The 105,677-nt window shown below is 31.7% G+C and overlaps 2 protein-coding genes across 2 annotated transcripts; one reads left to right on the top strand and one right to left on the bottom strand.

Moving 5' to 3' along the window:
- The first annotated feature begins 20,230 nt into the window (after positions 1-20,230).
- LOC145328042 (uncharacterized) lies at positions 20,231-103,538 on the top strand. Its single transcript, XM_080171592.1, has 18 exons — positions 20,231-20,348; positions 22,989-23,103; positions 63,012-63,084; positions 65,800-65,878; positions 69,981-70,039; positions 85,270-85,310; positions 86,067-86,113; positions 89,162-89,207; positions 89,397-89,467; positions 89,995-90,113; positions 96,835-96,887; positions 97,319-97,420; positions 98,916-98,992; positions 99,392-99,444; positions 100,582-100,640; positions 100,990-101,068; positions 101,951-102,192; positions 102,404-103,538. Exons 1-18 carry the CDS (start codon positions 20,263-20,265, stop codon positions 102,479-102,481), a joined length of 1,479 nt encoding a protein of 492 aa, XP_080027718.1. The 5' UTR covers positions 20,231-20,262; the 3' UTR covers positions 102,482-103,538.
- Positions 27,405-55,358, bottom strand: LOC145327692 (uncharacterized). The gene is made up of 4 exons (XM_080171247.1): positions 55,243-55,358; positions 51,176-51,212; positions 28,145-28,208; positions 27,405-27,789 (listed from the first exon to the last, which is right to left on the bottom strand). The coding sequence occupies exons 1-4, from the start codon at positions 55,316-55,318 to the stop codon at positions 27,532-27,534; spliced, it is 435 nt and encodes a 144-aa protein (XP_080027373.1). The 5' UTR covers positions 55,319-55,358; the 3' UTR covers positions 27,405-27,531.
- Positions 103,539-105,677: the final 2,139 nt, after the last annotated feature.

Below are 105,677 nucleotides of genomic sequence, written 5' to 3'. Positions count from 1 at the left end.
ATCCATTGTTGTGTATTAACCGTGTGAGAAATAAAAGAGCTTCTGTACATAGAGGCATACTTATTGTTTTTCAACCAACTGTTAAAGGGACTCTTTTTCCTTAAGAAAAATGACATTTTGAGAAAAACTGCATATTTCTGAAAGTTTTTTCAACATAAAAGTAAGAAAAAATTAAAAATTTCCTTCAAAAATGTTTTTTTTTCATTGAAAACTTTGGTTTTTGATCAAATTGTCTTTAGATTCTTTTTAATTTCAATTTTGTTGCAATGCATGTGGGATTTTCTTTTAAGATATGTGAAATTTTCTTAAAATTTTGAAATTCAATGAAATGTATGAATCCACTTTATGTATGAACTGGTTGACTAGTTTATCTTATTATCAGTTTGGCATGTGAATTAAATATTGACACTTACATTGATATAGATTTGATCAACTTGATCAACACTTATATATCAATTTGCAAGTTAAATAGACAAATAAGCTGATAACAGCTCTATAACTTCTGTCCTTATAGCTTTTCATGGTTTTATATGACCAGGCTATCCTTGCATAAAAGTAATAGGATGTCTATTGTCTAAAATATCTGGCTAACTGCCTAAATAATATAATTCTCTTTTACACTGTTTTTTTCTATTTATATTTTTTCAGGAAAAGGGTGCCACAACACACCCAAAAGAAAGTGCCACTAAAAAATTTCCTCCCACTAATTTTTCTTTACATTTTTTTAACTAAAATATAAATGTAGGAAATATTTAAGCACCTATACTTTCATTATTTGTGACAAGTTTAATACAGCAACGCCATTCAAGCTTTGTAGGTACTTTGAATTACTTCTTACTATTTCTCAGTAGATGTTAACGACAACCACCTATGTTTATTTAGTTGATTCCTTCAATTAACATTTATTTCAACAAATGATTTATGCTGGATGTAATATCAACACTCCCTGCTTTTTTAGCTGCTTTTATTGCTTTATTTTACTAAAAACTAATGATATATACATTTTTTCTACATTTATATTTTATAACACCTTTTCACATCTATTTATCAAATGTGATTTAGTTTGAGTATGTGAGTAACTATGCTGCACTTACTATGGACGTTCTTGTTTATTAATCATTATTAATTTGACTTGATAAGATATATTGAAATTTGCACATTAAGCTTGAAAATATTTTATTTTACAGCAATTATTAATGCCATATTTTTATTTTTATTTGAATATTCTCAGAAATTTTTCATTAGTGTTTAATCATAGAAGATTAAAGTTTTTCTCGGAAATTTTGCATCCCATCAAATATTATTTTTTTAAATTAAAAGTTATAATGTTTAAAATAATTGGTTTTCCTTTTCAACTTTATATTGCGTTGAAAGAAAACAAATGGAAAGTAATTTGACTTAACCTTTTTCAAATTAAATTATCCGTAATTTTCTTCATTTAGACCCTGATTAAGAATTATACAATTTTGAAAGTTTCAAGACTTTTCAAGGATAGATACACATTTTGGCTTAATTCAAAGTGTATTTGTTTACTTTAAATATTACTAGTTGCTTTACCACTAGCCTATAGGAGAAGACCAATATAAACCTACCCGAAAAAGAATTACCCATTTGGACCAGCCATTTCTGAGATCCTAAGTGACAAAAAAACTTAATACTTTATATAATAAGATATTATACTCTTAAAGGTTTTTAGTTTATCCAACCTATCTTTTGGTGGTCTTCTTGAAACTTTTAAATTAAAAGTTATACTTTAGGAGTAAATGTACGGGTTTAAGAAAATAATAATCAATTTTTCAACATACTTCTATTTTGTTAGCTCAATTGCTAGACAATCTTACCATTATTTTACTAAGACTGGGAATCTTTGATTTATCATGATTTATAAGATATGTTAGTTGTAAGTGCAGCTAACAGTTTTAATGTACCTTCACTAAATCTGATCATAATATTGTCTGAGAATTTTTATATTCTTGATATTTAATATCCATGTAATTTACAAGAATAAATATCTAGACTAGGTAATTGTTTATAGAATTATAACTTTAGCAGTTTCAAAATCATCTATTTAATAGGTTCATTATTAAATGGTCTGCCAAAATTAAATCAAATAAAATCGGTGCAAAAATGCTATAATTCTGATCTGACCCCTGATATATTTTATTGATTATTTATCTATCCAACTTTCTGTAATAAAAATATAAACATGACAAATGTAATAAGTGCAAAGAACCGTAATTGATAGAATATAGTTACAGCTATGTTGCGTCAAAATAGAAATTTTTAAAAATTTTAACTAATTTTTTAGACTTATTGAGTGAAAACTTTTATTGCTTACATAAAAAAAAATAATTCAATTTACATTTAACTCCCAATGGTTGTTATACAAAAATTTAAAAACTTAATATTTTCAACTAATTCATTAATTTGCTGATCTTTTTTGGATTTCTTTTGTTCTTGTTCATTATTATGAAACTTTTTATCCTTCGCCTCTCTTTTAAGTTTGTTTTAGCATGGTAAATCACTGATTTAAACATTCGGCTACCCCCCCCAACCCAAAAAGTCCTAGACGTCCATACAATATTGCTTAAATGGATTTAGTATACGTGGATATATTGACAAGGGAAAATTTATCGTCAATTTAGCTTGCTAGTATACACCTCACTTATTGGTCAGTTCCTTCATCCAGTAGAAGGGGAAGGAGTGGTAGGGGGGAGTATCGTTATTTTAGCCAGCTGTGAGTATCACTTTATTAGAGCACTTGAAAATCTGGGGTAACATCCAAGTATTTATAAATCGATTTTGCGAATTTTTAAAAATATAGAATAATATCACATTTAGTTTCTTCAAGAACTGCCTTATCGCCATAGGTATCACCATTCGATCGACGTCAATGTGAAGATTATTATAATGTTATTTTATCATATTTTGACTAATATTTGATTTTTTTCTGTTTTGTATAACCATATAAATATACTCATATGTTAAACCACAAAGAGGGAGAATAAATAATATAAAACTATGTATACGACTCAATTTAGATAAACAAATTACCCATTAAGTAAATTAGAACTATTGGTACACCAGTTTGAATACTGCTAATGTATACCACCAAATCATGATATAATAAAAGTCCTTAAAGGTTTTAGGCCAACAAATGATATTTTCAGACTATTATCGCTTTCCAAAGTGCAAATTCTCATCCTTTTTATAATACTAGTGGATTTGCCCCCAGCCTCTAGGGGCTTTGCCCCAAGAAATAAATAAAAAAAAAATAAATAAGTAATTCTGTGCTGCCATTTATTTTGAAGTAACTGCCCGAAAAAAAAATTTTAGGGGGAGAGGAAAATTTAAATTTTTTGGGGGTTGGGGGTGTCGCCCTCCAAGAAAATAGCTTAAAACCAACACAGGACCAATAGGTATATTCCCTGAAGAGTAGATTCCAAACGGTTTAGTGGTTACCGTGATCTTATGGGACGGACAGATAGACGGACAGACATCATTCTGATTTGAATTATAGATTTGTTTGTCTTATTTTTAAAGAACATTTATCTCTATTCCGTAACTATATGTTAAACAATAAATAGGTTAAATTGCCGGATACACACATCTATAATTTTCATCCTGTAGTTCTTGGCGAGATCTTTAAAAATAGATATTTCGAAATTCATATTAAAGTAAAAGAATAGAGGTGGCGTGGGGTTAAATAACTGTAGGTACATAGGTTGGGGACTCTGAGCCGATTTTTAATTGGGTTTTTTAATATTAGCCAATTAAGTCGGAAATATTAACACAGCCATGTCGCTATAAAAGAAAAGAAAGCAACTTGGTAGCAGACGAAAAAGGTCTTTACCACTTATACCAGAAAGTTTTCTGAATTATACATTTAAACGTATACATTAATTATTGATTCATATGAAGCAATTTTAAATTTTATTTTAAATTTAAACACCCTATGGTTTAATTATCTCTAATGATTACATTCAAAATATATGAATAAAATTTTCATTGTAACTTGGATTAACAAGATTTATTTCCTTGATTTGAACTGTGTCTTTACAATGGTTTATTTTATAATGGCGGCTGAGCTCCTAGCATCTAGGGGTTTATTGCTAAATGGGGAAACAAATAGCTAAAAACCACCCCATGCTTACATCTAAAAATAAATAACCTTTATATAATAGGATATTAATCCTAATGAATGCCCTATAAAGCAATTTGGGTCATGTGAAGGAAACAAAGTTGCGGGTTTCGTCATATTTTTACAGTAGCTTTACTTTTATCTCTAGCCTCTGCGGGGCCAATTGCCTAACAATGTGTTGCAATCACCCAATCTAACCTAACCTAACCTAAAATAACCTAAAGCTACTGTGAAAATACGACGAAACCCGCAACTTCGTTTTCTTCACAAGACCCAGCAATTTTGATAGTGAAAGTTTGTGGATTTTAACAAAAGTTTCATAAAGAATCATAGCACACCTGACAAAAGAGCAGTTTATATAGTATAAATATTGGAATTGAATATAACCAATATAGATATGACCTTGACACCTAATCTGATCTAATATCATGAAAGAAATCCATCAAATAATTTCATATAATCATCTATCTTTTCTATAGTAGGTGTAGATTTCACAATAGATATGTTTTATATAAATATTAGTGCTCTTATTGCATTAATTTAAGACTCCATTCATCACTTATAAGAATAGCGTTTCTTGTAGAATTTCTTGAAGTTTAACATTAGTTGATGTATTAATTATTACTCTCTACGCCTCTAGAGCACATTTGGGGCCCTTGAATGAGGGGGAGTGTGGCGTACCTTTACTTTTCATTTTAGTTTTAAAAAGAAGAATTTTAAACATTTTATAGAGAGGGTGTTTTCAAGGTTCGATTTACCTTTTACCCTGAATTTTAGAGATAGATTTGGCTCTGTATCTAATACCCTCTCTCTCACCCTCTGTATAAAGAGGTCTTATAGTGCTAGGGGCGCAGCAGCAGGTAACACACATGTAATCAGGGAGGGTGGGGCAACATTGGGCAGGTTGGTACACTAGTCCCTAATTTTCCTAATAATAACGTATCCTTATTTGTTGGTGACTTTTGGGAATTTTATTCAATTTGATTAGTTTTTTTTTTAAATTGAGTGTCAAAGCATTTCAACCACAAATTTTAATCTACATACGGGGTATTTTGTGTATCATAATTGGGGACGTACATAAATTTATCGGCCATTGTCTTATCCCTTTAGATACCTGTAAAATTACACAGTAGCTGCGCTACTTAAAATGTATATTTACTATATAACCACCTTCGCTTGTCGCAATATCCTGTGTTTAGATGTTTATACAAAATATACCATATTATATATTAGTAAAAAGCTTACACTTAGCTTAATTAAAACATGTAGTATAGTGGATAATTGTATCTGATTATATATAAAAAAAAATTTTGCCTCACAAAAAAATTCTAAAATCTTTTATTTTATGAATCTCGCTGTTGATAAACTAATTAAGAATAGGCATTACATGTTATGCCTATAAAGCCAATATTTTTTATTTACTTATATCATACGTAACATTTACAGTTTTTTGACAGTATACACACAAGGAATATTTTTAAAGAAATTATTTTTTTTACTTGTTGCTACTTTATATGAGCGCTATCCTGTAAAAAAAAGTATCAAAGTCATTTTTTCTCTTCTGCTAATAATAAAAAAGTATTGTTTTCTAATTTAACGTTAATTTTAAGAAAATTATGTTTCATAAATTGTAAATTTCAGACCCTTATTTCCTCTTGCTTCAGAAATGTATCTTTAAAAATGCCCTTTTTTGATTAGAATCAATATTAATAAAATAATAAATTTAATAATAATTATTAATCACATCAACTTTCCGCGGATATTATCATTCAATAAACAATTTTAAGATTAAAACCTATTTGATGGGTATTGTTTTTATGATTTTTATTTTTATTTTCTTGAAAATTATCTATTTTTCAGTATGGCTAAGATCCGGTTCTGTTCCATCGGATATTAGTCAGTTTCTAAGCCATGACGTTGAACTGATATAGTTCTATTTTACAGTGAAGCTTCTCAGAGGTCCAGGGAAGGTTTTTAAACTATTTTGAAAGAGGGTATCTCCACCCTCTTAATAAAAATGGCACACATCCCCCCGCCCCAAAAAAAAAGTATTTTTTACTTTTTCTTTTTAAAAGTCAAATTGAAAATGGGGGGGTCGCCTTTTCCCCTCACACCTTAAGTGCCCCAGGAGGCTTCTAAGGGTGTAGCCGCTAGTATCATAGATAGACTTTGCTTTAAATTTAAAACTCACTTTGCTTTTGAGAATTATTCTTGTAACCTCCATTGCCGTAAGAACGAAGATGATACACTGTAATTGACCAATAGTAAATTTTATGCTGGCTTCTCATTGACGACAGGGTTAAATAACTGTATCTCCCCATCGCAACCGCCTTGTGCAACTGTTCTAAATCAACCAATGGTGTCGCTTATAATAACACAGCCAAGTAGTAGAAAATAATTTAGAAGCAGAAGAAAGAGATCTTTGAAAAAGGAAGGGAGGTAGTTGTTTGTATATACATCTAGACTATAGATCTGTTGTAAGAACAGTCGGACACACAGGTTGTTATCACTAATGTGAAAGGTACTGTAATTTTATGTATCGTTTTTTTCTAAATTTCTCCTAGCCTTCTTTAATGCAACTATCAAATGAATGAAAAAGCCCCTTTGGTCAGGCAAGAAAGCATTTTACAAAAACAGCAGGGAGGAAATTTTAAGAAATAGTAAAATGAACAGTAAGTTATGATGCAGAAGAAAAGAAATTAAAATGTATTTAAAACTTTATCAAACTATATGTGTCCCAACTTTTCAACCAATAATTTAGAACTACAGAAGGGGTAATTTTGTTTATCATCATTGGGGATGTACCTAAATTTATCGCCCGTTGTGTTTACTTTTCAGATCACGGGTTTGAAACCAATGTATATCATATTTTCATATTTAAAATTCCATAACTTTTTGTGAAAAAAAACGTGTTTGTATACAAGCACAGTAATAACATAATTAGTTTGAGAAAAAACACTTGAAAATGAAAGTTGCTGCCAGAGGGCAATCAAACGAGACGATGCGCGCTAAACAACGTAACAAACCGACCGACAGAACTTTTTCTGCGATTTGTACACACCTTAAAATGTCTTGAAAAGAAAAATCATGTACATTAATGCATCCCTGAAAGTGACGCCCCCTCCCTCATAACTTAAATCAGCCCTTTTATAGAAAAAAATATATTGGATTGGGATAGGTTAGGCTTGGTTTATTATATTTTTTAAACATTTACCAGTAAATTAATTCTTATTGGTATATCAGCTATGCATGTTTTGGAAATAAAGTCTAGTGCTTAACTAGCAGGTGCTGGAAATGCGCTTTTTGCGATTTGATTTTCATAATAACATATTATGTAAAATGGATAGAATTTTTATGTGTAAGTTTATTTTCTTCTTAAATATTGAAAGTAGAGTTATTTTTTGTGAAACTTCGCAAAACAATTAACATTGGCCATCTTTACCTTTTTTCATGCTTTTATAGATTTCAATTTAAAAAAAGAAAAAGTGTTTTCTCACATGGTATTAAAGATAGACAGCTGGATTTTGAAGATCACAAATGATCTTGTCTGGGCCTTTCATAATATCCACGTATCTATATACAGTATACGTTACGAAAAATGACCGGTTTTTAAAATGGTCTAGCCCCCCCCCCTGTAATGAAGTTGTAACCCTATTTTTTGTTTGTGTGATCTTTATATACATGTATAATGGTGTTTGTTGCGGTAAATTAGATCAAGGAACATTTTCCGACATTCAGCAGGCTATGAAAGAAAATATTCAAAATGAAAAAATTCCGACCCCAATGTATTTTAATTGAATTTTGGTTAAGCCGAAAAATCATAGATTTTAAGGTCTTGATACATACTTTTTGGGCTCAAATGACTTGTATGAGAGCTAGGAAGTCGGGTAAGGTGTCTATGGAAGCAGAATTTTATGCTGAAGATAAAACTCGACACAACCCCTATGCTTATTTCAATTTTACTATGTGATTTTTCGGCTTAAGTAAAATTTACTTTAAGAAATAAGGGTATGATTTTTTTCATTTTGAATTTTTTCTTTTATAGCCTGCTGAATGACGGAAAATGTTCTTTGATCTAATTTACCGCAACAAACACCATTATACATGTATATAAAGATCACACATACAAAATATAGGGTTACAACTTCATTACAGGGGGGGCTAGATCATTTTAAAGACCGGTCATTTTTCGTAACGTATACTGTATAATAATATAACTTATTATGATCATGCATTAATTTACTACTATCATATGATATATTTTTTATTCAAATTATGTTTTTGATAATATATAGTTTTTATAAATATAAATTAAATGCAATCTAAAATCTCACCAATTACTTTATTAGGGGAGGGGATGAGTTAAAGGGGGTATCGTTAGTTTAGCCAGCTGCGATTGTCACTTTATTACAGTACATGAAAATCTGATGTAACATCCAAGTAATAATATATCGATTTATCTTCGATTTTATCTTCGATTCAGAACTTCATTTTTTGTTCAATTAACCTATAAATGAAAAGAGAAAATTTTATATACATTCTTTAAAAAAAATATTATAACCTGCCAGTTTGGTTTTTAGCAGTAGTTGTATAAAACTAACTTTTTTTGCCATTGTCCAGTCCCTCAAAATTCTTGAAAATATTGTATAAGCTTAGTTAGCTTTTATTATGGTCATCCTTGTTATGCATTTACAACATCAATACATAATTATGTTAAGTAGTCTTTTGTTTCTTTCATAATAAGGATAAAGTGATATGTAAAATTAACTAATTTCCGCTGGATTAGAACCAGTTCTCAGGCATACTGAAAAATCATAAATAGCATAGTATTACAAACAATTTTCCATGAATATTAAAATAAAAATCATAAAATTAAAACTGGGCCAAAAAAAACTATGTCTAATCTTTTATTATTTTATTTTAATAGTCGCGGTAAGCTGTCTATAATACGAGGCGATTAATAAGTATTATTGTGTTTTGTTTAGAATGATAATTTATTGTATATATATTGTGTCCTCAATCCATTTTGGTAAATAAGACATGAAATATTTAGGCAATTTACTTCACCCTTACTGTCTGAAATGTCTGAAAGCCTATATCACGAATTTCTTTACATAGAATCTAGACATTATATTAACAGTGCACTCTGAGACTTTGATTTATATTGCTACAGTTTACAATTAAAGCAATCGTATTATAGACAGCTTTCCTCGAATATTAAAATGAAAAATTGTAAGATTAAGACTGGTTTTAATTTTAATATTTGTGGGAACTTTCCTGTAATTCAATGCTATACATGATTTTTCATTATGGCTGAGAATTGGTTGTAATCCAGCGGATATTAATCAGATTTAAAAACATATTGGAAAAAAAGTTCTACTAATCGAAAATGTAGAAATTTTTAAATCTCAATCTAAAAATGATTAATTTAAAGCTAAAAAGGAGAGTGTTTTTAGGGCGTTTATTGTGAGAGATAGATAGAAATATAATGATTTTTAGCCCTATATTATAACTATGCTTAACAGTATATTTTCTATTAAATAAAGCTTATATGTGTACTGTTATTCTACAATAATGATATATTTTTTGAAACCACCTGTTACCGTTACTTTGTTTCTCCAATTTTCTTTATTGTTGCCCCTTGTTGTTAGTCTTCATTGAAATAAAAATTTAAATAAGTATCCTTTTTAGTTCAGTTTGACCCTTTTTAATCCCACTAAAAGACATGTATAGCATACATATGTATATTAATGTTAGAACAAGGATGACAACATCCATAAAAGTGAGGCTCTGAAACGGTATGATAGACGAACATTTGCTCTCAGAACTGAATATACAAAATTTGAATATATAAATTTTGACAAAATTATACGTAAATTTGTTACAAAACTTCTTAAATACAGAATTCTTTTTAAGGACATACTGACATTTTTAGGACTTGCTTATAGAGATGCTTCGCTCAAAATATTGTACCTTATTGTAATAGGAATCAGTAATCCAAAAATCAGATCAATCGGATGACTTTATCACATAAAAAATTGTTGTTAAAAAAGTAAAAAAAATCAACATGTTTAAAATGGACGTACGAACATTCTGGTAACGATTATAGAGTTGCTACGCTTTCTAAATCGTACCTTACTACTACAGGAATCATCATGCAAAATTTGAAATCGATAGCATGCCTAAATTAACGAAAAAAGCTATCAGTAACGGACTGACCGACCCTATTTATAGAAAAGCTTCGCTTTTAAAAATAATATATTGAAACTTACCCATCTCTATATTAAGATTATTGGTGGAAAAGTTTGGACACTGTTTGTTTGTACCAACCCATCAGGATTGAATAAAAGTCCCCAAAGTATTTAAGCCAGCGAATAAGATAACTTTTACATAAACTTTTGGGGACTTGTGTAATAAACAGCCCAATGTCCCCTCCCCCCCCGTCTTTTTGCGGCTTCAAGTAAAAAAAAAGGTTGTTTTTTTTTCTTTTTTTTTTTTTTTTGGGGGGGGGGCGATAATTTAGGTCATTGAGATATTTTGTTAATTTTAGACTGGGTTTTTATTCAGTTTTGAATTATTATGAAAGGTTTATTAGCTGTTGTTCTTGTATTGCATAATTTTAAAAAGCGAAACTTTTCTATAATAAGGGTCGGTCCGACCGTACGTTCGTCGCGGTCAGTTAGCTCTTTTTCGATAAAATTAACAGGATAGAACTGTACTATCGTTTTCAAACGTTGCATAATAACAATAGGTACGATTTAATCGTTGTCAGAAAGTCCGTACGCCTATTCAAAACATACTAATTTTTTTACTTTTTTGACAACAAACTTTTGTATGTTACAATTATCCTATTAATCTTATTTTTAGAATACTAATTCCAATTGCAAAAAGGTACAATGTAATAAACGAAGCATCTCTATAGTTACATTCTTACTTTGTAAGTATGTCCTTAAACAGTATCCTTCAGTGAAGAAGTTATGCAATAAATTTACCTAGAAATAAGTTTATACTTATGGATCTTGTCATTCTCGTTTAAGCAGACTGTGGTTTTGTTGCCTGGGTAGGAGGGGACATTGCACATTGGGGCAAATCAAGCAAAAAGGGGATTTAATTATTTAGTACCCTTAAAATTCATCCCACAAAAATTTCATTTTATACTTTTTGTAGGCAACTTAACAACGAACAAATTTGCTTTTATGTTTTTTTCTGTCATTTGAAAGGAACATGGAGATAAAGGTCATTTAATGAAGGTAGATAGAAAATTACCGGAATAACACCCCACGAAAATAGCCCCCCTTTACCCTATCCATCTATCTATTAATCTCTCTATCCATCTGTCTATCTATTCATCTATCTATCCATCTATCTATCCATCTATATATCTATCTATCTATCCATCTGTCTATCCATCTATCTATCCATCTATCTATCCATCTATCTATCCATCTATCTATCCATCTATCTATCCTTCTATCTATCCATCTTTCTATCAATCTGTCTATCTATCTATCTATCCATCTATCAATCCATCTATCTATCCATCAACTATTTATCTATCTATCCATCAACTATCCATCTATCCATCCATCTATCTATCCATCTATCTATCCATCTATCTATCCATCTATCTATCCATCTGTCTATCCATCTATCTATCCATCTGTCTATCCATTTACTCATCATCTATCTATCCATCTATCTATCCATCTATCTATCCATCTGTCTATCCATCTATCTATCCATCTGTCTATCCATCTATCTATCCATCTATCTATCCATCTATCTATCCATCTATCTATCCATCTATCTATCTATCCATCTTTCTATCCATCTGTCTATCTATCTATCTATCCATCTATCGATCCATCTATCTATCCATCAACTATTTATCTATCTATCCATCAACTATCCATCTATCCATCCATCTATCTATCCATCTATCTATCCATCTATATATCCATCTGTCTATCTATCTATCTATCCATCTGTCTATCCATTTACTCATCCATCTATCTATCCATCTATCTATCCATCTATCTATCCATCTGTCTATCCATCTATCTATCCATCTATCTATCCATCTATCTATCCATTTATCTATCCATCTATCTATCCATCTATCTATCCATCTATCTATCTATCCATCTTTCTATCCATCTGTCTATCTATCTATCTATTCATCTATCGATCCATCTATCTATCCATCAACTATTTATCTATCTATCCATCAACTATCCATCTATCCATCCATCTATCTATCCATCTATCTATCCATCTATCTATCCATCTGTCTATCCATCTATCTATCCATCTGTCTATCCATTTACTCATCCATCTATCTATCGATATATCTATTCATCTACCTATCCATCTAACTATCCATCAAAGTGTTCAAAGTGTCAAATTTGGGGTCATAGAATTCATTTCAGTAGAAGGGGAGAGGATGGTGTAAAGGGGGTGGATGGGGATTCTTATTTTAACAAGCTACAAGTTTCACTTAATAATAAATCCATTATAAATGTGGGCATTATTGATATAGATTTTTATTAGCTAATATCTATATTTATAATGATATTATGATTCTTGTTTACTGTTTATATGTATACTAGCGGCTTCGCCCCTAGCCTCTATGGGCTTTGCTCCAAGAGGTAATTAAACAAGGATGACAACATCCATAGAAGCGAATCTCTGAAATGGAAGGACAAACGAACATTAACACATGTGAAGTGTAAGAACTGAATATTAATGCATGTCTATAAAAGATTGTAATTAAAACTGATTAAATACATGTTACTGTTTAAGGACATACTGATGTTTTTAGGGCTTGATTATAGAGATGCTTCGCTTATAACACTATACCTTAATGTACTAAGAATAAGTACTGAGTATTCAGTAAATCACATGAATAGGATATTTTTAACATTCAAAACTATTATTTGTTGTCATAAAAGTAAAAAATCAGCTTGTTATAAAGGACCAGTAGATATATTCCCTGAAGAGTATAATCTAATCGGTTTTGTGGTTACCGAGATCTATTGGTACGGACGGACAGACAAACACACATCAAGCTACTTTGTATTATAGATTAACATCCAGGGATCTAAGGAACAAAACAATAACCGATTAATGTATGTACATCCCCAATATAGATACATTAAATAATAAATTATTTTACAAAATTGATTGTCTGTAGATGACAATTAGTGGTTGAAAAGTTTTGATACTCATCTTAATGAACCAACCAATAAAAAATCAATCAAATTTCCTAAAGTTGTTATGCCAACGAATACAAAAACGTTATTATAAAACTTTGAAGTTTGGGGACTAGTGTAATGTCCCCTCCCTTTCTAAATAAAACTGAAGACGCTAAACATGAAGACCATGTAACTACAAAACTTAAAAACAAAGCATTACCAATAGACAGACAGATAGACTACTTGCTAATTCATATTTAAAATGATTATAGGAACACTACGTTATTTGAATGTTAGCTTTACCTTTCCGCAGTGAGGGAGGGGACATTGGGCTGTTTATAACACTAGTCCCCAAAGTTTTACAGTTGTGTTGTCTTTAAACATTTTAACTACTAACTTTGATCTACACAAGGGGTAATTTTGTGTATTATCATTGGGGATGTACATCAATTTATTGACCTTTGTCTTCTCCCTTTAGATCCCTGATATTTGTAATAATCCATAGAAACACTTATTTAGTTACATTAAAACATCAAACATAAAGAGGTTTAGATTTAGGTTTAGCACCCCCCCTTCCCTCCCCTCCCCATCATTTAGTCAATAGAACTTGAAAATATTCATTATCAACTTATATTCAAAGTCTGATCAAATAAATATTTCTCATAACTATGTTTTTGCGTCTTTTATTTATATGTATTACATCTTACATTTGACTTTAAAAGCGCATTTAAAAGCTTTTTCTTACAATCTTTTCTTGCACCCACCTTTAGAAAACGGGCTAAAAACCCCTACGGGGGCGCGGGGGGGTAAATGAAACCAGTACAGGCGATTATAATATGTCTTTGGGCAATCAAATATCGTTTTTTTAGTCGGTGACAACCAGTGAAAACATGTTTCCTGATACTGTCTACTTAAATGTTGATTTTAAAACAAACAAAAATAAACTAAAATCTTGACTTCAACTAGAATTATTTAGGACTAATTTCTTCAATTTGTGTTTTTTTCTTTTATACTGTCAAAATATATGTAATGCATGACTCATCAAAAGTTATTTTGTCTAATTACGTTAATTCTAAGAGATTTTATAATACTTTTAAAATTGTTGGTGAAACACAAAAAGTATGCCTTTTTCTGTAAGAAAATTTTTGCATTTCTTGACTTCCATGCATTAGAATGCTTACTTGAAAAGCGTATTTTTACGATTCCTTTGAAATCTGATGTACATTGGGTATGATAATACTCATAGAATGTTTAAAACTTGATTTGGGGGTGGTGAATTGATGCCCCTTGTTGCCCCTATGTGCATTGTATTAAATTTATATTGGTACCCAAAGGTTAATAAATAAGTTCTTTAATTCATTGGTCAAAAAACTGTGAGCAGAGCACTAATATCAAATATTGATTTGTTGGTGGTAATGTTTGACCTGTCCATAAATAGTTTTAACCTTAAGAAAGGGTTATTTTGTTAACTACAGCATGACCCTCGAAAAAGTATTTTTAAGCATCTGCAGCCCTTATTTCTCAATGAATTATTAAAAAATGCATATGTCCTTGTTCTCCATAGTATTCCACGTAAGTAGATATAAAAATTTTTTTTTACCTCCATTAACACCGGAGATTTTTAGAGCTAAAGTTTTGAAAAAGTGACTGAGAAAAAGAATTTTTTTTGTTTCTCTTATTTTTTGGATGGTTATATTATGTTTTTCTGGCAATTGAATAATGAGACACAAAGAAAAACAAGTTAACTAAATATTTCTTTTTTATTCCACCAAAAATATAAATTTTTAATGGCAAAAAATACTACTGAATGAATTGATTATTTGCAAATTTTAGGTTATTTATTAACCCTTATTTATAGAAAAGGATTAATTATGACAGTTGCTCCGCCTACTTTTCTGACATCTCAATTATTTAATAAGGGGTAAATTAAGCTTTTTAGACTAAAAAATTATTATGTTTTATTTTTATTTTCTTTATAACTTGTTTGTTATTAAAGTTAGGATTGTGAAACAAAAACAATTTTCCTGCTATATTCATAGAGATTTATTTGGTTTTTTGATCTTAAACAATTTTGCCTAATAAGTAAGTTTTTCAAAATATCATTAAACTAAAAAGACTCAAAAAATATGTGTAAAAAAATGCTTTTTACTCAAAAACTAAATTTTTTATTTCATTTTTGTATAAAGTTTCTGCTAGTAACAAAAATAAAAGGATTTCTAGCTTAATTTTGCTAAAAAAGTCGTATCATGTTAAAAGTTACTTTTTCCTCAGTCACTTTTTCAAAACTTTAGCACTAAAAATCTACGGTGTTAATGGAGGTAAAAAAAAATATTTTTATATCTACTTACGTGGAATACTATAGAGAACAAGGACATATGCATTTTTTAATAATTCATTGAGAAATAAGGACTGCAGATGCTTAAAAATACTTTTTCGAGGGTCATGCTGTATAATTAGAGTGCATTTTGAATTTACCGTCAATTATCTTGTCCCCTTAGATCCTTTATGTTTACCCTAGAACTAACATTAACACTCACAGACAATCAACCTTTTATTTTACACCTGTTCTAGGACATACAGATTTTTTATGTCCACATTTTTATTTATTGATGGGGTGTTTACAACCACCCTCGTAAATAGCAAAACCAACAAAGCGAACACCAAACTTTTGCATAAAAACAATGACAAAATGCATGTGTGTGTGTGTGTGTGTGTGTGTGTTTATAATGGATGTAGAACATACGTGGATAGATATTGACATAGGAAAATTCGTCGTTAATTTAGGTTACTAACATCGACCTCATTTATTGGTCAGTTCTTTCATCCAGTAGGAGGGATGTGGATGAGGTAACAGGGGTGGATGGGGGGTATCGATATTTCTGCCAGCTGCATTAGAGTAAATGAAAATCTAGTGCAAAATCCAAGTAGTAAAATATCCATTGTTTTTATACGCTGATTTTTGTTTAATTAATCCACACATTGACATTGAAACAAATGACAGGGATATGGCACCGAGAGAAAAATATGTCATTCTCCAAAATTTGCATGTGGTCCTAAAAAATTGTTCCCATTTTACACTTGATTGTTTATAAGTACAGAATCCTTAACAATCCTTTTTTACATATCCCATATTTAATTATATTTTAAGGGAGATTTGAATGGAAAAATACTACTTTTTAAAAAGATATGAATTATGAGGTAAAAAATCAATAATTTCATAAAAATAAAAAAAAATTTTGTTTGTTATTCCTTCCTTTTGAATCCTATCCAAAAATTTGAAATTGATCGGCTTTGTAAAAGTTACATGTAGCGGCGGCGTATAGCAAAGCGTATAGAGGTCAAAAAGTGAAATCTTACGTTTCAGCGGTTAGGATTTGGAAAGATTTAAAGTAATTTTATCAAGTAATTTTAGGCTTTTGTTTTAACGCACTTAGAATTAGTGGGGAGGGGGGGGGGGGTATTGTAGTTGAAGAGGAAAAGGTTTGGAAACTGCTAGTTTATACAGCTCAATCAGTATTAAATGAAAGTACCCAAAGTTTTTAAGCCAATGATTTAGACCAGTATAAATTACAGTCCAATGTCCCCACCCTTCCTTACCCTCTGATTTTTACAAAAGTTTGGCCGAAACTCAAAACAATAACCTATCAATTATTGAATCATTTAATGTTTGAACAATAACGAATTAGTCTTTGAAAGTCCTAACTGTGCAAATCTAATTAGTGCCTAGTCACAAACAAACACTGAAATTTGGCTAATTATTTTTATTAAATAGAATTGCATAATATTACACACCGCAAACATACATTCGCGCATTTCATACACCCTGAGCTATGTGATAGCAGGCATATTAAGGCATAAGACAATTAATTATTGTACCTTCGCATTATGTTATACAAAATTACCCCTTATATACAGAGAATAAGATTACCCCTGGAAAAATATAGATACGCTGTTAATTTATACAGAATAATCTTAAAAACCTAGAAGTTTTAGGTGTGAAATCCAACAAATGATGGAACGTTGGGTAAGTGAAACTTGATGTTAGGGGTTTCATCACAATCATCTGGAAACAATAAAAACATGACATGTTGATTGTTGATAATATGTCAATCATATATTTGTTGTTTTAATTTTCTTACACTTTCCTCTTTTCGGTTTTCTTGTGCATCTTTGATTGGTTTTCGTACTTAACTAATCCATCTAACTAAAAAACTTGAACATAATTTTCCTTGCTTTAATAGAGAGAGATATATTGAGTACATCAAGTTTCTTTTGTTAAACAGTCAGACTGTTGCTAACTAAAAGAATGTTTTATATGTACATGGAAAAACAAGGATGACAATCCATAAATAAGAAGCGGAGAAATACAAATATCAAAAGAGGTTAAGAAACGGACGAAAATAATTAGTTATAGGGAATATGCCCATTGGTAAAAGGATCAAATCTAAACATGCATGGATTTTCTTAATTTTCACAAAAGGAATCTTAGGGATCTTAAGGGATAAGACAATGGACGATAAATTTGTATACAATTACATACATTCCTAATGATAAAAATTACCCCTTCTGTAGATTATAATTATTAATTCGAACTCTGCAAGTTTTAACCTAACAATCAAAAATATAAATAGCCAAGATTTTACGGATAAGAGAACGTTGAATTAAAATCTGGATAACAGTTTATTTTCCCGTCCATTGGCCCTTCCATCCCTAGGGAATCCCCTCTGAAACTGCTACTACATCGTTTAAATATATTTTTAGAATACATGACCCTATCTTTATTTGTTAGTATAGATAACAACCTCAGATCATATTTATAAAATACAAACCTCAGCAAAAGAACTTTAAATTAAATATTGTAGGTGATTTTTTTTTCTAAAAGTGTAACTAAACTAGAATTTAAAAATATAGCAATAGCTGTAGCTTTTTCCCCTGAGGTTGAATAAAGAATAAAGCATACAAGCTTGGTATGACCAAAAGGAATATTCCCTGAAAAGTAAAACCAAATTGGTCCAGCGGTTATTAAAGTATTCAGACGGACATAGATCGCTCTAGTTTGTAATATAGATATCTTGTGTTTTAAACTAAACTAGCGGCTGCTTCCCTAGAATCTAGGAGGCACTGTAATCAGAGGGATAATTATCGGGCAACAAAATAGTATGAATTCATCCTAGCACCTATTAAAGAGAACTTAATTAGTAATTATTGAAATTTAAAGTTTCAGACAAAAAAAACTTGGTACTTTATATAATAGGATAAGGAAAACTGATCCGAAATAATTTTAAACACAACAGTCCTTTAAGGCTTTGATGATAAAAATGTTGTCCCGACAACATTTTTATAATGTTACACAATCTGAATAAGATCTCTTAAAATATTTTTGTGAATTGTAGTGGTTTTAGGATAAGCCCCCCCCCCCCCCAATTTAAAATATTTTTGTTTCTTTCAAAGTCTTTTTTTTTTTTTGGGGGGGGGGGAGATTAGAATGTAAATTATTCAGTTACCAAAAGTTTTTATTAATATGTTCTCCCATTTGTTAGATCTATCATTGAGTTCTATATAATATCTTGATTGATTGGTTTAAACTGCCTGTGTCTAATCTTTTTAATCAATGATTTTAATCTACAGTTGTTTATCATGATTGGGGATGAACATATCATTTCATCGTCTATTGTCTTCTCCATTAAGATCCATGAAGAATCTCCACTGTTCTGTTATTTTAATATTGTTTGTTGTTTTTATATAAAATTGTAAAATTATATGATCACTAACAAGCATTTATGTAAAGCATAATATTACTAAATGTTAAGCTGGATGTAAAACCTGATTTCTCATTAAGAAGAATCGATATATCAGTACTTGGATGTTGCGCCAGCTTTTCATGTACTCTGATAAAGTGATACTTGCAGCTGGCTAAAGTAACAATACCCCCCCCCACCAACCAATTCATCACCTCTCCTCTTAATAGATGAAAGAACTGACCAATAAATTAGGTCCAAGCTGAATTGACTACAATGTATCCACATATTCTTTATCCATTTTAAGAAGAAATTTTCTAACTACGCATATATTTTTAGTAGTCATACTACACTACAATCACTTTTGTCTGTCTGTATGTCTGTTAGTCTGTATTAAACCGTTTGTGACCTTTATTATACCCCATGATAAAAAATCTGGTCTCTCTTTTTTCCTGTTTCAATATTTTTAGTAGTGAAGCTTATATATAATTAATTTTGTCGGTCTGTATGTCTGTCAGTATGTTTGTATCATAACAAATTGTGACCTTCATAATATCCCTCAATTTTTGTCTTGATCTTTTTTTTACCTGTTTTAATATTTTTAGTAGTGAAGCTTACATATAATTCACTTTGTTTGACTGTCCATCCGTCAGTTCATCCATATGTAATCAGTATGTAACGCTGTGGGTGAAACTTAATGTTTTCGGAAGATTTTTTCTGAATTCACCCTTTATAAAAAGAGCATTCTGTAGGTATACAACTTACTTTTTCCGTCGGTCTGTCGGTTATTGTACTTCTTTAGCTCTTTTTATGACTATTGATCGTCTTTTCTATAACTTACTTTGCCAGTGTGTTCATCAATGATCTTTGATGTGATTCCTCTTTTTATGGATGATGTCATGTTATATTTGGGTTAATAGTTATCTATCGCATATTATTATAGACAGTTTTCCGCGGATATTAAAATGAACAATTAAAAGATTAACACCAGGTTTGTTAGGCCCAAGAAGCCGAAGGCAAAAAAACTATCTTAGTTTTATTATTCGTGGAAAATTGTTTGTAATACGATGCAATACATGAGAACTAGTTTTAATCCAACGGAAATTAATCGGTTTCGAAGCCATACTGAACGAATTATTATAATTGAACATATTTTTCATCGTAAATTTTTATTTTCAGATTAATAAAAATGGAGTTGTTGGAAACTAAAATATTATCCATGGTGCTACTTGGAGGAATATCTCTTATGATTGGCGGTGCAACTTGGGGACTAAGGTAAATATACAGAAGAGAAGATCACTGGCTTATAGAGTAGCTTCACTCTTTAAAACTAAGATTTCTTTATTAAGGGGGAAAAAGAGAGAGAGAGAGAGAGAGAGAGAGAGAGCGAGAGAGAGAGAGAGAGAGAGAGCGAGAGAGAGAGAGAGAGAGAGAGAGAGAGAGAGCGAGAGAGAGAGAGATAAAGAGATAATTAGCAATAAAGAGATAGTCCAAGAAAGAGAAAAAAAGAGAGAATGAGACAAAGAAAGAGAGAGAGCGACAAAAATTGGGGTTGACAAAAAGACACTGTCACTTATATATTAAATTTGATACTTAAATAATAATAAACTATGTATTATTATCAAGATTATAATAATATTCTTCGAAAAAGTGTATGTTATTAAAAAATGTAAAAGTCACATATCCTTTTGAAAATAAATTGGAAAGAAAATTTATTATAACAAGGATGACAACATCCATAAAAGCGAAGCACTGAAACGGTAAGACAAACGGACACTAACACTTGTATAGTGTCAGAACTGAATAATCAGAATATATATGTAAATGTCGAAGCAAAATTGTAAGTAAAATTGTTGAAAAACTGCTTGATACAGAATAATGTTTATGGACATACTTACATTTTTAGGACTTGATCATAGAGTTGCTTCGCTTATAATACTGTACTTGGTTGTTCCAGAAATCAATATACCAAAAATCAGATCAAACGGATAATTAGATCACATAAAAATTTGTTGTTAAAAAAGTAGAAAAATCATCATGTTTAAAATGGACGTACGGACATTCTGGTAATGATTATAGAGTTGCTACGCTTTCTAAATCGTACCTAACTACTACAGGAATCATCATGCAAAGTTTGAAATCAATATGACAATTCTAACAAGCCTAAAATAGCGAAAAAAGCTATCAGTTACGGACGGACGGACCGACCCTAATTATAGAAAAGCTTCGCTTTTAGAAATATCGCCATGTCATTTCTTTGGAAATTTCTATTGAAACTAATCTGCACTGGGTAATTATGGCCCAACCCTAAATTTATTTTAACTCTATCACTTTATTATTGAACTAGCGGCTACGCCCCTAGATGCCTCTAGGGACACGTAAAATTGTTTCTTTTTAATTGTCGATTTCACTGGGGTGGGTGGTGATACCCTCCCTCAAAAAAGTTTTAAACCTTCTCGGTATGTTTGAGAAGCTACCCTGGTAAGAAGAACCCAATCGGTTCAGTGATTAGTGAGATCCCTCGGTACAAACATACAAACAAGTATAGTGTTTAGTGACATATAAAGTTTTGATAGACGGACAAACAGCATTCTACTTGGTATAAAAGATGAAAAAATAACAAATCTATTAAGGAGTTTGAATAAAAAATGTAAAATAAATTAAATAGAAACTACAATTAAAATAATGTTATTCAGAGAGGGAGGAAAGTTTATTATACTAGTCCCCAAAGTTTTATAATAAGGTTATCTTATTTGAAGGCTTAACAACATTTAGGGCCTTTATTGGTTTGTTGAGTTGAGTGTCTAAATGTTTCATTCACTAATTGTAATCTACAGAATGGGGTAATTTTCTGTATCATCGTTGGAGATGTACAACAGTTTTCGACCATAGTCTTATCCCTTTAGATCCCTGAAAATAATTACTGTGGCAAAGATGTATAATTTTTACAGCAATTATGCTATTGAGTTGTCAAGACTTTTCAAATTTCAATATGTTAGCAAATCATTATTTTCTATTGTACACTGTAATTTTAATGTTTTCTATTACTATTGAATTATCCGATAAACGAAATCTTCTTATTTTATATTATTACTAGACGTTTCGTCCTAGCCTCTGTTGGAGGGCGGGGGAGAGCAGAACCCCCCCCCCCCCCCCCAAGACATTGATGAAGCTTCCCTTAAATGTAAAACCAATTCAGACCGGTATTTTTCGAGATCTTTTGCTTGTAACAAAAAAGCATAGGATAAGTTTCTTAAGATCTTGGTAACCACTGAACCGATATAATTCTCTATTTCAGGGAAGCTTAACATGTTCTTAAAATGTATGTTTTGGATTTATTTGGCTCCTTCCCTCCCTCTTCGTAGCTTTTGAATGCTCGTGGCGCAGCCACTAGAATAGTATAAAATAGTAAACAATTTTCAGAAAAGCTTAAGTTATTATTCGCCTTTGTCTTTTGTTGTTGGGTTGATTAGAAATATGGGTCCCAAGAACATACAAAAATATCAAATTTAAAATCTAATCAAAGAATCTATTGTGTGAATTTGAAAACTTGTTCATTTTAGTAGCAAAGCTACTCTATAATTCACTATAAATTTTTTTAGCTTTTATTTAAATATCAGATCTATAGTTTTAGATGTATTTACAGACAACTACCTCCCTTCATTTTTCAAAGACCTCTTTTGTCTGCTAAATTGTTTTCTGCTACTTGGCTGTGTTAATATAAGCGAAACCATATTGGTTGATTTTCAATGACCCAATAGAAAGGTTGCGCAAGGTGGTTGCTATGTGAAGATACAGTTAACCTTTTCTCCCTCTAGTGTTTTACTCTAATATTTAAATGCTCTTTAATATCCTTGTCCTGCTTCCTATATATGAGTTTTTTGCTTCACTGTTAATTTGTCATCCTTGTTTCAGTAATTACTTGGAAGTAAAGAAGCAGGGTAAGAAAAGAACCGTATTCACCTCCCTGCTATTATGTTTTGGAGCTGGGGTCCTGTTGGCGACTGGTCTACTACATATTTTACCTGAGGTAATTATCTATCTATCCATTTATTTATCTATATATCTATCCATCTGTTTTGGAGCTGGAATCCTGCTGGCTACTGGCCTACTACATATTTTACCTGAGGTAATTATCTATCTATCCATCTATATACCTGTACATCTGTTTTGGAGCTGGGGTTCTGCTGGCAACTGGCCTACTAAATATTTTACCCGAGGTAATTATCTATCTATCCATCTATTTATCTATATATCTGACCATCTGTTTTGGAGCTGGTGACCTGCTGGCGACTGGTCTACTACACATTTTACCTGAGGTAATTAAATATCTATCCATCTATTTATCTATTTATCTGTCCTCTGTTTTGGAGCTGGCGTCCTGCTGGCGACTGGTCTACTTCATGTTTTACCTGAGGTATTTATCAATCTATCAATATAGGTGTTTCGTTAGCTACCTCCATAATTAATTATCTTTTCATCTAACTATCTATATACAGCAGGGATCGGAAGCCGCGCGTAAGCCGCGTGTAAGCCTCAGTGAAATCGTCATTTTATCACTATAAAATTTAGCTGGATGTATAAAACTGTCTCTTTAGTAGACAATCCTTCTTTCAAAAATTTCTTTTTCTGCTCACAAGCAGGTTTAAAACTGAGGCTTATGCGCGGCTGAGGCGCGGCTTCCGAACCCTGAATTATACAGAGATAGAGAGGGCTGTTTATTACACTAGTCCCTAAAGATTAACGTTTTTCCTATTCATTAGCTTAACATATGTGGGGACAACAGTGAATTTTGAGTTGGCCGTCAGGCACTTCAACCACTAATTTTAATCAACTTAAGGGGTAATTTTGTGCATCATCATTGGGGATGTATATCAATTTATCGGCCATTGTCTTATCCCTTTAGATCCCTGAATTACTACCCATTTTGTCACTACTATGTATGCACTGCTTGCAATGTGCAAGTGAGTATAATGCAAAGTGAAACTTCAATGTACAAGGTCATTCTTGGCAAGGTTAATACTTTATGGGGTGCCTTCAGTTCCACATATACACAACTTTAGTTAAATTTGCAAAACCTCAAAGTCTTATGATAACGTTTTCTTATTCGTTGGCTTTACAATCTTGGAAACTTTCATTGAATTTTGATTGTTTGGTTCATTTAGTTGAGCGTCCAAAAGTTTGCAACCATTAATTGTAATGTATATAAGGGGTAATTTTGTGAGTCATCATTGGGAATGTACATCAACGTGTTTTGCCCAAAGCGCTTTTAATAATAATTCTTTAATAACAAAACCATCCTGATATGTTTTTTTTAGTAGAAATGTAAAATAAAATGAGATTAAGAAAATATGGGGAAGCAAATGCACACCTAAATTTATACAATTAACAACAACTATTTAACGTTTCTTTAAAACAAAAGATAATAAGTGGAATGGAACAAAGACAAATTTGTTCGTAAGTAGCGCAACTATTAGATTACTAGCATTACTGAAGGATAAATGGTAGGACATTCACGTTTAAAGTTGCTACGCTGCTAAATTGAACTGTATACAGCAATATAAATGGCATTAATAATGCATGACCCTTATATTTCTTATATTAAAACATTTTCTTTTTGCTAAAGTGTAAAATTGTATGTGTTGTATGATAAATCTAAGCAACACTATCAAATTCCAAAATCTATTTACACCCCTTCAACCCCCCCCCCCCACCCCTCCAGGCTCTATGATTTCTTATTATTAACAACCCTTTCCCTAATTTTCTATATGTATGTAAGGGTTAACAATTGAAGTAGTATTCAAGTTAGAGAAACACTAAAATTATTACATTAAGTGAATATTTCTTATATCTATTAACTACTTAACATCCAACACTATGTCCAAAAGTTTCGATACAAAATTGACTTAATGACTTAGCTACTTTTTTAAGATTAAATTATCTATAACGTTTTACTACATCAATTATAAACCACTAAAATTAAGATTTACTATTAAGGCCTACTTCTTAATTATAATTTTTCCTACCGACATAATTTAACCCTACCACACCAATATGTGTGTATGTGTGTGTGTGTGTATGTGTGTTTGTGTGTGTGTGATTGTGTGTGTAAGTGATAGGATGAGTGTCTGTTTGAGTGTATTTCTCTCTATATCTATATATATCCAGTATAAAATATTAGGTTTTTGTATGAAGCTAAAGATCCCAAATAATAATTTGTTAATTTGTTGTAATATTAATTTTTATCAATATCTTGGCGTGGTTTTATGCTACTTTTGACTTAACCCTCTTCCCACCCCTTATGGTTCTTCCAAGATTCAATACCACATGCTTATATAGGCAGACATCCTATTTCTGTTGAATAACGATAAACATATATCTATACAAATTAGCATACTAGATACTTCGTGGTAAAATGAGAAAGTAAGATTTGAAATTTGATTAAATCTTGATTATCGCAGATTATTTCCATGACCCCATAACTATAAATATTATAGTTTTTTTGTAATGGATAGATTTAAACATTTTAATCATCCTATTGATTTTTAACTTGAAAAAACTTAACAAAAAAAAATCTTTTTGTGAAGCTTTGCAATAATAAATCTTTATTGTTCTAGTCAATATTCTTTCAGAATTTTTAAAAAGAAAAGAAACACAATATATAATCTTAATAAAGCTTTAAGAACGAAATTAATTCGGAAAAAATCATAAAACCTATATGTATTTTCAGCTGTCGTTGGGGGGCAACAAATAGTAAAATTGACGACCTTTCAATCTGCCTCCCAAATATTATTATCTTGTTGGTTATCCCTTGTTCCTGGTTTGAATTAACTGGTAATAGACAACAATGTATAAACACTATTTTGATTTTATCCCTTGTATACGTTATAATGTTTTAATAATTCAACTATAAAACACGGATGATAACATCCATTAGTAACGAAGCTCAAATATTCTGAATGGATATTGTGAAAAATTTACTATAGAGCAGGGTCATACAATAAACATTAAACTTGAGAAAATAGGGAAATCTCGAAACCTTTAAAATCACAAAAATTAAAAATCTAGGAATCGATATAGCACCCCAAATAACAGACAGATGTAGAAAACAATGTATAGATTAGATGAACATATATTATATGAATCTTCACTAAAGATTTCAGCTGTCTATCTTGAATATGAGCCGATAAAATCACGTTTTCCCCTTTTCGTGTCTGACGGACAGACAGACAGACGGACAAAAGGACGGACGGACATCTGGAGTTATAGAGGAGCTTCGCTACTAAAAAGAATAATGTTAAATATTTCCACATATTATTTTAATTCTTTTTAATTAAAAGTAACATTGTCATAACCATTCTTGTTATTAGAGTATCCAATATTATAAGTAGCGAAGCTACTCTATAATTCACTTTGTCCGTCCGTCAGTCAGTCCGTCAGTCAGTCCGTAACGCTATGGGGGAAATGGGATTTACTCAGCTCCTATAAAAGATAGAATGCTGAAATTTTTTGACAACATTCCCATCATTAAGGAGCACAATTGACTATAAAACATCATTGGCGTTCGGACCGATTTTTAGCAGGTTTTAGGCTATTTTTATATTTTTCACATTTTTCTCCATATCTTCAGTGTTTATGGTCCGATTTTCAAAATTTTTTCAGTTACAGATATCAAAATTAAATTTCCCGTCGTTTAAAGGAACAACCATGAAGGCCAGACTGCCTTTTCAGCAGGTTTTAGGCTATTTTTATATTTTTCACATTTTTCTCCATATCTTCAGTGTTTATGGTCCGATTTTCAAAATTTTTTCAGTTATAGATATCAAAATTAAATTTCCCGTCTTTTAAAGAAAACAACCATGACGGCCAGACTGCCTTTTTAGCAGGTTTTAGGCTGTTTTTTTTATATATTTAACATTGTTCTCCATATCTTCAGTGTTTATAGTCCGATTTTCAAAATTTTTCAGTTATAGATATCAAAATTAAATTTCCCGTCTTTTAAACAAAATAACCATGACGGCCAGACTGCCTTTTTAGCAGGTTTTAGGCTATTTTTATATATTTAACACTTTTTTCCATATCTTCAGTGTATATGGTCCGATTTTCCAATTTTTTTAAGTTAAGGATTTAAAAATTAAATTTTTAGTCGTTTTAATAAAACAACCATGACGGCCAGACTGCCTTTTATCAGGTTTTTGGCTATTTTTTTTATGTTTTACATATTTCCAAATATCTTTGTTTATTTTGATGCAATTTTCAAACTTTTATGGGATATCTGTATCAAAATAATTTTTCCCATTGTTATGAGCATCTTTAATTAATTTACTTTGACCATCGTTTTCATGCAAAATAAAACAAGGTTTCATGTTTATTTTATCCAATAAATATATTCTTGAATTTAGTAAAAACCTTTTAAATCTACCTGTACGTATTCCCATCGACGATTTTTTGTGCTTCGCTACTTATGGATGTTGTCATCCTTGTTATATTGTTGTTTGGGATAAGCCCCGCCTCCATGAATATTATCCATGGGAGGGTATTGCTCTTGTGGATATTGTTGGTGGGGATACTGCTGAGGTGGAGGGTATTGTGATTTGTTATACTGCTCCAGGTGAGGTTGTGGAGGGGCTGGAGCTAGCTGCTGTTCATTTTCTTGTTGCTGCTGTTCTTGTTGCAGCTGTTCCTCCTTGCATTTTTTACATTTTCTCCAAACAACCTTAACATAATAAGTAGATAAGTACAACAAGGATGACAACATCCATAAGTAACGAAGCAGAGAGCACAAAAAATCATTGATGAAGCCAATTTTGATTCCTGTGACGTCATACAAATGAGGGAGATGAGAGGAGAAGTGAGAAAGAAAACCCCAAAAAAAGATATGGGGAATTGTAATTTTTTTAAAAAGTAGCTTAAAACCTGCCCAAAAGCAGTCCGGCCAAAATGAATATTTTATACTTAATTATGCTTCATATTGATAGGAATGTTGACAAGAAGGTTCAGCCTTCTATCTTTTACAGGAGCAGAGAAAATCACATATTCCTCAAAACGTTTCAGACTAAAAAGAAACTTACAAAAGATAATACACAAGTGAATATAATTCCACCAATCCACAACAACCATTCATACCATTCTAATCTATAAACAAAATTTGATCAACTGCAGTTCACGACGAAGACCAAACTGCATTACTTTTGCACCACTTTTGACGTCATATTCTCCATCTTTTTTTAGGGGTTTTCTTTCCCACGTCACCGGAATCAAGGTGATACAAAAGTAATGCGGTTTAATAATGCAGTAAGATATTCCTGGTAACGAATATTTCCTAAAATCTATGAATTTTAATGGTTGCTAGCTGCCAAACGGCTGAACACATAGATCATACCTGCACACCATTTTAAGCAACATAAGAAGGCCTATAAATAATCTGAAATAGCCAAAATCTAATGATGCACAGGGAAAGCTTCACTGAAGAAAAAACGCCTGAAATAGGTCTTTTTCGAGCATTTCTCTGCACTGCGAGATAATTATGCATTATTGATTAATGGCTATTCCAGATTATTTGTAGGCCTTCTTTTGCCGATAAAACAGTGTGCGGGCATGATCTGTACGTTCAGCCGTTTGGCAGCTAGCAGCCATTAAAATTCATAGATTTTAGGAAATATTCGTCACCAGGAATATTTTACTGTGAACTGCAGTTGATCCCAAAATGTTTATTTTAATAGGACAATTCTTTATATTATAGGCACATAGGAATAACTTCCCTAGTAATCTCAAAACGAGTAAGTAAGCAATTAACATTTTTTTTGGCTTACTTAAATGTGCCATTGTGCCATTTTTGTGGTAAATTACTGATAAGCCATAAAAATACTAATTGCTAACTTATATCAGCATTCAACAACAATTTGGTCTTACTTGTGAGTTAAACGAGGGTGGAGTAAATAAATACTCAGTCATTTACAGTAAAAGTGGCTTATATAAGTTGAACTGAAGAAAAAGAAGGAGGAGTAATAATTAATCCCTTCCTTCATGTAAGCAGTTTATGAAAAAAAGAGAAGATTTGGCTGATGTAAGCCAAATGAGCAACAAATGTGATTGATTGCTTGTAAGTAATTTATCAAAAAATTGCTTGATTTGGTATATAAGCCAAATAAGCATTTATTGTGATTGATTGCTTGTAAGTAATTTATAAAAAAATTGGATGATTTAGTATATAAGCCAAATAAGCAATAAATGTGATTGATTGCTTATAATTAATCTATCAAAAAATTGCATGATTTGGTATATAAGCCAAATAAGCATTTATTGTGATTGATTGCTTATAAGTAATCTGTCAAAAAATTGCATGATTTGGTATATAAGCCAAATAAGCACTTATTGTGATTGATTGCTTGTAAGTAATTTATCAAAAAATTGCATGATTTGGTATATAAGCCAAATAAGCATTTATTGTGATTGATTGCTTATAAGTAATTTATCAAAAAATTGCATGATTTGGTATATAAGCCAAATAACCATTTACTGTGATTGATTGCTTATAAGTAATTTATCAAAAAATTGCATGATTTGGTATATAAGCCAAATAACCATTTATTGTTATTGATTGCTTATAAGTAATATGTGTTATGGAGTAATTTTCATCAAAAAAATCTTATGGTGTTTGTATTACAGGGTCATTCAAGAGAAATAATTTTTAAAAAAACTTTTGTATTACAGGGTCATTCAAGAGAAAAAAAAAAACTTAATTATGCATAGAAAATAAAATTATTATGGAAAACCATTGAGACATTTACATTTCAAATATCTAAACAGGATTATTTCATCAAATTATGCGCTAAAAACCATTTTTTCCAAAGGCCTTATTTTTGAGGATTTATTGATTTAAAGGTTGTTAAAAAAATAAGCAAAATTTTAAAATTCAAATTATGCGGCTTGTTTTAATAGTAGAAAAATGTTATGCATATTGTTAGAATTGTCATAAGCTCTAGTTTTTTAATATATAAAAACCATTTCTGTGCTACGTATAGTATAGGAGCTACGTGGTTAAATGTTCCAATTACTGAAAACTTCAACCTTTTTCTCACATTTTTCAACTTAGCTCATAAACTACAAATAGCACAAAAACGGTCCTTATATTTTCAAAAACTAGAGCTTATGAAGATTCTAATGGTATGAGTAATATTTTTCTACTATTAATACAAGTAGTACAATTTGAATTTAAAAATGTGAATATTTTGGCACAACCTTGAAATCCACAAATCTTTGAAAAAAAGGTCTTTGGAATAATTGGACTTTTCTATGCATAATTAAGTTTTTTTTAAATCATTTCTCTTGAATGACGTTGTATATGCATTCAGCAGATAAATTCTATTGCAGTATTAATTGAGTTTTCCATTTTGGAGATGTTTCCCTTAGGCTACTGCAATTGCAAATTTACCTCTAGGTATAGTTTTAGGCTGTTTTTTTTCTGGCAAATGCCCTTTTCCCCACCCCCTTTAAAAAAATCTGAGCATAAGCTTGTATTCAATCAGTCAATAGTTAAATAGAAATTGTAGAAGAAAATTCACTTTTGTGGCAACCTCTTATGGGGCATTTTGTTGTATTTTCACAGTAACTTTTCCTCTATTTCTGTCCCTTGTGGGGCCAATTGCTTAACCCTGTAGGGCAATAACCTAACATAACCTATAAAATATACTGTGAAAATATGATGAAACACCGTTTAGGAGGCTTGCCATGAAAGGGACCCAAAAATTCTTCTATGCTGGATGTTTCAGACATTAATGTAATTAACTAATTTACAATTGAATAGTCATTGGTATGACAGCAATTGGATCTTGGATAAAGTAGCCTCAGATAAAGTAGCCTCCGGACAAAGTAGCCTCGGACAAAGCAGCCTCGGACAAAGTAGCATCCTAAGGAAAGTAAGAGTTAAAACTGTAGGTGGCTAGGTGTTGCTTTGGGTTCTAGACCTCTCCAAACACCTTAAAACATACTCTGCTTATGTGTTTGGTGTAAAGCATCCATTCACCAATCAGTCAACCAAACCAACCCTTTGATTGCACAACCTTTGTAATAAGTTGCCCCTGTTTTGGACCCAGGCATTCCCCCTACTCTAACTATTATTGTTGCGCACCTTACTTAGTAGCAGTAGGAACCATTATAATGTCTTTAGTTATGACACGGGGCTTAGGCAGAGATATAATATAGCTTTCACCTCCCTGACGGCAAGCAAGTGCACTACATGTACCCAAAGTTTTTAAGCTAACCATTGAGCGAGGATGGTAATGAAACTTTGGGTACCTGTGTAAATACAGTCAAATGTACACTCCCACCTTGGATATAAATGTAATTTACAGATCAATGTTCCATGGGCATGGTTGGTCTACAAATTGGAAATAGAATGTTAAGGTTTTTATTTAATCTAAATTTTTGCATATTTTAATATACCAAATAATGTTATTTTTTGATAAATTACTTATAAGCAACCAATGAAAATATTTGCTTATTTGGCCTATATACCAAATCATGCAATTTTTTGATCAATTGCTTATAAGCAATCAATCACAACATTTGCTTATTTGGCTTATATACCAAATCATGCTATTTTTTTTATAAATTACTTATAAGCAATCAATGAAAATTTTTGCTTATTTGGCTTATATACCAAATCATGCTATTTTTTGATAAATTACTTATAAGTAATCAATGAAAATTATTGCTTATTTGGCTTATATTCCAAATCATGCTATTTTTTTATAAATAACTTATAAGTAATCAATCACAATTATTGCTTATTTGGCTTATATACCAAATCATGCAATTTTTTGATAGATTACTTATAAGCAATCAATCACAATAAATGCTTATTTGGCTTATATACCAAATCATGCAATTTTTTGATAAATTACTTATAAGCAATCAATGAAAATTTTTGATTATTTGGCTTATATACAAAATCATGCTATTTTTTGATCAATTACTTATAAGCAATCAATCACAATATTTGCTTATTTGGCTTATATACCAAATCAAGCTATTTTTTTATAAATTACTTATAAGCAATCAATGAAAATTTTTGCTTATTTGGCTTATATACCAAATCATGCTATTTTTTGATCAATTACTTATAAGCAATCAATCACAATATTTGCTTATTTGGCTTATAAACCAAATCATGCAATTTTTTTTTTAAATTACTTATAAGTAATCAATGAAAATCATTGCTTATTTGGCTTATATACCAGATCATGCAATTTTTTGATAGATTACTTACAATCAATCAATCACATTTATTGCTTATTTGGCTTACCCTAGAGGCCACTAGATAAATTTGAAGTCGGAAAAAAGGGTAAATTGACCTTCCCCTAATTAGTTTTAAGAGAAAATAGTAAGAAAAATTAGGGAGGGGGAATATGATTTTTCTAGGAACTATTTATATTTTGAGGAGTGTGGTACCCTTATAAAATAGTAATAAACCTACCTAGGACCAATGAGAATATACAGTTAAAGATTCATACAGGAAAACAATATTTGTTCAGCTTTTGGCAAAGTTTTTCACTGCAGACAGACATAGATACATACAGGGACACAGGCAGACATCCTGTTACTTTTATATAAGGATTGAGAAAAACATTAAAAATTAATTGTTTTCATTTAAATTAGAGAAATTATCTTATTATTCTTTAAAACAGAAAAAAATAGATTTCAACTTTAAACTGTTTTTAACCTATTTTTTTATCATATATCAAAAATATACTATGACACTAGTAGAATCAGACTGCAGAGCCCAAATTTGAATTAAGTCCCCAATAAACTTTTTTTGGGGGATTTAAAAATCAATTTTATATGTTGCTGTGATCATTTTGACGGAAGCAAAAGCATTTTTTAGTTTGGGGTTAAATTGTTTCTTACAGAACAATTTGATGTGATTCAGATTATATCAATACAATAATAAAAACTCTACTCTGTTCGATGCAAATAATTTTTTTCTAAAACAATAATTTAGATAGAAGAAATTTAACATTAAAATAAAACATATTATTCTGAAGTCTGAACCAATTAGAAGCCTTGTTTCATTTTAGTTTTTTACAAAAAAGAGTGTTTTCACAAAGTGACTTATTTACAATGTAGTTAAATAATTTTTATTTAATTAAAACGAAAATAATGAAAACTATACACGTAAAAGATACATAATTTTTAAAAATATTTAAAAAAAATAAGTTTGAATAATCTTATTTTATATCATATTTGTATATGTGTCAAAAATAATTTTGTTGTATTGCATAAACATTTGTTGACATCTTGTCATGTTGACATCAAATTTAACCCTTTACAGCCAATTTTTATGTGTTTAAAATAGGTGAACGAACACAACCATGTTAATGTTAATTCATTGGTATATTGTAAAGATTTAACTTTTTAGTGAATTTTTATAGTGAAATCATAAGGCCTAATTTTACTCTATACCAGAATACAATATTTATGAAGCAAAACACTCTAAAAGCTACGAATTTTACCCAAATAAAAAAATGACCTTTTGCTTTGATCAAAATGACTACGGCAACAGTAAAAATTAATATTTAAATCCCCCCAAAAAAGTTTATTGGGGACTTAATTCAAATTTAGGCTCTGCAGTCTGATTTTACTGGTGTCATAGTATATTTTTGATGTATGTTTTAAAAATAGGTTAAAAACAGTTTAAATTTCATATACCTAGCTTAATTAATTAGATTCAAAGGTCTGTAGATTTAATTAACATTGGGATATTGGAGAAGGACGATGGAATATTAATTATCCTTGCCAAACCATTTCATTTTTATGTAAAAATGTATAATAATCAATCAGCCTTTGTCCTATCCCTACAAGAATAAGCTTAACGTTAGCCTATATTATATGTTACTAATATAATATAATAATATAATAATATATCATAAACAAATATTTAATGGTTGAAAAGTTAAAACCGGGTAATAAAACCAAAACCGAGCAGGGTTTTAAAACTGTCGGGTATTTATGGCCATGCTGAACTGGGTCATAATAGGGTGTAAAAAAACGATAAAAAAATCATATAAAAAATAATAATTTGAAAAAAACGAATTCACAAATAGATGTACTTGTCAATAAACTTTAGATTTCACGAAAAAAATCAGCAACTTTACTATAAAAACAAAAAAGTTAGGAGGGGTATTTTGAATTCACCTAAATTTTCATGATTGTTGAACTATACCGGCGATGCTGTGAGTATTAATTATTATTAACAAAAAAAATTAGCCAATGAGAGGCCGTTATTGACCAATGGTAAAATTTATAGTGGCCTCTCATTGGCTAATTCTTTTTGTTACGTCATATTTTTTGCACCAATACTCACAGCATCTATACCGGCAAACGGAAGTAAGCAAAACTGCCTGCTCCAGGGGGAAATGAAAGCCAGGGCAGTAGAGGGGGGATTCATACTGAGAATGATGCAATTATGAAGCTGGAAACCGTTTTTTTACATTTTCTGGAACCAGGTTTTAATACCCGGTTCGTCACTAATGGGTTAAGCAAGGATAACAAATAAAATTATGAAATAAATCAGGGATCTAAAGAGATAAGACAATAGTCGAAAAATTGATGCACATCCCTAAATATGACACGCGAAATTACCCCTTCTGTAGATTAAAATTAAGGTTTGAAACGTTTATAAACTCAACTTAATAAACCAATCAAAATACAGTAAAACTCCCCAAAGCCAACGAATAAGAAAACGTTATTGTAAAACTTTGGGGACTATTGAAATAAACAGCCAATTGTCTCCGCTCTCCCTCTGGAAAAAAAATACTAACCAAGAAAGTATAAAAAGCAAAGCTACTCTATGATTCACTTTTCTGCCTCTCATCATTCAGTCTGTAATTTATTTGATTTTCCAGTATGGCTTCAAAATCAATTAATATCTGCCGGATTAGAACTGTTTCCCAACCATACTGCAAAATCATGTATCGTATCAAAATATAGACATTTTCTATGAAGAGTAAAATTAAAATCCTAATATTCATACCAGTTTTCATTGGACCAAGCCTTCGGCCCTTCAGGACTAACAAAACCGGAACTAATCTTATAATTTATTGTTTGACTATCCGCAAAAAGCTAATTATAGAATGCTGCAATAATAACTAATCTTGGCTGCTAGGGTGTGAAATAAAATATTTTTCAATAATTGGTCCTAAAAATGATTTTTTAATTTGCTCAGGGATAAGATAGTGTACAATATTAAATAAGTAAAAAAAAAAAATTATATTCTTCATTGCAAAAATTTTTAAAATCAGACCATAAACACCAAAGATATTAGGAACTATATAAAAAATAGAAATAGCCAAAAACCTGCAAAAAGGCAGTCTGATCACCAGGGATATTTCTTTTAAACAACTGGAAATCTTATTTTGATATTCTTAACTACAAAAATTTTGAAAATCGGACCATAAACCCCAAAGATATGGAGAAATATGTAAAAATAGAGAATATCCAAAAACCTGCTAAAAGGCAGTCCAACCCCCAAAGATATTTCATTAAACAACAGGAAATTTAATTTAGATATCCATATATAAAAAAATGTAAAAAATACAAAAATAGCCTAAAACCTGCTAAAAAGCAGTCCGGCCGCCATGGTTGTGTTAAAGTTAATTATGCTCCTTAACCCTTACAGCTCGGGCCCCAATTCCCACCTTAATAGATCGGGGGGGGGGCTCAAAGAGCCCCCCCCTCTATCTCGGCTCCTGTTACAGATAAAGACGTAAAATTTTTTTCTGGTGGTTCATGTGTATTTTTAGAGAAAATTACTTTTTCTAGTCAGAGCGGCCAGGCCGCTCCTTAGCCGCTTTTTAGCGGCCAGCCGCTAAATTTTAAAACAGCTGTAGAGCGGCCAATTTTGCAGCTAGGATGACCAAATTTTAGGACGAACTTTTATTTTTCATAACAAAAAAAATACTTTTTCTGATCATCGCCAAAAAACGGCAAATAACGGAAACCGCCTTTTTCGGCGGTTACGGCGGTAAAACGGCGGTTGGCGGCGCCAATTAATATTTTTATCTGTTTGATGTTGCTCAAGGATTTACCAAAAAAATTTATAGGACTCTAGCTGTAATAGAAGCCACGATATTCATGATATATGTTTGTAGTAAAAGCCGGACAAAAATCGGTCATAAAGTCGGTCAGGGAGCGGTCAAACGGTCATAACACAACTTTTCTCAGAAGGTCATTGATATCTAAGTATTCACCAAAAAAAGTTTAGGTTTCTCCTTATACACAAAAGTCATAATGTAGAAATTAAGATTTATTTAGAATTTTTTTCTAATTTTTGTGCTACCCAACCGACTTTGACCGGACACCACGACCGACACAGACCAGATATCCTAATAAAATCAACTCTTGTCGACGTATAATTACTAAACTTAAAAAGTCATGAAGTCACAGCACTCCATCTTACCTACAAAAAAAATGAGATTGAAAAAACTAGAGGGGGGGGCTCTTTGAGCCCCCCCCCCGATCTGTAAGGGTTAATGATGGGAATGTTATCAAAAAGTTTTAGCCTTCTATCAGTCATAGGAGTTGAGAAAATCACGTTACCCCCCCTTTGTCTCTAACAGACGGACGGACATTACGAATTATAGAGTTGCTTTGCTACTAAGAAAATCATGTTTCCCCCACTTTGTCTCTAACAGACGGACGGATGGACGGACGGACAGACAGACGGACGGACTGACGGACATTACGAATTATAGAGTAGCTTTGCTACTAAGAATTCACGTTTCACCCACTTTTTCTCTAACAGACGGACGGACTGACGAACATTACGAATTATAGAGTAGCTTTGCTACTAAGAAAATCATGTTTCCCCCACTTTGTCTCTAACAGACGGACGGACGGACAGACGGACGGACTGGCGGACATTACGAATTATAGAGTAGCTTTGCTACTAAGAAATCACGTTTCCCCCACTTTTTCTCCAACAGACGGACGGACAGACGGACTGACGGACATTACGAATTATAGAGTAGCTTTGCTACTAAGAAAATAAAGTTTTCCCCCACTTTGTCTCTAACAGACGGACGGACTGGCAGCCAATACGAATTATAGAGTAGCTTTGCTACTAAGAAAATCACGTTTCCCCCACTTTGTCTCTAACAGACGGACGGACGGACAGACGGAAGGACTGGCGGACATTACTAATTATAGAGTAGCTTTGCTACTAAGAAAATCATGTTTCCCCCACTCTGTCTCTAACAGACGGACGGATGGAAGGACAGGCAGATGGACGGACAGGCAGACAGACGGACTGACGGACATTACAAATTATAGAGTAGCTTTGGTACTAAAAACTGTTACTTTTGATTATATTAATTGGTTGAAAAGTTTGGACACCCAATCCAGATATGCGGACCCACGTTTATACTAATTTTTAATGTAAAGAGTTTTGCCATATGTTTTAAATGGATATAAAGACTTTCTGATAACAATAATATAAATGCTTTGCTTCCCAAGGCTTATTTATGTTAAAGGAATCTTTACCCAAATTTGAAATCTATAACATGATAACATTTATAAATTAACAGAAGTTATAGAGAAACTATGCAAGGGATTGGACCATGGAAAATTTATTTTGGGTATAGTCCCTTTCATGACAACGCCTTTTAAGGGGCGATTCCTCATATTTTCACAGTAGCTTTTGAGAGGTTAAGTAAGATTAGGTGATTGCCCCGCCGGGTTAGGTAATTGGCCCCGCAGGGTTAGAGCCCCCGCAGGGTCTAGAAATAGGAGAAAAGCTACTGTTAAAATACGACGAAACGCCCCTTAAGAGGCGTTGCTACAAATGAGACTATACCCAAAAATTTTCTCTGATATTATACTGTCTTTTTCTTGTCTGTCTCATTTTTCTATGAGAGAAAATCACGTTTCCCCCCATAGCGTTACGGACGGACTGGTGGACAGACAAAGTGAATTCTAGAGTAGCTTCACTACTAAAAAGTCATTATGTGCTGTAAAAATAATTAGGTTTTGATTTGAAAATGTTATACATTTGGGTGGGAAAATGAAAAACTATTAACTATCTTTTTATTCTTATACAAAAGTAACAGAATGTCTGTATGTAAAAAAACAATCTTGCAGGTGAACTGAAGTTTGCTTTACAGGCAAGCTTTTTTATTGCAAATGTTTTTATCTGTTTTGCAAAAGGTTAACTCCACTCTCCAAAGTAAAGTAACATTAGAATGCGGGAATAAGTGTTTAATTGTGAGTGTGTGCGTGCTTGTGTGTGTGTGTGTATGTGGTGTAAGCGCGAGGGTCAGCACTAGGCTGACCCGAAGACGAGTCAGTACATTCATGGTAAGCGAGAGAGAAACATGTTATTGTTATGTATATGTGATTGTGCAATGTACTTTTTATTTATAGTAAAAGTGTTTTGATAAATCAAGAAACATGTTCAAGTGAATTCTATTTCCTTTTAACTATACATTATCAACAATTTCAACTATTCAATAATACTTTAAAGAATATTTGAATTGTAGAAAATCGTAAAGTTAAATTAAAACTACGCATCAAATTAAACCAAATCAAGCTATCTTGAAAGGAAACTATGCATGGATAATGGGAGTTCTATTAATTGAAAGGTTAGACTCTGTTTTATTAAGTATCAATGATCATATATTACTGAAATAAAGTAAATGTTTTAAATCCGGCAAAATACCCAAATTTAGTTTTAATCTGGCCATTACAACATAACATTATTTGCTTTAAACTTGCCGCCGAAAACGGGGTAACCTTTTCGACCCCTTAAAGTGGTCCTGGGAGTCATTCTACGGACTTGACCAAGAAATACTTTTTTCTAGAACTCCTCAAGCCCAACAAAAGTGGTTATCATTAGCAACCACATAGGACGCACCATTACTTCGGTAGCGGCAAATACATATAAGGATTGATTTTTAGTTTTCAGCAAAGGACAAGATGTTGTATGAAAATCAAAAGATTAATATATGTATTTTTGGACCTTATTTGTGCATTACTTTATTTTAGTAATATATGATATACAGTACATATAGTCCATCAGTGCGTCTGTTATATATGGGTTTTTAAAAACTATTTTGACACAAACCTTTTTACATTTTTATTAGCTAAGCATTTTGTTATTTACATTTACTATATATAAGAAACAAATTTAAGAAATGTTTGGATAACGAACTTGCATAATACTATAAATAGGTTAATGTTTGGTACTTAAAACGTTTGATGTACATGTACGAGCAAAAAAAGAAGGAAGGTGTCATTGGACTATAAATTACACTGGTACCCAAAGTTTTATGTTGGTTATTTCTCGCACCGTATTATAAACGGCTTTCCACAGATATAGAATGTACAATTATAAGATTTAAACTATTTTTTTTAGCCCCGAGCCGGCTAAAAAACTGGTTTTAATCTTATGATTGTACATTCTATATCCGTAGAAAGCTGGATATAATTCAGTGCTAGACATAGTTTTTTCATATGGATGAGTATATGTGGTGGTACTTTCCCCAAAAATAGTTATTAACCTTCCCAGGACCTATGAGAAGCTACCCTGTAAAAAAGAACCCAATCGGTTCAGTGGTTAGCGAGATCCTTCATTACAAATAGACAGACAGGCAGACATTGTTCTACTTTGTATTATATATTTTTAGCGGCTCTGCCCCTAGAGGCCTCTAGGGGCATTTGAGGAGGGGGGAGTTGAATCTCAAAACATATTTTTTAATTTAGATTCTTTTTAAAAGTAAAAAAAAAATTATTAGAGTGGGGGGGGGGGTCCCGCCACCCGACCCCATTTTTTAATTTAGTTTTTTTTAAAAATAATTTTCTTTTTTTTAGGGCGGGTAACTTTTTCCTAGGGGCGATTTATTTTAGGAGGGTTGTGTTATAAACTTTCCCGAGACCTATGAGAAGCTACCCTGTAAAGGAGAACCCGATCGGTTCAGCGGTTAGTGAGATCCTTCGGTACAGACACACAGACAAACACACATCCTGTTACTTTATTGTAAGGATATGATTATATAAAAAAATAATTATTTATCGCATCATAATATTCAGCTTTCTACAGATATTAAATCTAAAAAAATTTAAGATTAAAACCAGTTTTGTAAGCTCTGATTGGTCGTAGGCCCTGGCTAACAAAACTTATTTTAATTTTAGGATGATTTTATTTTATTACTCGTGGAGAACAGTTTGTAATACTTTGCTATACATTATTTTTCAGTATGGATTAGAACCGGTTCTAATCCAGGGGATTATAATCGAAACGCGGGAATAACAATTTTATAATTGTACATTTTTATATCCGCAGAAAACTGTTTATAATACGATGCGATAAATAACTGTTCCATTAAGTAGGGATCTAAAGGGATAAGACAATGGCCAATGAATTAATAGACATTCCCAATTTTCATACACAAAAATACCCCTTCTATAGAATACGATCAGTGGGTGAAACGTTTGGACACTCAACTTAATTAACCAACCAATAAAAATACCCCTGTCTTTTACCATTAGTGGTTGTAACGTTTGGACACTATACTAATAAATTTATTAATCAAAATTTAAAATCAAGTTGTTGAGCCAACGAATAAGAAAACGTTATTATAAAACCTTGGGGACTAGTGTAATTTAATTAATTTCCGCGATATAAAAAATAAAAACCATTTCTGAGAAACTCTTAAAATTATGTATAATGTCGTTTTATAGATAACTTTCCACCAATAATAAATTTTTTTTACCAGAACCAACAATTCTTGAATTAATCTTTTATTTTTTATCCCTGGAAAGTGCCTTTAAAACGATGTGATAGATAATACTTCACCAGGGAGGTAGGGGTCATTGGGCTGTTAATTACACAGATAACCAAAGTTTTATAACCACATTACCTTATTTGTTGCTTAGAAACAATAACGTTGTGTATGTATCTTATTAATGTATATTGTCTTAATGTAAAAAGCCTCGCCAAATTAACGTTCAGACTTTCTGATAACGATTACAGGGCGCTACTGTCCTTCTCATGTTATTATAGACATAATTTATTTAATTTTTCGTCCATTGTTCCCTCCCTGTAGACAACTTTTAACTCTACCCAGGGAGGTAGGGAACACTGAACTGCAAATTACCTTCTTAGCTGGCCAAAAACCTCTAGGTACTTTAATTTAAGTTTATCGCCACCAGGAATCTAAAGGGATAAGACAATAGCCGATAGATTCATTTACATTCCTCAAAATACCCCATCTGTAAGTCCCCAAAGTTGTTAAGCAATCAAAAATTAAAACGTTATTATAAAACTTCGGGAATTAGAGAATGAGGGGACTGTTTATTACACTAGTCCCCAAACTTTTACTATAACGTTTTCTTATTCACTGGCTTAATAACTTTGGGGACTTTTATTGAATCTTAAATGGTTAGGTTATTAAGTGTAGTAGTGGTTAAACCAAAAAATCAAAATTCAGTAAAAGTCCCCAAAGTTGTTAAACCAACAAATAAGTAAAAGTTATTATAAAACTTTGGGAACTAGCAAAGAGAGAGGTACAATGTTTATTACACTAGTCTCCAATGAATAAAAAAATGTTATTATAAGACTTCGGAAATAAGGGTGGACAATGGGCTGTTTATTACACTAGTCCCCAAAGTTTTACATTTTCTTATTGTTAGCTTAAAAATTTGGGAACTTTTATTGGATTTTTAATTGTTAGGTTATTACATATAGTAGTGGTTAAACCAACCAATCAAAATTCAGCCAACAAATAAGAAAACGTTATTATAAGACTTTGGGAACTAGCAAAGAGAGAGGAACAATGGGCTGTTTATTACACTAGTCCCCAAAGTTTTACTATAACGTTTTCTTATTCGCTGGCTTAACAACTTTGGGGACTTTTATTAAATTTTGAATGGTTAGGTTATTAAGTATAGAAGTGTTTAAACCAACCAATCAAAATTCAGTAAAAGTCCCCAAAGTTGTTAAACCAACAAATAAGTAAACGTTATTATAAAACTTTGGGAACTAGCAAAGAGAGAGGTACAATGTTTATTACACTAGTCCTTGAAAGTTTTACGATAACGTTTTCTTATTCGCTGGCTTAACAACTTTGGGGACTTTTATTAGATTTTAAAAGTCCCCAAAGTTGTTAAGTTAACGAATAAGAAAACAATATTTTAAGACTTTGGTAATGTAGAATCCATGAAAGCAATGCTAAAAAAATACTGGTGTTTTTCTCAGAGTATATTGTTGATCTCTGAAACAATAATTTATTTAATAGTTATTTATCAAAACATATTAATTTTCAGATTTCCGCGTATAGAGAAATGTTATTGGAACTAAATATATAACATTAAATAATCGGTTTTTTTCTCGTGGTCAACTGTTTATGAATTCAGGGATCTAAAGGGATAAGACAATGAATGATAAATTAATATATATCTTCAAGGATGTTAAACTACCCCTCAGAAATTGTAATTTTATTGAATGAAACGTTTGCACATTGCAAGTAAATTAATTAACCAATCCAAATTTAATAAAATTATAAATTTTAACACTATCCAATCACGATCATAAGAGAACAGGCGATGGATAATAATATTTTTTTTATACATCCAAAAACAATTATTAAAATTATTGGTTCAAATTACCCAAAGTTTTTGAGCCATCAAACACAACATTGTGGAGCAGTGTAATTTACAGCCAAAGGTCCCCTCCCCTGATAATTTCTTTCTGTGTTACAATTTAGGAGGGAAGGCACATTGGACTGGAAATTATACTTGTCCCAAAAACTAATCTGTTGTTTGTTGACTTGTATGGTTTTTTGGGGTTGGAAAACTAATTAGTTTGATGGTAAACATAATTACCCTTTCTGTAGATTACAATTAGGGTTGGAAACGTTTGAACACTAAAGATAATAATGATAGATTATTGAATTTTGATTAGTTAAGTTTTCAAACTTGTTTGTAAAAAGGGAATTTTCATCAAAATATCGTCCATTGTCTTAGTCTTTAAGATTCCTAGTTAAAACGAAAATTTAGTTTAAAGTAAAAACAAGAAATATAAATCCATATAACTGCAATGCTCTAAAACAAAATATTGGCGCTTTCTCTCGAAGTACCTTGATGAGCACTGAAACCTTCAATTTTGGGTCAGGTTAGGATAGGTTGTATAAGGAGAAGGGGGGTGGCATTTTTCTTTAAACGTTTTTAATTTGAGGCACATCTTTGAGCAAATAAAATGAAGTTTTCAACGCATTATTCTAAAATTATTTTTACTCTTACAATTATACATTTTAAAATCCACGGAAAGCTGTTTAGTGTATATAATATGATGCTATAAATAACTATTTTAGTGTGGCTACGAATCTAAGTTTTCCCTCTTGATTTGATAGGTTTTGAGTCAAAATGAAAAAAATATTATATTGTAGAAAAACAGAAATTTACTTACGCGATAACTGTTTACAATATGCACAATTACAATTGTAAAATGGGATCACTTTTGTAGATTAAAATAATTGATGTAAAAGTTTGAACACTGCCTTTTTGTAGACACACCATACCCAGGGATATAGGGATCATTGAGCAGTAAATTACATTTTTACCCAAGGAGGGAGGGTACATTGGACTATTTTTTCAAAGGTACCCAAAGTTTTATTACCATCCTCGCCTATATTTAGCATAAAAACTTTGGGTACTTTTATTTAATTTTGATTGGTTGGTTCCAGACAAGTATTGCCCAATCAATGATTTTAATCTACAATAGGGGTTATTTTATTTTCAGTATGGCTTTGAAACCTATTTATATCCGCAGGATTAGAACCGGTTCAAAGCCATACTGGACAATTTTATATGAATATTAAAATGAAAAAAACATAACATCAATACCAGATTTGTAAGCCCAGGACTTCGGCCCCTCAGGGTTAACAAAACCGTAATTAATCTTTTAAATTTACTATCCGCGGAATGCTGTCTATGATACGATGCAATAAATAACTATTATCATCATTGGGGATGTATTTCAATTAAACATTCATTGTCTTATCCCAATTAAAATTGTAACTTTCACTCAGGATACCTTGTTGAGCACTAAATCCTAAAACCTTTGAAATTTAAAGGATAACTGTAACATGCCTAAATTAACGAAAAGGTATTGACAGACATACAGACGTAAACAAATGGACAGACAGACAAACTGACGGACAGACAGACGGACATATACTTTTAAGAATATTTTGAGTGTTAATTAAAATTATGCATTAAATTAAATTAAAATAGGCACGTCAGAATTTTTCTATCAATTTCAAAATTTGTATGGTGATTCTTTTGGTAGATAGGTAGACTTCAGAAATCGTAGGAACTCTATAATTGTTACCTGAATGTCCGTACGTCCATTCTAAACAGCTAATTTTTGTGTTATATAATTTTTTGATTGATCTGATTTTTGAAATACTGATTCCTAGGACAACAAAGTATAATTTTGTAAGCGTAGCATCTATAAAAATGAAAGTATGTCCTTATACATTATTCTGCATCTAAGCAGTTTTTCAACAAATTTACTCAAAATTTTGTTTCATCTTTTAAACATTTATATTCTGATTATTTAGTTATGACACTCTAAAAGTGTTAATGTTCATTTATCACACCTTTTCAGAGCTTCGCTTTTATGGATGTTGTCATCCTTGTTTACCTATTTTGACCCCACCCTTTTAAATTTTTTTATGAGCAAATCATTTTGTTATTTAAATTTCCTTGTTTTAAATTAGTAAATGGGTTAATGTTTGGCTTTATTTCCTAAAACGTTTTTAACCCTTAACAGTCGGGCCCCTTGCCGCACCTTAATCAGTCGGGGGGGGGGGGGCGTTCAACGCCCCCCCATATTATCTCAGTTCCTATTAGAGCTAAAGGGCTAATTTTTTTTGTACAAGTCCCCTGTGTTATGATGAATTTCCGACCTTAAGTAAGTCAAAGTCAATTTTCGCTTCTTTCACCCTTTTATTTAACAACCTTTGTTTTTAGGTCCTTTTTTACTTAAAAATTTCAAACGGCTGTAATTTTCTTATTTTTGAAGCTAGAAGAACAATTTATTTGCAGAAAATGTTTATCTTTATGTAAATTTTATATTTGTAATGTCAAAATATAAATTTCAGCGGCCGCAGTTGTACTTGGCAGCTGCCAGCCGCCGCAGTCGGCGGTCGGCGGGAAAACGGCGGTGGATCCTTATGAAATTTTAATACGTTATTTAGACATGTAAGAAAAGCTTAAGTTTAAAATTTGAAGTCTCTAAGTCAAAAATTGAGGCCACAGGAGCCTTTTAAAGATTTCTGGAGACCTTGAGGATCAGGACCTGCAGGGTCATACCTGGAACCTGAAATTGACTTGAACACCTGTATTTCATATAAGGATGTACTACTAGAGGATATTTTAGTATTTTGGCAAGATAAAATACTTTGTTTAAGTCAAAAAAATATTTTTGCTCTTTACCTGGATGACCCTGCCAGGTTTGCTGGCATCCTGTGCCCGCCAGGATGGAGATATTCAAAAAATTCCAACTCTCAGTTATGTGTCATACCCAAACTTAAAAAGTCACGCAGTTTAGGCTCTTTATCTTTCACACACAGAAAATGAGATAGAAAAAACCGGATGGGGGGGCGTTCAACGCCCCCCCCCCCGACCGTTAAGGGTTAAGATGCATTTGTTTGAGCAAACAAGGAGGGAGGTTTGTGACATTAATAGTTTGAGTATGAGGAATGTCTTGGTTTAAAACAGGTGCAACTCATTACCATGCCTCTAGGACCTCTAGACAAAATTCGTGCAATTAAAGATTTGGCTATCTATTTGGTGTTACCTTACTTAATACCCTTGGGCGATTGAGCGCGTTACATTGCAATTTAGACACAGAGTAGGTTCAAGGTGGGGTGGAGAGGACTTTTACCCAAAGCGTCACCGAGCCCCTAGAGGTAATACTGGTATAAGGACAAGTATGTTCATAAGAAGAACAGCATTATTTTACTATACTGAATTTAACATGGACAAGTATAAATATAAGTAGAGCAGCAATATTATACAGTAGTGATGTTTAAGTAATGTTGAAGTATATTCATAAATAGCGCGGCAAAATTATATTGTGCTGTCCCTAGTAATCTCTCCTCGTGGAGTAAGCATGAAAAAAAGTAAATTGCTTACTTAATTGTGCCATTTTTGTGGTAAATTACTGATTTTAACAAGTGCATTTATATCCACAAGTTTGTCAGCAACATTATGATAATCTAAATTTAACCCTTACAGATCGGGCCCCAATTCCCACCTTAATAGATTGGGGGGGGGGGTTCATATTGACCCTCCCCCTCTATCTCGGCACCTGTTACAGTTAGAGACATAAAAATTTTTTCTGGTGGTTCATGTGTATGTTTAGAGAAAATTACTTTTTCTAGTCATAGCGGTCAGACCGCTCCTTAGCCGCTTTTTAGCGGCCAGCCGCTAAATATTAAAACAGCTGTAGGGCGGCCAATTTTGCAGCTAGGATGACCAAATTTTAGGACGAACTTTTAATTTTTTGATAACAAAAAAAAACTTTTTCTGATCATCGCCAAAAAACGGCAAATAAAGGAAACCGCCATTTTCGACTGTAAAACGGTGGTTGGCGACATCAATTAATAGTTTTATCTGTTTATTTTTGCTCAAGATTTTACCAAAAAAATTTATAGGTCTCTAGCTGTAATATAAGCCACGATATTCATTATATATGTCTGTAGTAAAAGCCGGACAAAAAATGGTCATAAAGTCGGTCAGGGAGCGGTCATAACACCTTTTTTCTCAGAAGGTCATTGATATCTAAGTATTCACCAAAAAAATTTTAGGTTTTCCTTATACACAAAAGTCATAATGTAGAAATTAAGATTTATTTAAAATTTTTTCTAAATTTGGTGCCACCTAACCGACTTTGACCGGACGCCACGACCGACACAGACCAGATATTCTTATTTGATCAACTCTTGCCGACGTATAATTACAAAACTTAAATAGTCATGAAGTCAAAACTCTCTATCTTTCCTAAAAAAAAAATGACATTGAAATAACTAGATGGGGGGGGGGGGTCAATATGAGTAAGTAATGCAACATTATTCCTTCTAATGTTAACAAGGACAGTTATATACATATGTAAAACAACAACATTATACTATACTAATTTACCTAGGATAAGTATATCCATAAGTAAGGCAGCAACATTAAACTATTTAACAAAGTATCCTCATTCCTCTACCCCTCTGTTTTTTAAAAACTTTCTGAATATAATTGGTTCTTACACAAATAATTTTTTTTATTACTCCCTTATCATTTCTTAGCATTGGGGTACCCAAAAATATAGGTACCCTAAAGTTTTTCTGTGTGTGTGTTTTTGTTATGCAGCAAATGCTACAATAATATTTATAATTCAGTACCAAATTTTGCCCTGGATTGTTGGGCTTGTTTTAATAGCTTGTAAGCTCATTTATTTGATTGGATCCACCTGTAAAACTGTAAAAATTGAATTTTGGGACTTTTCTTCTAGGGGCAAGTGGAACAAAAGATCCCCGAAAACACTAAAAATGTAAGTTCTGAGCTTATTTTTAAAGATATCAATTTGATTTTTAAAGAAAACTTTTTTAACATAACTTAACTAATTAACCATTACAGATTTTATTTCGGGACTTCCTTTCTAGAGGCTAGTGGAGCAAAAGACCCCCTCTAAAACTATAAATATGAGTTTTGAGCTTATTTTTAGTAGCAAAGCTATTCTATAATTAGTAGTGAAGCTACTCTATTATATGAAATGTCTATCTGTCTGTCCGTCCATCTGTCAGAGACAGAAAGGGTGAAACATGATTTTTTCAACTATAAAAGATACAGAGCTGAAATTTTTAGGAATAATTATGGTAATAATCTTCATATTTTCACCAAGTATCATTAAGTTTTGCCAATTGTTTGGGGTGCTAGATTGATTCTTACATTTTTAAGTTGTAAATCTGTTTTATTCTTAAAACTTATATCCTTGGAACTAAAATTTGTGGGTATAAATAATCCCAATAATAGAAAAATGCTTTTAACTTTAAAAACTAAATTTTTTCATCACAATGTGTATAATAAAGGATGAATTCCGACATTTATTTGGCCCCCTTTTCGACATATCTCTTTAGATCTCTGGTAAATTATGCTTTTGAAAATCAAAACTCATTTTGATGAAATTTTATTTTGTTGATATCTTTTTTGTTATTTGTTAATAAAGTTAGGATCATGAAAATATCATTAACCTTACAAGACTCAAAAAATGCTTTCAACTTAAAACTTATTTTAACTTTTTACTTAAAACTTATGTAAGTTACTTTTTCTTAAGTTACTTTTTCAAAATTTAGGCTCTTTCTAAAAATTTTTCTTGTGTGGAAATATTAAGAGATCAACAACATATGCTACTTATTTTGATACACTAAGTAATATGGTCTGTAAACCCTAAAAAATACTTTTTGTGTGTCATGCTGTATTACATAGAAGCTCCACAATGATGTCTTAGTTCCTAAATGCCAAATTTCATAGGGGGTGGGGGTTATCATACCTGTACATCCCTCCCTCCTTAGACATCAGTGCACTTCATTGCTTGTTTTTATATATAATAACTTTAAATTTTTTTTTGAATTTAAGTCTAATCCCAAATGACAAATACTATATTAGATATTTTACTATTATTTATTTATTCTAAATGTTAATAATAATTCATGAATATTTATTGTAAATATTAAAGAAACATATGTTAGAAAGAGTAGTTTTGTGTATTTCATATCAATATTAAATATATCTTATTTTTAGTAATTTTTTCTCAGGAGTTACCTTCATTGGAGAACAGAGTTGATAAATCAATCAAAATATCATTAGAGTACATTAGAATCACTTCAAAGACAGATTGTCTCAGTCTGTGGTTAGAGTGGTTTTGCTGGAACTTTATAACACAACTTTAAATCAGAAACAGAAGATTGATTTATGCAGAAAACTAGTGAATTTGATTTAAACATCTAATTTGTATAAATTTAAAACAAACTTTCATCAGTCATTTTTTAAACATGAAAAGAATATAAAATTTTTGAATGTATTGTAATACTGTATAATATCATGTAGTTTAATATAATTTGACTTATAAAGTTTTTTTTTATATTAATTATAGGTTCAATTTTGCCAATTTTCATCATGAAAATAGGAAATAAATCACAAAAAATGGCTTGTTTAAGTTAGGATTTTGTAGCAAAAATGGAAGATTTAAGTAAGAAATTAATCTCAAAAATGGCTTGTTTAAGTAAGAATTTTGTAACAAAAATGGAATATATAAGTGGGAGATTAATCACAAAAATGGCTTGTTTGAGTAAGAATTTTGGAGCCAAAATGGAAGATATAAGTAGGAATTTAATCACAAAAATGGCTTGTTCAAGTAAGGATTTTGTAACAAAAATGGAAGATATAAGTAGGAAGTTAATCACAAAAATGGCTTATTTAAGTAAGGATTTTGCAACAAAAATGGATGATTTAACTAAGTAATCAACCCCAAAAATAGCTTAATTGAGTAAGGATTTTGCAACAAAAATAGATGATTTAAGTAAGCAATCAACCCCAAAAATGGCTTAATTAAGTAAGGATTTTGCAACAAAAATGGATGATTTAAGTAAGTACTCAACCCCAAAAATGGCTTATTTAAGTAAGGATTTTGTAGCAAAAATGGATGATTTAAGTAAGCAATCAACCCCAAAAATGGCTTATTTAAGTAAGGATTTTGCAACAAAAATGGATGATTTAAGTAAGTAATCAACCCCAAAAATGGCTTATTTAAGTAAGGGTTTTGCAACAAAAATGGATGATTTAAGTAAGTACTCAACCCCAAAAATGGCTTAATTAAGTAAGGATTTTGCAACAAAAATGGATGATTTAAGTAAGCAATCAACCCCAAAAATGGCTTATTTAAGTAAGGATTTTGTAGCAAAAATGGATGATTTAAGTAAGCAATCAACCCCAAAAATGGCTTATTTAAGTAAGGATTTTGCAACAAAAATGGATGATTTAAGTAAGTAATCAACCCCAAAAATGGCTTATTTAAGTAAGGGTTTTGTAACAAAAATGGATGATTTAAGTAAGTAATCAACCCAAAAAATGGCTTATTTAAGTAAGGATTTTGGAGCAAAAATGGATAATTTAAGTAAGCAATCAACCCCAAAAATGGCTTGTTTAAGTAAGAATTTTGTAGCAAAAATGGAAGATATAAGTAGGACATTAATCACAAAAATGGCTTGTTTAAGTAAGGATATTGTAGCAAAAATGGAAGATATAAGTAGGACATAAATAACAAAAATGGCTTGTTTAAGTAAGGATTTTGTAGCAAAAATGGAAGATATAAGTAAGCAATCAACTACAAATATAGCCTAAATGGCTGAGAAGGGATTAAATTTTGAGGAAAAATAATTCGGATTAAAATTTTAATCTGCAAGACATTTACGTCAAAAGCGTCCGATTTGGCTGATTCTTATCAGCCACCCTTATTTTTGGGGATTTTTAGGGGTTTATAGGGCAATAATAGTTCTTCAAGTAAGCAATTAACCTACGAAAATGGCTCGTTAGTCCGACATGTCCGATTTATGTAAGCCACTTTTGTTGTAAAGTGCTGACTTTCCCGATGTGAGCACGTCCTACTTAAATCTGACAAAAATGCTTATATAAGCACAAAAAAAGGTAAATTGCTGAGACAGAGATTACTAGGGCTTAGTTTTTAATCGCTGGAATTGTCATTTGGACGTCATAAAAATATGTCTAAAGAAGTGGAAAAGGAAACCCCTAAAAAGTGACGTCAAACATGACACTTTCCAACGCATCTTTAGTTTTCAGAAGACTTACTGTTCTAATGGCATTATTTTCTTTGCCTAACTAATAATGTAACACTTCTAACATTGCATTGTAGCAAATGATAAAATTTTTAACAATTTATAATTTGTAACGCCATTAATCCAAGATTCGAACTTATTACCTAGCCCAAGTCAATGCAATGCGCCAATTTTTAAGGTTCAGTCACAAATTATACTTACTCTTCAAAATTTAACCCACCACCGTTTCCTCCTGGCCCTAAAATAATTGAACAGATGGTTTCATGAAAAGTATTTAACAGGGAAAGGTTATTGGACGATAAAATAAACTTTTAAAAATATGATAAACATACAAATTGTAAAGGGTGTATAAAAAATGTCAAGGGTGGTAAAATACCGCGCAAATCATTAGAATTGCTCTAAGCTCTAGTTTATGGAAATATTAATACCATCTTTGTGCTGTTTGTACTTTATTGTCTACAGTGTAAAATGCGAGGATGGGTGAAAAACGCAACTTGCAGCAACAGTTTGCTGCTCCATTTGTTTTCTATAGCAATGGACAACTCCAACAAAATTTATAATAATTAATATAAAAATTTAGGAAAAGATAAATATTTTCTGTACAAAAATTAAACTTGTAGCTACAAAATTTAGAAAATTACAGCCATTTAATTGAAAAAGGACTTAAAAACAAAGGTTGTGAAAAAAAGGAATAAAGTTATTAAACAGGGTAGCTGAAGAAGCTTCTTCTTTCTTATCCGCGTCTTGCTGTTTCAGCAAATTCGGCCACTACATGTCTCCAGGTGTTACGGTCTTTAGCTTGCTTTTCTGCTTCTCCCCATGTCATCTCCATCTTTTCCAGCTCATCTTCTACACTCTTTCTCCAAGTTGTCCTGGGTTTACCCCTGCTGCGCTTACCAGGAGGTTTCCATCTCAAGCATTTCTTGGGGTTTCTTGACATGTTCATTCTAAGAACATGTCCTAGCCACCTAAGTCTTTTAATCCTTATCTGTGTCTCTAAGTCCTTCTCATTTGTCTTAAAATGCAGGTCTGTGTTGGAGATTTTGTTTGGCCAAATATATATACATATACATATATATACATATTTCCCTCAGGCAGTTGTTGTGGAAGGAGTTGAGCTTGTTCATTTCTTTCTTAATCACTCTCCAACACTCAGAGCCATAAAGAAGTACAGTTTTTACATTACTACTGTAGACCTTCAACTTTGTTTTTAAACTGTATTTTCTTGACCTCCAGATAATTTTTAGGCTTTTGAATGCAATCCTTGCTTTGTTTAATCTTGTTTCAATGTCAGCCTTAGCTCCATTCTCACTGCTTATTACACTGCCAAGATAGGTGAACTTGTTGACTTGCTTTACTTCATTCCCCTCAATCTTGATAGGTTGGGCAGGAGCCTTGCTAATGTTCATAACTTCAGTCTTTTTAACATTTATGAAAAGACCAACTTGTTTAGCAAACATAACAAGTCTATCGGTTTTTGTCTGTAGATGTTCAGTAGAGGAAGATAGCATAGCAAGGTCATCTGCAAAGTCAAGATCTTCTAACACTCCTGAGACACCAAAATTAAGACCTCTTGGTCTATCATTCGTTTTTCTCATAACCCAATCAATTACAAGTAAAAACAAAATGGGTGACAAAATGCATCCTTGTCTGACACCTGTGCCTATTTTGAAGAATTCTGTTGTTTTATTGTCGACAGCGACACAAGCTTCAAAGTTTTCATAGAACTTGCTGATGATGGTAACAAGTTTAGGAGGAATACCATAGCTTCTTAAAATTTTCCATAGTGTTGATCTGTGAATTGAATCAAATGCTTTCTGGAAATCTATGAAGTTAATGTGAATTGGTGTATTCCATTCAGCACAAGTCTCTATTATATTTCTCAAAGTAAAAATCTGGTCAATACAACCTCTTCCCTTTCTGAATCCAGCTTGTTCTTCTCTGAATTTTAAATCAAGTTTCTCGTCAATTCTGGACAAAAGTACTTTACTCAAAACTTTACTAGGAATAGACAACAGCATTATTCCTCTCCAGTTGTCACATATGGATAAGTCTCCCTTTTTTGGAAGTTTAATAATAATGCCCTTAGTCCAATCTTCTGGTAATTTTTCTTTCCTCCATATTTTATTTAGTAGATCAGTCAGCACTTCAACAGCAGTGTCAAGATCAGCCAGTAGCATCTCTGCTGTTATCTGATCGCCACCAGGTGATTTATTCAGTTTAAGATTCTGAATGGCATTTCTGACTTCTCTCTCAGTTGGAGGATCTGAATTTATATCAAGGTCGTTACCTGGCTCTGGATTGGCTGCCAGCTCCGGCTCTGGCCTGTTCAGAACCTCTTCAAAATGTCTTCTCCATCTGTCAATAACATCTCTCTCAGCAGTTAGGATTAGGCCATTTTTATCCTTAACAGCTGCACTTTGAGGTTGACTCTTGCCACTTAATTGTTTGGTGATTTTGTACATTTTTCTTAAATCACCTCTTTCAGAAGCTTCCTGAGCCTTTTCTGCAAGATCTTCAACATATTTCTTTTTGTCTTCCTTAGCGCTCTTCTTAATCTCTTTGTCTTTTGAAGTATAATCTGCTTTAAGCTTGTCTTTCAACCTGTCTGATTTTGCTGCATTTAATTTACTTTTGATTTTCTTTCGTTCTTCAATTTTCTGCCAAGTTTGGTCAGAAATCCAGTCCTTCCTATCTCTCTTCTTACAACCAAGTACATCTTCAGCAGTCTTGATGTAGTTATCTTTAATTCTGTGCCAGGTTTTCTCCACAACTAGCTCATCATCCGTCTCTATATATTGTAATATTCTGAATCGGTTTTTGAGCTTGATAGAGAATTCATGTCTGGTTAGTTGATCTTTAAGTTTGTCAGTATTATAAACCTTCCTTAGCAATTTACCTTGCTTTTTAACTGCTTTAAGACTGAGTTTGACATTGCAGATAACTAGGTTGTGGTCACTGCCAACATCTGCTCCTCTGAATGATCTTGTATCTCTTACTGATTTTATCCATTTTCTGTTGACTAAAATATGATCAATCAAATTTTTAGTCTTGCCATCTGGTGAATTCCAGGTGTGTTTGTGTATGTTTTTGTGCTGAAATATGGTTCCTGTGACAACTAGTTCATTGTCGACACAACATTCAAGTAGCCTGGAACCATTTTCATTTCTGTCACCTATGCCTTCATGTCCCATGGCAACTTCATAACCATGTCTATCTTGGCCAACTTTAGCATTAAAGTCTCCAATAACAAGCAGCATATCATGTCTAGGAGTTTTCTTGATTTCTCTGTTGAGAAGGTTGTAGAATTCTTCCTTAATATCATCTTCCTTGTCATTGGTAGGTGCATAAACTTGTATTATTGTGGTCTTGCAATATTTTGAATCAAACCTTGCTCTGATGATTCGTTCAGAGATTGGTGTCCATTCAATCAAAGCTTTAGAAGCTTTGCGGTTCATTACCATTGCAACACCATGGATGTGATGGTCTTTACATCCTGAGAAGATAATTGTATGTCCAGATTCTGTATTCTTAAGTCCTTGTCCGGTCCATCGTGCTTCTGCTACTCCAAGAATAGATATATTATATCTATCCATTTCCCTAATAATCTGAGCCTGCTTTGATGCTTCAAACATAGTTCGAACATTCCAGCATGCAAATCTGATGTTAAGCTTTGGATTAAGCACTCCCTCCCTCGACATGATGGATTCCTCACGGCTTTGTCCACCAGGTGTCATGTTGCCAGGTATAACCTGACCTTGAGTTGTGCTTTCTCCTGGTATAAGTTTGTTTGTGGATAATGTAGTGGTTTCTTTAACAATTTATGTTTTATGGAGTTGACTAGTTAGGCCCACGTCCAACCCCCAACCTGGAGGACCAGAGACAACTTTCAGTCTGACACCTATCTGTTGACCACCCCAGCTCGGTAGAACCCTCCTGGTACAGCTCAGCAGGTCCTTGATGCACTGTGCAGGATGAACCATCTGGCAGGTTGTTGTCCATCTCACCCCACCTCACTGAAGAAGCTTATAGTCCCTATAAAAAAATGACGTCATACAATACAAATGGCCAATGATGTGCCAGTATACATTTTATTTAACTAATAGTAAAATGTAAACGGGCCTATCATTGGTCATTTGTTTTGTATGAAGTCATTTTGTATATGTACTATAGGCTGCTTTAGGGTAGCTACAAACTTTTAGTAGCCTTCTAGCTAGCCATCTAGTAGGGTAATACATAATCTATTTAAATATTATATCTTTACTTACTTGGTCTATAAGCCTCACACAAAAAGCATGATTCCAAAATCAACAAAATTTCGACAAAAACATTTTTGTAAAACATTACAAAATCTTGTAAAATTTAAAAATTTAAATAAGTTAGGTAATACTTGTATGTCTTTTTCTCAAAAAGTAATTATTTCGTTGTTATTTTTTATACCTATTCAAGATTTGGGCGTTATCCTCTTAAAAATATTTTTTTCAATTTTTAAAATAAATTTTCAACATAAAAAATTTCAAAATTGAAAAAAATGTTTCTAAGAGGATAGTACTAAAATTTTTTTAATTCTTTCTGGTCTTTGTATGGTCATACAAACTTATAAACACTTATACATGTAGTATTTGTTTGTTAAAGGGATCAAAATATAAACTTTAGAGAGAAGTATCCCTATTGACGACATATTTCCTTCTAATATGACGTCAATCAAATTAGTTTTTTCCAAACGTTGTAAAATTAGACCCCATTATTAGGAGACAATTTTAAAATGAGTTATGGATTATATGCTAAATAGCTAAAGAAAAAGCACAGGTTCGCCTATCTAATAGCAGCCAAGTAAATAAATTTAATAAAAATACGTTAGTTAAGTCTTAACAAACAAACAAAATTAGCCATCTGTCTTTTAGAGTAGCCAAGTAATTTTCGTTTTCCCCCCAAAAAAATTCAGACATACGGACAGACGGTCATTTTGAAAAAAATAATAATAACGAAGTAGAATAATACGATAATAAACATAGAACATAGAAGAATAACTTATCAACTGCTGTAAATTTTTGGTAAGAATATATTATATATTAATCTTATCTTTTTGTATGAGGTATAATGACAACGTCTGTAATACGTCTTTTTTATGTAGTACGTAAACATTTTTAAAAGCGAAGCTTTTCTATAATTAGGGTCGGTCCGTCCGTACGTCCGTCCGTCCGTACGTCCGTAACGTATAGCTTTTTTCGTTAATTTAGGCATGTTAGAATTGTCCTATCGATTTCAAACTTTGCCTGGTGATTCCTGTAGTAGTTAGGTACGATTTAGAAAGCGTAGCAACTCTATAATCATTACCAGAATGTCCGTACGTCCATTTTAAACATGTTGATTTTTTTTTACTTTTTTAACAACAAATTTTTGTATGATCTAATTATCCGATCGATCTGATTTTTTGTATACTGATTCCTGGGACATCAAAGTACAATATTATTAGCGAAGCAACTCTATAATTAAGTCCTAGAAATGTAAGTATGTCCATAAACATTATTCTGTATCAAGCAGTTTTTCAACAAATTTACTTAAAATTTTGCATCGACTCTTATACATTTATATTCTGATTATTTAACTCTGACATTATACAAGTGTTAATGTCCGTTTGTCCTACCGTTTCAGTGCTTCGCTTTTATGGATGTTGTCATCCTTGTTATAATTCAATTTTATTTATCTTTAACTTAAAGTTTTATGCATTCGCAATCTTCAGGAAGATACGTCTTAATATAAATGTAACAAGGTGTTTGTCTGTCTGTCTACGGATTTTGTCAAATTGCTGCACCAATATGTTTACAGTGGAGCTTCTTATAGGTTCAAGGAAGGTTTACAACTATTTTTGGGGAGGGTACCTCCACCCTCCCAGAAATTGCTCCTAGAAATGAGTACCCCTTATCTCTAAAAGAAATACGATTTCTTATTAAGTGCTCTGCACACCTATGTATTTGGTAATACAATCCATGCAATGGGTAAAATTGATTATGACAATTTTTTAGATCTATATTATCACAAAATACTAGGGCGCAGCCATTATTTTCAAATACAAAGGATTTTTACCAGGACTTTTGTGTTTTTGGGTTGTACCCATTTAAACTAAAGTAACAGGATGTCTGTTTGTCTGTGTGTTTGTACCGAAGGATCTCACTAACCGCTGAATCGATCGGGTTCTCCTTAACAGGGTAGCTTCTCATAGGTCCCGGGAAGGTTTATAACTATTTTTGGGAGGGTACCACCACTCTCCCAAGAGAAATCGCCCCTAGAAAAAAATACCCCTCCCATAAAAGAGGCTTGAACGAAACATAAACCAATTATTTCTCTTATTAGATATTTTAAATAAAAAAAACATTCAACGTGCCACTAGAGGCCTCTAGGGGCGTAGCCGCTAGTAAATAGATATAGACAGATACATAAAGTTGGATAGAAAAATAGATAGATAGATATTGTTGACATTAATGGTCATGAGCTGTGAGACATTGAACTTTGAACGGATTAAAATAAGGTGCAATGTTGAAGTCGCGCGCAAACTTACTCTAAAAATATATATTTCTAGCGTTAAGTGTAACGCGTTTTCGAGTACATTGTCTAGGGACAACTTCTCAATGTCTTGACAACAATAGATATTATTGGATAATACAATGAACGATAAACTTCAAATTTATTAATAAATTTATTGGTAGAAAAGTTTTGACACTGATGATTTGTACAACCCAATCAAAATTTAATTAATCTCAATATTGAATAAAGTTATATTTTTTTATCGCATCGTATAATAGACAGCTTTCCGCGGATATTAAGACGAATCATTAGATTAAAACCAGTTTTGTTATCCCCGAGGGGCCGAAGGTCCTGGTTATCAAAATTGCTTTTAATTTCATTATTTAAATTTTATATTTGTTGCCCGTAATACAATGCTCTACAGGATTTTTCAGTATGGCTGAGAACCGGTTCTAATCTAGCGGATATAAATCGGTTCTAAGTCATACTGGTAATTTTTTATAGTGTAATGGAAAGGTGTGAAAATAAAACTTGGTGTAATCACGACCTATTGGTAAAATGTCATTTTCTGCTTCGTGAGATATCCTGTCATTATTAAACAAGGAAGTGATATTAGTTAAAAGGGATAATTATGTCCAAATGCAACGAAGTTTTTTTCAACTTGGAAATATACAATTTTTAACTTTGTTGGCGTAAAAAATTGGGACTTTTATTAAATCGTAGTTAGTTGGTAAAAACTAGCAATTTAATCTACAAATTGGGTTATTTTGTCTATCATAAGTGATACGTCCATAAGTTCATCATCCATTGTTTTAAAACAAATTAAGACAAATTTAGGGCAAACTTAGGACTTTCCTTGAATTACAGCCTATTGAGAACAGATGTACTTACGGAATTAAGTCTGGGCATACGGGTATACCATACTCTAATTAAAGGTACTTTTTATAAAATTCTGGCTGAATAAAAGTCAATTAAATTTAAATTTAGCTAAAGGTTTATTTATTTAACTAAAGAAATTATGCACTTAAAGTTTTTTAACCAAAACTCAAAAATTGCTAATGAAATTATATGGCATCTTAGATTTATTTGCATCCAGGGCAGTTTAACTTACAACAAATCTTTCATTTGATTTTGTCCTCTCATGTTGTTTCTTTTTCCTTGAAAATAGCTTAAACCCTGACTATTGAGTTTAGCCTTTATAAACTTTCAAGATAGTTTACTAAAATACACATTTACATCTAGCTGTTGTTTTCACAGAAAGTTTCGGTTGATCACTGATGCCCTCCCTCCCTATTTTTAAAATTTGTTTTTTTCCTATTTTCTGTCTAACCCCTGTGTTTGGCCCAAACCATGTGAGTCATAGATAAGTGATGCCCTAACCCTACTGTTCTACCTATTACCCATTATGACCTAACCTAACCTGACATAAAGTAATAAACATACAATTGAAAAAACTAACACAAGCCCCCCCCCCCCCCCTAATTTTCATGTTCTAAGAGTGAAGAGGGGGTTAACCAGGGTACTTTATCTTATATTTTCTTATAGAGCACTTTCTAAGTCTCGCCCATTACCTCTGCCCTTTGTAATTTAAGTTGCCATTTGTTGATTTTTTCCCAAGGACTTAATTTAAACTTAAATAGCAAGGACTGGAAATTTCCTTTTATTGACCTTGGACAAATTAAGACACCCTCAAGAAGTAAATATACTCTGAAAATCATGCATCAACCTTTTTTGTAGCACTAAAAATAGTATGTTAGACAGTAAATTCTAATAATTTCCAAATTTTACAAACACCTTCACACATTTGTAGGCCTAGTAACTTTGTGGTCATTAATTTAGCATCCTAATTTTTCCACCATTACATTTGTTCATTAAATTATTCCTCAAGAAATCTTATTACATATTCGAACTTAACTTACGATTATTTAAATCAAAAAAGGGTGGAATGTTAGAGAAGGTACAATCCTTATACTTAAGTAACAGGATGTTTGTCTGTGTGTCTGTACCGAAGGATTTCACCAACCACTGAACCGATCGGGTTCTCCTTAACAGGGTAGCTTCTCATATGTCCCTAGAAGGTTTATAACTATTTTTTTTTTTTGGGGGGGGGGGGTGGGACACCCCATCTCCCTAAAAATGAAAAATAACCCCCCCCAAAAAAAAAATTAAAATTAAAAATAATGGGTGGAGACCCCCTTCCTTCCCAAAAATAAAAAAATAATTTCCACCCCCCAAAATATTTTTTTTTAAATTTTTCTTTTAAAATATATAATAAGAAATTGGGTTATCAAATTCGACTCCCCCTCCTCAAGTTTCTCTAGAGCCCTCTAGGGGCGTAGCCGCTAGTGAATTAATAAAGAATTTGTCCAAAAACTTGCATTGCACGTTGACGTGATAAAGCGTAGATGGCCATTTATTGCACATAATTAATTTCAAATAGTATATTAGTTCAGTTAAAAAAATAACTGTTAGTTTGTAAAATTAACATTTTAGTAGATAAGCAAATTCATGGTTGCAATCCTCCTTAAGTCTGAGTCAATTTAAAACCAACACATATTATCATAACAGTTTGTTAGATACACTTTTCCAAAAAGGATCTATTCAAAATAAAATCTATTGATTTGATTTATCTCTGTTTTTAAAACCATTTGTTTAAATTTTACTGAGTTCAAAAGTATTTTTATAGGCCTTGTTTAACAATGCTAACTTAATCTTTTTTGTATTTTTCTCCCACGAATATCACAAAGCAAATAGAAAAACACTGAAATTGCATTATCTAATTGATATTAAAACAAGGATGACAACATCCATAAAAGCGAAGCTCTAAAACGGTAGGACACACGAGCATTAACACTTGTAGAGTGTCAGAACTGAATAATCAGAATAAAATCTGTAAAAGTCGAACAAAATTTTAAGTAAATTTGTTGAAAAACTGCTTAAATACAGGATAATGTTTAAGGACATACTTACATTTTTATGAGATGCTTCGCTTAAAAAATTGTACTTTGTTGTCCTAGGAATCAACATTTAAATTTAATGTTTGAAAAGTTAAAAATCAACATGTTTAAAATGGACATACGGACTTTTGGTAACAATTTTAGAGTTACTACGCGTTCTAACATTGTTACAGGAAGCATCCTGCAAAGTTTGAAATTAATAGGACAATTCTAACAAAGGGACAGATCGACTCTAATTATAGAAAAGCTTTGCTTTTAAAAAGAAATGACTCAGTCGTTATCAGAATCTTAATCAAAACTTTCTAAATTTCGTTGTTTTAAAAATTCGGTGAATAACCAAAGAGTTTTTTTGTTGTCCGTAAGATTGACAATAAAATATAGCTATGTCCTACAAACGGTCATTGCTGGAATTTTATCAACAGATTTCTCTTCAATAAAGAATGGCCCAGAAACAAAATTAGTTAGATTAGATTTCTTTAAAAAATCCTTATAATAAAGTAACAGTGTGCTTTTTGTTTGCGTGTCTGTTTGAACCAAATGATCTCGCTAACCGCTGAACCGATAAGGTTCTCATTTAAAGGGTAGTTTCGCATAGGTCCTGATGAGGTTTATAACTATTTTATGGAAGGGTTTCACCACCCTCCCCAGAGAAATCGACAAAAATAAAATAAAAACGTTGCCCTGCGGACATTTTTGCAATTAGCTATCATATAGCGGGGAAAAATGTTTAGATAAATCGCTGATTTTAAAATAGATTAAAAAAAAACAATTTTACGTGTCCCTAGAGGCCTTTAGAGGCGTAGCCGCTAGTTAAGTGTATTTCAGAAATACAAGACCGAAAACGGCCATAACATGCAAAGACGCAATAAAAAGAAAAAAAATACAGATATAAATAAATATTATATGTTTTATGACGTAATTGGACAGTTAGGAATAAATAATGTTGATTTTTAGCATATGCATTTATATACTTTAATAATTTTGATTCTAAAAGCATCCGTAGAAATTAAAAATGTTTCCTACTGCTGCTATGTCAGGTGCGGCAAAAATAGTACGGGGAATGTAAAGAAACAAGCGCAATTTATTACTTTGCACAGTTAGGACTTCTAAACAAAGGACGTGCAATCAAAGGGTAATAGGCGATATAAACAAGTAAGATAAATTAATAAACTAAAAAACAAAAAACTTCACCAACCCATATTTAAAAACTATTTCAAAAAGAAGAGGGTGGGGGGGGGGGAGCTGAAGTGTATACTTCAAAGAAATAAATATGTCTAGATAAACTGTCCTCATTTATCTATGTAGGAATTAAAATAGACAAAAAAAAACGTAAAAAATATTTTTAGCATAGTATTTTAATAGTTTTTATAGGAAAGTAAAATCATTTCAGTTGTGTTACCTCAAGGGCCAATGCAAACAAAACTAGAATTTATGATTTTTATTTTATTATTTATGGAAAATTATTTATAATTATATACGATCCAATAAATGAAGCATTTTCGAAGCCATGCTAAAAAAATCTATCTCATTATTGCTTGAAAATCATATGCTTATTTTGACTAATACGTTTTTAGACTTGATTATAGAGATATTTTGCTAATAACATAATAAATAGTAATCCTTATATAAAAGAATCTTTTTGTCGTTCTGTCTGTCGTACTGAAGAGTCTCGGTAAACAATGAACTGATATGGTTCTCCTTTACAGGGTAGCTTTTATTATGTCCTAGGAAAGTTTATAACTATTTTGGGGAATGGTTCAACCACCCTCCCACAAAAATTTCTTTAAAAAACAAAAATTGAAAAATGTTTTTACTTTTTCTTTTTAAATCTAAAATAAAAATTAGGTTGAAAATTTAACTCCCCCCCCCTCTCCAGTGCCCCTAGAGGCGAAGCCACTAGTCGTAGCAATATAAAGGGAACAGAATGACATTTCTCCTTATCTAAGTCGTTTGGATTTTCTGATAATATCTTTCTAAATTTTACTGTTAAAAAGTTATATTATGCTGAATAATTCTTCTATTAAAGTAACAGGATGTCTGTTTGTCTGTGTGATTGTACCGAAGAATCTCGCTAACCGGTGAACCGATCGGGTTCTCCTTGACAGGGTTGCTTCTCATATGTCCCGGGAAGGTTTATAACTATTTTGGGGGAGGGTACCACCACCCTCCCAAGAGAAATCACAAAAATCGAAATTTTTAAAAGATATTCTCGCTTTTACTTAGAGACTTGAATGCAACATAGACAAATTATTTTTCAAATTACTTATTTTCACCAAAATGTTGTTATTGTATGGCAAGTGTTCTACTTTTTTCAACCGGGAAATTTTAAAGGAATTCATCATAGTGTTTTTTAGAGAGTTGAATTTCAGTTTAAAATTGAATTTTTTAACCATTTAATTTATTGAATTTAAATTACAATAATATCATGCAGGTTGAGCATGATATTTTAAACAATAGGTTAACTTTTTAACAAACAGTATTAAATGTATAAATTGTATTTTCTAATAAAAAAGTGTTGTATTTCCTATTAAAATTCATTTTCTATTTCAATTTAGGCTAGAGAAGGATTGAAAAAAAGAGGGCAAGAATTGGAAATAAGATGGCTAGCAGAGCTCTGCCTTTTTCTAGGTAAGGATTATTCATAAAATCATAAAAATAGGTTTTCCAAGTCCTAGAATACATTTCTTCATTTAGAAACTTTTAACATGTCTGGACAAAGAGACAAACAATGACTATAGCTAAGGCTCACTGAACAATCATTGACTGCTGGAGGTCAGCTTGGACTACAAGTGTTCAGCTTGCTAGATAAAAGGGCTCGCCAAGAAATGTAGGTCAACCAGATATCAGGCAGGTGACCTACCAAAAAAAAGGTCTATTGGCAGACTTTCTATAATAGGTTCTTTACATTCTACTGTCAGCCTTAAATTAATCTAATTTGTGAGTTTCTAAAATTGGATATCAGAGTTTATTGTAGAATGTTTGGAAAGTAATTGTGTCCTATTCAAAAGAAATCTGATATTTAATTCAGCATAAAATTGGTTGGAAATTTTACAAATGACTAATCAATTTCAATACATAAAATTTTACAAGGACAACTTTGTCAACAAGTTGAGCAAGAACAAAAAACAAATAGAGTAGTTATATATCTTTCAGAACAAACAATTTTAAGTGAAAGACCATTAATAGTAATTTCTCACTTCATATTATAAACAGCTTTCCGCGGATATGAAATGTACAATTATAAAATAAAAGGGCACATGCAAAAGAAACTGGTTTTAATCTTATGATTGTACATTTTCATATTCGTAGAATACTGGATATAAAAAGAATAAGATGCTAGATATAATTTTTTTGTATGAATGAGAACTGGTTCTAATTATAATCGGTTTTGAATGAATACAAGAAAATAAAATTAGAATTAAAGACACAAATATGTTTTTGAAGGCTCTTCGTCTTTTAGTAATTCTAAAACATAGATTTTTAGTAATGCCAAAAAATACAGAAGAGAAGTAGAGAAAAAGAGAAAATAATGTCTGTCTGCGATTTATCTCTTTGTATAATCAAAATCAATTATTTATCATTACTTCAAAAATGAAAATTACTTGGAATTGTAAAAAGACTAATTTCAGAATAATCTGATAGAGACAAGGATGCAGGGACATTGGACTGTAAATTATGCTGGTACCCAAAGTTTTGTGAACAAGATCTTTTATTTGTTGGCTTAAAAACTTGGGTATTTTAATTCTATATTGATTGGTTTGAGAGTCTGAAAATAAAACATTTATTTAAAAAAAACTCCCATTATACAAAAAGAGCATAAAATGATATAGAAAGTTAAACTGACACTAACAGCATACAGAAAATAGGTTGATTTATAACCTAAATGAATAGCTATGCATTTTTTTGGGACAAAAAGCATGAAATTATTTTGATATCACACAAACATAAAGTTCAACTACCTTCCTGTTTGTGTAACACTTTCAATATAGCTCCTCTTTGAGCTTCTATCTGTATTATTAAATTTCAAGGATTATTTTGCTTTTACTAATAAATTTAAATCCACTTCTGAAAAGTTTGAGTGATCAAAAAAGTAGTTGTCCTATTGGTGTAGCCTAAAATAAAACCTTAAGTATTTAGAATTTAGATAGTAAACTGAATAAGAATTTTTATTGATAAATGTGATAGAATTACATTAAAAAAAATTCAGGCATTAATCAACTAGGCTAACCACCTAACTTTGGAAATTATTTACATTGTTTTACCCAGATTTTGCAAAAAAAATTCCATACATTTCATTTATTCCACTTTCACACAAATATAGAACCTACTATGTTTTTTAGATTGCTGCAGAATTGTCTGATTTTTTCATAGACAGTTTATAATTTAGATTTTATTTTACAAAAATAAACATGATAGTACAATAGTTTTATGCCTCTTTTTTGGTCTTTAATGCTGTTTAGTCTTGCTAAAAAAGCTAATAAATAAAATTTTTTTTTAATTATTAAAAATTATGATACAACCATATTATGCATTAAAAAATGTATTTACTTTTTCAATTGTCTAATTTTCTATAGTTGTGTCTCTAGGAAAGTTTGCAAATGGCAAAATTGTTGATGCATTTCATATTTTAGCCAACAAATATACAGCATATAAAATAATTAGGCTAGAATGAATATAATTGCAGGCAATAATAATAATAATTAATAGGGAAATTTTTTAATGCATTGTTTATTTGCTTGTATGTTTTTCCACCCAAAATGCATTTGTTAAAATATCTGTATATATGATTCATATTTGTTTGTCTGTCAACCTTTTTGGGTGTCTCTTTTTTGTCAGTATGTCTAAATTTCAATGTCTGTCTGTCTTTGAATTCATGATTTTGTCTGTCTATATGACAAGTGGTCTAAATTTTGTCTAGCAATCTGTCTGTTAGTCAATGTGTTAATACTGTTGAACCTAATTGCTAACCTGTAGTATTAGCATAATTACTAATGTTTTGACTTGCTGTCAGGTTCTTGTCTCGACCACACTGTGTCATTCTAAAGACATTAAAAATTGTACATTTTGCTGCTATGTCAGGCATGTGTCATCAATAGTAAGAGTAAAGGGGAATGTCATTAACACATATATATATAGGACGTCCTGACAAAGGTCGTGAAATCAAAGGGTTGGTTACGTGAATGGATGATTTACAATACAATTATAAGATGCAGAGTTTGTTTCAAGGTGCGTGGACAGGTCATAGTGCCATACTAATAGTTAACTATAAGGGTTGTCAGTTTTAAAAGCTGCTAATTTTGATATTAACCTATCCCTAAAAAATTTTTAATAATTTTTTTTCAGGATTTTTTCTGGTGTACTTTGTGGAAGAAATGGTGCATGTAGTTTTACATTTTACAAAACACAAAGAAACAGTGCATAGGTAACTTTTTTGCCCAGCTCTTAAAAAAACTGTTAGAGGTCGACTGATTTATTCTGTAGGTCAACCTAAACAAGTACAACTAACAAATGGCTTTGTAGAATCGGTCAACCTAAAGCTTCTTTAGGTCGACCTGTAATTTCAAGAGGTTGACCCATGTCTTTTGTGCACTAGGCTTTTGTTATAATATCAGAATCGCAGCTACCTTTATAATGATACAATGTATGTATGTTCAATGTTCATATTAAAGTAAATGATGAAGGGGGCACGAGATATTTGTAACTCTACCCACGTGGTGGAGACTCTGTGTTGACTCTGTATTGGTTCTTTGACATCAGCTAATAGCGTCGGAGATATAAACACAGCCAAGTCCCTATTAAAGAACAGAAAGCAATTTGCTATCAGACGAAAGGTGTCTCTACCACTTGGGCCAAGTAGTTGCCTGTTTTGTACATCTAGACTTATAATTTATAATACAAAAAAGAATGATGTCTGTCTGTCTGTCTATCCGTCTGTCTGTCTGTATGTCCGTCTGTCTGTCTGTCTGAAGCTTAAGATCTCAGTAACCACTGAACTGATTGGGCTCTTCTTTTCAAGAAATATATCTACTCATCCCCCCCCCCCCCTCCCTCCAATAAAAGATATATCTTTAAATTAGAATTTAAAAAAGGGGGTGATCGACTACCCCCCTCTAAATTTTTTTTTTACCTTTTTAAAAATCTAAAATTATGCCAAAAAGTAATTTTGAAGAGGGAGGAGGAATTCCCAATACATTTTGGGGCGGAGACCCTAGAGGCTAGGAGCGAATCCGCTAGTTACATTTACATATAGATTATAGAATTATACAAACATTGGGTAAGATTTTGTACAACTATAATTTGTGGATAACAAATATTTAGATTCATTATTTTTGCAAAAGAAATATTACTATTTTGAATTAAAACTAGTAGTAACTAAATTTTACATATAAAAACTAATTTTCTGCTACTTGGTTACAAATAAGATTTAAGTCTATTCATAAAATAATATCATCAAAAGAAAAGCATTTACATTCATATTTTATTTTTTTTTTTATTTTAAATCAAGATCGGATTAAACGCTTCAGGGTATATACCTATTGGTCCTGTGGTGGTTTTAAGCTATTTTCTTGGGGGGTGGGACACAACCAACTCCCTTAAAAATGAAAATTCTCCCCCCCCCCAAAAAAAAAAAAAATTATGCAGTTACTTTACTATAAATGGCAGCACCAGAAATACTTAATTTTTTTTATTTCTTTTTTAACTCAACTCTTGGGGCAAAGTCTCTAGAGGCTAGGGGCGAAGCCGCTAGTATAAAAATAAAGTGTCATTTTATTCACATTCAAAATGATTATGATATAAGCCAATTGAATATTAAAATGCTTTGGGCAATGAAATAGATTTAAAATAACAGTTTTAATAAACTTAGAGTAACTTAAAGACCATGGTCTTTGTATCCACTACCTTTTATCCTTATAATAAAGTAACAGGATGTGTGTATGTCTGTCTGTTTGTCTGTCTGTACCGAAGGATCTCGCTAACAGCTGAACCGATTGGGTTCTCTTTGACAGGATATCTTCTCATAGGGCCCGGGAAGGTTTATAACTATTTTTGGGGAGGGTAACACCACCCTCCCAAGAGAAATAAAAAAATCGAAAAAATTAATTATTTGAGATATCGTAGAATTTGAAAGCAATAAATAGGTATCGTAGAGACTTGAACAAAAAAAACATTTAAAGGGCCACTAGAGGCCTCTAGGGGCGTAGCTGCTAGTCGTATATATAAAAGCAGTGCTCCTCTATGGCCTAGGTATGTTTGTACGTCCAAATATAAAATGCGGGTGAAGAGGATGTTGTGGATACGCCTACTTTTCAGAATTTTTTAAAAATTACAAGTAATAAAAAAGAGAGTGGGATGTAATTCGGTTTAGGGGTGATTTTTTGAAATAATCTACCAAAGTTCATGAATTAATCAAATCATTATTTATTGTCAAAATCAACTCAGTCGTTAAATTTGTAATGAACTCTATTTGTATGAAAGCTGTACTTACTTAAAAATGCCTAACAGCTATTTTTGCTGACATAAATACATTCAATATTCACACGTTTAATTCAATTGTTTCTTTTTCAAACACATCTTTATATTTAGTTATTTTGAAATCCGTTCTAAATAGCAATGCTTCTAAATATTTATAAATATTTTGTTCTGTCTGGCTGTCCATTCGTAACTCCAAAGAGGAAATGTAAATTAGGTTATCATCTTATAAGTCAACTTAATGACCTTTTTGCCAAAGTATTAACAACATTCGAAAGAAATGTTAATTTGATAAATAAACATTTTATATTTCAACAGATTTTAAAATGATAAAATAAGTTTAATTTCTATTATTAGATCTTTTAAACATTCCAATTAATGCATTAATTTAGTGGACCTAATAATTCCACTATGGCAAATTTTGTGCGAATTTATATTTTTTTAAAAGAATTATTATAGACAAAAAATATCAACAATGAGGGACAATGACCGATAAATTGATGTACATCCCCAATAATAATACACAGAATTATCCCCTCTGTAGATTACAATTAGTCGTTAAAACGTCGCTCAACTTATTGAACCAATCAATCAAAATTGAATAAAAGTCCCCGAAGTTATTAAGCCAACAAATAAGAAAACTTTATTATACAACTTTAGGGACTAGTGTAATAAAAATCCCAATGTCCCATACCTCCCTATTTAACAATAATATTTGTCTTTTCTTTGCTTTCACTTTACACCTTGAACCTAATTATTATTGGTCTAAAATGTATTGTTCTAATGTTAATACAAAGAAACTGTTTTTATTATTACTGCTTTGTTTGGGTGCAAGCTCTAACAGGGACAAGTGTTCAGCAGTTTTATTCATGTTGTTGTTTTAGCATTGAAATTAAAATTATGTAAATATTTCGAGCCAAAATAGCTAATTGAACTTATTTTTAAAAAAAGAAACACTAATATATTTTTTGCAAAATTTTTGGATACAGTTTTTAAAAAATTAATTTGATTCTTAAATATCCTAGCAAACCCAATTTTTTCTTGACAACTATATATGTCAAAAAGCATTCCATATGCACAGACCGGTGACCATATCCTAGTTACAGAGTAACTATACAACTAAATTGAAAAAAAAGAAATTAGTTTCTATTTATATTTTCAAACATAAATATTGTTTCTATGTCTCTAAGCCCTTAGTGCATCAAGGTGTTCAAATGCACAATAAAAGTTGTACAATAATGGATATATAATATACGTGGATATTATGCTATGGAAAATTTTCGTCAATTAGGTTGCTAAGATGGAACTCATTTATTGGTCTGTTCCCTAATCCAGTAGGAGGGGATGGGGTGGAGTAAAGGGAGTGGATAGGGGGTAGCGTTATTTTAGCCCTCTGGGAGTTTCACTTTATTGGAGAACATGAACATCTGGTGTAACATCCATGTAATAATATTTCCATTTGTGCAACAATTATAGAACATAAAATCTTCGGGGGCGATCAACCAAAGATTAAGTTGTGGAGGGAGCTAGTAATATTAAAAGCGAAGCTTTTCTATAATACTATAATCGATTCCAAACTTTGCATGATGATTCCTGTAGAAGTTGGGTACAATTAAGAAAGCGTAGCAACTCTATAATCAATAAAGGAATGTCCGTATGTCCATTTTAAACATGTCGATTTTTAAATTTTTTGACAACAAATTTTTTATGTTAAAATTATCCGATTCTTCTGTTTTTTTTAAACTGATTCCTATTACAACAAGGTACAATGTTATAAGCGAAGAATCTCTATAAACAAGTCCCAAAAATGTAAGTATGTCCTTAATCTACAATCTACAAATGGTAATGTTCGTTTGTCCTTTCATTTCAGATCTTCGCTTTTATGAATGTTGTCATCCTTGTTTTTTTTGTGGGTTGGGGGTTATTTTTTCTCGGCGATATATCTATAAGAGAAGAAATTAGGCAGATCAATGCTAAACAGCCTAAAACTTTACTATACTAATGCTAAACCTGAAAATTGTAGAATTTAATTTTATACTCCTACTCCATTTTAGGACGTTTTCAATGAGAAAATCCGCAACTGAACACGAACATGATCACGAAAATGCTAATGGTGAGTGACATTTTTTAAAAAGAAAATATCTGTTTAGCTTATGATATTACGAAATAACCCTTTTGCTTGTTTTCGAAGGATTTTTTTCTAGGGTTTGATGTATCATCAGCATAATAGCATAAAAATGCTAAGGACCAAACAAAGCTTTACAATACATTCAACACTGGCCTTATTAACCTTTGAAATTTTTAGAGAGAGAGTGAACATTGTGCTGTTTATTACACTAGTCCTTAAAGTTTTATATTTGCGCTTTCTTATTCGTTAACAACTTTAGGAACTTTTATTGAATTTTGATTGATTGATGCATTAAGGTTAGTATTCAAACGTTTCAACCACTAATTGTAATCATCAAAGGGGAAAATGTGTGTATCATCATTGGGAATTTATAGGTCATTGTCTTATCCCTTTAGATCCCTAAAGATTTATTAATATGTCATATGTACTATGTATACTTGTATATTAGCAATGACCTTGTGACAGGGATCGAGAGGGATAAGGTAACTGTAAAAAAATAAGCCTGTTTGGCGCACAAAACTATGAATTCGGGTATTTTTTTGTAGGCAAGATAAAATATTTTTTTTTAATTTTCCAAATCCCTCACAATTTAATGCTCTGTAATGTAGGTATGTACAAATTTTGGGGGCAAGGCAGGCTTGCTTGGAAAAACCCGGCGTTTTATAACCGGCTTAACTTTTACATAAAGACGAATTAAGGAGTAAAGATTTAAAGTAGTCAAATAATAGGGGTACAGTTAAATTTTTCAACTTTTTTAGTCTACATAAGTTTAAATATTTTAACCATTAGCAGGATTGAATCATATAAAATTATGTAGGTATGTCACATAGTTAAAGCTTGCCTTTAACACAGGTATACCTAAAAGATTGTAATTTTTTTGTTTTGTTTTTTATGAATTTTATGGTAAAACTGTATCAAAAAGAGTCAATTTGTTGACAAAACTTTTTTTCTTGCCATTTTTAGCTTTTTAAATGTTTTTTTTACCTTTCTCTTTATCTTTTAGTAAAAAGTCCAGTTATACATTTTTTGCGGGTGGGTGTTTTGTTGTTGAAAATAGACGGGGAGATGCGTCAGATATGACTATAAAGATGCGTAAAATTGCGTCACACTTGCGTATTTATTGTTGTATACTGAACTATTCCAGTATGGCCTCCAAACCGAATATCATCCGATGGATTAGAATTGTTTCTGATCCATATTGATAAATCATGTATTACATCGTAATATAGACATTTTTCCACGAATAACAAAATAAAAATTTTAAAATTAATACCAGTTTTGTTTTCCTATTTTGGCAAACAAAACTATAAGCGGAAATATGTCTATAATACGATTCTATTGCTAATTATCAATGAATCAATCACTATATGTGACCTTTTTGGAAGGCAGATCATTTTAAAAAATTTAATTATGAAAATATTTCGTTTAGCGTAACATTTAACCGTTCTTATGGACTAAAAAATTATGTAAGATTTGACATTTAATCCAATAGTGTGTTATGTATACATCTAAATCATTGTTGTTGGATGGGGGGGTAGGGGGTATAGAGGGGTGGTAACACTCCCCTACATTTGAAAGGTCTGTCTTACCCTTTCTTTACCCCCCCCCCTGGTGAATCAATGTGCACGCCACTGAAATAAATCTTAACTACACCATTTCATAGATTTTAGTAGCACAGCTGCTATTTTATTGATCAGTATGTCAATTTCTAGATTTTAAAAGAATGATTTCTTATTATTTTTTTCATCTTATAATTGTAAGTGTCATAAAATTTCTGAGATTATAAATTTTTATGGTGTTTTTATGATGAAATGTGAAGAAAAAAGGCGTGCACTTCATTTAATTTTAAATTAACGCTTAGTGGTACTACAGAAGTATTGCTTAACAAGGATAGCAACATAAATAAAAGCGAAGCTAAACTAATCATTTAGACAAAACTAATAAGCAATCATAAACGAATTTTACCTACTTAATTCAATATCTAACGTTATTTGAAAGTTTGAAATCAATAGGACTATTACAACAAGCCTAAATTAACAATAAGTCCTATATTTTTAGAAAGAGCGGACGGACCTGTCCTTATTATAAAAAATCTTTGCTTTTAGTATAAAGAAGACATTTATATATTAAAAAATCTACGACAAGGAATCAGTATTATGACAAAAAAATCAATCCAGCCCATTTTCTCTATCTTCTACAAGATAGAAATAACCAAAAAATAAAAAACAAGTAGTCAGGCAGAAGGTCAGAAAAAAGACAAACACAGAATTAAACAGAGACAGAGAAGGTTAACAGAAAAACTTTCATAATTTGTAGAACCTCAACTCTTTTAAACATCAATGTATGACGCTCAAAACGATCAACCTTGAGTTTTAAATTGGTCGGTTCTAACATATTTTAAACATCTCAGTAACGCCAGATATTTGGCTAAGGCAAGCTTGGTTTTTGTCTGTTATATTTAAGTTTAAAAGTCACTTCAAAAATGTCTTAATAAATAAAAAAAATCTCTAGATGGTTTTTATATCAATTCCGTGGAATTATTTTAAAACAAATGGATAAGTAAGTAAGAAGTAAGATCATATTTTGATGGGGGAGTAATAGTTATCTTCAATTACATTTCCATGTTTCCAAACAATCCAAAAAGTTATTTATCGCATCGTATTGTAGACAGTTTTTCATGTATATTGAGAAAAAAAATTAAGATTAATACCAGTTTTGTTAGACCGGGACTTCGACAACTCGGTATTAACTTTTTTAAAATATTTGTGGAAAAGTGTCTGTAAGTCGATGCTTTTTTAGTATGGTTGAGAACCGGTTCTAATCCAGCGGATATTATGAGGTTTCGAAGCCATATTGGAAAATCTTTCCGATTGTTTGTTTGTGTTTTTATTAGATTTCCTATTTTTTTCTGATAGATATGAATGTACTAAATATTTTTGAAAATGTTAATAAAAAACTGGATTATTGAAAATAATAACATTTTTCTTATAATGAAAAGAGACAGAGTTAAAAGAACTAGTGGTAATACAAAGAGGTAGATATTAAACAAAATTTCTACTGTTTAGCAACATACGAGATTTCTTTTTTGACAAGTTATGCTGCCACTATGATTTATTGGTTATTTATATAATATGGCACACAAATTAGAATTTTTATTATATTTTAATTCTTATTTTTCAAATTTCTTTGTACTAAAACTTCAAAAAAAAATTTTTTTTTATGAATGGTTTTGATGATTAAAACAAAACAAATTCAAAAACATTTTGACCACTTCATTAGAATTGATTTAACCAAAATATGGTGAGGAATTTGTATGCACTTTTGTTTAGTTAAGCACAAAATCTACTTCTTTTTAGTTATGCAGCTTTTTTATGTACAAGGTAGTTATATCCCCTGCAGGGTCTATGCATAAAAAAAAACACTTCCTTCTTATTTGGGTTGGGGTTTTTCTGCTTCCTACATACTTTAAGGAAAAGCCCCATTGCTTCTGAAATGAATAGTATTTCTTATTTTTTTGTGGAGGGGAGAGAAGGGGTTGATATTTTAAAAGTTATTTAAAGGACGCCTGCAAGAAATACCACGCTTAAACTGCTGAAAGACTGCCACAAGTAGACCCAATACCCAAAATTTAAAGCCTTCAGCTTTAATAACAAAAAAGTTCTAGGCATTTCAAAAAAGCATTTTATATACAATGGAAATTTTGAAAGATTTCCGATGCTCATAAAAGAAAAAACAATATTAAATTACGTCGCCTAGGCACAAAATTATAACCTTATCTTTGTCAGAAATTTAGATTGCCTGTAACTGATTACATTTTTACAATAAAAACACCACATTTTATAGTCAAAATCTATGAAAAAAATTCAATTTAAATTGCATTTTAAACAAAAATCATAGCGGAAACAAAGGGGGAAACTTCTGCAAGCTCAGCTGTGATTGGTTGCTAAGCTGATTCAGCCTTCTGATTGGTTACAGTACACTCGTTATAATGCAAGTTAAACTTAATTTTTTTTCATGATTTTGACTATAAAAATGGGTATTTTATTGTAAATATATAATTAGTTACTGGCAATCTAAATTTATGACAAAAATAAGCTTATAATTTTGTTTCTAGCCCACGTAGTTTAATTTCAAAATTTCTAACATTAGCATTCAAATTCTTTCAAAATTTTCATTGTACATAAAATGTCAGTTTAGAATGTCTAGAACTTTTTTGTTATAGAAGCTGAAGGCTTCAAATTTTAGGTATTGGGTCTACTTGTGGCAGTCTTTCAGCAGTTAAAGCGTGGTATTCCTTGCAGGCTTCCTTTAAGTAGTTGGCCAATCTCCTTTTCTTGTAAAATAGTCTTAAATCTGACTGGGCAAAAAAATCGCTTATTACCAATCTCCAAAGATGATTAAAGGCCTTCCACAGATTATGACGTCAAACAATATAATAGCCAATGAGAGGCAAGTGTATACTGTAATTGACCAGTGGTAAAATTTATGCTGGTCTCTCATTGTTTATTTTATCGTATGACGTCATAATCTGTGGAGGGACTTTAATCATCTTCCCTATCTCCACTAAGATAAAACGCTATATTAGCCGAACAAATTGACTGTAGTGTTTTCAAATGCCACACAGCAACAAACAAAACGGGTCGTGTAAAAGTTTTTTATGTCCCCTCCCAAAAGTTATTTAAAAATCAGTTATATTAGTTCATCAATAGACACGCCAAAAAAACAAGGAAAATTTTCAAAGTAACAAAATATCCCATATGCTAAAGTAAAAGTATGTGTGTATGACCAATAAGATCTAGTAAACGGCTGGACCGATCATTGAACAATTTGCAGGGAAGTTTTATATTAGGCCAGGAAAGGTTTTAGTTTAAGTTTTAGATGTTATGTAGGGCCCAAAAAAAAAAAAATTCTTTACAACCAAAAATTAAAGGGGAAAGAGAAAAGTGATAAAAATATTTTTTAAAGTTTTTCTCGTATTCATTCGAGTCCGGTGGATAGGAACCGGTTCTCATCCATACGAAAAAACTATGTCTAGCATCGTATTATATCCAGCTTTCTACGAATATAGAAATGTACAATTATAAAATTAAACCAGTTTTCTAGCCCGTGCCTTCGGCACCTCGGGGCTAAAAAAACTAGTTTTAATCTTATAATTGTACATTCTATATCCGCGGAAAGCGGTTTATAATACGACGAAAGAAATAACTATTATTTACTTAAGATCTTTGAAGCAGAATGTCATTTAGTAGTTTGACTTTTTAGATTTTATGCTCTGACTTAAGTAGGAGCTCCACTCTGTTTAAAGAATATTTGGCATTATTGAATATCTTTCATGTTTAATTCATTTTAGATGAATATTTTTTTCATAGTAAAATTACTGGGTCAGAAAAAAAATATATTCATTTACAAAATTGAACCAAAAATTGATTATTAGAAAAATGTTTGTTTTTCGCTAATTTTGTAGTTTTTATGTAAATTTAGATGACACTTAAAATTTCTAAAACATTAAGCATATATTTCACTTTTTTTAAGCAGGCATAATTTACATTATATAAATGGTTTATAATTTTATAATTTTGTAAAGTAAAAATCAATGATACATCGTCATTTTTCTTCTAAAGAATGATGACTCTTTTTTAACGCAAATGAACAGGATTAATGGATTTTTTTTTCTTAGTTCCTAAATCTTCTTCTTACACTAATATTTTTACAATTTTAATCGAATTGCTAGCCGAAAACACACTATCTTAATTAGACCTACCTACTTTATTTGTTTTTAACCTCATTTTTTTTGTAAACTACAAATGATTAAAAACGCTCTAATAGATTTTCCTGCATAGACGTTCTAGGTATGGGTAAAGGGATGATTACCACCCTCAAACTTTGAAATCAGTTATCCCCCCCTCCATCAAACCTTTGAAGTTCCTCATTTTACCCCACTCAAAGAAGATGATTAAATTCCCTCTACAGATTTTGGCGTCATTCGATAGAATAGCCAATGAGAGGCCAGTATACACTGTAATTGACCAATTGTAAATTTTGTGCTGGCCTCTCATTGGTTATTTCATCGTATGACATCATAATCTGTGGAGGGACTTTAATCATCTTCCCCCTCAAAATATAATGCTTTGCCATCCCTGCTTCCCTGTAAGGGAACAAATTTTAAAGTACTTCATATCCATCTATCAATCTAAGTAACAAGGACAATAATGCACCATAAGCAAATTTGGAAATGGCGTAATAAAGAGGTCATGAAGCTTAGTGCAATAAATGTGCGCACACACAAACATTTTGATATTAAAAGCCATGTAGGATTGTAATTAGGTCAGAGTCTGCCCCATCCCCCTTCATGTTAACACATCCTGCTAAAACCCTGTGCACACCACTGTATGCCTCTACATAACATAACCTTATTTATGATTATTTAATGCGCTAAATGTAGTTTATATGTGATTGGATCCATGCATGTTCTAGATAAATTATTTTTCCTTGCCCTATCCCTGAATCTCAGTATATACCCTTTTTGTTCTTGATTATTTGTAAGACGTAAAAATGGTTACAAAACCTAATTACTACACACACTTCGCCCACCCACAAAAACAAATATGCACACCACGCTAATCAGTTTGAATTGGTTAAAATTTTATTTTAACTGGTTAGGATTAAGAATTATATGTTTGGATTAATAGTGTAAAATAGGCATTTTTCTATTACTTTAATTTACAGTTGCGCCTCTAGTATCCAGGGGATTTGAATTGGAAGTGGTTAGAGTAGAAAATAGAATATAGCTTTAAACCATACCAAGTCTTTTATAAAATTAGAAATAAAAGAGCCAACAACAATCCAATAAAAATGCGGCATACAAAAATAACCGTACATATAATATCCTTATTAGCCCATGGTTTTAAGAAATAGCACGAAAAAAGAATTCTTAAATGATACATAATATAGGAGTGGGTTTGAAGTTATGAGTGTTTCCAAAACATGAAGATTATTGTTATTTAGCGATTTTAGTTGGCAAAACACTTCCTTTTTGAATAAAAATCCATGCAAAAACCTTTAAACCTATTGGAAATTACAGTTTTGCAAGGGTTTGCTGAACTTCATCTAACCTAACCAAAAGGTAATAAGACATAATTTTTTTTTTATATACATAGTTCTTCATTAATTCAAGTTTATAGTAGTAAGTTTTTTTTTCTGTCTGTAGCAAAGGATCTCGCTAACCAGCGAACAAAATGTTATGGGAAAGGGTACCATTATCATCACAAGAGAAATCGCCCCTAGAAAAAATGGCCTCTCCCCCAAAAAAATTGAAAACTTTTTCTTCATAAAACTACAAATGAAAAAATGACCTCTCCCCCAAAAAATTTTAAAATTTTTTTCGACTTCCCCCAAGCCTCAAGTTTATAAATAAACAAGTTATTTTTGGGATTTTAATGGCCATTATAACAGTAATTCAAATTGTACAATTAAGATAAAATCAAGATATTTGTGTTACATTGAATAAAGTCCAAGGAATGGGTTATTGCATTCTTATGAATGCTATTTTACCCTTGAAGGGTGAACTTACAAACATACCAAAAATATTTTAAACAAGAGCATTACATTATAAATATCATAATTGGAAACGATGATAGTTTTAAATGTTTAGTAACCTTTAGAGAATTATTATTTTCATATAATTTTAAAAAGTCAATACTTTTTTCAAAAAGCTGCTTCACCCCTAGCCTCTAGGGGAGTACGGAAGAATGTAAATCTTCCCCTAAGACAATTATTGGGCCCTCCTGAAAAGTATTTTCCAAAATCCATAGCTTTCAATACAAAATTCCTTCTTCTTTATATTATAGGATAAGCCTTTTCCTTAAAAACCTTCAAGAAGAAGTATTAGAAATATGAACAAAAATAAAAAAAAACTTCAAAATAAATCAGACTTAATTATCCTAATGCCACATACCTATATTGATTGACAAACAGATGACACACGTTATTCTCAACGGAAGGACAAATAGACAGAAAAAACTGACAGGCAGACACTCAGACAGACAGCCAACTGCAGGTGTATAGCTGTATGTATTAAATGAACACCTATGTGGGGTATTTTACATAAGCGGAAGCCGGTGTTGCCTTAAAGGGACAATATGTAAGGAAATTCCAACCATTGTTTGCAAGGAAAGTAAGTTTATGGAATGACACAAAATCAACCAATCAAGCCGTAAAATTATTGTTTTTCAAAGAACCTATCCAGAGGTCGAAATACTATAACGATTTACAAACCTTTTCCCCCACATAAATCTTTACAAGTTTCTTAAGTCATTTTTTTGACACTCTCACATCCTCCCCAAGAATTTGTTAAACAACCGCAGGACTAGTAAGTATATACCCTAAGAAGTACAACATTGTTGGTCCAGTGGTTAACGATATCTTAAGATCAGACAGACATCATTCTACTTTTTTATCATATAGAAATTATTTATTTGTAGATGTACAGTTAAACTCAAACTATGCCCATTTATAATTAGGCTTATCTTAAAATCTGTCACACATAGTTTTGGCATATTAGTGTCATGTCAAGATTTCGATTGGAAGAAAAATGTGATTTTTGGACATTTAACTTGAATTATGTATTTTACATATATAGTGCAACAAGTAGGATGTTTGTGCATGTCTATGAGTTAATAAAATATCTTAAATCATAGAATCAATCTGTAGGTGTACAATTTGATGTTTTGCAGGTTGGGTGGAGTAGTGGGGGAATAACTTGAATCCCCCCCAAGAAAATCATCTTTAGAATAATATATACCCAAAAGCAACCCAATGAAATAAGTTTCAACAAAGAATAACTAATTTATACTGGCGAGCAATAGCAAGTGCTTGTAAGTAAACCTTTAAATTTGAAAGAACATACTGTTACTTGTTGTAAAGGTTAAAAGGTTGAACACCTACAATTCACAGTTGGACGTCTTTAACAGCATTCATCAGTGTTTATGCAAAATGGATAATTTTATTTATAAAAAAAAATCTGGCAGTTACAACAGAAGTTATGATCACTAACATATTAAATCAATAGAAAAAGAAAGCAAGTATTTTCAATCACTTTACAATTAAGGCAAGTTTTAGGCTATTTTCCATAATGTTCCAATCACTTTTTCACTATACTGGAAGTCCTGGGCAAAGAACTCTTTTTAGAAAAGGAAAAGTTTCATGAAAGGCAACAAGAAAAACAATTTTACGAAATTTTTATTTCATTTCACTGTTTTGTATGAAAGCTCTCAACTTTATGTGTTATACAAAAATGAATCTTCCTGTTTGTTTACAGCCAAAAAATCTTAATGCTTTTAGTGTTTTGATATCTAATTTAGTTTGGTTTTCAATCATGTTTTTTTTAAATCTAAACCAAATGTAAATAATTTTTAAAACTTTTATAAAACCTGTGTATTTAGACCCTACAGTATTACTACCATTAATATTGTGGCTGAAATGTTTGGGGAAAAAAAAGATTGCTTTATTCACCATTAAAGGCATCACATGCAAAAAAATTTCTTGAATGACTTAACACAAATAGCTTAGAAGTTGATAATTTATTTTGTTTTACTAATAATGTTTTAATTATACCTTTCGTGTCATAAGAGAATAATTCATCTCTTTCTCCTTATCTTATAAATATACTTTGTTGTAATTTCTTTGAGCACAACACATGAAATAAACTCTTGTAATATGCATGTTTTGGTTTAACTACAAAAATGTGGAGTTTGGAATTGAGAAAAAAAATCTGAAATATCCATCTTTTAATTATAGTTTTATTAGATGTGTTGTTAAATGATTGCAGTATAATATAACAAAATATAAAATTTATCCAGCTTTTTAAAGTACACACGACCTTCCCTGAAGGCTCCATCCCCCCAGGTAGACCGATTGTCAGTGGGAGAGGTTCCATCACAGAAAACATCTCCAGATTTGTTGATCATCATACAAGATCTATGGTCAAAACTCTCCCATCTTACCTAGAGGACACCAGAGACTTCCTCAACATGTGTGAAGAAATAAATTTAGAGGGAGGAATACCTGATGATGCTATTATTGTAACTGTTGATGTCACTGCCCTGTATACAAACATCTGCAAGGAGGATGCCACCAGAGCTATGGCCGAAGCTCTTGCTAAAAGCAAAGATTTAGCTGTCCCTGCAACTCTAATACTTCAACTTCTAAACCTAGTATTCAGCTGCAATTTCTTTCAATTTGGTAAAGATTTATATCGTCAAACAATTGGTACAGCAATGGGCTCTCCCTCAGCTGTAAATTCTTCTACATTAACCATGGGAATGTTAATTGATCCTGTTATGAGACACATGGCAACACAGATTGAACCAGACACAGATCTTATCAGAAAATTTGCAAGATTCTTAGATGACATTATTTTCATATGGCTAGGAAGTGTGGACAACCTTGAAACTTACCTGACAAACATCAACAAAATTCATCCAACAATTAAATTCACCCACAGCTACACCTGCCCTTTTCCATGCAATATTACCGAACAACATGACTGCTTTTGCTATTCTTCACGTAGCATACCCTTCTTGGACACTCTGGTAACCATAAAAAACGAAAAAATCATTACAGACCTGTATAGAAAACCAACAGACAGAATGCAATATCTTCTTCCTTCATCCTGCCATCCACCACATACAATAAATAATATCCCATATTCGTTGTGCCACAGACTAGTGAGAATATGCTCAGAAGAAGACACTTTGATGAAAAGACTAGATGAACTCAAACTATTTTTACTGATGAGAAATTATGACGAGAAACTGATCAACACAAGCATACAAAAAGCCTTAAATCTAAAAAGGAGTGAAGCCCTTCAGAAAGTGACAAGAGAGAAGAAAAACAGAATACCCTTTGTTGTATCCTACCATCCATCATTGCCCCCACTGTCAAAAATACTTAAGGATGCATGGAAATTTATGACATTGAATGACCAACGCCTACAAGAAATTTTTCCCCACCCTCCCATGGTTGCTTACAGACAGCCAAGATCTGCTAGCTTAAGAGCACGCCTTGTAAAGACAAAATTACCATCAAGAAAACAGCGAACTTTACCTGGCCTCAAAAAATGCCAACAACCAAGATGTAATACCTGTAGCTATATTCAAGAAGGTAAAAAAGTTGTTAGCTCAAATAACAAGAAAATTTACATCAACCTACAAGAGAGTGTTACCTGTGAAAGTAAAAATGTGGTTTACTGCATTTCCTGTGACAAAGCTGCATGTAATTTTGTTCAATACATCGGTGAAACACAAGCTAAACTAAAAGTTAGGTTTGGCCAACACCTTGGTTATGTTAGAAGCACAGATCATGACAAATACCCAACAGGAAAACATTTTAATCTACCTGGACACAGCATGACCAACATGAAGCTTTCAGTCTTAGAAAAATGCAAACTGGACTCATCAAACTACAGAAAAATTCGGGAAGCTGAATACATCAATAAATTTGACACACTAAGAAATGGATTAAATAAAAAATTGTAATTTTACTTGTTATTTTATCTAAATATAAATTTACATTTGTTGCTTTGTTGTTAATCATTACTAAACTAATTTTTAATACTTTATTGTTTAATTTATGACAATTTTTCATACACTTTCATATAAAATTAAAATCTTTTCAACACATTCACGTATTTCTGTTTTGCTAATTGCAATATTTTTTTTAAAAAATACAAAAGTTATACAGTACAAAACTTTCATTCTTTTGAACTTTGATTCTTTTAAACCCCCATCCCTTCTACCCCTTCCCTTTACACCAAAACCAGCGGTTAAATTACTCAGTTTCAAACAAACCTTTGTACAGTAAAGAATAATAGAAGGGATAACCATATTCATTATAATACATTTAACTTTTTCTTTGTATTTTCGAGCACTTTTTCATTATTTTGTTGTTTCTTTACTTTAAAATAACCTAATTTTTTTCAAAATATATATCTGATTTTACTATAAATATATGAAATATGGTTAATTTTGTGCAGGTTGACAAGGATTAGATGTGATTTAATCGAAATATATTCCTACAAATTGAGCTGTGTGTTTTTCCTTGGATAGTCTCTTTTCAACATTGCTGCCGTGTATTATTCCATAAAATTTATAAAAGCAATTAAGTTTTTCATGGTGTTGATTAATATTTGAAAAATTCTTAATTCTTCACTTTATAAGCTCTGAAAGGGTAAAAACACTCTCAAAGATAGCACAATGACAAATTTACTAAAGATATCTACTAAAACATAATCTAGAACCTTTATACTGATTTTTCACGATGCCTTTTTTGAGATGCTTTGTCCTAAACGTGCAATTTTTGAGTTGCACTTATATTTTGAAGGAAATCGTGTAACGCATGGTGGCATTAGTACACGCAAAAATTAGCAACAACCATTCTACTACAAACTATTTCTGCAATCCTGTGCAAATATTTGTAGCCCCTGTTAAACGTGGAAATATTTATTTAACATAAAAGTTACATAATTTATGTCGGTGTAATTAAATGTAAACTTATGTGACATGTGTTTATTATCCCTTAACGGTCGGGGGAGGGTTGAATGCCCCCCCCCCCCCCTCCAGTTTTTTCTCATTTTCTGTGTGTGAAAGATAGAGAGCCAAAACTGCGTGACTTTTTGAGCATGGGTATGACACATAACTGAGAATTAGAGTTTTTTAGAATCTCCATCCTGGCGCGCGCAGGATGCCAGCGAACCTGGCAGGGTCATCCAGGTAAAGAGCAAAAATATGTTTTTTACTTAAACAAAGCATTTTATCTTACCAAAAAACTAAAATATCCACTAGTAGTACATCCTCATATGGATTACAGGTGTTCAAGTCAATTTCAGGTTCCAGGTCTGATCTGGCAGGTCTCCAGAAATCTTTAAAACGCTCCTGTGGCCGCAATTTTTGACTCAGAGACTTCAAATTTTAAACTTTAGCTTTTCTTACATGTCTACATGACGTATTAAAATTTTATAAAAAGATCCGCCGCCGTTTTCCTGCCGATCGCCAACTGCAGCGACCGATTAAGGTGTGGCAAGGGGCCCAACTGTTAAGGGTTAATAAGCTAATTTTTTTTTTGTCTACATTTGTTGATTATTACATTATGTCGATATAATGACAACGACAAATATTAGCAGGGTATAGCAGATATTTATCTTCCTCGTTAATAAAGTCTAATTAGGATACATTACGTGATATGACATTTTTAACATTGTATTACATCCAAGCGATTTTAACGGCAAAGATTTTTAGTTTTAAAATATACCGTCCGTCTGTTGTAAACACTATCTGTGCTTTCGCTCAATCCTATAAGTGGACCACTAAACATCCCCTCCTACTTATTTATAAAAATTTTAAAAAAATTATGTTCATAATATAACCTCTGTAATGTCGTACTGAATTGAAACTTTAAATTGTAATTAATAATTATATTTTGAGGGTTTTTTTTGTGTTGTGCTAATTATGAACTTATGTATGTTTTTTATTGCTTTTATTTCTTTTAAATTTAAATCTAGAAAATTGGAGGGGGGGGGGGGGAGTTACAGTATACCTAGCTCCCAAATAGATACCAAAGAAAATAATTTTGTTCACAGCTTAAACATTTATTTTAAAACCATTTAGGCCATTTATTCGTGGAAATATATTTTAATAAATTGATGTATAAGAATATACGTGAATACTATGACAGGGGAAAAAGTGTTGCAAATTAAGCTTGCTAAAACGGAACTCATTTATTTGTCAGTTCCTCCATTCAGTAGGAGTGGAGGGGGTAATGGAGTGAAGAGGAGAATCGTTATTTTAGCCCTCTGCAAGTTTCACTTTATTAGAGAACATGAAAATCTGGTTTAAGATCCACGTAATATATATTATAGCTATATCATTTTAATTTATGGCAATTATATTAATAATTTCTTATTTCCTTATAATAAGAAAAATTTTATAAATTTTCTTAAAAATCATAGTAGGAGCCGGGGGGAATTGCAGAAATAGAAGATGCTGCGCTACTTAGTAACAAAGTTACTTCAAAAAAGGTATTAAGCCCCTGAAGGGGCCGAAAAAATCTTTTCTTTTTCTGTTTTCGCGCCTAGTCATACTGCGCTTTAGGTGTATAGTACGTACGATCATAATGATTAATGTATTAATGTAAGCAGGGGCCCCAATCTTTCTAGTGTCAGTGTGCACTTTGTACATAAAATAGACATAATATATCTAGATGGGCCATCTAACCCCAAACTTACAAAAGAAAACCTATCAGACAAGTACATGTTTTTTGCAACGTACGGCCCATTGAAGTTTTACAAGCGTCGAAATTTTTCTCAAATATGATTTCCAGAAAGCTAACTTTATAGTAAGAAATTCTACTATTCACTTTACTTATTATGAAAAAAGCTTCACACTATACTAGAAAGAATTTTTACACGATATAATTTACCCAGGAAAAGCTTTATCTTAAGAAATACGACTATTAATAGCAGACTTATTATTCTAACTATTTTTTTTCTTAAACCAAGCACTTTCTTACCCAAATCTGTACACAATTTCAACCAATTCCACGGCACGGTTGTTCTTCCATTGTTATCCTTTTGGCTGATTTAGAGATTGTGTCTCTAGATTATCTCTATTGTACATATTGTAGAAAACAACTTGTACATTGTATACTGATTTCAAACAAGGATAGCAAAATTCTTAATGTTTATAATAATTCATCTATCATCCAGAGGTGGCCTCGCTGGGTTATGGCCCCATTCAGGGGTTGCGCACAGGGAAATACCCTCTCATGTACAAAGATTAAGACGTGTGTTTTTAGTGCTTTTTATGCTTTTTGTGGGAAGCTTTTTCTGTCCATCTATTTGGCTGTACATTTTTTTTTTATAAAATAAAAAACTAATAATAAGCTGAAACCAGTAAAGGAAGCCTGCAAGAAATACCACACTTTAACTGCTGAAAGACTGCCACAAGTAGACCCAATACCCCAAATTTGAAGCCTTAAGCTTCTGTAACAAAAAAGTTCTTTCAGCAGTTAAAGCGTGGTATTTCTTGCAGGCGTCCTTTAATAAGTAATATTTACAAATGTTTTGTACTGGTCCTTAGTTGATTTCATTCATTAAAATCGGTTGGTTGTAGCCAATAACATCTCCATTGATTGTTTTTGTAATATTATTCTTTTTATTTCAGGTGATGTGGTAGATAGTAGTGACAATATGAATTCAGAAGAGGAAAAAATACAATCTTTTCATTACAACTATGACTTCGCACAGAGCCTCTAGGTTCAATCCCCTTCCTCCAATTTGTTTGAAAGCGAAGCTTTTCTATAATTATGGCCGGTCCGTCCATACGTACGTCCGTCACAGACAGTTAGCTCTTTTCGATAATTTAAACAGGCTTATCGATTCCAAACTTTGCATGGTGATTTCTGTTGTAGCTAAGTAAGATTTAAAAAGCGTAGCAACTCTAAAATGTCCGTACGTCCATTTTAAACATGTTGAATTTTCACTTTTTAAGAACAATTTTTTATATGATAAAATTATCCGATTGATCTGATTTTTGTAATATTAATTCCTAGGACAACAAAGTACAATGTTATAAGCAAAGCATCTCTATAATCAAGTCCTAAAAATGTAAGTATGTCCTTAAACAATATCCTGTATTAAAGCAGTTTTTCAACAGATTTACTTACAATTTGTTTCGATTTTAAAACATTTATATTCTGATTATTCAGTTGTTATTCTCTACAAGTGTTAATGTTCGTTTGTCTTACCGTTTCAGAGCTTCACTTTTATGGATGTTGTCATCCTTGTTTTGTTTTAGATATTTCACTCTTAAGCATTAATGTAAAGGGATTAAAACTACATGATGTATTTTAAAAGAGCTTTTTATAACTATTTCATAATTTTGATAAAGTTTCATATTAAGATAAAAAAGTTTAAAATTAGCAAATCATTTGAAAGAAATAGATGGTATTTTGAAATTAGAATTGTTGTCAAAATAACATGAGCTGTCATAATGATATGGAATTAAGGTTGGTGTAAATAGATAGGTAGATAGTTAGATAGATATATAGATAGATAGATAGATAGATAGATAGATAGATAGATAGATAGATAGATAGATAGATAGATAGATAGATAGATAGATAGATAGATAGATAGATAGATAGATAGATAGATAGATAGATAGATAGATAGATAGATAGATAGATAGATAGATAGATAGATAGATAGATAGATAGATAGATAGATAGATAGATAGATAGATAGATAGATAGATAGATAGATAGATAGATAGATAGATAGATAGATAGATAGATAGATAGATAGATAGATAGATAGATAGATAGATAGATAGATAGATAGATAGATAGATAGATAGATAGATAGATAGATAGATAGATAGATAGATAGATAGATAGATAGATAGATAGATAGATAGATAGATAGATAGATAGATAGATAGATAGATAGATAGATAGATAGATAGATAGATAGATAGATAGATAGATAGATAGATAGATAGATAGATAGATAGATAGATAGATAGATAGATAGATAGATAGATAGATAGATAGATAGATAGATAGATAGATAGATAGATAGATAGATAGATAGATAGATAGATAGATAGATAGATAGATAGATAGATAGATAGATAGATAGATAGATAGATAGATAGATAGATAGATAGATAGATAGATAGATAGATAGATAGATAGATAGATAGATAGATAGATAGATAGATAGATAGATAGATATTCATAAATCCCTGAAACATACCCATCTGCAAAGGATTTAGAATGTTTCCAAGTTGACATGTTATGTTATATACATTTTCCAACATTATCCTTTTTGTTGACAATATTTCTCAGGTTGATGCATTCATTTTCTTCATGCGTTGATTCTCTACAAAATTGTCTCTTCCAAAAATCAATAAATTTTTTTTCCGGTATCGCTGCAAAAACCGAAAAATTATGTATAGCAGAAAGCTGTTTATAACTGTTTAGTTGGTTGGATGATTGTAAAAGCTTTTAAACCAATAATGAATGGGTAATTTTGTTTATAATCATTTGGAATGTATATACACTTTTCATTCTTAATTTGGTGAATCTTTTTTCCAGAATGGGTATAGACCCCTCAGAAATTTATTATAAGGTCGCTGTCTAGTTTGAGGGGGGAGGGGTGGTGTGGTTCCCAAATGCACGCCTTCACATCAAAATATTCATTCTTTTTTTCTCTAACAGAATGTAATATCTATATCAGGAATATAGGTATAGAGATGGGATAAAGGGTGAAAAACTTACATTTCTTCGAGTATATTTTTATAAATCCTATTTAAAGTAGGTTTTTTTGTCTGAAGCAAAGGATATCGTTAACCGCTGAACCGATATGGTTTCTTTTTTACAGTGTATCTTCTTATAGGTCCACAGAAGGTTTTTAACTATCTTTGGGGGAGGGTATCTCCACCCACCCAATTAATAATGTCCCAACAAAAAAAAATATTATCGTTTTCTTTTAAAACTTAAAATGAAAAGGGAGAATTGACTTCCACCTCCCCCACCCACCTTGAGTGCCCCTGCAGTCTTCAAGTTAATTATAAAGTACTGGTATAAGCTCAATATTTAAGAAAAAAGAAAGAGTTGAATGCCAATGACTTTTCCCTCCCTACCTCTCTGAATATCTATCCAATTTTACACTTCTTCCATTTGACATTTCTCTTATTTGCCTTGTAATATTACTTTCTAGGATTAGGAAATATTTTCTTTAAAAATTTATGTTGAATCGGGATTTGGCATGAACAGTGAATTTGACAGCTTCTTAACATTTTTACAATGATCTTGAAACCAAAATCGAGCGAGTTGTAGACTGTATAAAAGTTGTAATACATATACCAATTTTAAAATTTAAGTATTAGGGGGTGCATATAAGCTATTTACCTCCCCCAAAAAATCTAAAGGCTCAAAAGTCAACCAGACGTCCACTGATTGGTAAACAGACGTTCATAATTTTCACACACACCTAAAACTATGGGGTGCTGTAACTTTTACATCCCTCTTGGCTGTATACAATACATCCCCGTTTTTTTCTACCAGAGGGGTTGATATATCCCCCTTTTGTGCGTCTTTCTTAAAATTACAAATTGAATGTTAGGACGTTTTATCTTTAAATATCACAAAATTTTAAAAAAAATAGCTTTAAGTGTAAGTGGTTTAAAAATTACTAGCGGCTACGCCCCTAGAGGCCTCTAATAAATAATACGATACCTATCTATGTTGCTTTCAAGTCTCTAATATACCTTGCTATGTTGAGTTCGAGTCTTTATAGGTAAAAAAAATTAGATTTTTTTCTATTTCTCTTGGGAGGGTGGTGGTACCCTCCCCCAAAACGCTTATAAACCTTCCCGGGACCTATTAGAAGCTACCCTGTTAAGGAGAGCCCGATCGGTTCAGCGGTTAGCGAGATCATACGGTAAAAACAAATAGACAGACAAACATCCTGTTACTTTATTATAAGGATACCTGTCCTTGCATTTAATTTTTCTATATGTCAAAATATCTTTTTAAAAACTATTTAAAGAGTTTTTAGGGCTAGGTCCCGGATTCTAAAAGTTTATTCAAAACAAGTAGGACAATCCCCCAATAGCTATGCTCAACAGACTGTCAGTCAAACAAACTTTGACAACCTCATTCAACATCATTTAGAAATTCAAACGAAAATTTCAAAGTTGTCTAGTTCGTTATATATTTTTAGATCAATTTGAAATGTAAATAAATAAACGATAAAAGGTATATGTTACGGATTTATGGAAGAACGGACTGGCCTTAAATGAAGAAAAGCTTCGCGTTTAATAAAAACACAGAATAATAATTAAATTCTGACAAAAATGTAACTCTTCTTAGCTTATATTCCTTCTTTTAGTTTTTCAAGTTTAAAATAACAAAATTTCTTTTTCTTTAAATCCGCTTAAATCCAATTAGAAAACATTTTTAAGTTATTCGCAATTTTTTTCTGGACTTGTGCTTTTTATTGTGCTAAATTTAAATATGATTTATCTTTTTATAATATTTATTTTTCAGGGCTAAAGACGAGGCTAACAATACCAGCTACAACCCCAAGTATCAGGTGAAAAAAATTAGTATGTTATATCTTTATAGCGGCTGCGTCCTAGCATATAGGAGCTTTGCAAGTGTAATGAAAGCAGAAATAATAAAAAACATCTCAAAACTTTACTCAGCCATTTGTTTTGCTTTGTCTTCATTATTTATTCTTTTATTCGCTAACAATCTATGTTTTCATCCTTGTTTGGTTTAGGTCCGTTTGAGTATGACAACAAACACAATGTTTCCAAACTACCATGCTCCGGAAACTGTTGTAGACGCCAAGTAAGTTTCAAATAATCTTCCATTGTCTGTTTGTCTGTCTACTTGTCTGTCTACTTGTCTGTCTACTTGTCTGTCTACTTGTCTGTCTACTTGTCTGTCTACTTGTCTGTCTACTTGTCTGTATAATTGTTTGTCTACATGTCTGTCTACTTGTCTGTCTTCTTGCCTGTCTACTTGTCTGAATACTTGTCTGCCTACTTGTCTGTCTACTTGTCTGTCTACTTGTCTGTCTACTTGTATGTCTACTTGTCTGTCTGCTTGTCTGTCTACTTGACTGTCTACTTGTTTGTCTACTTGTCTTTCTACTTGTCTGTCTACTTGTCTGTCTACTTGTCTGTCTGCATGTCTGTCTAATTGTCTGTATACTTGTCTGTATACTTGTCTGTATACTTGTCTGTATACTTGACTGTCTACTTGTCTGTCTACTTGTCTGTCTACTTGTCTGTTTACTTGTCTGTCTTTTTGTCTGTCTGCATGTCTACTTGTCTGTGAAGAATGTTTATCTAATTGTTGAATATGTATTTTAGATCATTGGAAAGTAAAATCAAGACTCCTAAAAGAAACTCTACAGTGAGCAAGGCATCCAAAGAACCTCACATGCATGTTGTTCAGGAGAGCAATAGCGTTATTAAGGATATTATTACAGGTAGTTTTTAAAAGCAAAGCATTTCTATAAGTAGGGTTGGTCCGTCCGTCCATTCGGGAGGTTACCTCTTTTCATTAACTTTATCATTTTAGAATTGTCCTATCGATTTCAAACTGTACATGAGAACCCGGTATTAGTGTCTTAGAAATTATCTTAGTGACGTAAAAAAAATAGGATGTGTCGATACTACTAGAATTTTTAAGAATTGTTAATATAGGCCTGAAATCAAGATTTTTTGTGCTTTTAAAAAATATTAAAAATATTTCTATAAATTCTACATTATTTTTGCTCACTTTTAAAAAACAAAATCAACTTTTTTTTATTTTTTTTTATAAAATTATCTTTCAAAATTGAAATAAGATCTATCAGCTGATATTGTACTTCTTACATAACTCAAGAGTTGACTTACAATGTGTAAATATTTTATAGATTATTTAGCAAAATAATAAAAAACCTATATGTAATTTCGTGATTAATAATTGGCTTAATCTTACATTAAACATTGAATGATTTTAAATAATTTTCAAATATTTGCTTTTATCATCATCATCATCATTGCCTTTTAGTTCTCGGCAGAACGTAGGCCATGCACAATGGTTCTCTTATCTTCCTTTTTTTGGGCACGTTTTGAGGCATTGCTGAAAGATGGAATTTTCTTTTCTTTCAGTTCACTTAAGAGTTCCCTCCTCCAGGTTGTTTTTGGTCTACCTGGTTTCCTCTTTCCTACGTGGGGGTTCCAAGTCAAGGCTTGATTGGTTATATCATCATGCCCTTTCCTTAGAGTGTGCCCCAGCCATCTCCATTTTCTCTGTTTTATTGTCAGTTTAATGTCTGACATATCACTGCGCTCTAGAAGCTCAGCATTTGTGATCTTATTAGGCCAAAAGATCTTGTGGATTCTCCTTAAACATTTATTGACATATGTCTGTAGCTTGGAGACCACTGCTGTGTTTAGGAACCAAGTTTCAGCCCCATACAGCAAAACAGAGAGAACATTTGACTTGAACAGTCTTAACTTGGTCTTTATGGAGATGTTGTTGGAATTCCAAATTTTGTTCAGGCTGGCAAAGGCTGTCCTAGATTTGTTAATTCTAGCTTTAACATCTGTTAAAGTGCCTCCAGCTTCATCAATTTTACTTCCAAGATACTCAAAACAATCTACATCCTCAAGAATTTGGTCTCCAATAGTAATTGGTTCTTGGGAATTTGCATTTAATCTGAGTATTTTAGTTTTAGGAACATTTATTTCTAGTCCAATTTTCTTGGAGGTTTCAGCTATCCTGTTAGTCCTTCTTTGCATTTGACTTCTATTGCTTGTTAACAAAGCGATATCATCAGCAAAGTCCAGATCTCCTAAATATTTGGGATTGCCAAATAGCTCCCAGCGAATGCCATCATTACTTTCACAGTTCTTCATGATCCAGTCAATGGCAAGGAGGAAAAGGAAGGGAGAAAGAAGGCATCCTTGTCTGACGCCTGTTACAATCTCAAAAAAGGTTGATAGTTTACCTTTATACATTACATTTCCACCTCCTTTGTGATAGATAGCTTTAATGATATTGATTATATTTTCTGGAATGCCATAGTGTCGGCAGATTTTCCAGAGAGATCTTCTGTCTAAAGAATCAAATGCTTTTTTGTAGTCAATGAAGTTTACAAAAAGCTCAGAGTTCCATTCCTTGGATTGCTCTATGATGATTCTTAGAGAGGTTATCTGATCAATAGTGGAACGGTTTGGTCTAAATCCAGCCTGATTAGGTCTTAGCTTTTCATTAACCTTCTTCTTTATTCTATTAAGAAGAATCTTACTAAGGATACGGCCAGGTACTGAAAGGAGCATTATCCCTCTGTAGTTTCCACATTGGGTCAAGTCTCCTTTTTTGGCTAGTATTGAGATATGTCCATTCTTCCAGTCCTCTGGGCATAACTCATCATTCCATATCTTTGTGATCAGAGGTAGGAATGCCTCAGCAGATGTATCTAGGTCTGCTTTTATGACCTCAGCTGGTATGTTATCAGGTCCAGTGGCCTTGTTATTTTTCAAACTTTTAATGGCCTCCTTGATTTCCAATAGATTTGGCGCTCGACAGTCAATGTCAAGTGCATCTGAGGGTGGAATCTCAGTTTCTTCCTCTGGAACTGGAAGATTCAGCAGTTCAGTGAAGTGCTCTGCCCATCTATTTAGAATATCTTCATCAGTTTTAAGGAGTGAACCATCCTTGTCCCTGATGTGTGATCCTGATTTGTGTACTTTACCTGCAATGCTCTTAGTAATCTCATAGACATCTTTCATTCTATTTTGATTAGCAGCATTTTCTGCTTGCATAGCAAGGTTTTCCAAGTGTTCTTTTTTGTCAATTCTGACACTTCTTTGGATTTCCCTGCTGAGCATCTTATACAGGTCTTTATCTTCTGGAGAGTTTCTGGAGAGTGTCTTTTGTCTTACCTCTCTTCTTTGATCCATGAGATCAATGGATCTTTGAGTGATCCACGGCTTTTGGTTAGCCTTTTTGAAACCTAATTTTTCTTGGCTAGTATCATTATAAACTTTTTTGATACCTTGCCAAATATCTTCAACTCCATCATCCTCTTGAAGAGTCAACAACTCAAATCTGTTCTTTAGAGTGAGCTTAAACTCTTGTAGCTTTTCAGAGTTTTGAAGGGTTGTTAAGTTATACTTTTTCCTGGGGTTAGGCTTTGTGTCCTGCTTTTTAAATCTAAGCCGAACTTTAGAAGATAGAAGATAATGGTCTGAATTAACATCAGGTCCTCTTTCAACCCTGACATCAAGGAGAGAACCTTTAAAACGTCTAGATATACAGATGTGATCTATCTGATTAAAGGTTCTTTGATCTGGTGATCTCCAGGTGGCAGTATGAATCTTCTTGTGTTTAAAGATGGTTCCACCAATGACAAGTTTGTTTTCAGTACAAAAACTTACAAGTCTATCACCATTGTCATTATCCTTGCCATTACTTAAGCCTAGGCCATATCTGCCCATAACTTCTTCTAAATTCTCATTATTACTCCCCACTTGAGCATTGAAATCTCCTAGGAGCATGGTCAGGTCCTTTTCTTTATGACAATTCTTAAATACAGAGTCAAGCTGGTCATAAAATTCGTTTTTGACCTCTGTATCTGCTTGTTCTGTAGGAGCATATGCTACTATTATTCTCAGATTGATGTTTTTATCTGAGGATTTGAAGTAAGCCTCCATGATTCTTGGACCATGGGGTTGCCAACTGATCATGGCCTGCTCTGCTTGCTTGGTCATCATAAGAGCCACCCCTTGGTTATGTCCTAGATCCTCATTCATATGGCCTGAGTAAAGTATTTTCAAGCCAGAATGATGTTTAAACTCTCCATTATTTGTCCACCTTGATTCGGTGATAGCCAGGATATCAACCTTGGCTTTAAGCATTTCTCGGCAAATGTTTTCTGTCTGGCCTGACTGAAACATTGTCCGAACATTCCAGGTGCAAATTTTTGCTGGTCTGCGGGAATTCAGAATCATCCGCCTGACTGGTCCTTTAGCGGTTTCCCAGCCAAACATCATATTGTTGTTTCCAACCTCTACTTCGTTCCCGAGCCCAAAGTTAAATTGGTCTTTACTTTGTGTAGATTGAACGTGAGCAGGTTTTTTCTAGGGAAGGATTGTTAGCCCCACCATTTGCTTTTATAATTATACTTATTGTATAAACCCTTCATAAGTTAGCGCAAAATGCTATATATTTTATTACATATGAGCTATTTTTTAAGCCAGCTTTTTAGTCAAAATTTCAAACCAATAACAATTAAATCAAAAGATATTAGGTTAAAACTATATATAAACGAGAGTAAAGAAATAAGATATTGCTATCAACAACAACAAAAAAGGGTTTTGTCTAGTTTTTGGTAAAAATAACGCATATTTATCATTTTAAATTAAAGCTATCTTTTCAAGATTACATCTATAAATTCGTCTGTATTTTATAACTTATACCTGTTACCATGAAAAATCAATTGATTTTCCATAATAATTTTATTTCTATATTAAATTTAGAGACAGCAAATTTTTCTTTAAATATAATGAGATGTTTATCAGAAATTTTTAATTAAGCATAATAATGTATATATAAAAAAGACAATTACGAATAAAAACAAAACAATCAATTATTAGATTATTTATATCAATAAATTTAACGGAATTTGAACGTAATTGTTAAAAAAGCTAGCTTAAACAGTTTTGCCATTAAAAAATAACCTTCTTTATGAATGGTACATTCTAACAAGGGTAATGATATCCAGTAGAGCAACATATTTAACAAATATGTCTTTAAATAATCAGTCTATTTAACAAATATCTTTTTAAAATGCATAAGTTATATTACCTCTCACAAGATTGTTTAGTCCTTTGACACTGTACATAATTATTATTTGATTGATCTATCCTTAATTTTTATTCATATTCAATTTTATTAAAATTTAATACCTGTATTATAATACGGTTATTATTTTTTTTGGCTATGTTTTTATAAAATAAATATCTAAGCAAATGTTACCAATTCTTATAATTATCTGGAATTGAAAAGAATTACTTTCATTCGGTTGCTAAAAAGAGGAGAAAAAGAAATGTATTGAGTCAGATAGTAGCCTTAACCTGTACAGCTTTACATTTATTTCATAGATAAATTGAAATTGAAATTAGATAAAATTATTAATTGATTTAAGATTATTAAACAAGACATGTTAAAATTATCCTATCAATTTCAAACTCTTCATGATGATTCCTATGACAGTTAGGTATAATTTAGAAAGTAACTCTATCATTGTTAACAGAAAGTCAGTACGTTCATTTAAAACATGCTTTGTGTGTTTTTTGGCTGCTATTGAAGAAAGACAACTGAAATTTTAAGTGAAAAGGTCTTTTAAGAGGTGTTTTAATGTATTTTTTTTTACAGTAGCTTTTGATGGATTATTTTAGGTTAGGTTAGGTGATTGCCCTGCAGGGTTAGGAAAATGGCCCCGCATGGATAGAGCCCCCCCCCCCCCCCCCCCGCAGTGGCTAGAAATAGGATAAAATCTACTGTGAAAATACCAAGAAACGTCCCTTAAGAGGCATTGTCATGAAAGGGACTATACCCAAGATATATGTGCATCTACTTAACGACTTCCAAAATTTGAGGGTGCCCTCAAGTAATCACCCCTTCCCCCCCCCTGCATCTACTCTATACATTATTTTGTCTGTCTGACTGTCGGTCATGCTTAAAAAACCTTATTGTTGGAGAAATGTTATTTTCACGACTGCTTTTTTAGATAGCCAGCTGTAAGTTTTAGTCAAGATACCTTATATTTATACAGATCTGCTCTATATATTTATTGTCTGTCTGTCTGACAGATATACTTAAAAGGACAATTTAGTTTTAAAAGAAAAAAATTTAAAAAATGTTGGTGGTTTTTTTTCTAAGCGCGTGAGGGTGCAGGTACCCTATCCTAAAATAGTTAAAAACCTTCCCATGACCTATGACCTATGTCCCTGCAAAGGAGAAGCATATTAGTTAGGAAGATCCTTCCATATAAATAGACACACACACACAAACATTCTTTTACTTTGATATAAGGATTAGCATTTTGTTACTGTATCCTATTACTAGCGGCTACGCCTTAGAGGCCTCTTGGGGCACTTGAGGAGAAGAGAGTCCAATTTAATAAACCAATTTATTTTTCTAGATTTTAAAAGAAAAAGACAAACAAACAAACAAAGAGACAGACAAACAGACATCCTGTTACTTTATTATATATTATTATATAAATTAGTAAGCTAAGCTTTTTTTGACTGTAGCAACGGATCTTGTTAACCGCTGAACCTAAAGGGTTCTTCTTTACAGTGAAGCTTATTATAGGTATAGAGAAGTTTATAACTATTTAGGAAGAGGGCTCTCCACTCTCCAAAAAAAATAACACCTAGAAAAAAAGTACCATCTCCGCAATTTTACTTCTTTGTTTTAAAACTTAAATTGAAAATTGGAAGAATAAACTTTCCCCCTTACCACCCTAAAAGCTTCTAGTGATGTTACTGCTAGTGATAATATATTATAGTTTATATCAACATAATATGCGGATTTTAAGAAAAATTTAATCAAATATGCGGACTTTTTTCAACCTTTTTTTGACAACATTTATTAGACATATTAGAATTATACTATTGATTTCAAATTTTGCACGGAAGTATGTCCTTTTACTGTATGCTATATTTACGCAATTTTGCAACAAATTTATGTGCAATTTCATTTAGACTTCAAAATTAATATTCTGCTTATTAAGTTCTGACACTCTAGCTATTGTGCGTTTGTTCTACCTTCTGATTTTTGTGCTTCGTTTTTATGGATGTTGTCATCCTTGTCTAGAAAATACAAATTAATTAATCTATGGTAGAAAGTACAGAGAGTATAAATTATTTCCTACATTTTCTTTATCAATTATCAATTATCAATCACCTCTATTATCCATCTCTTTTTTAGGGGTTACCTTTCCCACCTCCCCTCTAATCCCTCGTTTTTAGTTACGTCACTAAGATAATTTCTAAGACACTAATACCGGGTTCGTACATGATGATTACTATAACATTTGGGTACGATATAGGAAACATAGGATATAGACTTTAGTAACATTGGACAAACAGACTTAAAAGAAATTTATCTTATTTAACTTTTTATATAATATTTCATTTTTCTTCTTTCAGTTCTTGCTCTGTCTTTCCATGCAGTGTTTGAAGGAATGGCTATTGGGCTAGAGGTAAATTTTATATTCTTCATCCCTTCATACGTCCAAGGAAGGTGACCTATTCTTGGAGAGGGTATCTCCCCTACAAAAAAAAACCTCTCTCCAATCTTATTTTCTTTTAAAGCAAAATGGAAAATGAATGGTATTTTCTATAAGTACCTCTAGTATTTATGGATTTATATTAGTAATGTGTACCTATCTATAACGTAGTTATTATTACTTGGATTTTACAACAGATTATCATATTCTCTAATAGAGTAAAACTTTTAGCTGGCTTAAATAACTATCCCCTCCATCCACCCCATTTACCCCATCCATTCCCCTCTTCTGGAAGAACTAACTAACCAATAAGCGATGTCAATGTTGGCAACCTAAATTGACGACAATCTTTCCCCTGTCATGATACCCACGTATATGCTATATCCATTCTTCTATCTATTTAGAGTGAGATTGGTGACGTATGGAAGATGTTTGGAAGCGTAGCTGTTCACAAGTTTGTCATCACTTTCTGTGTCTGTGTCGAACTTATTCAATCTAATACAAAGGTATAACTTAGTTTGCTAAGTGTGAAAAAATCAAAGATTTTATTAGGAAAATCTTTTCTACAAAAAAAGTTAGCCAGTTTACCTTATTAAATCGACAAAGATAGAGACAAAGATTTATATTTTCTGGTAGAAAAAATGTTGTATGCTAGTTTCAGAATTTTTATTTTGACTCAGTTTTACTTTGTTGGATTTTATGATATAAAGACAGTTGTCAACGTATTATAATCAACTCTAAGAGTTTTATTTTCTTTTTCGTGGACAGTTTTTTAGAGTCTTTTCAATTCGATATATCACTTTTTAACATGGTTCAAAACAGGTTAAAAAAGGGATTATTGGGCTATAAATTATGCTGGTACTCAAAGTTTTATAACCACGTTAACTAATTTGTTGGCTTAAAAAGTTGAACTGTTATTGGTTTGTTCTAAAGTATAAACATTTCAACTATGAATTTTGTTATACAGAATGGTATAATTTTGTTTATTATCATCCGGGATGTACATTAAATCATTGTCTATTGTCTTATCCCTTAAGATCTATGAGCAGAAATAAGCTATAATGAAAAATATTTTTCTTTTTTCTGTTATGAAACATTATTTCCATTTTTTTGAGAAGAAAAAACTATTGGTTTGACTTATTACATCATAATTCAATTGATGAAAGAAAATGGTCTATTCTCTAGAAAAAATGTTTACTGTCATTTATATATTTTTCTAGACGATTTTTAATTTCTATTTTCACTACTACGCCCCTATAGATGCCTCGGGGGAGGGGGGTAGTCTGCCCTCTCCAACTTTAAATTTAATAATTAAAATAAAGAAGTAAAATATTTTTTTTCTTTTTTTTTGGGGGGGGGGGAGGGGGATTTTCTCTTTTAAGGATAATGGTAATACCTACCCTCCAAATAATTATAAACCTTCCCAAGACATATGCGAAGCTACACTGAAAAGGAGAATTATAAGTTTAGAAGTTAGCGAGATACTTTAGTGCCTTCAGAAAACACACAAATATCATACTTTTATAATATAGATCTCTCAATATAATCTATGATTTAATATTTCAGACGACCTTATATTTTCTGTATCTATGCATCATTTATATATCTACCTCTATTTCTATGTATCTATCAATCTAATCTATGATTTGATATTTCAGACAACCTTTTATTTTCTATATCGATGCATAATTTATATATCTACCTACCTGTATTTATATCGATCTAATCTAAGATTTGATATTTAGTAGGCCTTCAATTCTGAATCTTTTTGTTTTTTAATACCTGCCTGTATTTATAATCTTTGATTTAATATTTCAATCAACTTTCTAACTTTCTGTATCTATGAAATATTTGTTTAATACCTACCTGTATTTCTATGTACTCTTAATCTAATCAATGATTTAATATTTTATTTCACCTCAATTTTCTCTATACATAATATGATATTTAGCTACCTGCCTTTATGAATCTATCAATCTTATCTATGATTTATCATTTCAGACAACCTTCTATTTCCTGTATCTATGCACATTTGCCTTGGTTTCCCCACTTGGAGTTGGAATTGGTCTAGGAATAAGGTATTTATTTTCCAGTATGGATTCGAAACCTGATAATATCCGCTGAATGAGAACTGGATCTCGGTTATACTTATACTTATAGCATCGTATTACACACAATTTTCCACAAATATAAAAAAAGATAAATACCATTTTTGTTAGTCCGGGCCTGTTATTATGTTTGAATCTATACAAGCAAAGATAAATAAGGATCCAAGTATAAAAATTAAACAGATTTAAATTTTGTTTACTGTCCATTAAATAAGTAACTAAAATGCAGCCCTATGCAAAGATTGGCTCTGAAGCTTTGATACTAAAAATTAATTGATTGCAAATATTCTAAAATAACGAGGTTTGGTGAGGGAAATTGACATTCTAGGTTTCGTGATTTTAAAATTTAAATTCTGAAAATATTTTTAGTGTTCATGGAGGAGATAGCGAAGAGTCAACAGTTTTAGTTGCTGTTATGCAAGGTTGGTAGATATAGATAGATAGATAAATGAATTTTTAGATAGACAGATAAATATAGATAGATAGAAAGATAGATAAATAAATTGGCAAATATTTTGATAGACAGACAGAAAGACAGACGGACAAACAGACAAACAGACAGACAAAAAGACAGACATACACACAAAAAGACACACACACAGACAAACAGACAGATATACATACTTACATACAAACACATAAACATACAAACAGACAGACAAACAGAAAGACTAACAGACATACAAACATACAGACAAACATACAGACAAACATACATATAAACATACAGACAAACATACAGACAAACATACAGACAAACATACAGACAAACATACAGACAAACATACAGACAAACATACATACAAACAGACAGACAAACAGACAGACAAAAGGACAGACAAACAGACAAACAAATCGACAACCAAACAGACGTACAAAAAGACAGACAAACAGACAGATAAAAAGACAGAAATACAGGTAGACAGACAAACGGACAAACATACAGACAGTCAGAAAAACATGAAAATAGAAAGGCAAAACTTCATGTTAAAGTTATATACAGATAGATAAATGGACTGATAGACAGACAGAGAGAAAGACAGATAATAGTAACTAAATTATTCTATTTTTAAGGATTGGCCAGAGGAACTATAATCTATGTTGTCATGTTTGAAGTTCTATAGATAGATAGATGGACAGATAGACAGACAGACTATGGACAGACAGAAAGACAAATTAATTATTGTATTATTAAGTTATTGCAGTTTGAAGTTCTACAAAGTTAGATAGATAGATGGACAGACAAAAAGACAGACAAAAAGACATACAACTAACAGACAGACAAACAAATAAATATGTTTTTAAGGTTTTGCCGGAGAAACATTAATCTATGTTGTCATGTTTAAAATTCGATAGATGGACTGACAGACAGACAGACTACAGACAGATAGAAAGACAGATAATAACAAAATTATTATATTTTTAAGGTTTAGCCGGAGGAACTATAATCTATGTTGTCATGTTTGAAGTTCTATAGATAGATAGATGGACAGATAGACAGACTACAGAATACAGACAGAGAGAAAGACAGATAATAACTAAATTATTATATTTTTAAGGTTTGGCCGGAGGAACTATTATTTATGTTGTCATGTTTGAAGTTCTGCAAAGAGAAAAGGAAAAATTCAAATTTGAATATTTCAATAGCCTACAAGAAAAGTTAGACCACTGGGCCGATTGGGTTCTCCAATGTCTTTTTGTATTTTAACTTTCTGGGGAGAATAATAACTATCAGTAAGATTGATCCCCATCCAATATTTAATCCCTCTAAAATTGTATTATTAAATGTTGAAGGTTTTGAAATCAACAAATAACAAGCCTTAAACTTTCCCAGCAATTTTGCTATAGGAGGAATACCTGTAACATCAAAGTTAGAAGCAAAATAGTTTATTTTCAGTTTATATAACCCGGCGTTTTAATGCTTATATATATTTTAACTTGATTATATTTGAATTTATATGGTGTAGAATAAAGACGTAGCTGGCCTACCCCAGCTGTTAGCCGTGGCTATTGGATTCTCTGTTATTCTCGTCATTGAAATTTTAGGTCAGTTCTTTCTATCCTTATAAAAAAGTAACAGGATGTCTTTTTGTCTGTGTGTTTGTATGTTTGTACCGAAGGATCTCGCTAATGCTGAACCTCCTCCTCCCTCCAATTTTTTTTTTAATTTTTCTTTTTAAATCTAAAATAAAAATTGGGTTATCAAATTCAACCCCCCCCCCCCCTTGTCGAGTGCCCCTAGAGGCCTCAAGGGGGCGTAGCCGTTAGTAATGGTTATAGAATACATGCATATTGTGAGAGATTCTTGCATACCCTAATAAACTGTTTCCTTTAGCTGACTTATGTAATGATACACGCCCCTTTTATGACATTACCCGATATCCCCTTCCATGACCATGGAGGAACATATTGAACAATATTTTAGAATCATATTAGCAATCTAATCTCCCTGTGACAAATTATCACACTTATTCTATATCCTGAGGGTTTAAACTATCAGGGGGTAAAAAAAAGGTTATTTCAGTCTCTTGTTCTTTGTGATAAATACAATTTTTTAAAATTTCTATTATTGCAATAATGGTGTGAGACTTGTATGCTCTAATCAATCCTTCCTATTATCATTCTTTCCTCTCCAATATGATTTTTTTCTATTACTTATTATCTTTTTTCTTCTATTTTTTCGTCTTACTTATATGGCCTGTATGAAAACAATGTGTGAATACACATTACTGCATACTTCCTACTTTTTAGAAAACTGCCATTTGGGAAGAAATTTTTTTTATAAATTAACCATATCAATAAAATTTGACTGTATATATAAATGTATATATTAATCATTTAATTCATTTATTATTGTTATTTTATTTTCTATGTATGTACAGACCCAAGAATAATAAATCTAATCTAATCTAATATAATTATATTTAGGCGCCCACAGTCATGAGCACGGAGAACACGGTCATGGGCATAACCACACCAGCCATCTACTCGGTCAAACAGCTGTTGATAATATGCACAGTGACCACGACCATTACCATGACCATGAACACGATCATGACCACGACCACGGTCACAACCATGCCGGTCATGCAGATGATGACCATCCACACCCAGGCCCGATGCACCAACATTTTCATAATTCATCCACCCTGGACTTTGTTCCTATTGAGGTAACTACAACAACAACATAAAAGCAAAGCTTAGCAAATCTGATGGACAAACGACCATTGATTAATAGAGAGTAATATTCTATAGAAGTACCAACAAAAATTTCATATTTTTCTAAACAATAACTTAAAAATGGACATTCTTACATTTTAACTGTAAAGGTAAAGAATAAGTCTACAATTGCTTATTTCATATATTTTCTTTTGTTTTCAGGACCACGACCATCATGATCACCATGACCACGATCACAAGGATCCTGTCACTGATGGATATAAAGTGATCAAACAATAGGATCCTGTCACTGTGGATATAAACAATACTTTTCAACCAATGAAATTACGCCTCCATCGGTTTTGTCTAATAGTAATTATATACTTTGATTAAATTTTCAAATTCCTAAAAAATCAACCAATAAAAACAAATTATGGTTTTTGATTAGCCAATAGCAACAAAGCTTGTAATATTTTTGAGCCAATGAAAATGCAAAAAATATGGATTTTTGAAGAATAACAAGATTAGAAAGAAAATAAATAAATTTTCAATAGAAAGCTATAAAAAAAAACAAGTAATAGCAACTTTTTACACCATTAATTTGAAAAATAGATTTTAGAGAGAAAAGTTAGTCCTTTCTTACTGCAAGAAATTTAATGTATCTATTTAGCTTTAAGAAAATTCTATTTTACAATATAAAAAGTTCAACATTTTGTAAATAGAGTATTTAGAGTTAATGTAATTTTGAAATAATTTCTGAAGTTTTCCTTCCTTTTCTACCACAAGACAATACAAAATACACCTTTTTACATATATTGTCTTTTTAACTGAAATAACTTTTTCAATCATTTTAAGTATTTATAACCGTAAAGCAAATTTTCAGTTAATATAGATTGTATTTATTTTAATATTATGAAAGATTTTAAAATTTAGTTTTTATAGAAAACACTATTTATTTTTGTACATAAAAACAAATGCAATGATCACTTTATCATGTAAATATGTTATTAACAATACAAATACTGTAAATAAAGCATTAATTAATACAGCAATTTAATATTTTGGATTTTGATGTAATTTTTTGTCAAAAATTGCCCTTGAAATTTTCTTTAAACAAATAGCCATCTATTATTTGTGTAAAATATTTGTAGGGTCTCAGACTCGTTACCTATTTGGTGCCAATTTTAATTAATATTTAATTTAGAACTTTTTTATATGAATAAATTATTTGAAAGCCTTTATATAAGTTCAGAAAATATATGATATTATTTTTTGTAAATTATTGAAAATATGTAAATATTAATACATTTAATGTAATTAAACGCTGATCAGATTTTTAATAAATATTCTTCAGATATTTTCTTTAATTTTCTTTGTATTGGTAGACCTGAGTGTGTTCTGTATGTGTGTGTGTCTTTGTGTGTGCATCTCTATGTGTGTGTTTGTGTATGTGTGTGAGTGTGTGTATGTATGTGTGTGTGAGTTTGTGTGAGTGCGTGTGTGTAGAATCTTGTCGACCTTGATAATTAAGTATTTTTCCCAGGGAGGGAGGGAACTTTCGGCTAATTATTACACTAGCCCCTATAAATAATATAGTTTTCTTATTTATTAGCCCAAAAACTTTGGGGACTTTTATTTAATTTTGATTAGTTAGTTGATTAAGTTTAAAACACTTATTGTAATCTACATAATGGATTATTTTATGTATTATCATTAAGGATGTACATGAATTTAACCGCCATTGTCTTATCCCTTTAGATCCCTGTAGTTTTCCAGCTTGTACTATGAGTGCCACCCATAAAAATTTCTGTAATTTACAAAGTTACAAAAAAGTGTAATTCACTGAATTAATTTCCTTGATATAAAAAACACTAACGGCTACGCCCCTACAGGCCTCTAGGGGTACTTGGGGAAGGGGGAGTTTGATTCAATAACCCATTTTTTGGAGGGGAGGGGGGGGGTAAACTTTTAAAATAGTTAGAAACCTTTCTAGGACATGTGTGAAGCTTTCCTCAAGTAAAGCGCCCAATCAGTTATTGAGATCTCAAGCTTCTGAAAAAAATTACTACTTTATATATCCTAAAACCTATTTCTTTTTAAATTCAGATTTTTTAATAATTTAGGGGGGAGGGCGAGGGAATTTTTTGGAGAGGAAGGTAATTTTTTTTTAGGTTTTTTTTCTCTTGGGAGGGTGGTCGTACCCTCCCCCAAAATTGTTATAAACCTTCCCAGGACCTATGTGAAGCTACCCTGTAAAGGAGAACCTAAATTTGAATTAAGTCTCTAATTTACTTTTTGGGACGGGTCATTTTGATCAGAGCAAAAGGTCTTTTTTTACTTGGGGTAAAAATCTTAGCTTTTAGAGTGTTTTGCTTCATAAATATTGTATTCTGGTATAGAGTAAAATTAGGCCTTATCATTTTACTATAAAAATTCACCAAAAAGTTAAATCTTTACAATATACTAATGAATTAACATTACCATGTTTGTGTTCTATCACCTATTTTAAACACATAAAAATTGGCTGTAAAGGGTTAAATTTGATGACAACATGACAAGATGACAACAAATGTTTATGCAATACAACAAAATTATTTTTGTCACATATATAAATATGATATAAAATAAGATTATTCAAACTTATTTTTTAAAATATTTTTAAAAAGTATGTATCTTTTACGTGTATAGTTTTCATTCTTTTCATTTTAATTAAATAAAAATTATTTAACTACATTGTAAATAAGTCACTTTGTGAAAACACTCTTTTGGAAATTATAAAGAATTGAAATGAAACAAGAAATCTAATTGGTTTGACTTTAGCATTATGTGTTTTATTGTATTATGTTAAATTTTTCACTGAAATTATTTGTTTTAGAAAAAAATTATTTCCATTGAGCAGAATGATGTTTTTTTTATTGTATCAATATAATGTGAATTATATAAAATTGTTCTCTAAGCCACAATATTACCCAAAGTAAAAAAAACCTTTTGCTCTGGTCAATCTGACCAGAGCAACAGTAATAATTAATTTTTGAATCCCCCCAAAAAAGTTTATTGGGGACTTAATTGATCAAATCAACAGTAAGGTTTAGACTTTACTAAATAGTTGACTATAAAACTGCCAATGTGCGCGCCAACGCGCCGCAGTCTTATTCTCTCTCACTTTTACCTTGGCCTACTTTCACCACACCTTTTTTTCTACCTTCTATACAAAAAGTGAGTTCCATATAACATTTTTCTAGGTTATGCCAACTATCTGGTACAATGTTGCATGGAATTTTTTCTTGTAAAATGATATTTGTATCCTATATGAACTTGGCTTGGCAACTAGGTGGAGACGAAGTTCGGCCAATTCCATGCTAGGTACCTAATAATAGTTATTATGCAATTCGTTATACTATCTTTTGTCCAAACTTGAAACCAAATAGAACCAAACCAGAAGAACCAAACCAATCAAAGCATAGTAACCTTTAAAATGCCATATATCAAATAATAA

Source organism: Acartia tonsa, chromosome 9 (assembly GCF_053477335.1).
Source record: "Acartia tonsa isolate MP-2025a chromosome 9, ASM5347733v1, whole genome shotgun sequence".
NCBI classification, from domain to species: Eukaryota; Metazoa; Arthropoda; class Copepoda; order Calanoida; family Acartiidae; genus Acartia; species Acartia tonsa.
This window is presented reverse-complemented; position numbering and strand designations above follow the sequence as displayed.

Coding starts and splice junctions, on each gene's coding strand:
- LOC145328042 (XM_080171592.1), top strand. CDS start 20,263: ATGGAGTTGTTGGAAACTAAAATATTATCCATGGTGCTACTTGGAGGA. Junction 23,104..63,011: donor TACTACATATTTTACCTGAG/GTAATTATCTAT, acceptor ATTTCAATTTAG/GCTAGAGAAGGATTGAAAAA. Junction 99,445..100,581: donor TTTAGTTGCTGTTATGCAAG/GTTGGTAGATAT, acceptor TATATTTTTAAG/GTTTGGCCGGAGGAACTATT.
- LOC145327692 (XM_080171247.1), bottom strand. CDS start 55,318: ATGTTTTACAAAAATGTTTTTGTCGAAATTTTGTTGATTTTGGAATCA. Junction 51,213..55,242: donor GTGTGAGGCTTATAGACCAA/GTAAGTAAAGAT, acceptor CAATTATTTTAG/GGCCAGGAGGAAACGGTGGT. Junction 27,790..28,144: donor TCACTTGTGTATTATCTTTT/GTAAGTTTCTTT, acceptor TATTATGTTAAG/GTTGTTTGGAGAAAATGTAA.